The sequence below is a fragment of the Macaca thibetana genome, chromosome 1, assembly GCF_024542745.1.
Source record: "Macaca thibetana thibetana isolate TM-01 chromosome 1, ASM2454274v1, whole genome shotgun sequence".
Classification (NCBI taxonomy): Eukaryota; Metazoa; Chordata; class Mammalia; order Primates; family Cercopithecidae; genus Macaca; species Macaca thibetana.
Genome location: NC_065578.1, coordinates 8115922 through 8234604, shown reverse-complemented (window position 1 = coordinate 8234604; position 118683 = coordinate 8115922). Strand labels below are relative to the sequence as shown.

Below are 118683 nucleotides of genomic sequence, written 5' to 3'. Positions count from 1 at the left end.
GGGCTGTGCTCCTTGGACACTTTGCACAGCCCCAGTGGGCTTCTGTCTCCTCTGTTAGTGTGGTTAATGTTTATCTGCCTGCATCCCCTAGTCACCCAAGTGTAAGCTCAGCCATAACACGTTCTGCAGCCGGAACAGTGTCCTCAGCTCAGCGTCCCTCTCCCATGCACTTTCTGAACTTTGGTCTTTTAACTAGGTTTACCAGCCGCTGTCTGCCTCTTTGTGCTTTTGAGGTGTTTTTGGTTTGTTCTGTTTTGTTTTTAAATAAAGATTATTATTTGACCCAGGCTGAAGGTACAGACAGAACTCTTCACGTGTCCACAACAAGAAAAATTGTTTTTACAAACTTCTAGTCGTGGCATCAAAAGTGTGAGTTTTTGCATCTGCAGAATTGTCATACAAGCCCTGATGGGGGGGGGAAGCTGAAGTTTTACTGTTTTAAATTAAATAAATACATTATTTTTCTCCTATATATTCGGTAAACTGATTGCCTGCTGCTGTGTTGTGCAGGGTGGGGAGGGAGCGGTTGCTGCACAGGTGGCTCACAGTGGCCTGTGTTGCTGCGGTTCCAGAGCCTACCATAAGGCTGAGACCTGGAGAAGACAGCTCTGCCCTTCTCTCTTGGCAAATGTAGCTAAAGAGGCAGCCGCCCTGTTGGCATAGCCAGCTTCCCCTGAGTTTGCCTAATAAACACCATGGGGGTGGAGAGATAGGGAGAGGGTGTTAGAATACAGATTCCTGGGCTCTGTCCACAAAGTTGGTGCTTAAGAGGGGAATGAAAGCCACTCTTATAGCAGGGCCCTAGTGTAACCGCCCAGTGGGTTCACCTTGCCTGCTGCCTAGATAGAGCCGATGAGGGTCAACAGGTCCAAGTTCCAAGCACCCGTGACTTGGGGCTGAACTTGAATAAGAGAGATGCTCCAGGGCTGAGCTGCCAACCCCTTCACCCTTCATGCATAGTTGTATCACGCACATGGTGACCCACTGCAGCTGCAGCTGCAGGCTTCCTGGTGGTCAGGGACTGCTGGGACACCAGGGGCTCTTCTTGGAAGGGAGCAGCCTTCCAAATGCATCTATCGGAGGTGGCTGCCTTGCTTTGTGACTTGAAGGTTTGCACTGGCCGTGCAGCCCCACCTTGCGGTCATATTTTTCTTTAAACTGCTCCACCTGGGGAATTTTGCTGCCAAAAGCTCCTAAACTTTCTTCTACTTTCTGGATTTTGTGCAGTTAAAACTGCATTGAGGAGAATGGCTTGAACCCGGGAGGCAGAGATTGCAGTGAGCCCAGATCACGTCACTGCACTCCAGCCTGGGTGACAGAGCGAGACTCCGTCTCAAAAAACAAAACAACAACAATGAAAAAAAACTGCATTGAATAGCCCCTAGAAGTGGCATCTTGAATTTGGTTATTAAGGTACAATATACACAAACTTAAGTAATGCTAGAATGGCAGTGCCTGGTCCTGCTTCTTCGAGGTGACCATCCTGAGATTTGTTAACTATTCTCTCCTGTCTTTGTCTTTGCGTCTCTAAACTTGATGCTGTGTGCTTATCTGGGAGAAAATGGAAGCGTCCCCTCCCAGCCCTCTCCTGTGACCCTCCACTCATTAACCACCATGCGCCTTTCCCTTTCCATCTGTCTCCCCTCAGTGACCTTTTGTCACCTCTTCCCTGACCTCTTTTCCAGAGTTCTCTTTGCCTTCCTCACCCCAGCAAACGCAGCATGCGTTCAGAATCCAGGCTCCATGTTCCGTACTGTTCCACACCGTTCCCTCTTGCCTGGCCTCCTGCTTCTGCCTGTATGCAGCCCACACCCCACAGGGTCACCTCCTTCTGCTCCTATAGCCTTCTAAGCGGGTCTTTGGGATGCCACAGTCTCTGCAGAGATCGTAAGTTCCAGGGACCACTCTACCAGGCATTTTCCCCAGAGCCTGCCAGGCTCCTGGCACAGAGTCAGGCTGTATCCAAGGGTCAGCTCAGCACACAGCTGAGGCTTAGGCCTTGCACATAGGAAAAGCTATAGCAGGGGAAGCTTTGGGGGAAAGGTGGACCACTTTCTGAATGAAGCACATGGGTCTAGAAACAATTACTCACTTGTTGGAGGAGAGTCCAGAATCCAGGCTCCATGAGGAAAAGGATTTGCCAGATGTGGTGGGGTTAGGACATTGTCACTAGCTAATAGCTGGCATTTCCTGAGTGCTTACCCTGTGCCAGGCCAGATATGAAGTTGCCCTTCTGTGGGCAGGATCCTGGAACCTGCACAGGTCACAGGCCCATGGAGTTGGCACTGCCTGTACACAAGACAAAGTTGGTGCTTACCAGGGGAGTGAAAGGCACTCCTATTGCAGGGCCCTAGTGTAACCTCCCAGTGGGTTCACCTTGCCTGCTCCCTAGACAGAGCCAATTTTTCAAGACAGGGGAATTGCAGTAGAGAAAGAGTAGTTCACATACAGCCAGCTGTGTGGGAGACCGGAGTTTTATTATTATTCCAATTGGTCTCCCCGAGCATGTGGGGATCAAGTTTTTAAAGATAATTTGGTGGGTGGGGAGGGGCCAGTGAGTCGGGAGTGCTGATTGGCTGGGTCAGAGATGAAATCATAGGGAGTCAAAGCTGTCCTCTTGCACTGAGTCAGTCCCTGGGTGGGGGCCACAAGATGAGATGAGCCAGTTTATCGATCTGGGTGGTGCCAGCTGATCTATCAGATGTGGGGTCTGCAAATATCTCAGGCACTGACCTTAGGTTTTACAACAGTGATGTTATGCCTAGGAGCAGTTTGGGGAGGGTCACAATCTTGAATCCTCAGCTGCATGACTGCTCAACCATAATTTCTAATCTTTTGGCTAACAAGAAGGGGGTCTACCTTGAGAAAAGGACTGTTATCTTCTTTTTTCTAAACTATAAACTGTAAGTTCCTCCCCAGGTTAGTTCAAAGCCCTTGCCCAGGAATGAACAAGAACAGCTTGGAGGTCAGAAGGAAAGATGGAGTTGGTTAGATCAGATCTCTTTCACCATCTCAGTCATAATTTTGCAGTGGCGGTTTCACTAGCAGGGTCTCAGAGTAGGAGAGAACAACATTGGGGTATTTATTCTTTTTCGTTTATTTGTTTGTTTTTTGAGACAGAGTCTCGCTCGGTCGCCTAGGCTTGAGTACAGTGGCACAATCTCGGCTCATCACAACCTCCAACTCCCAGGTTCAAGCAATTCTCCTGCCTCAGCCTCCCCAGTAGCTGGGATTACAGGCATGTGCCACCACACCTGGCTAATATTTGTATTTTTAGTAGAGACAGGGTTCAACCATGTTGACCAGGCTGGTTTCGAACTGCTGACCTTGTGATCCATCTGCCTCTGCCTCCTAAAGTGCTGGGATTACAGGTGTAAGCCACCACACCCAGTCCATATTTTTGAAGATCAAAACATGTAGTTTCAGATGAGTCTTTCAGCCTCCTTGGAATTAGCAAGTCATGATGTAATCCTTTCACATAAGTGAACACAGCATGATGAGGATTTGCTGGTGGTGAGTTGAATGAGTTTTGAGTCTAAGCTATCATTGGATGCTTTTTATTGAAGAGCTGATGAATCTTTCCAGGAAGTTCCTGGAGTGAACCATAAAGTTATTTGCAGCATTTGTCTTGCAGGACAAGAATCTCCTGGGCATAGTGAAGTGATATTGATGAAGGCATCTGTGTGTTTATCAAGTCATCTTATGGTAGACAAGCCAAGCGGATGGCTTTGAATCTCCAAGGAAAGGAGAAGAAGGTGGGTCCCGATGACCAGGTTTGTGAACGACGAGACTCTGGAAAGAGAGAGACTGGGTTCCAACTATGGCTCCATTGTTTATTATACTTGATCTTGGCCAGAAGGCTGATAAGTGGACTCTGTCATTTCTCCTTTTTTGGGGGAGTGGGGGATGGAGTCTTGCTCTCTCACCCAGGCTGGAGTGCAATGGTGTGATCTTGGCCTACTGCAACCTTCACCTCCTGTGTTCAAGTGATTCTCCTGCCCCAGCCTCCCATGTAACTCAGACTACAGGCACGTGCCACCATGTCTGGCTAATTTTTGTATTTTTAGTAGAGATGGGGTTTTGCCATGTTGGCCATGCTGGTCTTGAACTCTTGACCTCAGGTGATGCGCCTGCCTCGGCCTCCCAAAGTGTCAGGATTACAGGCGTGAGCCACTGCACTGGCCCATTATTTATCCTTATATTACTCTGAGAAAATGTTGACCTCACTCAGCTGCAGGTTCATCTAAAATTGGGTGATATTGAGGCTTAAATGAGATCCAGTGCTTCTAAAACTGCCTTTGCAAAAATTATGACAGTGTGAGAAATCTGACATCGTTGATTCTGTCTTGCTTCTAAACTCCAGGCTGCCCTTGGTCATTCCTGAGTATGGGCCAAGCTAACTTTGGGAGAAATTTAGTTTAGAGCTTAACCTTAAAGCAAGGATGGTAATAGCCCTTCTCAAAACTAAACCGCCTTTGTAAAACTAATGAAAGGCCGCAAGGTTAGGATTATGAGAGGGGCCTGAATTCTGCTAAGATGTAGGCACAGGTAAATGATTACCAGCCATTTTTCCAGAAGTCACAAGATTTATAACTTCCCCAATTACTCCCATAAGTAACATCACTATTGTAGAACCTAAGATTCACTTTTTGAGATGTCTCAGACTTGTATTTCTGATGATGGCTAACTCTACTTGGACTCATGACTCAACCCATCCTGTGGCCCCACCCAGAGGAGGACTCAGCACTGTAAGACTTAAAGAAAGAAGAAAGAAACACAAAATGTGGCTTGACAGTTAAGGACAGGTTTATTTTAGAGAAAACAAACCTGAGAGGGGCTTCTGGATGAGTTAGGTCAGAGAGCCCTTCTCTCTTACAGACTAAGGATATTTAAGGGTTTTGGAAGGTGGGTGAGCTTGTCATAGGTTTGGTATGTTTCTATGTGAGGGAAAGTTTATTGTGGGGTTGGAATGTCTCTGGTCAGAGGGGAGCCTATCTTGGGGTTGCCATGTTTCTGGTCAGAGAGGGGTTTATCTTAGCAATGGAATGTTTCTGGTTATGCTGACATCAGCCATTAGGCTGATGTTTTGGGGCTGGATTTAGGCAGTTTTTCATGCATCAACAGGAACGTAGGATGGTGGTGTTTGTTCAAGATGGCGATGCTCCTGCTCTGTCAATTCAGTCCCTATAGTTATAAAAGGATGAGGGGTGGTGTGTTCTTTCTGGCTACTTCCTGCTGAGGGCTGGGGCTGGGGCACGGGAGACAGAGAGTTCTTTGATTTTGGATTGATTACAGGAGTAACTCTGTTTGTAGATGTTTTTGGGTAATTGGCTGTGAGATTGCCATGATCCTGTTGGTTAAAAAATCTTTGAAAAAGGTTAATTAAACAGGGTAAGAACGTTAGTCCTAGGCATATTATTAGGAGATGGCCCAGGAATGGGATGACCCATGTTAGGATTTTGTGTTTAAACCAAGAATTTACTTGACTGTCTTGGTATTCTCTTAGCTTTTTAGCCCTTTCTTTAAGTTTTTTTAGCAGCGTCTCTTACTAGACCCGATTGGTTGAGACAGAAGCAACATTCTTCACCCAGTGAGAGGCAGAGGCCCCAGTTTTCAGCCGTTATAAGATTTAATCCTTGTCTATTTTGGAGGACTACTTCAACCAAGGAGTCTAATTGGTCTTGGACTTGTATAAGGCTTTGAGCCATGTCTTCTAATGAATTCTGCAGTTTTGTTGACAGAGCTTTAAAGTATGTTAAGGAGGTGGCTAATCCTCCTGCTCCCAACCCAGTCCCAGAGGTTATACCTAAGGCAGCCATTAAAGGAATGACTTGGATGGCCCTCCTTTTTCTAACATACTGGATGGATAGGATGGGTAAAGGCTGATCAGGAGGAACTAGGCCAATGGAGGGAGAAATAAAAACTAGGGTACAGGTTCCGGTTCAGTCGGTGGGGAGACAAAGATATGTGTTGGTGCCACGCAAAAAGAATAAGCCTTTGTCATAAATATAGGCAAAGATATGGAAAGAAAATAAGTGAATTAGGCCGGGCGTGGTGGCTCACGCCTGTAATCCCTGCACTTTGGGAGGCCGAGACGGGCGGATCACGAGGTCAGGAGATCGAGACCATCCTGGCTAACACGGTGAAACCCCGTCTCTACTAAAATACAAAAAAAAAAAATTAGCCGGGCGCGGTGGCGGGCACCTGTAGTCCCAGCTACTCGGGAGGCTGAGGCAGGAGAATGGCGCGAACCTGGGAGGCGGAGCTTGCAGTGAGCCGAGATGGTGCCACTGCACTCCAGCCTGGGCGACAGAGTGAAGACTCCGCCTCAAAAAAAAAAAAAAAAAAAAAAAAAAAAAAAAATAAGTGAATTAAAGATGGGATATTTTTTCTTTCCTGTGGTTCTTTACTCCAGGTGGACAAGGAGGAGACCAAGGAGATACACCTACTATAGTAGAGATATAGGAGGAGTACAGGAGGAGGGTTTTTTTTGTTTTTGTTTTTGTTTTTGTTTTTTGAGACAGAGTTTCACTCTTGTTGCCCAGGCTGGAGGGCAATGGCGTGATCTTGGCTCACCACAACCTCTGCTTTCCGGGTTCAAGTGATTCTCCTGCCTCAGCCTCCTGAGTAGCTGGGATTACAGACACACACCATCATGCCCAGCTAATTTTCTATTTTTAGTAGAGATGGGGTTTCTCCATGTTGGTTAGGCTGGTCTTGAACTCCCGACCTCAGGTGATCCACCCGCCTCGGCCTCCCAAAGTGCTGGGATTACAGGCGTGACCCACTGCGCCCGTCCGGAGGAGTTTTTTTTACACATTTAATCCGGTCGGATGTTGCACCATTGATATTGAGCCACAGAAAAAGGTGGGCACTAGGGGAAGCAGAGGTTAGGTCAGGGGAGAGGCTGTAAAACAAGCCATTGCAGGAATGCTCCGTTTGCTTCAGGCGGTACTTAGTAGTCAACCCGGTTAATTTGATGGTCAGAGGGGTGCTTAACAATGATAATGTGGCTGCATTGGTTAGACGTTAAGGACCCTACAGGGAAACTTCCCCCAGAGGCTGAAAAGCAAAGTGAGTCTTGTTGTAAAAGAGGGGTGTGTTCAGTTATGGGCCCTTCAATGCGAGGGCCTTGGGACTTCAGGGGTGGTAGGGAGTTGTAACAGGTTTGAAATAATTTGTTGGCGTGATCTGCCCTGGAAATGGGATAACTGCCGACCAGCACGTCAGCTTTTTCCAAAAAGGAAGCTCCATTTGGAGTTGATAGATTAGGGTTATGTTTCTTGTTAAAAGGTCATGAAGGGATGCAGGAAGGGCTGTGTAAGCCGGAGAAGACAGTAGTAAGCACATCCGGGACTCCGAAGCAAAGGAACAGTTAGTTTGCTGCAAGAGAGATTGTGTAAGGTTTATAGCACATTCTAGTTTGAGCAGCGGGGAGTGGTTGTATTGGTGAGGTTGATGTGATCAGGAAATTTATATTGAAAGAAACAAGTAGGTCAGGCGCGGTGGCTCACGCCTGTAATCCCAGCACTTTGGGAGGCTGAGGTGAGCGGATCACGAGGTCAGGAGATCAAGACCATACTGGCTAACATAGTGAAACCCTGTCTCTACTTAAAATACAAAAATTACAAAATACAAAAAATTAGCCGGGCGTGGTGACAGGTGCCTGTAGTCCCAGCTTCTCGGGAGGTTGAGGCAGGAGAATGGCGTGAACCTGGGAGGCGGAGCTTGCAGTGAGCCGAGATGGCACCACTGCACTTCAGCCTGGGGGACAGAGCGAGACTCCATCTCAAAAAAAAAAAAAAAAAAAAAAAAAACAACCAAAAAAAAAAAAAAAAAAAAGAAAGAAAGAAAAGAAAAGAAACAAGCAAAAAGAGAAAAAAGTTATTTGGGTAGGAGTAAAGTGCTAGAAAGCTCCTTGAAGCCATAGGTCCCACAGAACAGTGAGGAGCTGATCAGGATGTACAATGGGAGTTTCGTAAGGGTACCACTGAAGGTCTGTAGTAAGGCTGGTTAGGAAGTGATGGAAGTTTGGGAGAGAAAGAGACATAAGCGGCTTATGTGGACTCCTCCTCGTTTTCCTCTGGGATTTGGGTGAGGCGAACGGAAGTCAGTGTCATGGAGCTACAAGAGAAGGCTGAAGAGGTTTTAGATTTGGTTGGTTGGGTATGTGGTGAAGGGAAGTCTGTTTTCTTGAGAGAAGTGAAATGAAACCAGTTGGGGAGTCCCTGGAGTTTTGATGCTGTGGCTGTAGTAAGGATGATTTGATAAGGTCCCTTCCATTTAGGTGTGAAGTGGAGATTGGGGGTAGGGCTGAGATCTTTTACTAGAACCCAGTCTCCTAGCTGTAGGAAGGGATTAGAGGAGTTGGTGATGGGTTGTGGCAGGTATTTGTCAGCATGTTCCCAAATGAAATGGTGGATGGTATGCAGAAGAGGGGAAGCGAGAGGGGTTGGTAGAGGTGGGGCTTGACCCTGACGTGCAGCAAAAGGGGCAGTGGTCTCCTATACATGAGTTCAAAGGGTCTAGCATTAGAGGCTTACATAGGAGCGCTCAAATTTTTAGAAGGGCTAAACGCAAAAGTGTAACCCAGTCTTTATGTGTCTGGAGTGAGTACCTGGTAAGGGTGTTTTTTAGAATGCCATTCATTTTCTCAACCTTTCCTGAAGACTGAGGTCGGTAGGGGATGCATAGCTTCCAGGTGATTTGTAGGGCTCCTGCAAGTGTTTGAGTAATTTGAGAAATGGATTCAGGACCATTATCAGATTGAAAAGAAAGAGGCACCCTGAACCCAGGGATGATTTCTGTTATTAATTTGGAAGCGACATTAGAAGCTTCTTTGTTGTGGGAAAGGCCTCAACCCATCTCGAAAAGGTGTCAACCAGAACTAAAAGAAATTGAACCCTTTTTACTGGGGGTGTATGGGTAAAATCAATTTGCCAATCCTGTCTTGGAAGGTGTCCCCTGGCTTGCTGGGTTGGGAAAGAAGGGGGTTTAGTATTGGAGCGGGGTGAAACTTTTTGTTCAATAGAGCATTGATGGGAAATGGCTTTTAACTCTTCCTTTATATCTGGGGTTAAGAGTATATGGAAACTTAAGAAATGGTGTAGAGAGGAATGGCTAGTGTGGAAGAGGTTGTGAATGTCCCATAGAAGAGTTGTTCATTCAGGGTCAGGTAGGACTAATTTGTTTTGTATGAACTAGTATGGGGGGGTTTGAATTTTGCCCCCACCATGATTAGTTGTTGTGTTTGGTGTTCTGGATAAAAAGAGGGAATATGTTGTATGAGGGGAAATAGATATTGGGGAATTAGGTGATTGGTTGAGGCATGTTTTCCCCAAGTCAGCCTCATAGTTCCCTAAAGAAATATGGCTTTTGTCTGATTGATGTCTGTTGCAATGGGTAACTGCAACCTTTCCTGGAAGTAGAGCTGCCGTTAATAGACGATGGATGGATTTTCCATTAATGATAGGGGTTCCCTGAGCCGTGAGATAGCCCCACTCACTCCAAATTTGAGCATTGGAATGAATGTTGTAGGCATATTTAGAATCAGTGTATATATTAACTTGTGTGTTTTTTGCTAGAGCTAGTTCTCTTGTTAGGGCAACTAGTTCTGCTTGTTGGGAGGATGTGCCCAGAGGCAAGGGAGCAGCCTCTGTGACTTTTCTAGGTGGGAGAAAGTGGATATTACCATGATACCCTTCAATGATGGCATATCCTGCTTTGAAGGGAGGGTTTTTTGATGCACTCCCATCTATAAACTAATCTGGGGCTCCTTTTATGTGAGTGGAAGTAAGGTGGTAAACATGGTGAGAGAACTTTCAATTAGATTAGAGCATGAGTGTTGGTCGGGGTTTTAAATTGGCGTTAAAGGTAAGAGTGGTGGGATTGGCAGGGGGTATCATGAAGAGAGATAGAGGGTTAAAGGAGAGTTGAATACAGGGCTTGCACATGAGAGGATGAGATGGGGGTGAGCGACTTATGGCTGACCATATCTTGTAGACTGTGAGAAGGAGGAAATACCTGAAGAGGTTCATAGAATATGAGCTTTTGTGCCTAATTATTGAAGCTGTGGCCAAAATTTTCTTTTTTTTTTTTGAGACGGAGTCTTGCTCTGTCACCCAGGCTAGAGTGCAGTGTCACGATCTCGGCTCACTGCAAGCTCCGCCTCCCGGGTTCACGCCATTCTCCTGCCTCAGCCTCCTGAGTGGCTGGGACTACAGGCGCCCGGCACTACGCCTGGCTGATTTTTTTGTATTTTTAGTAGAGACGGGGTTTCACCATGTTCGCCAGGATGGTCTCGATCTGCTGACCTCGTGATCCACCCGCCTTGGCCTCCCAATGTGCTGGGATTACAGGCGTGAGCCACTGCGCCTGGCCTGTGGCCAAAAATTTTAAGCAAAGGGGCTAGCTTTTATAAATGGGGTCTAGTTGTTTGAAAAATATGTCACTGGTTGGAGGGAGTTTCCCATGGGTTGGGCTAGTAGCCTGAGGGCCTGATTATGAGAACTCTGTAAATATAGATGAAAAGGTCTTAGGGGGCTTGGAAGGCCTAAAGCGGGAGCCTCTAATAAGGCACATTTTAGGTGCAAGAAAGCATGATAAAAGGTCTGGGGTGGGAGTGAGTAATTGGTCAAAATTTCCTTTATTGTGTTAATAAAGGGGTTTAGCGATAATGGCAAAATTTGCTATCCATATTCAGAAATATTCCACTAATCCGAGGAAGGAAAGTAAGTCCCTTTCTGTTTTAGGAAATGGGATTTGTTGAACACGTTGCTTTCGTGCTGACGGAATTTCCTGGGTATTTGGCCTTATGATTAGTCCTAGGTATGAAATGTTTGGAGATGTTAATTGGGCCTTTCTTTTGGATACCCAGTACCTACATTCAGCCAAAAAATTTAAAAGCTTGGTGGTGTGTTGAATACAATATTTTAGGGAAGGGCTGCAAAGGAGTAAATCATCCGCATATTGAAGCAAAATGCTATGTTGTAGAGGTAGTTGGGAGAGGTCTAACTGAAGTGCCTGACCAAAATAGTGAGGGCTGTCCCTAAGCCCCTGGGGGAGGACAGTCCAGGTGAGTTGTTGGGAGCAGCCTGTGTCAGGATCAGTCCAAGTGAAAGCAAAAAGATTTTGAGAGCAGGGATGTAGAGGGATAGTAAAAAAAGGCATCTTTAAGGCTTAATACAGAGAAGTGGCTAGTGTTGGGAGGAATTCATGATAGGAGGGTATAGGGGTTTGGGACAACAGGATGAACAGAAACAACAGCGGAGTTGATTTGTCATAAATCCTGAACCAGTCTATAGGAGCCATCCCATTTTTTATTGGGAGAATAGGATTATTGTGGGGAGAATGGGTGGCGATTAAAATATTGGCAACCAAAAGTTGGGAGATGATGGGCTTGAGTCCCCGTAATCCATTCAGGATTGAGGGGATATTGTGGGACCACTATATAGTGCTTAGGATTCTTCAGTGAAATTTGGATTAGAGAATGGTGGGTAGTTATTATGGAGAAGTCAGTGTTCCATACTATGGGGTTTACTTGGCTGAGGAATTTGGGATTTAAGTCTGTTTGATGTTGAATGTCTGAGGAGGGGTTCTGTTCTTGACATAATAATAAATAAGAGTGGCTTTGGTGTAGGACCGATAAATGAATGATTCCCCCTAGTTTGTGTAGAATGTCCCTTCTTAATAAAGGAGTAGGACAGTGAGGAATGACCAAAAAACAGTGAGTGAGGGTGACTCACTGAAATGAGGAGTATAGTGGCAGTGTTTGGTTTCTTGTATGCCCTTCATGCCAACAGAAACGAATGAATGTTCTAATGGGTCTTCATATTCAGTTAATACTGATAGGCTCACCCTAGTATCTAAAAGAAAGGAAATAATCTTAATGGATAACATCCAAATTACCCTGGGTTCCACGGACTCACTAGATGTCGGGGTGAAGAATCCTGGGCACCCTCAGTCCTCCGTGGGCAGCACCAGCAGTGAAGAGATTTCCTCCCGTGATGGTCAGGGGGCTTCATTATGAGCGGCACCCAAACAGGGAGGGTGTTCCTGTTGTGGGTAGTCCATTTTCCAGTGTCCCCAAAGACTGCAAGTTGGGCACAGTTTGGTGGACAGCCGGGAGTTAGGACAAGCCTTTGGCCAGTGTCCAGGATTACCACATTGGAAACAGACTCCCAGAGATGTGGGGAAGTTTTCTTTTGGGTTGTTGGGAAGCTTTTGTGTAACTGACTTTTGGACAGCAGGGGCAAGCATCTGGTATTTTAAACAGAGATGCTTGTCTTTTTAAATTTTTTGTTCCTCGTCTCTGTTGTTAAAGACATGAAAGGCTGCATTTACGAGGTCCCACAAAGATGTCTGGAGACCTTCCTCTAATTTTTGTAATTTTTTCTGGATATCTGGGGCGGATTGGGAAATAAATTGGAGGTGGAGAAAAGTTTGACCTTCTCTAGATTCTGGGTCCAAAATGGTATGTTTTAGCATCGCTTCAGTGAGGTGTGATAAGAAAAGGGCAGGATTTTCCTGGAGCTCTTGTGTAATTCCTCTAAGTTTTTCATAATTAGTTGCCTTATGGGCATTTTTGTCTATGGTGGGGAACTGCATCATTAGCCACTGGATTTTGTATGGGGGCTTAATTATGGAGTTTATCTATGTGTGTTTCAGTTAAACTCCAGATGCACTCTTTTTCATCAGAAGTGAGGGTGCAGGTTAGAATTATATAAATGTCATGCCAAGTTAAATTAAAGGATTGAATTATGGGCAGGAATTTCTTGCGATAATGAGAGGAATGTTCAGAGAAAGATCCCAGATGCTGTTTGATTTGTGACAAATCAGAGATAGAGAAAAAGACATGAATGCAAGCAATGCCTTTAATCCCAACCACTTTCCAGAGAGGAAGAATGGCAGGGGTGACTGGACTGGCTGAAGTAGTTTTTGTTGTTGTTGTCGTCGTTTTTGAGACAGAGTCTCGCTCTATCACCCAGGCTGGAGTACAGTTGATGCAATCTTGGCTCACTGCAACCTCTGCCTCCTGGGTTCAAGCAATTCTCCTGCCTCAGTCTCCCAAGTAGCTGGGACTACAGGTATATGCCACCACGCCTGGCTAATTTTTTTGTATTTTTAGTAGAGACGGGGTTTTACTGTGTTAGCCAGGATGGTCTCAGTCTCCTGACCTCATGATCCGCCCACCTTGACCTCCCAAAGTGCTGGGATTACAGGCATGAGCCACCGCACCTGGCTGAAGTAGTTTTTGAGTGGGTAACAGGTGAAGAACGCGGGGGAGAGTGGCAGTTGGCCAGATGCTGAGCCACCACCCGGGGTGGCTGGCAAACTGCAGCCACCCAAGGGGCTGAAGTAGTTTTCAAACAGGTAATAGGTAGAGAAGGAGGAGGGAGGGGGTTTGGCGTTAAAGGCTTGGGAGCAGGAGGGGCCAGGGTTTGGGTGGGTGAGGAGCAGATGCAGAGGGTTGTGAATACGGGGCGGGGGTTTATCTGCAGGGTCAAAAGGGGTTTCGGAGGAAGGAATTCCAGAGGAAGGAAAGACTCAGGGAGGATTTTCATTAAGAAGAGGGATTTCATGAGGGGTGCAAGCTTGGCATAGGGAGGGTTGGGATCTAAGATAGAAGAAAGCCCAAATATAGGGAATCTCTTGCCATTTGCTATTCTTGGTTATAAAGTTGTTAAGGTCCCTGAGAATTTGAAAGTCAAAGGTGCCATTTTCAGGCCATCAACTGTCATTATTTCATTTGTATTAGGGCCAGGCTGTGTTGCAATAAAAAACTAAATGCTTTGGCTTTAGGTTCCCCTGTAAGCCAAGTTTGGTGAGGTTCCAAAGGAGACAGCCCAGTGGGGAGGATCTAGGAATGTGGGATTTTTTGGCAGCCATGTGGGCTGGTAAGAGGAAACTGAGTGTGTCTGGTTTTGTTCTAGGCATCCCCAGACAAAAGACAGAAATCCAGTATCCTCTTTCTAAAGAGGACAGTTAAGCTGAGAAGAAACTGGACATCCCCAGGATTTCCTCTAGCTTAGTCCCATTGGCCCTCTGAGGACCAGGACGGCAGATCTGATTTTCCCAGGTACTGCAAGAAAGCCAGGGGAAGGCAGATTTTCCCAGTTGGCTGGATGACTGTCCAATGTTGGATGTTCCAGTTGGAATTGGCAGAGGGCCTCCTGGACTGGAGCCACATGAGGAAGAGAGAGAGAAGAGGAAGGAAGAGGGAACAAGGGCTAGAGAGTGAAATACCTGTTGTGGGCAGTTGGAGGTGGATTCCTGATACCCGAGGGTTTTGAGAGCCCATCAGAGAGTAGCTCTGGCCCAAGCCTTGCACTCTCCTTCAGATTAGTTGTCCTCCTTACACAAATCGCTTGAAAAGTGAAGTAAGAGAAAGACAGGGTGGGTTTCCAGAGGCTCTCAGGATCCAGGAGTTAGCTCAGGATGAGGGCTGCTGCTGCCCACTGCCTCCTGGGTTGCAAGAGAGCCTCTGCTGCCAGCACCCATCCCGGGTTGTGGCACCAAATGTAAGACTTAAAGAAAGAAGAAAGAAACACAAAATGTGGCTTGACAGTTAAGGACAGGTTTATTTTAGAGAAAACAAACCTGAGAGGGGCTTCTGGACAAGTTAGGTCAGAGAGTTCTTCTCTCTTACAGACTAAGAATATTTAAGGGTTTTGAAAAAGGGGACTTATCATAGGTTCAGAATGTTTCTATGTGAGGGAAAGTTTATTGCAGGGTTGGAATGTCTATGGTCACAGGGGAGACTACCTTGGGGTTGGCATGTTTCTGGTCAGAGAGAGATTTATCTTAGGGTTAATGTTTCTGGTTATGCTGACGTTAGCCATTAGGCTGATGTTTTGGGGCTGGATTTAGGGGTTTTTTAATTAAGTGGAACTTAGGATGGTTGGTGTTTGTTCAAGATGGTGATGCTCCTGCTCTGTCAAGCACCAGTACCATTTTCCATACCCTTATGATGGCATTCCCCAACCAATCAATAGCACCCATTCCCTAGTCTGCTGCCCACCAAACTATCTTTGAAAATCCCTAACCTTGGCCAGGTGCAGTGGCTTACGCCTATAATCCCAGCACTTTGGGAGGTCAAGGTGTGTGGATTGCTTGAGGTCAGGAGTTCAAGACCAACCTGACCAACTTGGTGAAACTTGATCTCTACTAAAAAAATACAAAAATTAGCCAGGCATGGTGGTACATGCCTGTAATCCTAGCTACTCAGGAGGCTGAGGCAGGAGAATCACTTGAACCTGGGAGGCAGAGGTTGTAGTGAGCTGAGATTGTGCCACTGCACTCCAGCCTGGGCAACAAAGTGAGACTTCAACTCAAAAAAAAAAAAAAGAAAAGAAAAGAAAAAAAGAAAATCCCTGGCCTCTGAGCTTTCAGGGAGATTAATTTGAGGGGTAACTCCCTCTCCCTTAGGGCGTGGCTGGCCTCACAGCAATTAAACTCTTTCTTTACTGCAATGCCATGGTTTCAGTCAATTGACTTTGTCAGTGTAGCCGGCAGGAAGAACCCATCCGGGCAATTACACTTCAGGCAATGACTAAGCTGGAGAAAGAGCCCTAGAGAAAGCCCAGCTGTCATTATCCCTGCTAGTTAGCCTTTCTTGCATTACCCAAGTGATCATGAAGATTGAACTCCCTGTCCCACCTCACCCCTCCTTTGTTCCCAGGAACCCAGGCCCACCCTCAGCAGTCAATAGGAGACCTGGGAGGGAAGATTTATTCTTGTTGGGCAGTACCTGTTAATGAGGAAAACATTTCCAGCAATTTCGTAGGACCATGATGCCAGAGATGGGATCAGACCCTCCCTCCCTTTAGCTTTTCTCCCTGGCAGAAAGCAGAACCCTGAACTTGCCTGGGCCTGTTGCATCAGGGAAAGCTTCTCAAATACCAGCAGATAAAACCTCTCTGCAGCCGGGCGCGGTGGCTCAAGCCTGTAATCCCAGCACTTTGGGAGGCCGAGATGGGCGGATCACGAGGTCAGGAGATCCAGACCATCCTGGCTAACACGGTGAAACCCCGTCTCTACTAAGAAATACAAAAATAGCCGGGCGAGGTGGCAGCGCCTGTAGTCCCAGCTACTCGGGAGGCTGAGGCCGGAGAATGGCGTGAACCCGGGAGGCGGAGCTTGCAGTGAGCTGAGATCCGGCCACTGCACTCCAGCCTGGGCTACAGAGCGAGACTCCGTCTCAAAAAAAAAAAAAAAAAAAAAAAAAAAACCTCTCTGCAGCCAGCACTTGTCTTCGCCTGGAGGGGAACAAACCTGCCCCATCCTGTACCACTGTCACTCCAGTGTAAACCAAAAATAAAATTCTAAGTTCCCCCCACCCCCGCCCGCCTGCACAACCATCTGAATGAACTTCTCTCAGGCGGGGCTCTTAAAACTTAACCTGAGAGATTGTTTCAGGCCATAGTGGAAGTGGGGTTCGAACATATCTCATCAAATCTCTCCAGCATGAACAACACAGACTTTAAAGACGATAAGAAACATTTTGCAACTTATTCTCTCTGAAACCTGCTAGCTAAAAGCTTCATCTGCATGATAAAACTTTGGTCTCCACAACCTCTTATCTTACAGACATTCCTTTCTGTTTAATCCCAGGTCTTTAGACAAATTCAACCATCAACCAGAAAGTGTTTAAATTTATTATAGCCTGGAAGAACCCTCCCCTACCTTTGAACTGTCCCACCTTTCTGGACCAAAACAATGTATTTCTTAAATGTATTTGATCGATGTCTCATGCCTCCCTATAATGTAGAAAAGCAAGCTGTACCCTGACCCCCTTGGGCACATGTTCTCAGGACCCCCGAGGGCTGTGTCACAGGTCGTGGTCACTCGTATTTGGCTCAGAATAAATCTCTAAAAATATTTTACAGTTTGACTCTTTTCATCAACACCAGCACCACATTATCCCAGGAGGAAAAGCAGACGCGGGACAGAGTCGGAGAGCAGGCACGGAGTGCTGTCGGCAGTCAGCCAGCGCCCACATCAACACCAAGGAGAGCCCTGGGGGTGCTGTGCAAGGCCAGGGGTAAGTCAGCGCTGGTTGGGCACAGAGGCCTTGGGGCCAGGAGGAATCACTGGTGTGCCGCATTCAGGAAAAGCCCAGAGCAGAGCTTCTTGAACTTAAATGTGAGCTTGAACCACCAGGGATGTGGCCAAAATGCAGGTTCCGATTCAGCAGATCTGGAATCAAGTGGATTTTGCATTTTTCTAACCAGTTCCCAAGTGATGGGGCCGTTGCAGGTTTCCAGACCAACAGGGGCTGGAGGATGGTCTGGTTCCAGGGTCGCCAAGGGTGTGGCTGATGCTCACGTGGTGTGGCTGCCCCCATAGGGCTGCTGGCTTCCATAGCATGTTCCTCAAGATCCCAGGTGAGATGCAAGATGTGTTATCTGGACCTGGTGCCCGATGTAGTACCAGAGTCCGTGATGTGCTGGAAAATGTTCAACAGGCTGGGATGGTGGGCCGGGTGCTGATTTATAGTGTGAGCTGATTTGTGTAATGTTTCTGATGCCAGTGGGCTAGGGGAGGTCCCCAAACACCAGTGGGACCTTAACCCCAGGCGGTGTCCAGGCTCTTGACCCCTTTGCTAGAAGGAATTCAAGGACAAGTCAGAAAATAGTGAAAGTACAGAGATTTATTGCAAAGCAAAAGGTACACACTCAAGAAAGGAGAGTTCGGGCCTATGCAAAAGAGTTGCATCCAGCGGGCTTTGGAGCTGCCACCTTTCTGGGTTTCTTTAACCAAGGGGTGGGATATTTATGAAGATTCCTGGAAAAAGGTGAGGGTTTCTCAAAATTGTGGTGTTACCTGTTTTTATGCCAAATATGGATGTCCCAGGAACTGTCATGGCACTGGTGGATGTGGGTTTAGTATGTTTTTGTTTGTTTGTTTTGAGATGGAGTTTCACTCTTGTTACCCAGGCTGGAGTGCAATGGTGCGATCTCAACTCACTGCAACCTCCACCTCCTGGGTTCAAGCGATTCTCCTGCCTCAGCCTCCCGAGTAGCTGGGATTACAGGCATGCACCACCATGTCCTGCTAATTTTTTTGTGTTATTAGTAAAGATGGGGTTTCACCACGTTGGCCAGGCTGGTCTTGAACTCCTGACCTCAGGTGATCCGCCCGCCTCAGCCTCCCAAAGTGCTGGGATTACAGGCGTGAGCCACCAAACCTGGCAGGGTTTAGTATGTTAATGAGCGTATAATGAGGTCCTACGTGAAACCTAGGTCAAATCCAGCGCTATATTGGTTCCAGTTGGCTTTAGCCAGCTTGGCCCACATCCTGTTTTTCAGGGCCCCTACTTCTGCAGCTATTTCAATGGTTTCCTTTTGCTAGTCATGCAAAACTGCTGCCTGGAATTTTCTATTCTCCTGTGATCACCCTGTATTATTCCTGTCTCATTTTCACCACGGCAGAGTTCAAACCATGGAGAAAAATGTGCACTTTCATGGAAAACTGCATTGCTTAAAGCATATTATTCCCGATTCAGCAGGGCCCTGCCCTTGCATTGCATTTGAGCTTACAGTTCTTTAAGTGTAGATAAATGATGTCCCAGCAAAATAGTTGTCTTTAAAAAAAATTTTTTTGAGACAGAGTCTTGCTGTGTTACCCAGGCTAGTATTGATTTCTTTTTTTTATTGAGGTGAAATGTACATAACATGAAATTAACCATTTGAAAGTGAACAATTTGGCAGCATTTACTATATTCACAGGGTTGCACAATTAATGAATAACTTCATCTATTTCTTCACCCCAAAAGGAAAAGGTGCCTATTAGCTGTCACTTCTCATTACCCCTGCCCCCAGTCCCTGGCAACCACCAATCTGCATTTTTTTGTCCTGTTTGCGGTATCATATATGATCATCGAACTGCTGCTAGAATGCCCACAGCTGTTACTACAAATTCAAAATACAGGAAAGACTTCTGGGAATTTACTTAGGTCAGAGTTGGGCTGCACACCCACAACTGGGCAGGTTCAACAACATAGGAGCCTTTTCCCAGACCATCAATCTGCATTCTCTATGGATTTACCTATTCTGTATTTTTCACATAAATGGAATCATACAATATGCAACCTTTTTCTGTCTGGCTTCTTTCACTCAGCATGTTTTTGAAGCTCATGTAGCACGTATCAGTACTTCTGGTTTTGTTTGTTTGTTTGTTTTTCTTTTTAGAGACAGGATCTCCCTATGTTGCCAAGGCTAGACTTGAACTCTGGGACTCAAGTGATCCTCCCACTTCAGCCTCCTGGGGAGCTGGGACTACAGGCATGCACCCCTGTGCCTGGCTCATTTCTTCTTATAGCTGTATAGTATTCCATTGTGTATGTGCCACAATTTGCCTATCTGTTCATCCACTGATGGACATTTGGGCTGTTTCCCCCTTTTGACGATTGTAAATACTGCTGCTATGAACATATATGCACGTGTATTTGCTGGAGTACATGTTTTTCATTCTTTTTGGGTATACATCTAGGAGTAGAATTGCTGGGTCATATGGTAATTCTATGTTTAACTTTTTGAGGAACCACCAAACTGTTTTCCTCAGTACCTGAACCATTTTACATTCCCATCAGCAAGGTACAAGAGTTCTAATTTTTCCACATTCTAACCAACATTTGTTTTATTTTATTTTTTGGAGACAGAGTCTTGCTCTGTCTCCCAGGCTGGGGAGCAGTGGTGCAATCTCAGGTCACTGCAACCTCCACCTCCTGAGTTCAAGCAATTCTCATGCCTCGGCCTCCCGAGTAGCTGGGATTACAGGTGTGCACCACCACACCTGGTTAATTTTTCTATTTTTAGTAGAGACAGGGTTTTGCTATGTTGCCCAGGCTGGTCTTGAACTCCTGGGCTAAAGTGATCCACCTACCTCAGCTTCCCAAAGTGCTGGGATTATAGGTGTGAGCCACCTCACCTGACCACCAACACTAGTTAATTTCCTTTTTTTTTTTTTATGTATGATAGTCATCCTAATGTGTGAAATGATGCCTCATTTTGTTTTTGATTTGCATTTCTCTAGTGAGTAATGATGCCAAGTATCTTTTCAAGTGCTTCTTGGTCATTTGCATATCTTCTTTGGAGAAAATAATCTATTCAAAAGTGTTTTGCCCATTTTGAATTGGGTTGTTTGTCTTTTGTTGTTGAGTTGTAAGAGGTCTTTATATATTCTGGATACCAGACCCTTATAAGATATATGATTTGCAAAAATTTTTCTTCTGGTCTCTTGTCTTTTCACTTTTTTTTTTTTTTTTTTTTTAAGAGAAGGAGTCTATCTCCATTGCCCAGGCTGGACTTGAACTCCTGATCTCTCTTGCCTCAGCCTCCCAAGTCTCTGGGAATATAGGCACATGCCACTGTACCCAGCTCATCTTTTTACTTTCTTGACAATGTCTTTTGAGGCACAAAAGTGTGGGTTTTGTTCTGGTCGTGTTTTTTGTTTTTTGTTTTTTTCCTGAAACAAGGTCTCATGCTGTTGCCCGGCCTGGAGTGCAGTGGTATGATCACAGCCCACTCCAGCCCTGACCACTCAGGCTCAAGTGATCCTCCCACCTCAGCCTCCTGAGGAGCTGGGAACAAGGGCATGTGCCATCACCCTCAGCTAGCTTTTTTTTTTTTTTTTTAGTATTTTTTGTAGAGATGAAGTTTCACCACATCGCCCAGGCCAGTCTTAACTCCTGAGCTCAAGTGATTCGCCCACCTCAGCCTCTGAGGTGCTGAGTTTGCAGGCGTGAGCAACCTCGCCTGCCGGTTTTTCATTTTGATGAGGTTATTGGCAACCTGAAATGATCTAAAGAATCAGAATCCAGTTGAAAGGAGTGTATTCATGGCCAGGCGGAGTGACTCACACCTGTCGGCCCAGGCGAGAGGGGTTAAAGGTCCTACAAGCACCTTCCTTTAAGACTCAAAATAATTCCAATTTCCAACAGCTTTGATTTTGAATTATTTATTTTCACATTATACATAAGCTGGCTCCTGCACACCACTGGATATTATTTATGGCCTGCCTGGTCTCATTTTCTGTGATCCAAGAGAGTGGTCTCATTAGGAAAGAACTTGAATAGACATTTCTCCAAAGATGTACGGATGGTCAACACGAACATGGAAAGATGCTCAACATCACTCATCATTAGGGAAAAGCAAATCAAAACCACAATGAGAGATCGCCTCACACCTGTTAGGATGGCTACTACCAAAAACAACAACAATAACAACCCAGAAAATAACAAGTGTTGGTGAGGATGTGGAGAAACTGAAACTCTTATATACTGTTGGTGAGAATGTAAAATGGTATAGCTACTGTGGAAAACAGAATGGTGATTCCTAAAAAAAATTAAAAATTTGAATTACCATGTGATCCAGCAATCCCACTTCTGGGTACATATCCAAAATAATTGAAAGTGGGGGCTCATCGAGATACTTGTACACCCATGCACATAGCTGCATTTCTTACAACTGCCAAAGGTATTAATAGAGGCAACCCAAGTGACTGCTGACAGATAAATGGGTAAACCAGATGTGGTGTGTGCACAATGGAGTATGATCCAGCCTTAGAAAGGAAGGCAATCTTGTTCCATGTTACAACAGGAAGGACTCATGAAGACATGCTCTAAGTCTTCAGAAATCAGTTACAAAAAGACAGATACTGCATGATCCTACTTACATGAGGTATCGTGAGTGCCCAATCTCGTAGAAGCAGAAAAGTAGAATGGTGGTTACCAGGGGCTTTGGGGAGGGAAAATGGGGAGTAGTTGTTTAATGGGGATAGAGTTTCAGTTTTGCAAGATGAAAAGGTTCTGGAGATCTGTTTCATAACAATGTGAATATACTTACCACAAATCAACTGCACATTTATTTTAAAAAACACAGTTAAAATGATAAGTTAAAATTATGTTATGGTGTTTTTAACAAGAGGGGTATCGGCTGGGCATGGTGGCTTACACCTGTAATCCCAGCACTTTGGGAGGCCGAGGCGGGCAGATCACCTGAGGTTGGGAGTTCAAGACCAGCCTGGCCAACATGGTGAAACCCCATCTCTACTGAAAATTCAAAAAATTAGCTGAGCATGGTGGCTCACGCCTATAATCCCAGCTATTCAGGAGGCTGAGGCAAGAGAATCGCTTGAACCCAGGAGGCAAAGGTTGCAGGGAGCCAAGATCACGCCACTGTACTCCAGCCTGGGCAACAGAATGAGACTGTCTCAACAAAATAAACAAATAAATCAAAAATAAAAAGAGGAGTGTCTATTCAGGGTAATGTGTAACTGACAGAAGCCCCTTGAGTCCTGAAGAGCCTCTGCTGCCCCGGCTTTCACGCCTTCTGCCTGTGCTTCTCCAGGAGCACGCCCTTCCTGGGCACGTGCACTCTCTGATAGGCGAGGTCAAATTCTGTTTTTGGTAAGAAAACACATAGGCACCTTGTCATGTCTCTGAAGTTTACACCCCAGGCATGTCAAAGTGTGATCAGCAACCTCTCTGCCTCGGGGCCATCTAGTAGGAGCTTGGAAGGGAGCTCAAGTGAGGACAGAATAAGGAACTGGCTCCTGAAGGAAGATACACTCGAAGATGCACGTTTTCTGGCCCCTCCCTGCAGACTTGGGTTCCCGCGGCCAGGTGGCATGCCCAAGGTGGGGTGTGGCTTTTCACAAAAGAGGAAGAGGGAGACACCACATGTGGGCACCAGGGTTGGGAGGTCCTGTGTCAACCAACTGGATGCACCCCTCTCCCTTCCCCAGACAAGAAACACTGCCTGTGCCAAAAGCAAAACAAGAGCACTGTGGGGTGGTCAGGTCCACCTGACCTGTTAATGATTCCTCCCTTATCTAAACCTGGAATGAAAAGAAAAACAGCCGAGCAGTGTGAGCCCTGTGAGGTTCGCAAAATTTATTAGGCCCAGAGAGATGTGAGTGGGAACTTGAGTCATTTCCCCACCCATGTCCAGGGCAGTTATTTGAAGATACTTTGCTCCTGATAGCTGCCTCGCCCATTTTCTTCAGGGTTTTGGAATTCATGGTACAAAGAACAATGTAGAGTCAATCTACAGTTTACATGGTTTTGATGTAAATTCTTGGTAAAGAACTGTTTCCTCTTTAAATAAAATGTTTTTCAATAGTTTTGGGGGATACAAGTGGTTTTTGGTTACATGGATAAATTCGTTAGTGGTAATTTCTGGGATTTTGGTGCACCCATCACCCAAGCGCTGTACACTGCACCCAATATGTAGTCTTTTTTTTTTTTTGAGACAGAGTCTCGCTTTGTCGCCCAGGCTGGAGTGCAGTGGCCGGATCTCAGCTCACTGCAAGCTCCGCCTCCCAGGTTTAAGCCATTTTCCTGCCTCAGCCTCCCGAGTAGCTGGGATTACAGCGCCCGCCACCTCGCCTGGCTAGTTTTTTTGTATTTTTTAGTAGAGACGGGGTTTCACCATGTTAGCCAGAATGGTCTCTATCTCCTGACCTCGTGATCTGCCCGTCTCGGCCTCCCAAAGTGCTGGGATTACAGGCTTGAGCCACCGCGCCCGGCCCAATATGTAGTCTTGTATCCCTTACCCTCCTCCTGTCCAAGGCATTGGAACCAGAGTGACTCCATCTTGAATAGGGACTGAGTAAAGTGAGGCAGTGACCTACTGGGCTGCATTCCCAGGAGGTTAAGGCATTCTTAGTCACAGGATGAAATAGGAAGTCAGCACAAGGTCACAAAAACCTTGCTGATGAAAGGATGTGGTAAAGAAGCCACAAAAACCCACTGAAACCAAGATGGTGATGAAAGTGACCTCGGTTTTCCTCACTGCTCATTATATGCTAATTATAATACATTAGCCTGCTAAAAGACATTCCCACTAGTGCCATGACAGTTTACAAATGCCATGGCAACCTCAGGAAGTTACCCTATATGGTCTAAAAGCGGGAGGAGCCCTCAGTTCTGGGGAATTGTCCACCCCTTTCCCAGAAAACTAGTGGGTAATCCTCCCCTTGTTTAGCAAAGAACTAGAACTAATTACAAGTATAATCAGCTGAGCAGCCCAGACCACTGCTCTGCCTATGGAGTAGCCTTGTTTTATTTCTTTACTTTCTTGATAAACTTGCTTTCACCTTACTCTATGGACTCACCCCGAATTCTTTCTCACACGAAGTCCAAGAACCTTCTCTTGGGGTCTGGATCAGGACCAACATTCCCATTGCCCCTCCCTCCCTCCCTGCCTCCCTGCCTGCCTTCCTTCCTTCCTTCCTGCCTTCCTTCCTTCCTGCCTTCCTTCCTGCCTGCCTTCCTTCCTTCCTGCCTGCCTTCCTTCCTGCCTGCCTTCCTGCCTTCCTTCCTGCCTTCCTTCCTTCCTGCCTGCCTTCCTGCCTGCCTTCCTTCCTGCCTTCCTTCCTGCCTTCCTGCCTGCCTTCCTTCCTTCCTGCCTGCCTTCCTGCCTGCCTTCCTCCCTCCCTCCTCCCTTTCTCCCTCCCTCCCTCTTTCCCTGTTTCACCCTTGTTGTCCAGGCTGGAATGCAATGGGACAATCTCAGCTCACTGCAACCAGGTTGAAATGATTCTTCTGCCTCAGCCTCCCAAGTAGCTGGAATTACAGGTGCCCGCCACCACGCCGAGCTAATTTTTTTTCTTTGTTTTTGTATTTTTAGTGGAGATGGAGTTTCACTATGTTGGCCAGACTGGTCTCGAACTCCTGACCTCAGGTGATCCACCCACCTTAGCCTCCCAAAGTGCTGGTATTACAGACGTGAGCCACTGCGCCCGGCCTTTTCTTTCTTTCTTTCTTTCTTTTTTTTTTTTTGAGACAGGTTTTGACTCTGTTGCCCAGGCAGGAGTGCAGTGGCGCTATCTCAGTTCACTGCAACCTCCGCCTCCGAGGCTTAAGCGATCCTTCCACTCCAGCCTCCCAAGTGGCTGGGACTACAGGCGTGCAGCACCATGCCTGGCTAATTTTTGTATTTTTGTAGAGATGGGGTCTTGCCATTTTGGCCAGACTAGTCTTGAACTCCTGAGCTCAAGTGATCTGCCTGCCTCAGCCTCCCAAAGTGCTTGGGATTAGAGGCATGAGCCACTGTGTCCAGCCTTCCTTTTTTCTTTTAAAAACCCACTTGTAAGGCTGCACATAGTGGCTCACACCTATAATCCCAGCACTTTGGGAGACCGAGGCGAGCAGATCATGAGGTCAGGAGTTCAAGACCAGTCTGGCCAACATGGTGAAACCCTATCTCTAGTAAAAATACAAAATTAACCAGGCGTGGTGGCAGGCGCCTGTAATCCCAGCTACTAGGGAGGCTGAGGCAGGAGAATTGCTTAAACCCAGGAGATGGAGGTTGCGGTGAGCCAAGATCATGCCACTGCATTCTAGTCTGGGCAACAAGAGTGAGACTCCATCTCAAAAAAAAAAAAACAACCACACTTGTAACTATTGCTGATACGAACATACATTCAGGGCAACTTGAATCTGTGCTCCCGGGTTGCAGTCCTCAAACCTGGCCCAAATAAACTCTCTACTTGTATGGATTTCACCTCAGTTTTTTCCTTTAGATTAATATGTGGGTGTGGCCAAGAGCCATTTCCTCTCCCCATCAATCAAGCAAGGCAAATATAGATACCACCTTGATAACAACCCTGTTTTATGCCTCAAAGGCACATGTAGGCATTTCTGCTATCACGTGAGATACATGTTCCTAAAGAACAAGACATTCTGCCAAGTGACACATAAAAATAACAGGGCTTAAGGGGAGAAAGGACTGGCAAGGACCATTTGAATCCTATGCAGTTTTACAATCTGAACACAAACAAGTATAAATGCAGTCTTGATAAGCACAGCAGCTAGGGCAGATCTCCACTGCCATGGGGTGGACAGCTTTCTCTTCTCAGATTAGGATCTTTGGGTCTTTCACTCCTAGTAGAGCTGTTTCATCAAAATTGAAAATCCGGCCAGGTGCGGTGGCTCACACCTGTAATCCCAGCACTTTGGGAGGCCGAGGAGGGCAGATCATTTGGGGTCAGGAGTTCAAGACCAGCCTGGCCAACATGGCGAAACTCTGCCTCTACTAAAAATACAAAAATTAGCCAGGCGTGGTGGCACGTGTGTGTAATTCCAGTTACTCGGGAGGCTGAGGCAGGAGAATCGCTTGAATCTGGAAGGTGGAGGTTGCAGTGAGCCAAGATCGTGCCATTGCACCCAAGCCTGGGCAACACAGCAAGACTCCATCTCCAAAAAAAAAAAAAAAGCCAGGCACAGGGCTCACGCCTGTAATCCCAGCACTTTGGGAGGCCGAGGCGGGCAGATCACCTGAGGTCAGGAGTTGGAGACCAGCCTGACCAACATGGTGAAACCCTGTCTCTACTAAAAGTACAAAAAATTAACTGGGCATGGTGGCAGGCCCCTTTAATCCCAACTACTCTGGAGGTTGAGGAAGGAGAATCGCTTGAACTCGGGAGGCCAAGGTTGCAGTGAGTTGAGATCATGCCATTGTACTCCAGCCTGGGGGACAAGAGCAAGACTTTGCCTCAGAAAAAAAAAAAGAATTGAAAATCCAATTCAGGCTACAATCAGTTAAAACAAACAAATTACATATTAAAATGTCTTCAGCTGTCCTCTTAACTCCACCATTTAGTTTAAGATTATTGAAAGGGTCACAGGGCAGTGACAACTGTCTGGACCAGTGGCACGGGAGTAAAAGAATTTACCAAGACAGTTGTAGGTAGAGAAAGATAGATTTGTTAGAGAAAGTAGGAAAATATGTTGCAAGGAGGCAACGGGCGGTATCAGCAGAAGAGGAGCAGACTGCAAGGAAACAAAGGCTTGCTGGAGATTTTATAGGACGGTTCTTAGGATGATGGATAACACCACGGCTGCAGGAGCTAACCTGCCTTCTTCTGTCAGCCGGGATGTTTGATAAATTAAGGCGTTTGATGTTAAGCGGGAAGTTTGTGAGTTATGTGTGTTATTTGTTCAGGAGGGCTACACTTCCTGGGACATAAACACAGACAGACCTATAACTCATCTGCTTCCTCTTTGTTTATCTGTCCTGGACCATGAAGAAAGGCAGATTTATAGCTTATTTGCTTTCCCTTTTGCTTTCCCCTGGTGCTGCCAACCTGACTCCATTTCCCTAATTAGGACTCCACAGAAAGCCTGGAAAGCACTTCTTTTTTTGTTTTTTGAGACAGGATCTCACTCTGTTGCTCAAGCTGAGTTCTGTGGCTCAGTCACAGCTCACTGTAGCCTGAAGTCCCTGGCTCAAGAAATTCTTCTGCCTCGGCCTCTCGAGTAGCTGGGACTACAGGTGCACATCACCACACCCGAATAATTTTTTATTATGTGTAGAGATAAGGTCTCCCTATGTTGCCCAGGCTGGTCTCGAACTCCTGGGCTCAAGCGATCCTCTTGCCTCAGCCTCCCAAAATTCTGGGATTACAGGAGAAAGCGCTTCTTGAAATCACAAAACCAGCCCAGAGCCCTGCAGAATTTGCACCGTTTTCTCTTTAAGGTCTTCATACGTTGTGTGAAAGGAAAATAAAAAACTCAGGACCCCAATTCACTCTGCCAAAAAGGAAAAAAAATTAAGCTGAAAGCTGAGTCATGCAAGGAGCTGTCTTTCCTTTTGTTTCTAAGCAGACAGCGACAAATAAAAGGTTAAATATCCCCACAAGGAGCTACTCTGTGTTCACCTTACTTATGTAAAGTGCCGATTTACTGAGCAAGAGACAGACATATAAATGATGATTCCTCTACTTGTACGTTTTCTTTTGTAACATGTGGATTACCATACTCTCTTTCCCCTCCAGCCAGCTTTTCTTTAAATACTGAAGCCCTCAAACTCATCTTTGGAGAAAGGCACAGACCACAGACTGTTTCTGAGATTCTGCTTTTTTCTTCTGGGCATGTCCTTAACCTTGGCAAAATACACTACTAAATCGATCGAGACCTGTCTCAGATACTTTTTGGTTTACCGTTGCTAAGCCTTGCTCTTTTGTTGACACAATGCTTGCCCCTCTCCGCCCCACCACCACCTCAAACTATTATATGAACATGCTGCTAAGAATACAAACACAGTTTCTGCATTCTACTGACAGTATTATTTTCTTTCATTTTTTTTTTAATTTTTGGAGATGGAGTTTTGCGCCGTCACCCAGGTTGAAGTGCAGTGGCTCGATCTCAGCCCACTGCCACCTCCACCACCTGGGTTCAAGCGATTCTCCTGCCTCAGCCTCCTGAGTAGCTGGGGTTACAGGCTCCCACCACCAAGCCTGGCTAAGTTTTGTATTTTTAATAGAGACCGGTTTTCACCATGTTAGCCAGTCTGGTGTTGAACTCCTGTAATCTGCCTGCCTTGGCCTCCCAAAGTGCTGGGATTACAGGTGTGAGCCACCGCACCCGGCCAGCATTCTCTTGTTTACCATCTGCAAATGAACTAACTAACTCACAGCGCAGAAGCACTTACCGAGTGAGGCAGAACAGACTCCGCCATTTGTACCACCAGGGGCTTTGGTAGAATATCTTCCTGTTTTGTGTCCTAACAGATTTTCAGGCATGCATTTAATAGTTTGACCAGGGGGAAACAGTTTCAGCTGCAAGTAACGGAAAACAAAATGGAGAAGTATTTTTCTTCCCTACTAAGTCAGGTTGGTGGTGGGGAACTGGGATGGTGCTCCACAGGGGAAGGGGCCCCAGCTTCTCCTAGCTTGGTGCTCTGTCCTATGTGGTTTCAATCTCAAGGCCCAAGCTGGTGGCATCTCCATTCCAGGAAGCAGGATGGAGAAACAGGCAAAGCTAAGAGAGCAAAGTTTCTGGAAGCTGCCTGCCATATGGCATCTTGCATACATTGCATTAAGCGGAACTTTATGTCTGTACTGACTGCAAGAGCAATGGAGAAATGTCTTTATTTTGGGCAGCCACAGATCTTGCTCCCAATTCTATTACTACAGAAGAGGCACTGACCAAATGGATTTATGGATGAGGAGAAGTCATTAGCAGCATGTACAAAAGAGGCCCATGGCAAAACTTTAAAATTCTAGAACATTCCTAGCAGAGGTGAGGCCAGTAGTGACTGAAGTCCTGGTATCATTATCTGGTCACAGAACGACCCGGAGATGGGCCTGCCTGCTTTGTGGTGTGGTGCTAACACAGTATTTTGCCCTGGTTAAATTTTTCTTATATAAAACATTTGCTTTTCATTCTGATTCAGAAAGGTAACTTTTCTGTTTTACATTTTTTTTTTTTTGGAGACGGTCTCACTCTGTCACCCAGGCTGGAGTGTAGTGGTGCGATCTCAGCTCATTGCAACTTCCGCCTCTCGGGTTCAAGAGATTCTCCTGCTTCAGCCTCCCAAATAACTGGAATTATAGGTGTGCACCACCATGCCCGGATAATTTTTTTTTTTTTTTTTTTTTTGGTATTTTTAGTAGAAACGGGGTTTCACCATGTTGGCCAGGCTGGTCTCGAACTCCTGACCTCAAGTGATCCACCTGCCCTGGCTTCCCAAAGTGCTGGGTTTACAGGCATGAGCTACCGCGACTGGCCTAGTTCTGTTTTTTTATTAACAGTAACAGAAACGCTCCTATTTCCTCTCCCCCATCGTATCACCAATATCCCTCAAGTGCATCTACTTCTGTCTTCTCCATCCCCATGCTGGTCCAAGTCACATTGTTCTTTCACCTGGGCTATGGCAAAGACCTTCCACTGCTCCTTCTCCCCACTCCCCAATCCCGCGGTCTCTTGTCCCCTCCTCAGTTCACCTCTGGACAGACAGAGGGAACTTTAATTTTTAATTTAATTTTTATTTATTTCTAGAGACAGGGTCTTGCTCTGTCACCTGGGCTGGAGTGCAGTGGCATGATCGAATTCCTGGGCTCAAGCGATCCCCTTGCCTCAGGTCTGCCAGGACCACCCTCCTCCCCCGAGTCCCACCCCACGGCCCCCATCCCCCTCCTCCAGCTGTGAGCCACGAGGCTTCTCACAGTCTCCCACCCCGCCCTGCTCTCGGAACCTGCAGGCCTTGGTCTAATGGCGGCCTGAGGCAGGGGCCTGGAGGCAGATCCCCCCCGCCACAAAGGTTGGGGGTCCGTGGCCAGAAGGAGGACCCAGGCGAGGCTGAGGGACTCCGCAGAAGCTGAAGGGGACTCCGGCAGAAGCTGAAGGGGACCCCGGCTGAGGCTGAGGGGCACTCGGGCAAAGGCAGAGGGGAACCCGGGCTGAGGCTGCGGGGGATCTGGGCTGAGGCAGAGGGGGACCGAGGCAGAGGGGGACCGAGGCAGAGGGGGAGGCTGAGGCAGAGGCCGAGGGGGATCCGGGCTGAGGCAGAGGGGTCTTGGGCAGGGACAGGACCTACCCGGAGCCCGCAGGCCCACCGGGCAGAGGGACTGACTGAGCGGCCCGCAGCCTGGCGTCGTGACTGCCTCGCGCCGCGCCCTCTTCCCTGCGCTCGGCTCCCTCCAGGGCGGAAGCAGGAGTCGAGCGTTGGTGACGTCATCCATGGCTGTGCTTGCGACGCCCTGTCACTGGCAGGAACCAGGTACTGCGGCCTGCAGCTCCCGGGATGATCCCCTCTGGGCCCGAGGGCCTGGCCCACTGTCCCCGCATCCCGGCCAGCGACCCCCGTTTTTAGTTACCCCCTCGCCCAGAGGCAGGGAGAAGTGGAAGATCTGGGCCTAGATAGAAGCAGGTGTCATGCACTTGACGTGACTGATGACTGCAAACTTTGGACGATTCTTTTTGAGGGGAGGGTGGAGGACAGAGATGGAGTCTCGCTCTGTCGCCCAGGCTGGAGTACAGTGGCATGATCTCGGTGCACTGCAACCTCCGCCTCCTGGGTTCCAGCGATTCTCCTGCCTCAACCTCCCAAATAGCTGGGATTACAGGCGTCTGCCCCCACTCCCAGCTACTTTTTGTATTTTTAGTAAAGACGGGGTTTCACCATGTTGGTCAGGCTGGTCTCGAACTCCTGACCTGAGGTGATCCACCCGTCTTGGCCTCCCCGAGTGCTGGGATTACAGGCGTGAGCCACCACGCCCGGCCTGGATGCTTCGTTTTGTTGGATTGCTCACCTGTACCCGTCTCCTCACTCCCCTATCGGTGATTTCCTCTTCCCATCCTATCCCTGCAGTTAAAGTGCATTTTCTTTGGAAATTTTTTCTAAATCTTTGAAATAATTGGAAACCTCTGGTCTTGCTATGCCTTAGTCACAAGTCAGTGCGCTAGGACAGTGGTACACAGAAGAAAAATGAGGTGAAGCTGGTGAAACGGAATGCTGAGTTCTCCCTTGTGAATAGGGACCTCCCCCACCCCCCACCAACCCGCACACACACACACACACACACACACACGGCCACACTGCTAGGCTTCTCACAGTCTCCCACCCTGAGCAACCCTGGGGGTTTGCTGCTAATGTAAGGAACAGTGCCCAACACAGGCTCCCAGTCTCTGCTTGTTTAAAGATGCATGAGATTTGGAGTGAATCACTAAAGTAACTGGATTTACGCCACAGCAAATAAAACAGGGAGTATGTCCTGTAAAGATGAAAACCTGTGGGGCTTGTGAGACTTTGGATTTTGGCCACTTACTCTGGCATGCCCTGTGACAGCTGAATGAGTGCCAAGCACAGGGGACTGACAGTGGCTTGGCCTTGAGATGGCCGGACCTGGACCAGCAACTGTGACTCACTTTCCCTGCCCTGCCTGGAAAGGGGTTTGAGGTATTTACCACCTTCCCAGTAGTGATGAATACACAGAAAGTAACATCTCTAGGTCATTCTGAGCTCCTTAAAATGGAAAATAAGAGGCCGGGCGCGATGGCTCATGCCTGTGATCCCAGCACTTTGGGAGGCCAAGGAAGGCAAATCACTTGAGGTCAGAAGTTCGAGACATGGCAAAACCCTGTGTCTACTAAAAATACAAAAATTAGCCGGGCGTGGTAGTGCACGCCTGTAATCCCAGCTACTCAGGAGGTGGAAGCAGGGGAATCGCTTGAACCCGGGAGGCGGAGGTTGCAGTGAGCCGAGATCACGCCACTGCACTCTAGCCTGGGACAAGAGCGAAACTCTGTCTCAAAAAAAAAAAAAAAAAACGGAAAATGAGAAACTTTCCCCAGTGTTGCACGGTTACTTGGGCAAAACTGACTCTCCACCAGAGAGACTTGACTGTAGCTTTCCTGGCAGGGACAGCGTCTATGAGGTCTCTAGTGGCCCAATCTGTTGCCCTTGTATTACCTGGTGTCGTGTAGGGTGGATGACAGCTGTTGTTTGCCACGCGTTCCTGACAGAAATAACCCTTCCAGTCACTCACCATGAGCCTGACTGGTAGAGACTTTAGCAATGGGGAAATACCGCAGACTGTTCCATCAGGACAATGCTGGGCCTGCAGTCCCCAGGGGGCACCCACTTGCTTAGCCAAACCCCAGACGTTTCATTTAAAAGCAGAAGTGAAAGGAAGACCAGGTTCCTGAAAGGGTTATTCTGACTTAGTCTGGCTATAAAAATGCTATTGGCTGTTATTTGGCGTGGCCAAAGTGCACCCAGAATGTCTTCTCTCTCCATTCAGTGCACGCGTTACTTTGGCTAAAAGAAGGTGAGCGGCACTCTGCCCTTCCAGAGCAAGCATGGAGCAACAGGATCAGAGCATGAAAGAAGAAGGGGTGAGTGTGTTGCTCAGGGAAAGGGGCCAAGAGCAGGCTTGGCTGCCAGGTCCTGTTCAGCCTTCCTGGAGAGTCGCTGGGGGGCTCCTGGTGTTGCAGAAGGAACTCTGTGTTGGGAGGGATCATGGTGGGGCAAGGGGGAGTCTTGTCCAGCAGGTGGTCTTTTATAGGGAGGAGAGAGGTTTAGAGACCAATGCTCTGTGGAAATCATTCTACTGGAACAGCCTTTAAAAGCAGGATCTGTAACTGAATGGAAGAGACCCAAAGGATTCATTTGTCCCAACCTGAACCAAACATGTTAGCTGCAAAATCCGTCTATGTTTGGTGAGATGTTTTGCTCTGCTTTTGTTTTGCTTTTGGCTTCAGGGCAGTTAGTTAACCTTTTCAGCAAGTAACATAGCTGAGCTGCACGAAAGCAAGCCAAACTCAGAGAAGGCGTTGCTAGATTTGAATTTAGTTCAGATCTGTCACGTAGGTTTCCTGCCTTTTAGATACTGAGGGTCCCTTGTTTTAGAGACGAAAGATTTTCATGGACTCCCACAACATAATTGCAGTTTACTTTCTAGATTCCCTTGATTGAGGAAAATGCATAATGTCAGAAAAGTAACATTGACTTATTAACACTTTAAAAGAATTTGCATTTGTTCATCACAATAGCATCTGCTTATATTTGGAGTGGAGGAAAGCAGTGCACATTTTTGCAAAACAGCATTTGTTCAGGCATGGGTGTGAGACCCTCACCATAGGCAGACTGGAAACATGCTCTGTAGCACATAGATTAAGACTGGGTCTTGGGAGGCCGAGGCGGGTGGATCACCTAAGGTCAGGAGTTCGAGACCAGCTTGGCCAATGTGGTGAAACCCCATCACTACTAAAAATACAAAAATTAGCCGGGCATGGTGGCGGATGCCTGTAATCCCAGCTACTCAGGATGCTGAGGCAGGAGAATCACTTGAACCCGGGAAGCAGGGGCTGCAATGAGCTGAGATCACACCATTGTACTCCAGCCTGGGCAACAAGAGCAAAACTTCATCTCAAAAAAAAAAAAAAAAAAGTGGGCCTGGGAAGTAGAAGCCCCAGGATTCATTCCTGCTCCATCCTATTCTAGCTGTGGGACTTGGGCAAGTTCTTTAACTCTTCTGTGTCTCAGTTTTCTCATCTGTAAAATGGGAATAATAACCATACCGCCTCATATGGTGCTGGAGCAATTAAATGAGACAATGCATGTAAAGTACCTGGCACAGACTGAGTTCCCTGTAAAATGTTACTACTTTTCTTTTTTTCTTTCTCTCTCTCTCTTTTTTTTTTTTTTTTTTTTTTTTTTTTTTTTTTTTTGACACAGAGTCTCGCTCCGTCACCCAGGCTGGAGTACAGTGGTACAATCTCGGCTCACTGCAACCTCCACCTCCTGGGCTCAAGCAATCCTCCCACCTCAGCCTCCTGAGTAGCTGGGATTCCAGGCATGCACCACCACACCCAGCTAATTTTTGTGTTTTTAGTAGAAACGGGGTTTCACCATGTTGGCCAGGCTGGTCTAGAACTCCTGGACTCAAGTGATCCACCCACCTTGGCATCCCAAAGTGTTGGGGTTACCATGAGCCACCATGCCTGGCCTTTGTAAATGTTACTACTTTTCAATCATTCTTTAGAGCTGGTTTCTCTGCCTCCGCATGATTGCCATTTGGCGCTGGCTAATGCTTTGTTGTAGGGGCTGTCTTGTGTGTTACAAGATGTTTAGCAGCTTCCCTGGCTCTACCTTCTAGATGCAGTAGCACCCTCCCCCAGGAGTGACAACCAATGTCCCCGAGAGGGCAGAATCAACTCCCAGCCCTCAACTGAGAGTCACTGCTTTGGAGTCTACTCAGCCCCTTCACTTGGGTCATCTTGTTTGTCTCACGACTAAGAAAGTGTTAGACAAATCAAGTGTTATCACCTCCATTTTATAGAAAAGAAGCAGAGGTGATGAGGACTTAGGTGTTTGGGGGTCAGGGAGGTCCTCCGCTGTCCAGAGCAAGGCACGACTGCCACGTTCCCCACGTCCCCCATGTGCCGCTGTAGAAAGGAAGGGAAGCACCCCCACGTGGCAGGCCCTGAAACTGAGTAACACATTGCGAAAGGAAATGATTCAGATGGCCACATGCGAGAGGCGTGGGCTGACCCCAGCTGCCCGCTGCCTCAGCCCTCCAGGACAGGAAGCCTCTTCTGAGACAGAGGGATGAAGGTGGAGATGGGCTCCCCCTCCTGAGAGCAGCCTGCCCCTTGGGGAAAAAGCCAGGGCGTGTTGGGCTTCCTGAAACACTCCAAAGGAAGCGATTCCAATAGTCTGTAAGAATCTGGGAAACCATTAAGTGCAGCCGAGAGGGGATGTAGGAGCCAAGGAGAAATGCGGGGGCAGGCGAAGGCTACAGAGGCTGCGCCGTCTGGGGAGAAGGGTGTCTGGCAGTGTGTGGAGCCACTCCCTACCCCTCAGTAGTGTGTGGCAGTGGCCTCACTGGCCTTTTCTTTTTCTTTCTTTTCTCTTTTTTTTAAAATTTATTTATTTTTTTAAAAATTTGAGACAGGGTCTTACTCTGTTGATCAGGCCAGAGTGCAATGGTGGGATCATAGCTCACTGCAGCCTTGAAGTCCTGGGCTCCAGCAATCCTCCCACCTCAGCCTCCAGAGTAGCTGGGACTGCAGGCATGCGGCACCATGCTTGGCTAATTTTTAAATACTTTGAAGAGACGGTGTCTCCTTATACCCAGGCTGGTTTTGGGCTCCTGGGCTCAAGGCCTCCCAAAGTGCTTGGATTGTAGGCCTGAGCCACTGCACTCAGCCCTGCTTTTCTCCTACGTAGAGGGCAAACACTGACATCTGTCAGATGTGCACCAAGGACTTTCTGCCAGGAAAAAAAGACTCTTGGTCTGAAAGAAAAAAATAAATAAATGGGTTGGGGGAAAAAAAAAAGATACAACAAGGTACTTTACAACTACATAAGAATTGAGGGCCAGGTGCAATGGCTCTTGCCTGTAATCCCATCAGTTTGGGAGGTTGAGGCAAGCAGATTGCTTGAGCCCACAAGTTTGGGACCAGCCTGGGCAACATGGCGAAACTCGGTCTCTACAAAATATATAAAAATTAGCTGGGCATGGTGACTGCGCCTATAGTCCCAGCTGCTCTGGAGGCTGAGGTGGGAGGATGCCTGAGCCTGGGAGGCAGAGGTTGCAGTGAGCAGAAATAGAGCGACTGCACTCCAGTGACTCCAGCCAGAGTGAGACTCCGTCTAAAAAAAACAAAGGATTGTTGAATAAAGTTCCCCACCTCAATAAAAAGACGCCAAAATGCTTTGGAAAATAAAGACACATTTTTGTGGAGTGGCTCCACCAGTAACTAGTTGAGTATCCTAGAGCAACTAACACCCCTCCGTGCTCTCTGGGTCCTCATTGATAATCATTTGTAATTAATAGATTAATTAATTAACCCGTTTGTAACACCTGCTGCAGAACAGGGGTGGTCCTAAGTGTTCTATATCTGTGAACTCATTTATTCCTGTGGCGGTATCATTATCCTCAAAAAAACTTATTTTTTGAGGCAGGATCTGGCTCTGTCACCCAGGCAGGAGTGCAGTGGCACAATCATGGCTCATTGCAGCCTCCTGGGCTCAAGCAATATGCCTGCCTTGTTTTTAAATTATTTTTGTAGAGATGAGCTCTCACTATGTTGCCCAGGCTGGTCTCAAACTCCTGGGCTCAAGCCATCCTCCTGCCTCGTCCTCCCAAATTGCGGGGATTACAGGCGTGGACCACCAGGCCAGGCCCATTATCCCCATTCTAAAGGTGAAGGAACTGAGAAGTTCAGGGAGTTGCCCAAGGCCACACAGCCCAGCAGAGCCAGGCTTCGATCCCACACTCCTGGGCTCCAGAAGCTGTGCTCCAAACCACTACAGCGGCTAACATCTTTCCCTGTCCCTCCCACTACTTGTTTGTGAAACTGAGTTCAACAGTGCGATAAGGTGACAGAGCTTGAAGTACTGATCCTCCATGAGCGCTAACTATTCCAGGGGTGTTTGCATTCTGACTGGAGATTCCTAACAAGGAAAAGTTTGGAACTGAAAGAATGTCTCTCTGACAACAGAAACTTCAAGATGGATTTCTAAGGGAGATGGTTTGGGCTTCCTTCCCAGTGACTGAATCGCACCCTGTCAGAAGGTCAGCCTTGAGGATCGTCGACCTAAAAAAAGAAACTGAAGCAAAATTGATGTAGAGATTGTATTGGGGCCAAGGTTGAGGACTGGAGCCCTGGAAAACACTGGGAAGTACTTTGGAGAGCATAGGAGAGGTTCAAGTTTTTAAAGAAAAAAGGACAAAATAGGAGAGGAGTGATTACTGGTTGTTTGTTAGGAATTCTCACTGGTTTAGAGAAATGACATTGATGTAGTGACAGGCTATGCATTGGTTTTGTTTTGAAACAGAATCTTGCTCTTGTCACCCAGACTGGAGTGCAATGGCGCGATCTCAGCTCACTGCAACCTCCACCTCCCAGATTCAGGCAATTCTCCTGCCTCAGCCTCCCGAGTGGCTGGGATTATAGACGTCTGCCACCATGCCCGGCTAACTTTTTGTATTTTTAGTAGAGACGGGGTTTCATCATGTTGTCCAGGCTGGTCTCAAACTCCTGACCTCATGATCTGCCCACCTCGGCCTCCCGCCGAAGTGCCGTGATTACAGGCGTGAGCCACCGCGCCCGGCCTACATTGTTGGCTGTAGGGTATGTGCTATGGTGTCTGGTGTATGGCATTATTAGGCTAATTTACAGCTACTTGGTGGCAACACTCAGTGTAGAGTCCACATAGCAGGCAGATGACTTAGCTCACATGGGAATGAGATGTGACTGCTGCCGTATTTCAGAACTTTGCTGGACCGGTCATTTAAAGGGGTGCACATCCCCCCAAAAGTTTCTTTTCTTTCTTGGGGTGGTGGTTATTACTAAAGTCTCAAAATGTTCTCTGCATTATGCAAGGCAGGAAACTGGTTTACTGACAGCATGAGGAATGTGGTTTCTGGTTTCTCCCTGAAGCACAGCTCAGAGTCATGGCAACCTCCTTAGCCTCTAAGGAGAGCCCCTCCCGGTCATGGCTGGGGATCACTGGGGTCTCTCATTTTAACAGGCTGGCCAGAGACCCACACATCCTCTTCATCCCCTCCCTTTTCCTTATGCCCTAATCCAGCCCAGTACCAAATTCTTTTTGTTCCGCCTCCAGGAAAGCAAAAAAAGAAAGAAAGAGGGCTTAAGCCTTCTTTCTACTATGTGCATCTTTATTGAGACTATAACTCAATACCATACAATTTCTCCCCTCTAAAGTACACAGGCCTCGGCTGGCACTGTGGCTCACACTTATAAAACCAGCACTTTAGGAGGCTGAGGTGAGAGGATTGCTTGAGACCGGGAGTTCAAGACTAGCTTGGGCAACATAGCGAGACCCTGTCTCTATAAAAAATGTAAATAATAGCCTGGTGTGGTGGCTCACACCTGTAATCCCAGCACTCTAGGTGGTCAAGGCAGGTGGATCACTTGAGGTCAGGAGTTTGAGACCGGCCTGGCCAACATGGTGAAACCCTGTCTCTACTAAAAATACAAAAATTATCCAGGCGCGGTGGCATGCACCTGTAATCCCAGCTACCCGGGAGGCTGAGGCAGGAGAATGGCTTGAACTGAGGAGGTGGAGGCTACAGTGAGCTGAGATTGCGCCACTGCACTCCAGCCTGGGTGACAGAGCAAGACTCCATCTCCAAAACAAAAACAAAAACAAAAACAAAAACAATTTAAATAAATAAAGTATACAGGCTGGGCGTGGCAGCTCACACCTGTAATACCAGCACTTCGGGAGGCTGAGGCAGGAGGATAGAGACCAGCCTGGGCAACTAAGCGAGACTCTGTCTCTACACACACACACAAAGTACATATTAGTATATAAAAGTATACAGTTTATCACCAGAGTGAAATAAGCCAGGCATGGGAAGACACGCGCCACATCATCTTACATGTGGAATCTGAAAAAGTTGAACTCTCTAAGTGGAACTCACAGGCTGAGAAGTGGTATCGCATGCTGATTTTTATTTGCGTTTTCCTCATGGGATACCAAGTCTTTTTAATTCGCATCCTCAATAGTCGTCAAAGCTGGCACTTTTAACCCCTGCCGCGGCCCGTTCCATTACCCAAGTGCCCATCTGCTGTCTGCTGGCTTCTGTAGTAACCCGATCCTTGGTCTCCCTTTTGCTCTGCACGTAGCAGCTGGAGTAATTTTTTATTTTTTGAGACAGAGTCTTGCTCTGTTTCCCAGACTGGAGTGCAGTGGCGTGATCTCGGCTCACTGCAACCTCCACCTCCTGGGTTCAAGCAATTCTCCTGCCTTAGCCTCCCTAGTAGCTGGGACTACAGGCATGTGCCACCACGCTTTGCTTATTTTTGTATTTTTAGTAGAGATGGGGTTTCACCATGTTGCCCAGGCTGGTGTCAAACTCCTAACCTCAAGTGATCCTCCCGCCTTGGCCTCCCAAAGTGCTGGGATTACAGGCATGAGCCACTGCACCCGGCCTGGAATAATTTTTTAAAAGTCCAAATCCTTCCATCCCACTCCCCGGCTACAGAGCACATGGAGGGAACACCCAGTCTGTTCTGTGGCCCTCACCCTGCCTGCCCTCCTTTCCCCACGCTCCCCCCGGCTTGCCCTCCTTTCCCCACGCTCCAGCCACACTGGCCAAATTCCAGATGCTCAAAGGTTCTGAGCTCCGCCTGCCGCAGGCCTTCCAACAGGCTGTTCCCTTTCTCTGAACCACTCTCTTCTTCCCCCTCCTCTCCTCAGCTGAGATGTTGCTCCACAGACCTCTCTTTTTAACCACTCCTGTGTAGTACTTACTACAGTTACAGTTTATTACATTCTCATGTAGTTTCTTAATGTGTGTCTTTACCATTGGACAATAGTCTGCTGGGGGCAGCTGTGTTGCTCACTGGAGGGCACTGTGCTTCCTGGAGTCCAGTTAGCTGGCCATACGTGTTTGTGTAATGAAGACAGTTGGACCAGCAGGGTTAGTGAGAACCCACCCAGAATAACTTTGCTGCCCTCAGGAGAGTGAGCCATGATTCCTGCGGCGCCCACAGAATGTGCCTGTGGCTTGAATTCAGGGAGGAAGTGAAAGAATGGAGGGTGAATTGAATGCTCTATCCTCAGAGACTCTATAGCCTGATCATTTAGTCGCTCTGATCTCTCCTCCATAGTCTCTCTGATCGTTTTTGCCGGGATCCCATCAAAGCAGTCAGGGAGCTGGCTATCCATGGTGCCTGGCAGAACCCCCAACTCTGGGGCATGAGCCCTGGGAACCAGCCAGCTCCACCAGCTGGGCTGTGCTTGTTGACTGTGCTGCTGGCCAGAACCCCACCCCTGACCCCAAAGGACTTCAAACCTTAGGGCCCGCATCAGGCTGAGGGAGTGGTCAAGAGCTGCACTTGGCTGTGTGAATGAAGCTGGTTGCAGTTTCATCTTACTGAGAAGCGAATTAGGAAAGAACTTTTTATTTTTATTTTTTTTGAGATAGGGTCTCGCTTTGTTGCCCAGGCTGGAGTGCAGTGGTGTGACCATAGCTCACTGTAGCCTTGAATTCCTGGGCTCGAGCGATCCTCCCACCTCCGCCTCCTGAGTAGCTGGGACCACAGGCATATTCACCACCACACCCAGCTAATTTTTAATTTTGTTTTTGGTAGAGACAGGTCTCCCTATGTTGCCCAATCTGGTCTCAAACTCCCGGACTCAAGCGGTCCTCCTACCTTAGCTTCTCAAAGTGCTGGGATTACGAGCATTTGCCATCACACCCAGATGTTTTGTTTTGTTTTGCTGTTTTGATGAGATAGGGTCTCGCTCTGTCACCCAAGCTGGAGTGCAGTGGTGAGATCTCACCTCACTGCAACCTCTGCCTCCCGTGCTCAAGTGATCCTTCCACCTCAGCCTCCTGAGTAGCTGGGATTACAGATGCGCATTACGCCCAGCGAATTTTTGAATTTTTAGTAGAGACGAGGTTTCACCATGTTTCCCGGGCTGGCCGAGAACTCCTCGGCTCAAGCAGTCTACCCACCTCAACCTCCCAAAGTGCTGGGATTATAGGCATGAGCCATCGTGCCCAGAAGAAAAATTTTTAATCAACATTTTCTTCCCTTTCTTCCCCCCACCCCTACCCCTCTCTCTTCTGTTAACACAATCAAGCAGTAGAACAGCTATAGGGGAGGGATTTTTGTCTGTCTTGTTTGTTCACCACTATATCCCTGACACTTAGAGCAATGCCTGGTTCACACTGGGCGCTCAGTATGTTGAATGGTGAATAGATGAGTGAATGAATGAATATACAGAGCCAGTCAGATGGGAGGTGAGCCAAGTCTATTGTGTGTGCATATGTGTGTGGGGGGGTGGGCTGTGTGTGTGTGGGGTAGGCTGTTATGTGGTGTGGGGGGGGTGTGTGGGGGGGTGTGAGGCGTGTGTGTGGGGGGATGTGTGGGCTGTATGTCTGTATGTGTGGTGTGTGTGATGTGTGTATTTGTGCCTATGTGTGTGGGGGGTGAGGGGTGGGTGTGTGTGTGGTGTGGGGGGGGTATGTGTAGTGGAGGCATGTGGGGGTGTGGGGTGTATAGTGTGTGTACATGTGGGGGGCATGTATGTGTGTATGTAGTGTGTGTGTACATGTGGGGGGTGTGTGTGTAGTGTTTGTGTACATGTGGGGAGTGTGTGTGTAGTGTGTATATGTGGGGGCATGTGTGTGTATTGTGTGTGTACACGGGGGGCATGTGTGTGTGTAGTAGGGGCATGTGGGGGTGTGGGGTGTGCAGTGTGTGTGGGTGTGGCTGTGTAGTGTGGGTGTGTACATGTGGGTGTATGTGTATGTGTAGTGTGTATGTAGTGTGTGTGTAGTATGTATGTAGTGTGTGTATATGTGTAGTGTATGTGTGTGTACTGTGTGTGTAGTGTGTGTAGTGTGTGTGTAGTGTGTATAGTGCGTGTAGTGTGTGTATAGTGTGTGTGTAGTGTGTGTAGTGTGTATATTGTGTGTATAGTGTGTGTAGTGTGTGTAGTACGTGTGTAGTGTGTGTGTAGTGTGTGTAGTGTGTGTTTAGTGTGTGTGGTGTGTGTAGTGTGTGTAGTGTCCGTGTGTAGTGTGTGTGCAGTGTGTGTGTAGTATGTGTGTGGTGTGTGTAGTGTGTGTAGTGTGTGTGTACTGTGTAGTGTGTGTAGTGTACTGTGTGTAGTGTGTAGTGTGTGTGTGTGTAGTGTGTGTGCATAGTGTGTGTAATGTGTGTGTTTGTGTGTGTGTAGTACATGTGTAGTATGTGTGTCCTGTGTGTAGTGTGTGTAGTGTGTGGTGTGTGTGTAGTGTGTGTGTAGTATATGTAGTGTGTGTGTAGTGTTTGTAGTGTGTGTGTAGTGTGTGTGGTGTGTGTAGTGTGCATGCAGTGTGTGTGTAGTATGTGTGTAGTGTGTGTGCATAGTGTGTGTGCATGATGTGCATAGTGCGTGCATAGTGTGTGTAGTGTGTAGTGTGTGTGGTGTGTGTAGTGTATGTGTAGTGTGTATAGTGTGTGTAGTCTGTGTGTGTAGTGTGTAGTGTGTGTGTATTGTGTGTAGTGTTTAGTGTGTGTGTAGTGTGTAATGTGTGGTGTTTGTGTGTTTAGTGTGTGTAGTGTGTGTAGTGTGTGAGTGTGTAGTGTGTGTAGTGTGTGTGTAGTATGTGTGTGTAGTGTGGGTGTGTTTGTGTGTGGGTAGTGTGTGTGTAATGTGTGTGTAGTGTGGATGTGTTTGTGTGTAGTGTGTGTAGTGTGTGTAGTGTGTGTGTATGTGTGTGTAGTGTGTGGTGTGTGTATAGTGTGTGTTGTGTGTGTGTAGTGTGTAGTGTGTGTGTATAGTGTGAGTGTAGTGTGTGTGTAGTGTGTAGTGTGTGTGTATAGTGTGAGTGTAGTGTGTGTGTAGTGTGTTGTGTGTGTGTAGTGTGTGTGTAGTGTGTGTGTGTAGTGTGTGTGTGTGTGTGTGTGTGTGTGTGTGTGTGTCGTGTGTGTCGTGTGTGTGTCGTGTGTGTAGTGTGTGTGTGGTGTGTGTGTGGTGTGTAGTGTGTGTGTAGTGTGTGTAGTGTGTAGTGTGTGTGTGTGTGTGTGTGTGTGTGTGTAGTGTGTGTAGTGTGTGGTGTGTGTGTAGTGTGTGTAGTGTGTGTGCATAGTGTGTAGTGTGTGTGTAATGTGTGTGTGTAGTGTGTGTGTTGTGTGTGTGTAGTGTGTGTAGTGTGTGTGTGTAGCGTGTGTGTAGTGTGTGTGTGTAGTGTGTGGTGTGTAGCGTGTGTGTAGTGTGTGTGTGTGTAGTGTGTGTGTGTGTACTGTGTGTGTGTGTGTAGTGTGTGTGTGTAGTGTGTGTGTGTGTAGTGTGTGTGTGTGTAGTGTGTGTGTGTGTAGTGTGTGTGTGTGTGTGTGTGTGTAGTGTGTGTGTGTGTTGTGTGTGTGTGTGTGTGTGTAGTGTGTTTTTGCTCTTCACCAGGGCTCCTTGCAGGTGTGCTCTTCAGAGGTTCATTCCACCCCATCTGGGCCCCGTGACAAGGCAGGAAAGATCATTGTTTCTCTCCCTATCTGGCTTTTCACTTACCCCTGCCAAGACATCCTCTTTAGGCTGGGCACAGTGGCTCATGCCTACAATCCCAGCACTTCGGGAGGCCGAGGCAGCAGGATCGCTTGAGCTCAGGAGTTTGAGACCAGCTTGGACAATATAATGAGACCTCTGTCTCTGTAAAAAAATTTTTTTAATTAGCCAGGCGTGATGGCATGCACCTGTAGTCCCAGCTACTCGGGAGGCTGAGGTGGGAGGATCACTTGAGCCCAGGAGGCTGAGGTCGCAGTGAGCTATAATAGCATCTCAGCACTCCAGCCAGGGCAAGAAAGCAAGACCCTGTCTCAAAAAAAAAAAAAAAAAAAAAAGAATCTCTGTAGATTTAGATTCAGTGGGATAGTGCTCATCTTGTCTCTGGAGGGCCGAGCATGAACCTGTGTCACCTGTGAAAGGGGGCTCTCTGGCCAGGCACGGTGGCTCATGCCTGTAATCCCAGCACTTTGGGAGGCTGAAGGCGGGCGGATCACGAGGTTGGGAGATCGAGACCATCCTGGCTAACACGGTGAAACCCCGTCTCTACTAAAAATACAAAAAATTAGCCGGGCGTGGTGGCAGGCACCTGTAGTCTCAGCTACTCGGGAGGCTGAGGCAGGAGAATGGCGTGAACCTGGGAGGCGGAGCTTGCAGTGAGCCGAGATTGTGCCACTGCAGTCCAGCCTGGGCAACAGAGTGAGACTCCATCTCAAAAAAAAAAAAAAAGAAGAAGAAAGGGGGCTCTCCATCAGAGTAGGTGGAAGAAGGTCTTTTGATGGCAAGTCAGAGAGCAGCGCAGCGTCCTAAGCTCTCTCCGACAGCAGAGTCACCTCTGCAGCTAGATATGGTCGTAATTAATCCTGGCAAACACTCAGCGAGGGAGTGTGATTGTCCTCATTTTAGAGATGAGGAAACTGAAGATCCTGGAAATTAAGCTGAAAAGTGGCAATGAGTAGATTCAAAACTGAGGCCTGTAGATTTTAAGCCCACAGCTCTCTCCATGTCTGTCTCCCGCTCTTTATTACTAATGAATTTCCTCTTGTCATTACAGATTGTCTGAAAGGAAATTTTCAGTGGCCCTAAATAGCTAAAAATTTCTTTTTTTCTGTTTGATTTTTCCGGGAGTTTATGTTTGAGATGGTGCAAGAGCACATTTGCTGCAGTTGACAAATGCCACCACGTGGCAGGAATGTCACAGGAGCAATTCAAACATCAGCTGCAGTAGTAGCTGCAGTGTTAGAGAAGTAGGTTTCAGCTTCTTTCTGATCCAGTGGTTCTCAAATGGGGCACTTCCCCACCGGGGGACACTTAGCAATGTCAGAAGACATTTGGGTTGTCGCAGCTGGGGAGAGGGGTGCTACTGGCACCATGTTTACGGGATGCTGTAGACATCCTGCTGTGCTCAGGACAGCCCCCACAATAAAGAATTATTGGACCCCAAGTGTCAAAAGTGCCGTGGTTGAGAAAGCCTGCTGTAACCCAAGGTGGGTTGAGGGTAGGTTTCAAGGAATGGAGTAGTCTCAAGACTACAGATCTTCAGATTCTGTTACATCTTTCTATGAAACCGAAGTAAAGCGGGAGGGCCCTGGAACCCTGGGGCTGCTTCCTGACCTAAGCTGCAATCTCTGCAGAGGCTGACGCTTGTGCTTGCCCTGGCAACCCTGATAGCTGCCTTCGGATCGTCCTTCCAGTATGGGTACAACGTGGCTGCTGTCAACTCTCCAGCCCTGGTAGGTCACCGTGGTGAGCAAGATGTGGGAGGGCGTTTGAAGCAGCCCATTGCCTGGGTGGGACTGGCCAGTGTGGGGCTGTTCACACAGCTGTCCTCAAGCAAAGGGAGAGGAAAACACCCTCCAGACAGCACAGACCCGAGGGAATTCGCAGGCACATGGCTCTTGGGATGGGCCAGGTCTGGATGGACACACAGTGGGCTGGGCTCCAGGACAGGGCTCAGATCTTCTGTGGCCTTGCGGTTTAGAGGGAATCCAGAGTGGGCAGGGGTCTCCCAACTGATTGGAAAATTGGAGTCATCTCTTTCTGGCTGAGAAATACCAAGGGTGGTTTGCTGCTCAGAGGTTTCCCAGTCCTCCCCGTGGGTGCCCACCCTGCTTGCTGCTCATGAAGCTCTGTCCTGCCTCCCATCACCCCCCGGTTAATAAGGCTGGTCTCTGTGTGCCCAGGTTATTTCACTGGGTGTCCTAACAGCTAGTATTCTTCCTGCAAAACCGGAGCAAATTATTTTGGTGTTCTGTTTTGCTTTGTCTCCTAGCTCATGCAACAATTTTACAATGAGACTTACTACAGTAGGACCGGTGAATTCATAGAAGATTTCCCCTTGACGTTGCTGTGGTCTGTAACCGTGTCCATGTTTCCCTTCGGAGGGTTTATCGGATCCCTCCTGGTCGGCCCCTTGGTGAATAAATTTGGCAGGTAAGGGAAGGTGAATTTTTAATTCCCTGAAGCTCATAGACCCCTATCAGAGCTAAAACATAGGCCTAAAACTGAAATCCTTATCATGAGACTAGAATAATAACCACTGTGATCATTTTTCTTTTCTTTTTCTTTTTTTTTTTTTTTTTAAAATGTTTGAGATGGAGTCTTGCTCTGTCAGCCAGGCTGGAATGCAATGGCACAATCTTGGCTCACCACAACCTCTGCCTCCCAGGTTCAAGCGATTCACCTGCCACAGCCTCCTGATCCTGGGATCACAAGTGTATACCACCACACCCGGCTAATGTATTTTTAGTAGAGATGGAGTTTCACCATGTTGGTCAAGCTGGTCTCAAACTCCTGACCTCAGGTGATCCATCCACCTCAGCCCCCCAGAGTGCTGGGATTACAGGCGTGAGTCACTGCGCCTGGCTGGTCATTTTTATTTTCTAATGGGGTCAGAAAAGAAGACCAGATATTGACAGTGTTTGGGGACCTAGGCAGGGTCTTGGGGATTAGAAGCAGGGGTGGCCGGGGATCTACAGGCTCTCAGGCAGACCCGGAAGGAGCCGTGTGTGCTTGTGGAGACCCAGGACTTGCTTCGGCTCATACTGCCCTTTTGTCCCCACAGTGTTGTCTAGGACATCTCTCTTGTGACACCAGCCTCCTGAACAAAGGGGTCAGGGCTGTATCTTTGCCCCTATTTCTAGAAACATTAGAAATGCCATATTTTATTCCAAAAAAGTGTCCTTAAGATATCACGCTCCCCCGTGTAAATTCCGTGGACGTTATGGAAGACCTAGTTAGAAACAGAATTTTAGAGGTCCCCTCGTCCAACCCCTCCAGGGATGAGGAGACATGGGGCTGAGTGAGGTCACAGATCTAGTGAGCCCAGAGTAACCCAGACTCTGACTCCTCCTCCAGTGTTTCAAGAAAAGAATCTGAGAATAAAAACACACGGCCGGGCGCGGTGGCTCACGCCTGTAATCCCAACACTTTGGGAGGCCGAGGCAGGCGGATCACCTGAGGTCAGGAGTTGGAGACCAGCCTGGACAGCATGGTGAAACCCCATCTCTACTAAAAATACAAAAATGATCTGGGCATGGTGGTGGGCGCTTGTATTCCCAGCTACTCGGGAGGCTGAGGCAGGAGAATCGCTTGAACCCGGGAGGCGGAGGTTGCAGTGAGCCAAGATCGCACCATTGCACTCCAGCCTGGGCAACAAGAGCGAAACTCCATCTCAAAAAACAAACAAACAAACAAAAAACACTGCCGCAGCTTTGGGATCTAACATCTTCTTGAGAGGTTAGTGTTGAACCCACAATTTTCCCTGTGGGCCTTCATGGAGCAGAACATCCCTCCACTCAGAATCAGACCTACGGGACACTTCTTGAGTGAAGAGCATGCTGTTTGGTCCACAGGTGGTGCTAAAGGTTGCTAATTGAGCTGTCTAGTTAGGAGTCTGATAAACACTATTTGGCTATTTGCCGTTTTCTTAAGTATTTGTGGGTGTTATTTATTTCTTTATTTTTTGGGGTAGAGACTTGCTCTGATGCCCAGGCTGGAGTGCAGTGGTGCGATCTCGGCTCACTGCAACTTCCACCTCCTGGGTTCAAGCCATTCTCCTGCCTCAGCCTCCCAAGTAGCTGGGATTACAGGTGGCCACCACCACACGCAGCTAATTTTTGTATTTTTAGTAGAAACAGGGTTTCACCATATTGGCCAGGCTGGTCTCAAATTCCTGGCCTCAAGTGATCCACCTACCTCTGCTTCCCAAAGTGCTGGGATTACAGGGGTGAACCACTGCATGTGGCCGGTGTTATTTAAATAACAGTAGCAACTAACTTTTATTAATGAGTTCCTATGTGCCAGGCACTATCCTGACTGGGTTTAGAAGTACTATTACAATCCTCACTTTATTTTTATTTATTTATTTATTTTTTTGAGACGGAGTCTTGCTCTGTCGCCCAGGCTGGAATGCAGTGGCCAGATCTCAGCTCACTGCAAGCTCCGCCTCCCGGGTTCACGCCATTCTCCTGCCTCAGCCTCCCAAGTAGCTGGGACTACAGGCGCCCGCCACCTCGTCCGGCTAGTTTTTTTTGTATTTTTTAGTAGAGACGGGGTTTCACCGTGTTAGCCAGGATGGTCTCGATCTCCTGACCTCGTGATCCACCCGTCTCGGCCTCCCAAAGTGCTGGGATTACAGGCTTGAGCCACCGCGCCCGGCCTATTTTTATTTATTTTTGAGACAGAGTCTCGCCCCGTCACCCAGGCTGGAGTGCAATGGCGCGATCTCAGCGCGTTGCAACCTCCGCCTCCCAGGTTTGAGGGATTCTCCTGCCTCAGCCTCCCAAGTAGCTGGAATTACAGGTGCACGCCACCACATGAAGCTAATTTTTTGTATCTTTACTGGAGACGGAGTTTCACCATGTTGGCCAGGCTGTCTCAAACTGCTGACCTCATGATCCGCCTGCCTCGGCCTCCCAAAGTGCTGAGATTACAGGTGTGAGCCACCGCACCTGGCTAATCCCCACTCCACTTTAAAGATGGGGAAATGGTGCAGAGAGACACTGTAACTTACCCAAGATCACACAGCTGGGAGGTGGCCAGGAGTCTAACCCAGGACATTTCACTTCTGAGCGTGAGCAAGTAACATCTACACTCTACTTCTGTTATTTAGGGAAAATATCTTCTCAATCTGTTGCTTTATTTTTTTAATCATACATATAGTACCTTTTTTATTCAAAATTTTAAAGTCTTCAAGTGGTCAAATTTATAGATTTTGCTTCTCAACTGGGGACACTTACAAAGCAAAAACTATAAATATATGTATGTGAGACAGGATCTCACTCTGTCACCCAGGTGAGAGTGCAGTGGCACGATCACAGCTCACTGCAGCCTTGAACTCCTGGGCCCAAGGGATCCTTCTGCCTCAGCCTCCTAAACAGGTGGAACTACAGGGTGTGCCATGATGCTCAGCTCATTTTTTAGTTTTTATAGAGACAGGGTCTCACTATGTTGCTCTGGCTGGTCTCAAACTTCTGGGCTCAAGCAATCCCCCCACCTTGGCCTCCCAAAGTGCTGGGATTATAGGCACGAACCACTACGCCTAGCCTCTTCTATATTTTTAAAATTTATTTCACAATTTTGTTTTTCCAGATACATCTGGTGTTTTATTTTGTATATATTGAGTGATGAGAAAGAACTAATTTTATTTTATTTTTCCAAGTGGAAAGTCAGTTGCTCTCAAGTTTATCTTAGTTATTCATGTTCTTTTACTCTTCCATTTAAAATTTTAAGTCAGCTTCTCAAAATCCCTGAAGAAAGATTCTGATTGGCATTGCTCTGAATTTATAAATTAACTTGAGGAAAACTGACATCTCTCCAATGTTGACCTTTCCCACTCATGAGCAAACTAGAGCTTTCCATTGTCTTCAGGTCTTTTTACATGTCCTTCTATAAAGTTTCATCGTAAAGGACCAAGGATTTAGTTTTCTTTATCCTGGGAGTCACTGTGGTTCCTTGTCTGAAGTTTCATGTCTTTGTCATCAGTTCTGAGAATTTTTCAGCCAAATATTGCCCCTCCCCGATTTTCTATATTCTTTGCTTCTAGAACTCCATGAAGTTCCTCCATGTCTTTGAATCTTTCATATTTCCCATCTTCTTATCTCTCTCGGGTGCTTTCTAGGTAATTTCTGCAGGTCTACCTTCCCATTCACTAATTTTCTCTTCAGATATAATAAACCTGCTATGTTTTTAATTTTAATGATTATATTTTTCATTTCAATAAGTTCTATTTGTTTTTAAAATCTATTTTCATCATTGTTTTACATAACTTTGTTTTATAGTTTTTTGTTCTTTCCTATAGTACTATTTTTTATTTTATTTTTTATTTATTTATTTTTTTGATACAGAGTCTCGCTCTGTCACCCAGGCTGGAGTGCAATGGCGCTATCTTGGCTCACTGCAACCTCTACCTCCTGGGTTCAGGTGATTCTCCTGCTTCAGCCTCCCAAATAGCTGGGATTACAGGCACCCACCACCATGTCCAGCCAATTTTTGTATTTTTAGTAGAGATGAGGTTTCACCATGTTGGCCAGGCTGGTCTTGAACTCCTGACCTCAAGTGATCTGCCTGCCTTGGCCTCCCAAAGTGCTGGGAATATAAGCATAAGACACTGCGCCCTGCCTAAAAAAAATTACATATGTATTTTTAATATATATTTTAATATATAAATATATATAAAATATAGACAGAGTAAGACCCTATCTCAAAATATATATATATAGAAATAGGGTCTTACTCTGTCGCCCAGGCTGGAGCGCAGGGGCGCGATTATGGCTCACTGCAGACTCCACCTGCTGTGCTCAAGTGATCCTCCTCTCTAGTAGCTGAGACTACAAGGATGGGGTCTTGCTATGTTGCTCAGTATGGTCTTGAACTCCTGGCCTCAAGCTATCCTCCCACCTTGGCCTCTGAAAGTGCTGAGATTACTGGCATGAGCCACCATATCCTGCCATTGAAAGTAGACTTTATTTTTAAAGAGCAGTTTTAGGCTCACGGAATTGAGAAGAGGCTACGGAGACTTCCCATATACCCTCTCCTCCAATACATGCATAGTCTCCCCCTTTATCAACATCTCTCACCAGAGCGGTGTATTTGTGTATTTGTTACAAATGGTGAAACCTGCATTGACATATGTCATCACCCAAGGTTCATAGTGTACATTAGGGTTTACATTAGGGTTTACTATTGATGTTGTACATTCTATGGGTAATGACTTGTGTCCACCATTATAGTATCATATAGAGTAGTTTCACTGCCCTAAGACTCCTCTATGCTCTGCCTAGTCATCCTTCCCTCCTCTCTAACTCCTGGCAACCACTGATGCTTTTACTATCTCCATAGTTTGCCTTTCCCAGAATGCCATATAGTTGGAATCATAGAGTATGTAGGACTTCCTTCCTTCCTTCCTTCCTTCCTTCCTTCCTTCCTTCCTTCCTTCCTTCCTTCCTTCCTTCCTCTCTCTTTCTCTCTCTCTCTCTCTCTCTCCCTCTCCCTCTCCCTCTCCTTCCCTCCCTCCCTCCCTCCCTCCTTCTTGCACTCTGATAGGCTTTTCAGATTGGCCTTTTTTTTTTCTTTTTTTTTTCGAGATGATGCCTCACTCTGTCGCTAGGCTGGAGTGCAGTGGCACGATCTCAGCTCACTGCAACCTCCACCTCCCATGTTCAAGCAATTCTCTTGCCTCAGCCTCCCGAGGCTGGGAGTACAGGTGCACGCCACCACATCCAGCTAATTTTTGCATTTTTAGTAGAGATGGGGTTTCACCATGTTGACCAGGATGGTCTCGATCTCTTGACCTCGTGATCCACCCACCTTGGCCTCCCAAGGTGCTGGGATTACAGGCGTGAGGCACCACGCCTGGCCCAGATTGGCCTCTTTTACTAATATGTACTTAAGGCTTCTTCATGTCTTTTCATGGCTTGAATATTTCATTGTCTGGTTGTAGCACACTTTATCCGTTCACTACCAGAGGACATCTTGGTTGCTTCCAACTTTTGGCAATTGTGAACAAAGCAGCCGTAAACATCCATGCACGTGTAAGTTTCTGTGTAGATATACGTTTTCAACACCTTTGGGTAAATACCAAGGAGTATGTGATTGCTGGATCATATGAGTACAGATAAGCGTATGTTTAGTCTTATAGGAAACTGCCAAACTGTCTTTTATTTTTATTTATTTATTTATTTATTTATTTGAGTTGGAGTCTCGCTCTGTCGCCCAACCTGGAGTGCAGTAGCCGGATCTCAGCTCACTGCAAGCTCCGCCTTTCAGGTTCACGCCATTCTCCTGCGAGATATCATTTTGCATTCCCACCAGCAACAAATGAGGGTTCCTGTTGCTCCAGCATTTGGTGGTGTCAGAGTTCTGGGTTTTTGCTCTTCTGACAGGTGGTACCTTATTGTTTAATTTGCATTTCCCTGATAACACATCAGGTGGTGCACCTTTTCATATGCTTATTTCTCATCTGCGTATCTTGGTGAGGTGTCTGTTAAGATCTTTGGCCCATTTTTAAATTGGGTTGTTTGTTTTCTTTTTGAGTTTTAAAGAGTTCTTTGTATATTTTGGAGAACAGTGCTTTTCAGGTATGTCTTTTGCAAATATTTTCTCCTAGTTTGTGGCTTGTCTTTTCCTCCTCTTAACAGTGTTTTACACAGAGCAGGAAGTTTTAATTTTAATGAAGACCAGCTTATCTTTTTCTTTCCTTCCTTCCTTTCTTTCCCTCTCTCCCTCCCTCCCTTCCTTCCTTTCTCTTTCTTTCTTTTCTTTCTTTTTCTTTCTTTCTTTTTGCAATAAAACTTTATTGTGACTTATTATTGTTATAAAATTACAGACAATTGCTCAGGAGGGGTGTACTACCTTAAAATGTCCACCTCCCTCCTTGATAATGCCACTGGTTCCTATCTTTAGCTTGTTCTTTGTGAATTGACCTACTATTTTGAGAGGATCACGTTAGCAACTTCAGACTAAAATTGTTGGTTTACCTATTCCTCCCTGGCATTTAATCAGTCCAGTTGATGCTGTATGTATTTTGTGGCTGTGTTGGAATCGTCTCTGTTTATGACAGTTACATCTTCTTTGCTGTTATTTCTTCTACTTCTTTATAATGCATATAACACCTCTGTGTTTTACGATATTTTTATCTCAAATTATATTTTGTCAGGTATTAAGACTATTACCCAACTTCCCTTTTTGTCTTTATTGGCTAAAGATTTTATATTTTCTAACTTTCTGTCTTTCATTTTAAGGATCAATTCTTTCGTTCATGGATTATGCCTTTGGTGTTATATCTGAAAAGTCATCGCCAAACCCAAGACTGTCTAGATTTTTTTTTCCTATGCTATCTTTCAGAAGTTTTATAGTTTTCCGTTTTATATTTAGGTCTGTGACCACTGTGAATTAAAATTTGGGAAAATTCTAAGGTTCATGTCTAGATTCATTTTCTTGCATATAGATGTCCAGTTGTTCCAGCACCATTTTCTTTTCTTTTTATTTGTTGTTTTTTGTTTTTTGTTTTTGAGACAGGGTGTCACTCTGTCACCCAGGCTGAGTGCAGTGACACAATCACAGCTTGCTGCAGCATCAAACTTCCTAGCTCAAGCAGTACTCCCGCCTCAGCCTCTCCAGTAGTTGGGACTACAGGAGTGCACCACCAGTAGTGCCCAGCTAATTTTTGATTTTTTTCTTTTCTTTCTTTTTTTTTTTTTTTTTTTTTGAGACAGAATCTTGCTGTGTCACCCAGGCTGGAGTGCAAGTGGCATAATCTCAGCTCACTGCAAACTCTGCCTCCTGAGTTCAAGCAATTCTCTAGCCTCAGTCTTCTGAGTAACCGGAATTAGAGGTGTGTGCCACCATACCCGGCTAAATTTTTTTGTATTTTTAGTAGAGGCAGGGTTTCGTTTTGTTGGTCAGGCTGGTCTCAAACTCCTGGCCTCAGGGGATCCACCCACCTTGGCCTCCCAAAGTCCTGGGATTACAGGTGTGAGCCACTGTGCCTGGCCAATTTATTATTTTTTCTAGAAATGGCGTCTCACTATGTTGCCCAGGCTGGTCTGGAACTCTTGTACACAAGTGATCCTCCTACCTCAGTGTCCAAAAGTGCTGAGATTACAGGCATGAGCACTGCACCCAGCCCAGCACCATTTTTTTTGAAAAGACTGTCTTTTCTCCATTGTGTTCCCTTTGCCCCTTTGTCAAGGATCAGTTGACTAGACTTAACGTGGGTCTATTTCTGGACTCTTTGTTCCGTTCCATTGATCTATTTGTCTATTCTTTTTTTTTTTTTCTTTAGACAGAGTCTCGCTGTGTCTCCCAGGCTGGAGTGTAGTGGTGCCATCTCGGCTCACTGCAACCTCCGCCTCCCAGGTTCAAGCGATTCTCATGCCTCAGCCTCCCGAGTAGGTGGAATTAGAGGCACGCGGCTCTAGTAGAGATGACGAGGTTTCACCATGCTGACCAGGCTGGCCTTGAGCTCCTGACTTCATGTGATCCCGCCCGCCTTGGCCTCTCAAAGTGCTGGGATTTCAGGCGGGAGCCACCACGCCCGGCCCATTTGCCTGTTCATTTACTAGCACCACACTGTCTTAATTACTGTAGCTTTATGGTAAGCCTTGAAGTCAGGTAATGTCGGTTCTCCAATATAGTACCATTTGGATTCCTTATTTTATGACACTAATCATTTTAAACATTTTATAGTCACAGTCTGATTCTGTTGTCTGAAGGTGTGCTGTTAGTGTAAGCAGCTCTCACGTGTGGCGAGTTTCTCAGTGTTTAGGAATGCTGGAGCGCCACTCGCTCACGGCTTCGTCCATCATGAGGGTCCTCATCATGAGGGCTCCATTGTGAGAGGCCCCTGCAGAGAAGTTTGCTTTGCTTCTGTCAGGATCTCCAGGGTAGGCTTGTTCCTGACTTAAATGGGAATGCTTTCCAAGTTTCATTAAGTGTGGTGTTTGATATAGGTTTAAGGTGGATTTCCTTTATCAGCTTAAAGAAGGTCCTCTATGTATAGTTTGTTAAGGCTGGTTTAAAAAAAAAATGGCTTGGCGCGGTGGCTCATGCCTATAATCTCAGCACTTTGGGAGACTGACGCAGGCAGATCATTTGAGGCCAGGAGTTCGAGACCAGCCTGGCCAACATGGGGAAACTCCATCTCTATTACAAATACAAACACTTAGCTGGGTGTGGGGGCACGTGCCTGTAATCCTAGCTACTTGGAAAGCTGAGGCACAAGAATCACTTAGACATGGCAGACTGAGGTTACAGTGAGCTGCGATCACTGCACTCCAGCCTGGGTGACAGAGCGAGACTGTCTCAAAAAAAAAAGCAAGGAAGAAAGAAACTTAGGCCAACTTTTAAATAAACAAATAAAAAGTTAAAAATCATAATGGTGTTGAATTTTTTTTTTTTTTTTTTTTTTTTTTTGAGACGGAGTCTCGCTCTGTCGCCCGGGATGGAGTGCAGTGGCCGGATCTCAGCTGACTGCAAGCTCCGCCTCCTGGGTTCACACCGTTCTCCTGCCTCAGCCTTCCAAGTAGCTGGGACTACAGGCACCCGCCACCTCGCCCAGCTAGCTTTATGAATTTTTTAGTAGAGACGGGGTTTCACCGTGTTAGCCAGGATGGTCTCGATCTCCTGACCTCGTGATCCGCCCGTCTCGGCCTCCCAAAGTGGTGGGATTACAGACTTGAGCCACTGCGCCCGGCCAATGGTGTTAAATTTTATTGACTTCTTTTGCTGCTTCTATTGAGATAATCCAATGTTTTCTTCCAATATAATGTTTATTTATTTATTCATTATTTATTTTTTGAGATGGAGTCTCGCCCTGTCACCCAGGCTGGAGTGCAGTGGCACGATCTCAGCTCACTGCAACCTCCACTTCCTGGGTTCAAGCAATTCTTGTGCCTCAGCCTCCAGAGTAGCTGGGATTACAGGCACCTGCCACCACGCCCAGCTAGTTTTTGTATTTTTAGTAAAGACGGGGTTTTACTATGTTGGCCAGGCTGATCTCGAACTCTTGACCTCAAGTGATCTGCCCACCTCGGCCTCCCAAAGTGCTGGGATTACAGGCGTGAGCCACTGTGCCTGGCCCTAATATAATCTTTACTATGGTGAAAGACATTGAAATATTTTTGTATATGCTGTTGAATTTTAATCTACTAAGATTTCATTTAGGATTGTGGCATCTATGTTGACATAAGTGAGATGGATCTATACTTTTCTTTTCCTCTAATGTCCTTATCCAGGACAATTTTGGGGTTGGCTTTCAAGATTACACCAAAATTATAAATTAGCTAATGATTTCAAAAACCTTTTACTATATCTTAATACAGAGCCCTTTCCCTCCATTTTCACCACTGATGCCCTCTGGACTATGGTCATTTCCATTTGCTCCCCACACAGAGAGTATTCCCACACCAGGCCATGCACTTGACCTGTATCAGTCTCAGGTCCCAGAGAGCTAAACGCACAGCAGTAAAGCCACTGCTGTAACTGCTGGAGCCTATGCAGAGGAGACACTCCAGAAACATTTCCTGAATGAATGAGTGAATACTTAAGCCAAACTAACTGATATTTTGTCCTCTGCAGAAAAGGGGCCTTGCTGTTCAACAACATATTTTCTATCGTGCCTGCGATCTTAATGGGATGCAGCAAAGTCGCCAAGTCATTTGAGCTTATCATTATTTCCAGACTTTTGGTGGGAATATGTGCAGGTAAATAATACTATGCTATATTGTCATTCTGTGAGGGCCATCGAGGAGGAGGACAACAGGTTCCCAGGGACTAGAACCAATCTGTGCTCTCTGAAATGTATAGAAAGCTGTTCCTATGCCTCTACTGTGAAATAGATGCTTGAGCCCTACCTGGTTCTCAGGTTTAGAGCTTTACTGTGATGCTTCCTACAAAGAAACGTCTTTGAAAGACTGAAATGCAGAATCTTAACCTGGGAAAGGTCCTTCCAATCCAATCCTTTATCTTGATATTTTCTAAACTGCAGGTCACAACCAGTTAGTGGGTGGTGATACCTGTTTAGTAAGCAGCATTTTCTTTTTAAAAATAGAATAGCTGGATACAATGGCTCACACCTGCAATCCAGCTACTCTAGAAGCCGAGGCGGGAGGATCACTTGAGACCAGCCTGGGCAACACAGTGAGACCCTGTGTGTTAGTCTGTTTTCACACTGCTGTAAAGAATACTCCCCAAGACTGGGTAATTTACAAAGAAAAGAAGTCGAATTGACTTACAGTTCCCTATGGCTGGGGAGGCCTCAGGAAACTTACAATCATGATGGAAGGGGAAGCAGACCTGTCTTACATGACAGCAGCTGAGAGAGAGAGGGAGAGAAGGGAAACTGCCTTATAAAACCATCCAATCTTGTGAAAACTCAGTATCACAAGAACAACACAGGAGAACTTGCCCTCATGATCCAGTCACCTCCCATCAGGTCCTTCCCTTGACACATGGGGATTACAATTCGAGATGAGATTTGGGTGAGGACACAGAGCCAAACCACATTCCCTGTCTCAAAGATAAATAAATATATATATAAACCAATAAATGAAATGGAAGAGACTGTGTTATGTGTAGTAAAGATAAGTATTGCCCACTTCTGTTTCGGATACACACACACACACACACACACGAGAATCAGGTTGCAGTGAAAAATGTATTTCTATATTTTTTACTGTGGGTGAGAGCCAAAAAAGCTTGAGAAACAATCTAATATATGAATTCCACTACCAGAAAGGTGCTAACAATGCCACATTTTAAGTTTTATAAGGCAATTTAAAGTTTGCCAAGGGCATCCCGAGTGTTCTTCCTGAAATGCCCACCTGCTGCGCGGGTGCTGACTCGCTGAGTCCTCTCATCTAACAACCTGGGAGGTGGTTTTTCCTAATCCCACTCTGTTGCTTCCAAGCCTAGGCTGCCAGGCTGCACAGTGGTGATTTTAGAAAACTCCCGTAACTGCTTCACACTGAAGAGAGATGAGGGTACAGCCATGCCAGTGGCGTTCCCTGAGTTGGCATCGTTAGTAGGCAATATTTCTCAGGGTCAGGCGGGGAGAGGCATCTAGGGTGGAAACTCTCAGGGTCCTACAGGTAGAGGGTGGGTCCTTTGAGGGAGCCCCTCCTAGGTGCCTCACTGCCTCCCTCCAGTCACTGTCCCGACATTGCCAAGGAACTCTCATTTGTTCCTTCCAAATGCAGGGATAGAGACAAATGGATAGTTTGGCTGGCTGTCCACAAACCCCTCAGCTGGGATTAATTGGCAATAACAGAGACATGAAAAAAAGATGAGAAGACATTTCCCAAACAGAGACTAAGTCATACCAAAGGGAGGATGGTGAGCCCCACGGCAAACTTCCCTTCGTGCTCGGCTTTCCCTGAGAGCACCTGGCTGGGTCTCTGCCATCTTTTTTTTTTTTTTTTTTTTTTTTTTTTTTGAGACAGAGTTTCCCTCTTGTCGCCCAGGCTGGAGTGCAGTGGCGTGATCTTAGCTCGCTGCAACCTCCGCCTCTCGAGTTCAAGCGATTCTCCTACCTCAGCCTCCCGAGTAGCTGGGATTACAGGCGCCTGCCACCACACCCAGCTGATTTTTGGTAGAGATGGGGTTTCACTATGTTGGCCAAGTTGGTATCAAACTCCTGTCCTCAGGTGATCCACCCACCTTGGCCTCCCAAAGTGCTGGGATGACAGGCGTGAGCCACCATGCCCGGCTGGTCTCTGCCATCTTGCCCTGACCTGTGGGGTTTTTCTGCAGTGGGCTCAACATTTTGAAAAACAGATGATTCCTAAAAGTTGCCAGCAGTGAGCAGGTCCACTCACTTTTCTATTGACCGTTAACAATACAGAATTGTTTCCAGCAGAGAAATATTAGGCTCCAATAGACAACAAATCAGTTAAAAATCCCAGCCTTTACTCAGAAGTCAGTAGTTATCCAAGTTTTTGGTCTCAGACCCCTTTGCACACTTAAAATTATTGAGCGCTCCAAAGAGCTTTTGCTCATGTGGGTTACATTGATCAATGTTTACTGTATTAGAAATGGCAACCAAGAAACATATTAATTCATTTTCTTAAAATAAGCCTGTTACATGAAGAGTGGCCTTGTTTGACATTTTTGCAAATCTCTTTAATGTCTGGTTTAATAGAAGACAGCTGAATTCTCAGACATACTCTGGGTCAGGTCGGTTGTGATGTGGCCTGGCAGGAAGTTTCTGGAAAACTCCCATATGCTCATGAGAGAAAGAGAATGAAGAGGAAATATCATCTCAGAATTATTTGAAAATAATTTTGATCTCACAGATACCCTTAAAAGGTCTTGGGATCCCCGGGTCCTCAGATCACAGTTGGAGAACAGTGGCCATTGGGTGCATAATTCATTTCTCATCAGTTGTTCACATACCTCCAGCAAGTCAGCAAAGTGGATCATCAAGTTATGTGCTGCTTAGACACTCATTTTAAAACCACCCATATGGCCAGGTGCAGTGGCTCATGCCTGTAATACCAGCACTTCAGGATGCTGAGGCAGGTGGGTCATTCGAGGTCAGGAGTGTGAGACCAGCCTGGCCAACATGGTGAAACTCGGTCTCTACTAAAAATACAAAAATTAGCAGGGCATGGTGGAGTAGGTCTGTAATTCCAGCTACTAGAGAGGCTGAGGCACGAGAATAGCTTGAACCCGGGATGGGGAGGTTGCAGTGAGCTGAGATCGCGCCACTGTACTCTAGCCTGGGAGACAGCGTAAGACTGTCTTAAAAATAAAACAAACCAACACAAAAATAAAACCACTCATATGAACAAGAACCACATTGCTCACTCTAAAATGAAGTAACAACTACCTTGACAAGGGGGGTGCCAAGACGAGTATGACTTTGACTGGAACATGCTCACAGCTCACTGATTTGTTATTAATTAACTTCTTGGCAGGAAGACTGAAGGTATTCATTGGCTCAGAGGAATTTAAACTTTTTGTTTGTTTGTTTGTTTGTTTAAGATGGACTCTTGCTTAATTGCCCAGGCTGGAGAGTGCAGTGGCGCGATCTCAGCTCACTGCAAGCTCCACCTGCTAAGTTCAAGCAATTCTTATGCCTCAGCCTCCTGAGTAGCTAGGACTACAGACAAAAGCGAAACTCCATCTCAAAAAAAAAAAAAAAAAAAAAAAAAGCCACTTTGCTCTGACTCTAGTATCAGAACTGGCTGGCTCGAAGGTCCTAGTGGAGTCACTTTAAAGACAAAAATAGAGATTGCTTCCCACCAACATACAGGTAACCCCATCTCTTCACAAACCTCCTGAGGTTTCACCCTTCATTTATGTCCTTCACCAAGATTCTCTTGCTGCTAAGTGGCTCTTGTTAAGTGGTGAGGACACAGCCTCCCACTTCAGCTCCCAGGAGGCCTTCCCTTCCTCTGCGGCCCTTTGCCCTGGGCCTTTGAGGTGTTACTCCCTCTTCCCACCTAGACATGCTAAGAGCTGCTTTAAAGACAGCCCCTCTTTGCTCTGAAAATGAGGAAGAATCGGTATTAATGAACTGTGATGTCTCTTTTGAAATACTAAGCAGAGACGTCTGTGGGTAGAATTGCCAAGTTGGAAAACATGGCCTCAGGTACCCTCCTATCTCAGTGCTATCAAATACCCTGCCATCAACAGCAGCTCCAACCTCTGCTCACTCCAAACTCTGTTCCTGAGAGTCTCCCTTCAGAGACCCATGTCCCTGAGCCTCTGTTTGACTCAGGATTTGGTACCTGATACTTGGACTCGTGAAACTTCCTCTCCATCCCCAGCCTCTGGATGTGCTTTTAGGATAATTAAATAGGACAATATATGTGAAAATACTTTGGAAACTGTAAAATTAAATTCTGCCTATGTTTTTTAATTAACATCAGGCAACACCTCATTCTATAAAATAGAGTAAGTTTTCCCTCCACCAGATTCCAGTACGATGGGAAAATTTATAAGTTTAAATACTGGGGATTTGAAAGTAGTCCAGGCATTACAGAAATCCCAGAAATGCAGATATTCTATAATAGGTATTGACATTTTTAATGCTTAGTAAGACCTATAACTTGTTCTTAAAGGTGTATGAAAGTATCTCTGCATTGGTTTATTTACTGTTCCTATTAGGTAAAGCTGGGGGCCAGGGGTCCTTGGCCATACACACATACACATACACACACACCCAGGCCATATATACACACACACACATACACACACACACAGAGGCCATATACACACACACATACACACCAGGCCATATCCATAAACACACACACAGACCATACACACACACAGGCCACATATATATGTATATCTATACACGCACACACAGAGGCCATACACACATACACACACACGCCATATGTAAATACACACAGGCTATATATATATATTACGTGCACACACACACACATATATATGTATTTTTAGTGGAAACAGGGTTCCACTATGTTGCCCAGGCTGGTCTCAAACTCCTGGCCCCAAGTAATCTATCCTCCCCACTTAGCCTCCCCAAGTGCTGAAATTACAGGCATGAGCCATCACACCCAGCTGCCTTGCCTTTTACTAAACAGATCCTCCTCAAAAAGCAGAAATGTGAGCTGGTCTAGACTCAGGCCAGGGAGCAGGGAAGGCCATAAATCCAGTTGGCCAGTGTCCGCAGATGATACGGGCCAAAGCAAGGGCCCCTGTGCATGAGCTCCTTTGATCTGTTTGTCTTTCCTTAAAGTACTGAGAAAAGAGGGCTGAGAAAAGAGGTGTTTGCTTTCTCCTTTGCAGTTTTGAGAGAGTTCCCAAATAATGTTATTGCTAAGAATAATATACTTGAAGACAGCTTGTCCCTGCCAGACTCATTTTTCCTGATGGTGTTTCTATTTCACCTCTTCCCAGGTTTATCTTCCAACGTGGTCCCCATGTACTTAGGGGAGCTGGCCCCTAAAAACCTGCGGGGGGCTCTCGGGGTGGTGCCCCAGCTCTTCATCACTGTTGGCATCCTTGTGGCCCAGATCTTTGGTCTTCGGAATCTCCTTGCAAACGTAGATGGTGAGTTCAGGACATCTCGGGACCACCCCCACCCCTTCACCACCACCCTTGGCCCCCTCCTTGTGTTCCAAAGCTACCACCACAGAACAGGACTTTCTGCAGACTGGTCTCTTCTAACAGGCTGGATGTCCTTGGGGGGCCCATGCTGTCCTGAGTCCACACAGCAGGCCCTGGACAAAGGGGCGATGATGGACTGGCCGGTGTTTACTATCTAGTCCCTCTTAGGAGATGGATGAGGTGGCTTTGAGTAATTGGCTTCTCTGCCTGCTCAGCGGCTGTCCATATGGAGGCCTGTGGCATAGCAATGACAGCCACCAGTGTGCCAGGCTCTGTGCTTGGGGCGGCCCCAGCATCAGTTCATAGGACCCTCCCAGCCACGCTGCTGCCTGGGGCTCGGTGATTATCCCATTTTGCAGACCAGAAAGAGAAGTAGCAGGAGTCAGGGTGGCCTGGCCCTGTGGGGGAGGTGGTGAGGACATCCCAGACCCTACCTCCACCCTCCCCAAGACAGCCCGGGGCCTGGCCTGTGGCAGGTGCACAGACACCTGTAACCAGGGTTGTTTTTGCATGACTTTCCCTTTAAACTATCATCAGTCATCCCATCAGTCAAAACACAAGCCAGTTCCTGCCAGGGTTCCACACACTGCCTGCAAGTCAGTCAAGTGGATCATCAAGCTCTGTGCTGCTTAGACACTGTCTGTAGAAAGTGCTTCTCATGGGCCAAGTGCCAAGTCTCTTTTAGTAACTCATGTATTCCTCAGAACAGCCCTATGAGGCCTGTACCAGTATCATAGTCACTGTACAGGTGCATCACAGGCACAGAGAGATTGGAAAACTGGTCCCAGGTCTTATGAGGACGCAAGCCCAGCGGCACAGACCTAGGTCCCTGTTTAAGTACCACGTGCTCCGGCCTCTCCTTCACTCCTGCATGTGTTGGGGACACTTATGCCAAGGTGCCACATTCTCATCAGGAGCTGGGACCAGAAGTGAATAAGCTGGGTTCCTGTCTCAGGGAGCTCCAGAGCCGGACTCAGAACCACACATGGCACTCTAGGCATTTGTGTAGCTCTGGGCTTCATTGTTTTGCTTTGCCTCTAGTTTTGCTTTTGGCAGTGGCAGGGTTAATATTACCATTTCCGAATTTTCTGTAAGGGGGCCTCACAGTGTGTGGCCCTTACAACCCTCAACACATGGTCTGTGAGATGCGTCCACGCCAAGGCTTGCTCAGCATTCACTGCAGTACCAAATTCCACTCCTGAGTGCGGCCAGCCCATGTGTCCCCTCTACGTGGAATGTTAAGGACATTCCCACTGTTTCCGGTGTCCTTTCTATAATCAGAGCTGCCTTGACCATTCCAGTTCAGGCATCCTGGTGGCCTGGCTTCTCTGGACATAGAGCTGGGAGTGGGCAGCTGGGTCAGGCCAGGTGTGCCCAGCTCCTCCAGCCCCTGCGAGACTGTCGTCTGAAGGACATGGGGACGTTCTCGCCAGCACTTGGTATTGCCGGCCTCATTGGTGTGGTCCGTCTGATGCGCTCAGGGGTGCGTCCCTGCTGAGCCCTGCCGCAGGTGTTTCCCGAGTGTCCACCGTCGGGAATTGCTGTTCTTAGGGCTGGGAAGCCTGTGCCCTCCTGGAGGCTGCGCCCCACTCAGGATGACGGCGCTGGGGCCGGCTCTGCAGAGGGCGCCTTCGGGGTGGTGGGGAGGCCGCTGGTGCCAGCTCGCTGCTGCCTTCTTCCCAGGCTGGCCAATCCTGCTGGGGCTGACCGGGGTCCCCGCGGCGTTGCAGCTCCTTCTGCTGCCCTTCTTCCCCGAGAGCCCCAGGTACCTGCTGATTCAGAAGAAAGACGAAGAGGCCGCCAAGAAAGGTAACGAGGGCTCGGACGGGGGCGGCCTCCAGGCTCTGCCCCCCAGCCCCGGTTCGACGGTGCCGCTTCTCCCCAGCCCTACAGAGGCTGCGCGGCTGGGACTCCGTGGACAGGGAGGTGGCCGAGATCCGGCAGGAGGATGAGGCAGAGAAGGCCGCGGGCTTCATCTCGGTGCTGAAGCTGTTCCGGATGCGCTCGCTGCGCTGGCAGCTGCTGTCCGTCATCGTCCTCATGGCCGGCCAGCAGCTGTCGGGCGTCAACGCTGTATGGGCCGGGCTGCGGGAGGACTCCGGGGGCGCGGGGCGCAGGTCCTGGGGCGCCGGGCGTGGGTCCCGGCGCCGAGGCCGCCTCCTCCGGGCAGCCGCCCAGCCCCGCGCTTGCCTTGCAGATCTACTACTACGCGGACCAGATCTACCTGAGCGCCGGCGTGCAGGAGGACCACGTGCAGTACGTGACGGCCGGCACCGGGGCCGTGAACGTGGTCATGACCATCTGCGCCGTGAGTGTCCTGGGAGTGGCCCGCAGCCTCCACCCAAGGCCCCTGGGGCCCCCACGCCCCAGCCTCGGCGCCGCCAAGAAGGCAGCCGGTGGCCCCAAAACGTGGAGGCCCAGCCCCTACTACGGAAACTCCGCGTGGGAGGTGGCCCAGCACCGGCCCCTCACACTTGGGGCTGCCGAGCCGTACCGGGCCCAGGGCCACCACCTGACGGGGATGTAGGGGCGCCTGGACCGGGCAGCGCCCACTGCTAGGTGGCTCCGAGCCCAGGGTACCCGGAGTGAGGCTCGGCCACCTGGGGATGGGAGCAGGCTCCGTCTCCGTTGCATGCAGACATCTGGCCTCCAGAGGGCAGGAATCCTGAGGCTCAGGGTTGTGGGATTAGGAGGTCCTAGAGCTGAGTCTCAAGGGTGGGCAGCTAGGGTCCCGCATCACAGCCACAGCCGACTTCCCGCTGGCTGCCCAAGGGCATGTCTTGCACATGTGAGTGTGAGTGTGCGAGCACACGGGTGGGCACCTGGTCCGCCCAGCTCTCCTCATAGCTGCCCCATTGGAGGGGGCTGGCGGGAGTGAAGCTGGGCCTCCCCCGGGCCCTGCCACCCTCCTGTAGGTGTTCGTGGTGGAGCTCCTGGGTCGGAGGCTGCTGCTGCTACTGGGCTTCTCCATCTGCCTCACAGCCTGCTGCGTGCTCACTGCGGCTCTGGCACTACAGGTGAGGACGGGCCAGGGTCCCAGGAGCCCGGAGTTGTACCAGGAAGACCAGTGCCCCTCCCACCCTGCGCCTCCACCTGCCTTAAAAGGAAAAGGGGTCACAATGAGCTGTTTTAGCAAATACCACCTGCCAGACATCTGGGGACCACGTGTCCTGCCAGCTCATAGCCCACGTTCAGCTGATTTCCCAGTGGCTCATTGAGGTGGCACTGCTGGGGGAGGAGCCAGGTGCCATCCTCCACCCACCAGGGCAGGTTGGTGGCCCCCTGGGGTCCCGTCCTAGCTTATCTGCTCCAGGTGAACCAACTGCTTTCTCTCCACAGGACACGGTGTCCTGGATGCCATACGTCAGCATCGTCTGTGTTATCGCCTACGTCATAGGACACGCCCTTGGGCCCAGTACGTACCCAAAGCTGGCCTCAGGGTGTCACAACCCCCTCCGGTCCCAGAAGCTCCTGGCTGGAGCTCCTTAGAGACACCAGGTCTGGCCAGTGCAGCCCGGAAATGGCATCTCTTCCCCTGCCCACTGCAAGGGGGTGGGTGGCACATAATGAAAGTGAAATGGTAAAATGGTGGTGTGGGTAGGAACACACAGACTGTGCAGGCAGCAGAGTGGGCCTCACGGGTGGTTGCTGGCCTGCCGTCCGTGTACACTGCCATTTACCTACGTGCTGCCCCACATGGCCAAGAGTCCTAGAGACGCTGCTGCCCCGGGGCCAGCTACCTGATGGGTCTGCATGGCCAGGCCTGGGATACTCGGGCCCACTCTGCCTTCAGGGAGGCTGCTCTCCTTCCCCTACAGGTCCCATACCCGCGCTGCTCATCACTGAGATCTTCCTGCAGTCCTCTCGGCCATCCGCCTTCATGGTGGGGGGCAGCGTGCACTGGCTCTCCAACTTCGCCGTGGGCTTGATCTTCCCATTCATTCAGGTGAATGGGGCCCGGGGCCCACACTCAGCAGATCCCCATGCAGTAGAGTGCGAGCTCGTGGGCGAACCGCGTCCCACACATGTCACCTGCCCCTCTTCCTGCAGGAGGGCCTTGGCCCGTACAGCTTCATTGTCTTCGCTGTGATCTGCCTCCTCACCACCATCTACATCTTCTTGATTGTCCCTGAGACCAAGGCCAAGACGTTCATAGAGATCAACCAGATTTTCACCAAGATGAATAAGGTGTCTGAAGTGCACCCGGAAAAGGAGGAACTGAAAGAGCTTCCACCTGTCACTTCGGAACAGTGACTCCGGAGAGGAAGCCAGTGGAGCGGGTCTGCCAGGGGCTTCCCCCTTTGGCTTATTTTTCTGACTTCTAGCTGTCTGTGAATATCCAGAAATAAAATGACTCTGATGTGGAATGCAGTCCTCATCTCCAGCCTCCCACCCCAGTGGGAACTGTGCAAAGCTGGGCTGTCTCTCTCCAGGTTGGCCTGTCACCAGCCCCAAGTCAAGCAAACAGCTGGTTCTCCACTTTGCTGTATCAACCTTTGTGTGGCTCCTGGTAACATGGCTCCACCTTGCTGGGTCAGCCTTTGTGTGGCTCCTGGTAACATAACAAAAGCAGTTACTATAGTGGCGAGATGGAAGGAATCAAATTTTGCCAGAGAAACTAACTCAGTGGCCCCGACAGGTCTTCCGGGGCCATGGGCATTTGTTTAGAGCCAAATTCATCCTCTTACCAGATCCTTTTCCAGAAATACCTGTCTAGGAAGGTGTAATGCAGAAACAATGACATCCAGAAAGCTGAGGAAGAGGTTCCTGTGGAGACACTGAGTCAGAATTCTTCATCCTAAATTATATTGTTAGTGGAAAATGGAATTGCTTCTGTGTAGTCAATAAAATGAATCTGATCACTTTTCAACAAGATGTGCTGTTGTTCTGTGAGCAAGTGGAAGGCAGGAGGAAGTTCCCTGCTACTTCAGGCAGGATTTTTTTCTGTTTTTGCTTTTTTTTTTTTTTTTTTTTTTTTTTTGAGACAGAGTCTTGTTCTGTCACCCAGGCTAGAGTGCAGTGCTGTGATCTTGGCTCACTGCAAGCTCCACCTCCCGGGTTCACACCATTCTCCTGCCTCAGCCTCCTGAGTAGCTGGGACTACAGGTGCCTGCCACCACGCCTGGCTAATTTTAGTATTCTTAGTAGATACTGGATTTCACCATGTTGGCCAGGATGGTCTCTATCTCCTGACATCATGATCCACCCACCTTAGCCTCCCAAAGTGCTGGGATTACAGGCATGAGCCACCACGCCCAGCTACTTCAGGCAGTTTGACTGCACGAGTGTCAGTTCCTTGAGGTCAGGGGCTTGGTCAGTTTTGTTTATGCCTGAATCCCCAGCATCTAGAAGAGGGCCTCTGGAGACTGAGGTGGGAGGATTGCTTAAGCCTGGGAGGTAGAGGTTGCAGTGAGCTGAAATTGCACCCTATACTCCAGCCTGGACAACACAGTAAGATCCCATCTCAAAATTTTTTTTTAGTTAACTGAGCATGGTGACATGCCTTTGTGGTCCCAGCTATTTGGGAGGCTGAAATGGGAGGATCACTTGAGCCTGGGAAGTCAAGGCTGCCCTAAGTCATGATCACATCACTGCACTCCAGCCTGCATGACAGAATGAGAACTTGTCTCAAATAAATAAATAAATGTAAGATTGAGGAAGCTTCCAAATGTCCTCAGGTATGTAGTGAAATCTTGAAGAGTCTTAAAATCTTGAGACTGTGGTGGGGGAGGAAGGGAGAAGGAGTGGGGTCTTGATATGGTTTGGCTGTGTCCCCACCCAAATCTCATCTTGAACTGTAGCTCTCATAATTCCCATGTGTTCTGGGAGGGACCCTGTGGGAGATAATTGAATCATGGGGGCAGTTTCCCCCATACTGTTCTCATGGTAGTGAATCAGCCTCATGAGATCTGATGGTTCTATAAAGGGAAACACCTTTTGCTTGGTTCTCATTCTCTCTTGCCTGCTACCATGTAAGACATGCCTTTTGCTTTCTGGCATGATTGTGAGGCCTCCCCAGCCATGTGGAATGGTGAGTCTATTAAATCTCTTTTTCTTTACAATTTACCCAGTTTCTGATATATCTTTATCAGCAGCATGAAAATGGACTAACACAGGTCTCTCCCCAAAAATATAGAGAGCTGGAGGCGTTTCTTAGACATATGAATAAAGGGTGTGAGTGTGAGTGTGTGTATGTGCAAAAATATGGATAAAACCTTGAAAGGAAAGTGCTGAATGGCCTGTGGCAAGAAGTGATGTCTTCTCCTTGTAGTTGGGTGGCACAGGGTGGTGGCCAGGAGAGACATCAGTGGGACTTGGGAGCACCTTTTGTGGGTATGGAATGGAGATTCCACCAGCAACAAGCTAAACCACTCACAAGCGGGCCCAGAGGAAGTAAATAGAACACTGTGGTTGAACCATCCTTGGCCTTCTGCGGCAAGGATCTGCAGGCTGGAAGGGGCACAGAAACAATCAAAGATGAAGGCTCTCAGAACTGAGGAGAGGCCAGGTTAGAATATCAGAAGTCAAGAAACTGCAGCACCTCTAACACAGGGGAGGCTGTGACGTTCATGGTTCTGGATGTCTGCTCCCTGGGTTCAAACCTTGGTTCTGCCATATTAATTGTGCAACTTGGGAAAGTTACTTATCTTTTCTGTATCTCAGTTTTCTCTTCTGTTAAATGGCACTAATAATAAATGTCTCACATGTCCATTGTGAGAATTAAATGACTTTATATGTTTATGGTGTTTGGATCAGTGGCATGTATTTAGTTTTCTTAAGTACTTTTAAGTGCTTGGGAATAAGCATTAATCTTGAAGACAAATAAACTCACAAATAAGATATAGTGAGAGACCACTATGCATGTATACTAGGATTGAGCAATCCAGTAAATGGATGGCAGATGGTGGGGCCATTTCACAGTTGCAGTGGGAGGTTACAGATAAGCAGGGAGAGAGCACAAATGATCCATGTGGTAGTAGATCATTCTCTACTCCAAGTAGACTTGGAGACCTTGGTATGAACTCACATGCAGTTTAATATAGATTCAGGCTACATATACAAATATTTACAGATAAGCATCTACACATGGGTTAGTAAAATACAGCAGGAGGAGAGATGTGGGAATATAGAAGGGAGGTGAGGAATTTGGAAAGACAAGTACGATTTCTCCAGTTGGAGAAGATATGATAGGAAGGTGAGGGATGGGCATTCCAGGCAGCAGATAGCACAGAGAGGTGTGGAGGTGTTGAGGGATGCTACAAGTTATTTGGTCTGAAAGTGAAGCCAGAGAGGTGGCAAGGGGTGCAGGGTGGGAGCAGCTATAGTGGATCCTGTGGGTCCCAGGAGCCAAGTTGAACTTCATTGTCAAGACAACCTGGGGTTACGTGATGACCGAGCTTCCAGGAGCACCTGGCATTAATGTGAAGGGGTGGGGCTCAGATAGGGAGACCAGCTGGTAAATAATGAGGGCCCAGCAAAGCCAGCAGTAGTCAGGGCCGAATGTGAGGGAGCATTCAGAGAGTCAGTAGGATTTGGGGTCCACTCAGCCCTCAGCAGTGAGCAGTCGGGCGTCCCTGCCAGGTTTCTAATATGGGCCAATGGGGAATGGCTGGAAGAGCTGGGTGGCAGGTTTCAGGAAAAGGTTATATATACTTTTTGGACATGTTGAGATGGAGGAGATCATGGGACACACAGAAAATATCTAGAAGGAAGGTGGCATGTGGCTCTGGAGCTCAGGGGAGCAGGGACATAGGTTTGGGGAAACCACATATCTGTTAGCACCTACTGTGTGCCAGGCACAGCTCCAGGCCCTGGGACCAGGGTCCTGAGTGAGAGGTGCAGTGAAGAAAAGTAGATTAGCCCAACGGGTGACAGGTGGAGGAGCAGCTGAACAGAAAGAGGAGTGGGGCTGGCTGGGGGGCAGCAGATGCAAACGTCTTATGGGAGAGGGTTGGCCATGGTTCAGGGAATGATGGGAGGCAAGTGATGCTGGGGCAGAAAGGGGATTGGGGAGGAGGAAGGAGGCACTGCACAGACACTCAGTAGGCCCTCAGGAGCATCAGAGATTCTATTCTGAATGTGTTGGGAGGCCACTGTCTCACTTGAGCCAGAGAGTATCCTGATCTGATTTGCAATTTAAGAAATCATTCCAGCCGATCTGGAAAAGAGTCTGAAGGAGCCCAGGAGACAGCAAGGAAATCAGATCCTTACAAAAGATCTGAGAATAGGTTAAAGCCTCATGTTTGTATAAGATTGACCCAGGTTTGCCAACCGAGAGGATGAAAGGTGGGAGGTGGGCTGGGTGTGCTGGCTCGTGCCCGAATCTCGGTGCTTAGGGAGGTTGAGGTGGGAGGATTGCTTGAGGCCACGAGTTGGAGACCAGCCTGGGCAACATAGTGAGACACCCTCGCCCCCCACCATCTCCAAAAAAGTAAAAATAAAAATAATTAACTGAATATGGTGGTGCACACCTGTAGTCCCAGCAACACAGGTGTCTGAGGCAGGAGGATCGGTTGTGCCTAGAAGTCATGATCATACCAGTGTACTTCAGCCTGGGCAACAGAGCAAGACCTTGTCTCTAATAAATAAATAAATAAATAACTGTTTTTTAAGGTGGGAGATGGAGCACCATCCAACAAGGGGTACAGGAAAGCCAGCAGAGAGGACTGAGCTGCCCAGCTCTGCCATTTGCTGAGACCCGAAAAAGAGTCCTCCTTGGATTCAATGACTCGGTGACCTCAGGGAGTGCTGGCAGGGGTAGTGTGGGGGCAGAAGGTAGACTGCTAGGGTGAAGACTGCAACTGAGGCAGAAAAGAAAGAATGGGAGCTCTAGTTATTGTTCACTCTTCCTTCTTCCCTTTGCTATTGCTGCTTGAGTGGGTGTTATGTCACTCACAGAACACATACACATTTATAACATAAAAAAGAAGTAGACATAGGCTGGGCGCGGTGGCTTACGCTTGTAATCCCAGCACTTTGGGAGGCCGAGACAGATGGATCACGAGGTCAGGAGATCGAGACCATCCTGGCTAACAAGGCAAAGCCCTGTTAGCCGGGCATGGTGGCGGGCACCTGTAGTCTCAGCTACTAGGGAGGCTGAGGCAGGAGAATGGCGTGAAATTGGGAGGTGGAGCTTGCAGTGAGCTGAGATGGCGCCACTGCACTCCAGCCTGGGCGACAGAGCGAGACTTTGTCTCAAAAAAAAAAAAAAAAAAAATTAAAAATAAATAAGTAGACATATATTGGAGGTTTGTAGGCAACATTTTCTTACTGATGGGGAGGCATGATTTTAAAAGTTTGGAGACCACTGGGGGCCAAGCTGCCTGCAAAGATCAGTGAAAGCTGAGAAATGACACTTTGGGAGAATGAGACAATGTCGGGATTGTGATGGCAGCAGCCACTCCAGACGGCCTGTCGCTGCCATCACACCAGCGGCAGCAGGGAGGTGCAGCCCGGGCTGCACATTCCATGGAGCAGGCGGGAGCTCCCTGGGTGCTGCCGCAGCCACCCAAACTACAGCTGTAGACCCTAACCTTCCGCTCCATGGAGCAGGCAGGAGCTCCCCGGGTGCTGCCGCAGCCACCCAAACTACAGCTGTAGACCCTAACCTTCTGCTCCATGGAGCAGGCAGGAGGCACCCTAACCCCACCTCCCAAAGCGCTGCAGCCACCCAAACCGTGGCTACAGACTCAGGCATCCCCGCACTCTTGGGGACCCAGAAAGACCCCCGCCGCCCTCACAGGCTTGGAAGTTCCTGCTTCTGCTGCCTGGCTTCTCCCTGCTGTCAGCGCCCACTTTGATCTCGGAGGCACTGCCAGGACTGCATGCTCCAGAGCCAGCAGGAGCTAGGGACAAGTAGGAGCCCCGCCCCTTCTGAGTTCACGGGGGTGGGAGCTCCCCAGGGGCAGCTGCAGCCGCCACCTGCCCCCCTGCCAGTTGCAGGCCCTGGGTGTCTCTGCATTCTGCACCTCCAGGGGCCCAGCAAGGCCTTCCCACCCCTCCCCTCTGTTCCCAGAGGTTCGGGGGTGTCTGCTCCCACTGCCTGGCTTCTACTCCAATCTCGGAGACGGGTTGGGGCTGAGCCTGGGCACTGTCACAGCTCAGCTGGGTGTGCACACAACCTGGGAAGTGCCGACATGCCAGCCCCCTCCTGCCTTGGTCCCCTCTGGAATTTGGGCACTGATGAGTGTAAGAGGGGAAGCTTAAGGGGGGCTGAGGGTGGCTCGGTGCTGGCCTACAGGTGCCCCTTACTGCAAGCAACATAGGCACCACAGATGGCTGTGGGAGGCAGACAGGTTCCTGAGTGGAAGTGGATGGGTCCCTGTAAGACCCCACCTTCAGGCCAGGGAGGGCCTAAAGGCTGGGGGCTGGGCTGCCAGTCCTGTGGACTGGACTGCAGATTTGTGATGCCTTTTCTGGGCCCATCTATGGCCCCCCATGGACCAATCGGCATGTACTTCCTCCCCTCTGAGGTCCATAAAAGCCCCGGGCTCAGCCAGAACAGGGCAGAGGATGGAGAGACGACAGGATGACCAACTGCAGAGAGGAGCTACCCCCTCCAGGGCCTCCTCTCTACTGACAGCTGAACACTTGATGGGACAATCTGCCTACAGAGAGGAGCTACCTACTGTGGGTCTCCTCTGAGCTGTTCTAATACTCAATAAAGCTCTTCTTCATCTTGTTCACTCTCCACTTATCTGCATACCTCCTTCTTCCTGGATGCAGGACAAGAACTCAGGCAAAGGCACCACTGGCCACAGAGGTTTCTGGCCAGAAAATCAACACTTCAGAGATCAGATAACAATGCTAAGTCCCTAGGATGGGATCAAGGTCAGGACACTTGGGAGGTGAGAGATGGAGGTGAAGACAGTTCAGCTGAAGAGGGTTCAGACCTGTTTGCCCGCCACTGTGTCCACCATGCCTGGAATAGTGACTGGCACAGAGTAGGGGTTCATTCAGGGTTTTTTGAATGAATGAGTCTTAGTGAGGAGGATTTTAAATGGTTGACAACAGAGCAAGAAAGAGTGAATCTGGGGAGGAGTTGTCAGTCCCCAGGTGACATATTCATAACCCAAATTAGGCAGTTGGAAGGTAGGTTTGACCAGCGTTTTTCACACTTCCAGATGTCACATACCAAAATTTGGTAGACTAACATTGGACTGCCTCTATTTTGCAAATAAAAACATTTTTTAAAAAGGCCAGGTGCAGTGGCTCATGCCTATAATCCCAGCAGGATTGCTTGAGCCCAGGAATTTGAGACCAGCCTGAGCAACAAAGTGAGACACTGTCTCTAATTTGCATATATATATATATATTATATATATATATAATTTTTTTAAAAAATGAACTCCCATCAACAACCAAAATGAGGAAACCATGTTTTAAAAGAAAGGGCATTTTACTATCTAGACAGGACGTAATCATGGAAAAAATTTCAGTCTTTTAAATTGAATAGATTTTTCTTTGTGAAAATCTCACTCCATTGCCCTGTGTCTTGGTATTGCTCAGTGGCTTAACCACTAGGACAGAAATATCAGAAACAAGGGCAGGGCAGTGCGTGGTACACTAGCCATTTCCATTACAGAAGGGCTCTCAGAAAGGAGAGCTGAAGTTCCAATCTGGAATGTTAGTTAGACTGAGTCTTGTCCCCTTCAATCTGCTTTCTCAAGGGCTGTTTTTTAGTTCCTGCAGGAAGAATGAGAAAGCAGGTAATTGGGATCCTGACACTCTCATCTGAACCTTTCCTTTTCCCCTCCTACTACTCTGCAGTGAATTGGGTGCTTTTTTCCCCCTTTCTTATGTGTTTCCATTTTTTTTTTTTAGACAGGGTCTCACTCTGTCACCCAGTCTAGAGTGCAATGACACCATCTCAGCTCACTGCAACCTCCACGGCGCCCAGTTTCTAGCAATCCTCCCACCTCAGCTTCCCTAGTAGTTGGGACTACAGACATGTGCCACCATACCCAGCTAATTTTTGTATTTTTTGTAGAGGCAGGGTTTTGTCATGTTGCACAGGCTGGTCTTGAGCTCCTGAACTCAAGTGATCCACCAATCTCAGACTCCCAAAGTGTTAGGATTACCGGCATGAGCCACCACACCTAACCCTAACAGTGCTTTTTAAGGGGCTGCTCTTGTCATCCTACATTCTGCACAGCACTGGGACATGCAAGTGATACATATATGGCATCTTCTGTCTTCAGGAATTTACAGTGTAACCAGGAAGATAAACACCATGCCTTTTCCCTTTTTGCACCCTTGAACTCAAAGTGGGTCACCAGAGCCATCTCTGAAAATTTGGCTGGGGTCCCTGCTCTTGCCAGATGTCTTAGTTCATTTTATGTTGCTATAACAGAATACCACAGACTAGGGAATTTACAAGCAACAGAAGTGTATTTGGCTCATGATTCTGGAGGCTGGGAAGTCCGGGATTGAGGAGTTGCATCTGGTGAGGACCTTCCTGCTATGTCATAACACGGCAGATTCCTTTATTTTAGCCCAGTGAGACCCATGTCAGATTTATGATACATAGACCCCTAAGATAATAAATTTGTATTGTTTTGAACCACTGCATTTTTTGGCAATTTGTTAGAGCAGCCATAGAAAACTAATATAGAGATCTTGGTATTGGGAAGTGGAGTGCTGCTGTTAACACCTAAATACTTAAAAGTATGTAAATGGCTTTAGCATTGCACAACGAGAAGAGGCTGGGAGAATTTTTAGAAGCATGCTATAAAAAGCTTACATTACCTTGAACAGGCTATTAGTAAAAATATGAATGTTAATGACCCTGCTGGTGAGGACTCAGAAGGGAGGGAGGAGCAGAGTGGAGAAAATGCCTCTCCCTTTAGAGAATACCTACAATAGGCCAGGCACAGTGGCTCTCACCTCTAACACCAGCACTTTGGGAGGCTGAGGTGGACAGATCACTTGAGGCCAGCAGTTCAGGACCAGCCTGGCCAACATGGTGAAACTCCATCTCTATTAAAAATACATGGCTGGGCAAGGTGGCTCACACCTGTAATCCCAGCACTTTGGGAAGCCGAGGTGGGTAGATCACCTGAGGTCAGGAGTTTAAGACCAACTCGGCCAACATTATGAAATCCCCTCTCTACTAAAAATACAAAAGTTAGCTGGGCATAGTGGCACATGCCTGTAGTCCCAGCTACTCGGGAGGCTGAGGCAGGAGAACACTTTAACCCAGGGGTCGGAGGTTGCAGTGAGACAAGGCATATGAGACCACATGCCTCTCAGCCATAAGAGCCCCCAGCCCTGTGCCACCTCCTCTTCCTGGCCACTGCAGTCCAGCCTGGGTGATAGAGTGATACTCTGTCTAAAAAACAAAAACAAACAAACAAACAAAATGCAAAAATTAGCTGGGCATGGTGGCACACGCCTGTAATCCCAGCTACTTGGGAGGCCAAGACATGAGAATTGCTTGAACACCGGAGGCCGGAGGCTACAGTGAGCCAAGATCATGCCGCTGTACTCCAGCCTGGGCAACAGAGCAAGACTTTATCTCAAAAAAAAAAAAAAAAAAAAGAGAGAGAGAGAGACAGAGAGAATACCTACAATATAGTCAGGAGCAGGATAAAGACAAATAAAGACCTCTCATTCTCTCAGTCTTGTCATGTACCCCACCTGTTACCATCCATGGGCAAACACATTTTTCCCCAGGTATCCTGTTTTTTTTTTTTTTTTTTTTTTGAAACAGGTTCTTGCTCTGTCACCCCGGCTGCAGCCTCAACCTCCTGTGCCCCAGTGATCCTCCTACCTCAGCCTCCCAAGTAGCTGGAACCACAGGAGTATGCCACCACGCCCAGCTGATTTTTGTATTTTTGGTAGAGATGAGGTTTCATCATGTTGCCGTGGCTGGTCTTGAGCTCCTGAGCTCAAGCAATCCACCCACCTCAGCCTCTCAATGTGCTGGGATTACAGGCATGAGCCACGGCACCCTGGCCTTCCCCAGGTATATTATGTGTATTCTGCTTTGATCACTTCTCTTAAAGGTCATGTTAATTAAAAAACATGTTAATGTTTCCATGTTCTTACATTTCATAATTATCCTTTGAAACAGAAGTCTGGCATTCCAGTCAGTTAGCTACTCTTATTTATTCGGTCATTCTCTACTTTTTTAAAATAATGCTAGTAGAGATGATTCTGAAATGAGCACCTTTGTCCAATATTTTATTGACTTATTTAACACTATTAAGGGTAATTCGAAATAATAACTACATTTCTCTGAAAGTGTCTAATTTGTTCTTTCCCCCAAATGGACAATTAGTCCAAATGCACAAGAGGAGGCATATATGAAGAACCTAGGAACACACAGAAGGAAACAGCAAACACTGGGGTCTACCTCCAGCTGGAGGATGGGAGGAAGGAGAGGAGCAGCAAAGACAACTATTGGGTACTGGGCTTAATACCTGGGTGATGAAATAATCTATACAGCAAACCTCCATGGCACAAGTTTACCTATGTAACAAACATTCACATGTACCCCTGAACCTAAAATAAAAGTAAAAACAAAAAAAAATCCAGGTACATTGGCTCATGCCTGTAAGCCCAGCACTTTGGGAGGCCAAGGCAGGCGGATCACTGGAGGTCAGGAGTTGTAGACCAGCCTGGCCAATAAGGTGAAACCCCATCTCTACTAAAAATACAAAAAAAAAAAAAAAAAGCTGGGTGTGGTGGCACATGCCTATAATCCTAGCTACTCGTGAGGCTGAGGCAAGAGAATAGCTTGAGCCCAGGAGGCGGAGGTTGCAGTGAGCCGAGATTGCGACACAGCAAGACTCTGTCTCAAAAAAAAAGAGGCATATGTGGAAAAATGCCCAGAAGCAGCATTCTAGATCCAGGTCACAGCCTCACTGGGTTTCTGAAAGTCCTCACTTCTATGGACCAAAGTCAGGCAATGCTTTTTCTCTCTCCTTGCTGCAACTGGGGAGCTTTTGGTTTGGGGCTTGGTGGGTGCAAAGATGAAATTCATGCTGTGTATGATTTGTGTACTGGCAACGTGTGTCTTATCAACACTTCCAAGGAGAATTTGCTCCTGGGGAAAGTCAGCAGGGTCCAGAGAGCAAAAGGATCATAAAGCCAGGCAGGCCCGGGGGAGAAACTGTCGGTCTTTAGGTGGCTGGTGCAGAGCAGGTGTCACTTGGGAGGTAGAGCACACCTGTTCTCCCACCTGAACAAGGATGGAGAACAAAGAGGCGGGAACCCCTCCACCCATTCCATCCAGGGAGGGGGTAAGTGCCAAGACTAGGAAACTGTCACTGTCCCTCTCCCACCAGCTGTGCAGACCTGTGGAGGGAGGTGAAGGCCCTGGAATGCTTTTAGCAAGGAGGGGGTAGCGTGCTTCCCTTTCCTGCAGGATAACCAGGCCTGGGCGAGCCAGGTGGAGAAGCAGCTGTGCTCAAACCTCATGGCTCAGACACGGACCAGAGTGGCTTAGTGACTGCTGGGAGAGCGGATGGCGCTGGAGATACCTCTCTCCCTTCCACCCCTGTTCCCCTCCACTTCCCCCACCCTTAAAGATCGAGGGGAGATGGCCTCTGAAGAATGCCCGAATCCTGCCCTTCTCAGTCTGGTTGTTCCTGGGTGTGCAGAGCTATGGGCTGTGGGCAGCCAGGGAGCTAAGTGTGAGGATTGGGTGAGGACATGTGGCACAGGAGTTGGGGGTGGAGGGGGCAGTGCGGCGGGGCATGCACCAGGGCCTTGGCTCTAGGATATGGTCACCGACCCTACCCACCTGCTCCTCAGACTTTGGACCTCAGGCCAGTTCCCCTCCAAGCTGCCCTGGGTGTTGTGGCAACCATGGAAAGCCCTGGCCCTGATCACAGGGGATTGCCTGGGTTTTCCTAAGGGTCTGTTCTAGAGCCAGAGGCAAGCAGTGAGTCTCTCTGTCTGGGATGCTCTTCCCCACCATGCTCACGCGGCTGCTCCCTCTCATCCACTCTGGTTCCGGCTCAAAGGGCATCTGCTCAGAGAGGGTTCCCTGCCCTGCCCACTCTATTGAACATAGTCCCTCATTTCCCACAGGCTGCTACCCCATCCATCACCCTGTTTTATTATCCTCACAGCATTCTAGCTATTTGGAATTACCATCTTTGTCTTTTTCAGACAGGGTGGGCTCCCCTCACTAGAAAGTGAGCTTCTCAAAGGCAGTGCTTTGCTGGGCCTTTTTCCTAAAGCATCTCCTACTTCACACTTGGCCTCCAGGGCCTAGCACAGGGCCAGGCACATAGGAGATGCTCAGATACATCCTCAAGGAGGGAATGAATGCACGCAGAGACCTCATGCCTCTCAGCCCTGAAAAGCCCCAGCTCTGTGCCACCTCCTCCTCTTTTCTGGGGCACAGCCTGGGCTCTCCCGTCCCCCACTTCCAGCCCAGGCTGGAGGGAGGTGGAGGCCCAGCCACTCCACTTCCTGAGGCCCAAGCCCACAGCGTCCCGACCTTGGACTTGTCTCCCACAGCGGCTCCAGCCCACGCTGTTGCTGGCGACACTGAGCGCCGCCTTTGGCTCAGCCTTCCAGTACGGCTACAACCTCTCTGTGGTCAACACTCCGCACAAGGTGGGCACAAGGTGGACCGGACAGCAACTGACTGTGGTTGTGGGTGGAAGCTAGCGACCATATTCCTCTGTGGAGGCCGCCATATTGCCTCTAGGAGGTGCCATCTTGCCTTTGGGAGCAGCCATCTTGTCCTAGTACCCTGGATGCCCACCCCTGGAGACCAGGGTGTGGCAGGAGGTGTTTCCCCCTGGAGTGTAGTCCTTTCCAGGCACATTGGGATGCTGGGGGACCTGGATTCCCAGCCCAGTCTTTTTGGGCCTCAGGTCCCACTGCCCTCACCTTGGGTAGGCCCCTTGTTGATTGGAAAGAGAATGGGGTCAAAGGTTGAACTCAGTGGCACTTAAGGATTGGGGCAAAGGGGAAAAAAGGAAAAAGAGAAGGGGCCCTTGTCAGGTGTGGAAGAACCTGAGGGCAGAGTGTCCCCAAAGTCTAGTAAAGGATGAGAGTTAAGGAGGGAGGGACAGCCTGTGCTGATGAGTTCAGATGGGGACTGAGAACTGACCACAGGCTTAACCTTGGTATGTATGCTTAAGCTTGCATACATATATTAGCATGTCTACATACACTGTATTATATTTATGTGTGTATTACATATAGATACATATATTAGTGTACTTACAATTTTTACCATGGATGGAACCTCTAAGTCAAGCAATGTACCATCGACTTAATCACATTTGATGCTAACACATTCCGTATAAGGTACATCTTATTTCCATAACTGATGAGGAAATTAAGGTTTCTGGAGGTTCTATAACTTGCCTGAAGTCACACAATTAGTAAAAATATTTCCTGGACTGGGCGTGGTGGCTTACATCTGTAATCCCAGCACTTTGGGAGGCCAAGGCGGGTAGATCACCTCATCACCTGAAATCTGGAGTTCAAGACCAGCCTGGCCAACATGGTGAAACCTCATCTCTACTAAAAATACAAAAAATAGCCGGGTATGATGGCGGGTGTCTGTAATTCCAGCTACTCAGTAGGCTGAGACAGGAGAATCACTTGAACCCAGGAGGCAGAGGTTGCAGTGAGCCAAGATCACGCCATTCTCTCTAGCCTGGGTGACAGAGCAAGACTCCATCTCAAAAAAAAAAGAAAGAAAAGAAGAAGAATATTTCCTATGGTGCCTCTGGCAGAGTAAGTCTCTCAAAAGTAAATTTAAATTTTTTTCTTTTTTTTTTTTTCTATTTTTTTAATAGAGACAGGGTCTCCCTATGTTGACCAGGTTGATCTTGAACTCTTGGCCTCAAGCAATCCTCCCACCTTGGCTTCCCAAAGTGCTAGGATTACAGATGTGAGGCACCATTCCCAGCCAAAAGTAAATTTTTTTCTTTTTTTTTTTTTTGAGACAGAGTCTCGCTCTGTCGCCCAGGCTGGAGTGCAGTGCTGCAATCTCGGCTCACTGCAAGCTCCGCTTCCCAGGTTCACGCCATTCTCCTACCTCAGCATCCTAAGGAGCTGGGACTGCAGGCGCCCGCTACCATGCCCCGCTAATTTTTTGTATTTTTAGTAGAAACGGGGTTTCACCGTGTTTGCCAGGGTGGTCTCGATCTCCTGACTTCATGATTCGCCCACCTTGGCCTTCCAAAGTGCTGGGATTACAGGCGTGAGCCACCGCATCCGGCCAAAAGTAAATTTTTTTAACAGTGAATTTGTAACAATCTTTTTGTTTAGCCTAGTTTCTCATCTCAATCCACCATGCAGTAGCTTTTTTGATTCTCAGGTAATAGTAGGGAATCAGCGGGTTTAACTGTGTCTTACAGTTGTTAGCAGAAAAACCTCTCTGTACAATGACAGGTGGCCACTGAGAACACTTTCTCGTTCTCATGAATTGCCCAATATTCTTAGCTGTGGATGGGGCAATATTTTGCAGGTCTTCAAGTCATTTTACAATGAAACCTACTTTGAGCGACATGCAACATTCATGGACGGGAACCTCATGCTGCTTCTATGGTCTTGCACCGTCTCCATGTTTCCTCTGGGCGGCTTGTTGGGGTCATTGGTCGTGGGCCTGCTGGTTGACAGCTGTGGCAGGTAAACAGAAGGTTCACTGCTCCCACTTACAATTCACGCTAGTAAGCCACACTGTCTCTGGGCATTTGTGCACCTGGTGGGGAGATGTGTGACCCTGAAAATCAGGAGATCTGAAGTCTGGTCTCTGCTTGGCCACAGTCATCATGACCTTAAAGCCAGTCCCTAAATGTCTCTGGGATTTCTTTCCTAGGCCGTTGCATGGGAAAAGCATTCCCTTCCGTCACCTACCACAGAGGTGGTGCAGCCTTGGAGATCAAGGTTCCTGACGGTGCTCAGCTTAGTGCCTTGTAAGCACTTCCAGTGGGTGTTCACTAAATGCTTGTTTATCGGGTGTCCTTTGGGGGTCAGGTGGCCATGGCTCCAAGTTCTGAGAGCTGCAGTCTCTCTCCACGTGTCTTTGTCAGAGTTTGTTACTGAGGCTGGGGTCAGGCTGAGTCACTCTGCCGGCCACAGTCTCATAGATATGAGATTGTTTGAAAATAAAGACTGGGCAGGTCTTTGAACTTTGCTTGGCTCACACGGATTCACTAATCGTTCTTCCTAAGCCCAGGTGCTCCAAAGACGTGACTCCACAGATAAGGAAAGATGCACAGGCCAAGGTTCCCAGGAGGGCAAAGCGTGAGCCTGGGCTCAGGGCGAGGCCTGGTGGCGTTCTCTTAGTTCAGCCCACTCATTCGGATTCACGGTTACACCTGGGCGTGGTGTGCCAGGTTAGGCAGTTTGCAGGAGTGGCTGGAAGGCCCTCCAGTGAAAAAGTCACTCAAAAAACCAGAGCAATTTCATTTTTGGGCATAGAAAAAAAATAGTGCTGATTGAAAATTAATTATCTATTAATTAATGCAAGACTCACAGGATCTCTTCTTGCGAATACTTGATTGACAATTAATTTGCTATACATTATGCACTGGAATGAAGAAACTGTTGACTCTAATGTAATTATACCATAATTCAAGCTTTTTTTTTTTGGTCATCCAGACTGTGATGTCCTCATCTAGACCGAGGGTGATTGGACTGTTCTGGAAGCCCAGGCTTGGCCTCCACTTCTTTGTCTGAACCCATTTTCCAGATGAGGAGCCTGAGCCCAGGAATGTGGTGGTGCCAGCCTTGCCCAGTGGAGTCCTGACAGCCCCAGCCTCCCCTCCTAGTCACCAGGAAGGGCTGGGAGTCCGGAGAAGGGTGGGAACGTGTCTGGGCTGCTTAGTCTTTTTGGGCCTCCTGGCTGGCTGACTCTCCCCCATCAGGGCCTGGGCTCTGGTGGCTGCTCCTGAAGGCTGTGGCAGCCCCAGGGAGAGAAAAGTGGCCTGAGAACAGCAGCCTGCTTATCTGTGGACGCCCTGGCCAGTCTTCAGTGTTGCCAACCTGGAATATTTTCATAGAGTCCTCACCACCCGCTCCCTCCTCTTGGCACCAGAACCCCACCTTCCTGGCTGGCTCACTCAGCACACTCACTCAGGGTCCCAGCGGCCCTCAAAGATGTGTGCAAAGTGTGACACAATCACAAAGGTAGTCCTGGGGTTGCTGACAGCTTCATCACCCCCAGACCTGTCGGGGTGCAAGGAGGGAGCATCTCCCCCTGGAGGTGGAGAGAGGAAATAAAAAATGAATACCAGGCTGGGCACAGGGGCTTGCACCTGTAATTCCAGCACTTTGGGAGGCTGAGGTGAGCAAATCACTCGAGGCTAAGAGTTCGAGACCAGCCAGGCCAATGTGATGAAACTCCGTCTCTACTAAAAAATACAAAAATTAGCTGGGCATGGTGGTACGTGCCAGTAATCCCAGCTACTTGGGAGGCTGAGGCAGGAGAATTGCTTGAACCCAGGAGGCAGAGTGTATTAGTCCATTTTCACTCTGCTGATAAAGACATACCCAAGACTGGGCAATTTACAAAAGAAAGAGGTTTAATGGACTCACGGTTCCACGTCGCTGGGGAGGTGGAAGTCAGAGGAGGAGTCATGGCGGAAGGCATAGTCATGGCGGAAGGCACAGTCATGGCGAAAGGCAGAGGAGGAGCAAAGCCACATCTTCCATGAATGGCAGCAGGCAAAGAGAGAGCTTGTGCAGAAACACTCTTCCTTATAAAACCATCAGACCTGGTGAGACTTACTCACTACCACAAGATCAGCACTGGGAAGACTTGCCACCAGGTCCCTCCCACAACACGTGGGAATTTAAGATGAGATTTGGGTGAGGACACAGCCAAACCATATCATGTGAGCCAACATCCCACCACTGCACTCTAGCCTGGGCAACAGAGCAAGACACCATCTCAAAAACAAACAAACAAAAAAAGAATATCAGGATGCACCAGCCAGCAACCCCACAGCTCAGGAGCTCTCTGCCCTCTTTCTGGTCCACTGCCATTCTTCTCCTGTGCAAAACCCAAGCCAAAGTCAAGGGAGGGGGGCACGGGAGCCATTGTTGCAGGTTGGCATAGGACCTAGAGCATGGAGTCAAGCAGATGAGTGGATCGTGGAGGCAGCAGGACGCACCCAGCGTAGTGCTGTTTTTCAGGCACTCCCTGCCCTTCTCAGGCTTGTGGTTTTTCAGCCTTGGAGGGGATCTTAGAAATCACGTAGTCCCATTCTGCACCCCATTCGTTGTAGGAATTCCCTGTTCAACATTCCTGACAGTCATCGTGTCTAGTCTAGAAACCACCAGCGACAGCTTGAATACCACCAGTGACAGGAAGCTCTCTACCTCCCGGGGCAGCCCCATTCTTTGTTCCTGCCCTCCCCTTTTCAAGCAGCTCCAATCGTTAGAATGCTCCCCTCCCCAACTCCCACCCCCGCTGACCCCAAGTCTTCCTTCCTGGGACGTCTGCCCATTCGCCCTTTCTTCCCAATCTGTCTTAATCCGCTCCGGCTGCTACAACCACAGACGTAAACAGACTTTTATCTTCTCACAGTTCTGCAGGATAGAAATTCAAGATCAAGGTACCAGCAGATCTGTTTCCTGGGGAGGGCATTCTTCCTGGCTTGCAGACAGCTTTCTTCTCGCTGTGTCTTTTTTCTTTTTCTTTTTTGAGATGGAGTCTTGCTCTGTGGCTCTGGATGGAGTGCAGTGGCACGATCTCGGCTCGCTGCAACCTCTGCCTCCTGGATTCAAGTGATTCTCCTGCCTCAGCCTCCCAAGTAACTGGGATTACAGGCATGTGCCACCATGCCTGGCTGACTTTTGTTTTTTTAGTAGAAATGGGGTTTCACCATGTTGGCCAGGCTGGTCTCGAACTCTTAGCCTCAAGTGATTCGCTCGCCTCAGCCTCCAAAGTGCTGGGATTACAGGCTTGATCCACCACGCCCAGCCTGGCTGTGTCTTCACAGGGCAGAAAAAGAGAGTGGTTTCTTATATGTCTCTTCCTATACCATGGTGAGGGCCCCACATGACCCGTTCACCTCCCAGAGGCCCCTCTTCCTGATCCCATCACACTGGGGTTAAGGCCTTCAACATAGGAATTTGGGGGACACTCTTCAGTCTACAGCCCCCTGCTTCAGCTCTTTCTCGGGCACATTCCCGTGCCTCTGTAATGACGGCCTGTGGAATAGGAGCTGGTGTTGGGAGAGCTTCCACGGCGTCCACGCACCCCTGCCCTCTGGGCTCGCTGTCTTTGCAGAAAGGGGACCCTGCTGATCAACAACATCTTTGCCATCGTCCCCGCCATCCTGATGGGAGTCAGCAAAGTGGCCAAGGCTTTTGAGCTGATCATCTTTTCCCGAGTGGTGCTGGGAGTCTGTGCAGGTACCCGGGGCCCAGGCTCTGGCTCAGCCTTGGGGGAAGGGTCTCTTTGGCCAAGGCTGGAAGCAGGAGCAGACGAGGTGTCTGGCTGGCTCTGTCTGCCTCTTTTCATTTCAAGACATCCTCCCATCTGCATTCCCAGGACCTTGCAAGCCTCGTGCTTGCTTTTGTTAATTAATTAAATAATTTTTTTTTTTAGAGACAGAGCCTCACTACGTTGCCCAGGCTGATCTCAAACTCCTGGGCTCAAGTGATCCTCCTGCCTCGGCCTCCCAAAGTCCTGGGATTACAGGTATGAGACACTGTACCTGGACAAGCCTCATGCTTACTGGCCCCTTCCCTTTATTTAAGGATCTTTAGAAACACACTTTCACCTTGAAGTACAAATAACCAATAAGGTTTTACAAGGTATCTTCCAAGCAAGATGGACAATTTAAACTCAGTAGTTTCTTAACTACAGTAATTTCTTCTATTAATAAAAGTTAGACAAGCAGTCTGTGCTTTAGAAAAATCAGAAAATAGACCAAAGCAGAAGTTTGATCGTTAAGTGCCAGGGACACACGGAGGCCTAGGCTCCTCCCCTGTAACAAGCGGCCCAGCCCGGCGGCTAGAAAGGAGAAGGTCTCCTCATCACATCCTGGTGATGCCTCCATGGGGGCTGAGGATTCTGGAGGGATTTTGGTATAAGACCAAACTAAACAGTCAAGGTTGGCCTAGCTCCATCTCCACGGAGAGGCTGACAGCACGGAGAAGCCCTGGGATTAGGAAATGGAATTGAATTGCATCTCAGGTTCCCGTGTTTGCGGTTTGCCTGCCCTGATTTCTGCTGTGCCCAAACCAGGCATCTCCTACAGCGCCCTTCCCATGTACCTGGGAGAACTGGCCCCCAAGAACCTGAGAGGCCTGTTGGGAACAATGACCGAGGTTTTCGTCATCATTGGAGTCTTCCTAGCACAGATCTTCAGCCTCCAGGTCATCCTGGGCAACCCGGAAGGTAACCGGCAGCCGCAGAGGTCACGCTAGGTCCAGTCCCTCGTTCAGCTGTGCCGGGTGTTACTGACGGATTGAGTCAGATGAGGCCTGAGAGGTGACTTTAGGGTCAGGCGTTGGGTAGTGTGGTGGGCAACGGGATGGGTGATCTTGTTCGGGGCTGTTTTGGTGAGTGATAGGGACGAATGGTGCTTGGGAATGGGAATCAGGGGCTTCCAGGCAGGTAGAGGTTTTGCTATAAAGGGAAGGAGAGAAGTTGGGGAAGCGAGGTCGAGAGAACAGGTTTCTTTCAAGCCGCGAAAAATGTCAGCGTAATTCGGCTGCCATAGGAATGGCCCGGTACAGAGGGACGTCAATGGGGGGCAAGCAGGTTCGCAGCCGCCATCCCTGTCTCTGGGTGGCTGTTTTCTTCTGGCACCCTCTATCTTCCCAGTGAATTAGGAGGCAAGGCCGATGCCTGAAAGCGAGTGGGGGTCGTGGTGGAGATTTAGGAGAGAGGTACGTGGCCGTCTAAAGGTCTGCTGAAAAATCACTGACACGAAGCGGATTGATTAATAGAAAAGGCATGCAAACGTATTTAACCAGATTCGCGGAGCCTTCAGAGTGAAGATCCAGAGACAGAGGGGAAATTGTCTGTTTTAGTCCAGGCTCAACACAGTATGGACAGCCAAGTAGAAATAGAATTGGACAAAAAGGGTCTGATCCGACGTGAATGGACGAGTGGGGAGACCCCTCGGGGCCAGTCTGTGTAGGTTCTTCTTGGTCTCTGTGCAGCCTTCCTTCCTTCTGGGTGTGGGGCCGGACCCTCTGCAGAATGGGGGCCTCTTATGACCTACAGCCAACAGCATTGGTCAGAGATCTTCCTTCCGGCCAGTTCTTGTTGTTGTTGTTGTTGTTGTTGTTGTTGTTGTTGTTGTTCTTGTTGTTGTTGTTTTGAGACAGAGGCTCACTCTGTCGCCCAGGCTGGAATGCAGTGGTGCGATCTCAGCTCACTGCAACTTCTGCCTCCCGGGTTCAAGCAATTCTCCTGCCTCAGCCTCCTGAGTAGCTGGGATGACAAGCATGAGCCACCACGCCTGGCTAATTTTGTATTTTTAGTAAAGATGGGGTTTCTCCATGTTGGCCAGGATGGTCTCGAACTCTTGACCTCAGGTGATCCACCCATATGGCCAGTTTTTACATAGAATATTTTTAGGTTTTATGGAACTGGTTTTGAGGAAAGGGAATCTGGTTTGTATGACCTGTCCAGGAATCCTGACTAGGGATGCTGGTTTCTAGGGTTAGCCTCAGGGGAAATGGGACTGAGACAGGGGGACAGGAGAAAGTCAGAGAAAAATTTTCCTTCTGAGGGTGCAGCTGAGGCCTTCATTTTGGGGTATTGTTTTTAGAGCCCCACCAGGAGAAAGTGAGAGACACTCATGGAGGGTGGAGAGAAAGAGGATAAGAGGATGGACCACCAAGCAGGCCTGAATGAATGCAGCCAGCAATAAAAGCCCCATGAACCCAGTGGGGTTTCTCCTTTCTTTCTTTCTTTCTCTTTCTTTCTCTGTTTCTCTCTCTTTCTTTCTTTCTTTCTTTCTTCCTTCCTTCCTTCCTTCCTTTCTTCCTTCCTTTCTTCCTCTCTCTCTCTTTCTTCCTTCCTTCCTCCTTCCTTCCTTCCTTCCTTCCTTCCTTCCTTCCTTCCTTCCTTCCTTCCTTCCTTCCTTCCTTCCTTCTTTCCTTCTTTCCTTCCTTCCCTCCTTCCCTCCTTCCCTCCCTCCCTCCTTTCTTCCTTCCTTCCTTCTTGGTCTCACTATCACCTGGGCTGGACTGCAGTGGTGCAGTCATAGCTCACTGCAGCCTTGACTTCCCAGGCTCAAGCGATCCTCCCGCCTCAGCTTCCCAAGTTGCTGGGACTACAGGCATGCACCACCATGCCCAGCTCTTTTTTTCTATTTTTGTTATAGAGACAAGGGTCTCACTATGTTGTCCAGGCTGGTCTCTAACTCCTGGGCTCAAGTAATCCTCCTGCCTCAGCCTCCCAAAGTGAAGGGATTACAGGCGTGAGCCACTGTGCCTGGCCGGGGTTTTTTATACACATTTCTGAGTGACCCAAATTCTGCACATATTCCTTAATGGGCGGATTTATGTCTTTGTGATCCCCACAGTACCCTGAAAAGGTTCAGAGACTCAGAACCTGGTGGGTGCTCCATGAAAGATCATTAGCAGAAATGATTCCTAAACCGCCCAGAGCGACTGAATATGAAACTGTCAATTAGAGAGACAACAGCTGGGGAAGGCATGGTGCACGACGCTTAGTGCCTGTGTCTCATTTATCCCTCGCCACTTCTTGCCTGAGGCTCAGAGATGTTAAAGAACTTGTCATCTGGGTGCAGTGGCTCATGCCCAGCATTTTGAGAGGCCAAGGCAGGAGGATCATTTGAGCCCAAGAGTTCACAACCAGCCTGGGCAACATAGCAAGACCCTGTCTCTACTAAAAATTAAAAAAAAAAAAACAAACAAAAAACCCAGCCAGGTGCAGTAATGCATGCTTGTAGTTCCAGCCACTCAGGAGGCCGTGGTGAGAGGATCGCATGAGCCTGGGAGATTGAGGCTGCAGTGGGCTATGATCGCAGCATTGCACTCTAGCTTGGCTGATAGAGCTAGACCCTGTCTAAAAAAAAAAAAAAAAGAACTTGTCCACTTCCCACCATACCAGCAGGTGGGAGGCGGATGGAGACCCTGTTCTCTTAGTGGAATCTCAGTTCCCCTCCTTAGCCCAAGCCATCCAGAAGGAGCTCACTCAGACCCAGCGCAGGGTCCAGGCCCTGCCCTACCATGGCCCTGCCCTACCATGGCCCTAATGAGGCAGAGATTATCTCCTTTCCAGCTATAAAAGTAGGAACAAGACTGAGCTCATTTTTTCCGGGATTCAAGCGTTTAAATCATTGCCTATTCTTTAGAGAAACGGTGTTCTTCCTGCAAAATAATTAATGACACATAAATTTTTATAACGATAATGATTTCCTCTGTTTTGAATGTGGAACCCATTTGTAGGAGGACCCTGGTGGGAACGAAGTCCCCACAGTCCTTGGTTCACACATAGGAGCGTGACTTTCCAAGCACAGTGGTGGGTGGGCCAGTGGGTGCCCAGGCCCCAGGATCCTGAGTCCTTGGCTCCTTGCAGGCTGGCCGGTGCTTCTGGCACTCACAGGGGTGCCCGCCCTGCTGCAGCTGCTGACCCTGCCCTTCTTCCCCGAGAGCCCTCGCTACTCCTTGATTCAGAAAGGAGATGAAGCCGCAGCACGACAAGGTATGAAGTCGCAGGCCACTCTCCCAGGCCCTGCCCACCCCAGGGGCCGGGCAGAGCCACAGTCAGGGCCAGAGGCAGGGTCGCCATGGGTCAGGGGTGAGAGCTGGGAGCTGAACAGGGTATGGGGGTGGCAATGGGGGGCACGGCCAAGGTCAGGTCAGGGAATGGTGAGCTCAGGGCCAGCATCGGGGCCTGGGGCCCAGTCTGCAGGGAGACGGCCCTCTGACGGGGTGGTTCTGCTCTCTGCAGCCCTGAGGAGACTGAGAGGCCACATGGACCTGGAGGCCGAGGTGGAGGACATGCGTGCGGAGGCCCAGGCTGAGCGCGCTGAGGGCCACCTGTCTGTGCTGCGTCTCTGTGCCCTGCAGTCCCTGCGCTGGCAGCTCCTCTCCATCATCGTGCTCATGGCCGGCCAGCAGCTGTCGGGCATCAACGCGGTACGTGGGACGGTGGCCAGGCGGGGAGACAGATGAAGCAGACCCAGGCTTCATGGATAGCAACACAGTTCCACCCACAGAGGCCTGGCCTGGCAGCAGGGCCAGGATCAGCCCAGGCAGGGCCAGATGTCAGGAAGAAAACTCAGTCCTCTCTGCCCCTCCCCACATGCCACCTTCATTTTTCTCTGTTTCCCCAGAAGGAATGCCTCCTGCCAATAGTCCTTTCCCCTATATACAAGAGACCAACTAGACTGAGATGAGCTGAGGTCTCCTGGGTCCAAGCTCAGGTCACCAGGCCAGGGTTTGTAGGCCCAGCCTGGGTCAGGAGCCCACCTTGGGCCCGCTTGGCTGTGATGTTTGTGGCATCGCTTTCTGCGACTGTGGCTCTTTGGCCATAACTGTATCTAACCATAGTGTGGGGGAAGGGTGGAGATCTGGCAGAAGCTAAACCACTGGAGATTGGGTGGGTGACCCAGTTACTCCAGTGGCGTGTCAGGAAGAGGTGGCCTTGGCCCCAGGGATTCATGGATGTTTAACCCGTGATCATGGGAGGGTAGACAGCCCAGGTGGGAGCCACCAGATGTGGAATGGCACACGTGGCTTTTCAAAGGGCTGTGTATGCCAGTGTCCTTGGCACTGAGCCAGAAGACAGCCGGAACTTACAGTTGGCTTGGCCCAGAGTGAGAGGTAAGAAGTCATGCTTTGGGATGTGAGCTCTTAGAGTAACTGGACGATGGAGGGACAAGTGCTCTTGGAGGTCGTGTGGTCCGACTCCCGTTTTATAGATGCGGGACCTGAGGCTCAGAGAGGGAGGAGCTGTGACCCCGGATGCCGGGGCAGCGCTGGGCTCCACCCTGGTGTCCCGACTCCAGGTCAGGCCTCTTTTTCCCGCCACCTGCTGCCTCCTTCCTGTCCCAGGGTCCCCAACCCAGGCTTGCAGAACTGTGTGTGGCTTGGGTTGAGAAAGTTAAGCCAGTGTCCTGGGTCTTCAGGCCTCTCCTGACAGCCCTGTGTTTTTGCTTAGATCAACTACTATGCGGACACCATCTATGCATCTGCGGGCGTGGAGGCCGCCTACTCCCAGTATGTAACAGTGGGCTCTGGCGTGGTCAACATAGTGATGACCCTTACCTCGGTGAGTGAGCAGGAGGCGTCTTTCCTGCAGGAGGGTCTCTGGGCAGGTGCCCCCCGGCAGACAGGAGCCCCACAGAGTCAACTGAGTGCCGGTGGCCCTGGTCCCGGGGTCACTTAAGGGACATGGACTTTAGGATGCACACATACTAATTACCTGCATGACTTTGACCAGAAAACTCAAAATTCCTTCAGATCTGGCCAGGCGCAGCGGTTCACACCTGTAATCCCAGCACTTTGGAAGGCCAAGGCGAGTGGATCACTTGAGGTCAGGGAGTTTGAGACCAGCCTGGCCAACCTGGTGAAACCCAGTCTCTACTAAAAATACAAAAAAAAAAAAGTATCTGGGTGTGGTGGCACACACTTGTAATCCCAGCACTTTGGGAGACTGAGGTGGGTGGATCACTTGAGGTCAGGAGTTCTAGACCAGTCTGGTCAACATGGTGAAACCCCATCTCTATACAAAAATTAGCCAGGCATTGTCGTAGGCACCTGTAATGTCAGCTACTTGGGAGGCCGAGGCAGGAAAATCACTTGAACTCGGGAGGTGGAGATTGCAGTGAGCTGAGATGGCGCCACTGCACTCCAGCCTGGGTGACAAGAGCAAGACTCTGTCTTAAAAATAACAACAACAACAAACCTTCAGATCCAAGTTTCTTCCTTTGTAGAAATCATTATGGTGACTGCAATACATGGTATTCGAATGCAGATACCACTTTTTGTTGGTGCAATATCATTATTTCAGAGTTCAGTATTTAAAATCTGAGCTACTCATGCTTTGATATATATGTTGTATGAAAAGGGGTCAGATGGGCCGGGCACGGTGGCTCACACCTGTAATCCCAGCACTTTGGGAGGCCGAGGTGGGTGGATCACGAGGTCAGGAGATCAACACCATCCTGGCTAACACGGTGAAACCCCGTCTCTACTGAAAATACAAAAAATGAACCAGGTGAGGTGGCGGGCACCTGTAGGCCCAGCTACTCAGGAAGCTGAGGCAGGAGAATGGCGTAAACCCGGGAGGCGGAGCTGGCAGTGAGCTGAAATTGTGCCACTGCACTCCAGCCTGGGCAACAGAGTAAGACTCCGTCTCAAAAAAAAAAAAAAAAAAAAAAAAAAGAAAGAAAGAAAGAAAAGGGTGAGATGATCATGGCATTCCTTTCCCTAGACCATTTTCAAGTTATCTTCTGATTATTTTGATTCCTGTTTCTTGAGTTGCCAGTGATGGTAAACATTTTTAATAAAGTTATCTATTATTTGTATTTTCCCCAGAGCTAGTTTAAGTTCCAATCAACTCTCAGAAGATTTAGAAGGGCAGGGAGGGAGAAGTTAAGGAAAATAGCGGGAGAGGCCTATAGGAAAATTAAGGGAAGAGGACGGAGGTCCCCAGGCTGAAGTCTCAGCCCCTTCCTACTGCTGGATTTCCGTGGCCCCATCCTCGGTTTTCCTCTGGGGCAGGATTCGTCCTTTATCCTCAGAGTCCTCCTCCTTGGGGATAAATGACCATAACCAGGACCTGCTTCCCCATCATCCTACCTGGAGCAACCCAAGCCAGAAAAATACACTTTCCCTCTCCCTGAAGGAACAGCGTCTGGGAACCAGGCGTAGAGCATGAAATTGACAGTATTTCTCCGATTTTGGGGGTGCACTTTGCTCCCATCTGGCCCTCCTGAATGGCAGTGATAGTTTGTCTGTTGGGATGGTGGGAGAACATGAGTCAGCTAACATGAGTCAAGGGGCTGTACAGGGCTGGCACTGGGTCAGCAATTAGGGATGGAGTAGAATGGAAATGGTATTAGAAATAGAAAATGAGCTGGGTGCGGTGTCTCATGCCTGTAATCCCTGCACTTTGGGAGGCTGAGGTGGGCAGATCACCTGAGGTCAGGAGTTCGAGACCAGCCTGGCCAACATGGTGAAACCCCATCTCTACTGAAAATACAAAAACTAGCCAGGCGTGGTAGCACACACCTGTAATCCCAGCTACTCGGGAGACTGAGGCAGGAGAATTGCTTGTACCCAGGAGGTGGAGGTTGCGGTGAGCCAAGGTTGCGCCACAGCACTCCAGCCTGGGTGACAAAGTGAGACTCCATCAAAAAAAAAAAAAAATAGAAATGGAAAAGGAAGGAAGAAGTCGAAAGAATGCTGGTCACAGGGAGTGTGGCCTGGGCTTGGATGTTGGAGAAGGAGCTGGCTGAGTGGAGGGGCCAGTCCATCAGGAAAAGTGGGGAGATGAGGGGCCCCCCATGATGTGAGCCCAGATTCCAGATGGCCTCAATGTCGAGCCTCAGCGAATAGGAGGGGGCTATTTTTATTCTTATTCTTTTTATTTATGTTTTTTTTTTTTTTTTTTTTTTGAGACGGAGTCTCACTCTGTCGCCCAGGCTGGAGTGCAGTGGCCGGATCTCAGCTCACTGCAAGCTCCGCCTCCTGGGTTTACGCCATTCTCCTGCCTCAGCCTCCCGAGTAGCTGGGACTACAGGCGCCCGCCACCTCGCCCAGCTAGTTTTTTTGTATTTTTTAATAGAGATGGGGTTTCACTGTGTTAGCCAGGATGGTCTTGATCTCCTGACCTCGTGATCCGCCTGCCTCTGCCTCCCAAAGTGCTGGGATTACAGGCTTGAGCCACCGCGCCCGGCCTATTCATATATTTCTTTAAACGGAGAGACAGGGTCTCACTGTATTGACCCAGCTGGTTTCGAACTCCTGAGCTCAAGCAGTCCTCCTGTCTTGGCCTCCTGAAGTGCTGAGATTACAGGTGTGAGCCACTGTGCCCAGCCCAGGGGCTGTTTTTAAATGTAGATTTTATTCCTATTCAGGTGTGGTGAGGCCAATAGATCAGGAGGTGGCTGCTGCTGGAAAGACAGTTTGTTCCTCACAGATCCCATGAGGAGGGCGCAGTCCACGCCATGCAGGGCCTGCGGGGAAGCCCCAGGGTTGGTCAGGAAGCAGAGGCATGAAGGGGAAGTGTGAGGATGAACGTTTACTGTGGTTCCCACAGAAAGGAACGGGTGAGGCAGGGTGAGCGGGTTTAGGAGTAGCTGGTGTGAATAATTTCCTCAGGCTGGGGGCCACAGGGGCTGTCCCAGCTGCCTTGCCCCTTGTTAGGGCAAGTGGTGCTGGCCTTGAGTGTGAAAGTTCAGCAAAGGAGGGCCTGGGGTGTGGGCCTGCATTGTCGCTTTGCAGATGAAAGAGGCACTCCCAGACAGCGGTTTGTTTGGTTTGTTTGCTATCGGTGCGGTGGGAAGGGTAGTCCCTCCAGGGCCATCAAGGTCCCAGGATGTCAAAGCATCAAACACAGAAAATAGAAAATGTGGTTATTCCAGTGGGTGGCAGAGGTGCAGGGAGTCAAGATCCAGGAGATCTGGAAATGACCAGAACAAGGAAGGGTGGCGGTGAAGAGCATGAATGTCTGACCCGTGTCAAATGAGCAGCCTCCATCCCACATGCAGGCAGCAGGGGTAAGAAAGGGACACCTAAAAGGTGGGGCGAGGTGGCTCACTCCTGTAATCCCAGCACTTTGGGAGGCTGAGGCGGGAGGATCACTTGAGGTCAGGAGTTCGAGACCAGCCTGGCCAAAATGGTGAACTCTCGTCTCTACGAAAAATACAAAAATTAGCTGGGCGTGGTGGCAGTTGCCTGTAATCCCAGCCACTTGGGAGGCTGAGGCAGGAGAATCACTTGAACCCCGGAGGCGAAGGTTGCAGTGAGCCAAGATCGTGCTGTTTCTTGCACTCCAGCCTGGGCAGCAAGCGCGAAACTCCGTTTAAAAAAAAAGAAAGAAAGAAAAAAGAAAGGGTCACCTAAGAGGGGCCTGCAAGAGGAAGTGGAGGCTCTGCCCAAGAATCCTGGGCGCCAGGCCAACGTAGCTCCTCACCGCCCCCCTTCCCCTCCAGGCTGTCCTGGTGGAGCGACTGGGACGGCGGCGCCTCCTGCTGGCCGGCTACGGTATCTGCGGCTCTGCCTGCCTGGTGCTGACGGTGGTGCTCCTATTCCAGGTCTGACCTCATTTCCTGCCCCCTGGGTGGGGAGTCATGGCGGGGGTGGGAGATCCCCTGACTGAACTGTGCCCGCTGCACCAAGTGGTTGGTTCTGAGTCCCACTGATGGCGTGCGTCCTGCCTGGAAACGTACTTTGCAATGCCCCATCCTGAAGTGAATGTCACAGGTGGCTTCACTCACCTACACCTGCACATGCAAATAAGTAACTAGATAGATGGTCCAGCTGTCATGGGAAAGAGAAACAAGGAGGACAGTGTGCAATAAAGTACGTGCTTCAATGCATACATGCAAGGGTTCAATTGCATTAGAAAACATCTGTGGGCAGTGAACAGGTGTGGATTGAGGAGAGGTAAGACCAGAAGTCATCCCATTCAAGAGGTAGAAGGAGGCTGAGCACAGTGGCTCACTCCTGCAATCCTAGCACTTTGGGAGGCCAAGGCAGGAGGATCCATTGAGCCCAAGGGTTCAAGACCAGTCTGAGCAACACGGTGAGACCCCATCTCTACGAAAAATACAAAACGTTATCTGGGTGTGGTGGTGTGCACCTGTAGTCCCAGCTACTCAGGAAGCTGAGGTGGGAGGATCACCTGAGCCTGGGAGGTCAAGGCTGCAGTGAGCCATGATCACAGCATTGTACTCCAGCCTGGGAGACAGTGAGACCTTGTCTCAAAAACAAAGAAACAAACAAAAAAACCCAAAAAACTGGGAATCATATTTCAGTAAGACTAAAACACAGCAGACCACCCAAACAAGAAGTACATCATTTTAATTTGCAGTGTTCCCAGCCTGTATGTATTAGCCACGTTCTACGGAAGTGAGGAAAATACATGGTGTGGCATGATACAAAATCTTTAAAAAGCAATCAGCATTCCGTGTCTCTGAGGCAGCCTCTCTGCTCTTGTTGCTTGTGCAGGAACCGCAGCATTGCCCTGAACCCTTTCAAATGGAAAATATATCAGCAATGCAATTGCACATGAGTACAAGAATGTGCGAGGAGCTCATTCTGTCATTTAGAAACAAAATCTTTGCTCTTTTCCTTCTTTTCCAAGCTGCCCTCTCTGCAATGACTTTGTCCTTAACCACCAGGGAGTGCAGAGAGCTTCATGCAGCAAAGAACTGGGAGGATTCAGGGAATCACCAGGAGGCCAGGGCCTGCGAGGAAAGCAAGGCCTGGAGAGGAACAGTGTTAGTGACGCTCATAAATCAATTTAATTAAAGTTTCCCTTGGAAAGAACTTCCTTCTCTAATTTTAAAACCAGTGTAAGTTCTCAGCCAGACACGGTGGCTCACACCTGTAATCCCAGCACTTCGGGAGGCCAAAGCAAGTGGATCACCTAAGGTCAGGAGTTCGAGAGCAGCCTGGCCACATGGTGAAACTCCGTCTCTATTAAAAATACAAAAATTAGTCGGGTGTGGTGGCGTGTGCCTGTAATCCCAGCTACTCGGGAAGCTGAGGCAGGAGAATCACTTGAACCTGGGAGGCAGAGGTTGCAATGAGCCGAGATCGCAGCACTGCTCCAGCCTGGGTGACAGAGCGAGACTCTATCTAAAATATATATATATATATATATAAGTTCTTAGTAGATAGGGATTCTAGGAAGTGAAAAGAGGTGATCACGACTGAGCGCCACCTGCAGAGACCACCGTCAGTGACATTTCCGAAACCTAGGGACATCCCCAGTGGCTCTTTCACTCCTGTCCGACCAGGGGCTCTGCCTGAAAATGCACCAGCAGCTGCCAGCTTCACACTGGGTCCAGGGTGGCCCCACCAACCCAGCCAGCCTCGCTTTTGTTTGACGTGTTGAATGGCCCCCAACCCACCCGCCTTCTCTTTCTGTTGAAAATGAATCAGATCGTGTTGCTTCTCTGCTTGGAAGCTCCCAGGGCCTCCTCTCTCACCTCACCATCCAGCTCTGTTGCCAGCTTGTCCCTTGAGGCTGTCTCATAACTGTGACTATAGGGTTCCCTGGGAAGTTCATCTGGGGGCGCCTGGTTGGTTTGGCTGAAGTCCGTTGACCTGGTTTTGCATTGGCTGTTCTCCCAGCAGTTGGGAGCAGAGATGGTGATCTGCCGGCTCCACTGGTCCGGGGGTCCTAGGAGTCTCCAGAGAGTGGTAGAGAAAGTCCGGACCTCAGCTCACTTATGTTGACTGGGTGACTTCAGCCGTTGCTTGATCCCTGAGGGACTAAGGTTCCTCATAGTCTGTGTTCAGAGCCCTCTGTGCTCTGGTTCCATGATTGTGGGATTGAAGCAATCATATAGGCCGGGCGTAGTGGTGCATGCCTCTAGTCCCAGCCACAGGAGGCTGAGGCTGCAGTGACCCAAGATTGCGCCACTGCACTTCAGCCTGGGCGACAGAGTGAGAGTCTGTCTCAAAAAGAAGAAATAAGAAATAATCATAGAGTCACTCAGAGGGCAGAGGAGTATCACAAAGATGAGATGAGTTAATATTTGTGATTTGTAAAGTGCAGAGAATAGCACCTGGCAGGAAAATAACTCAAAGGTAGGTGTCCCTCGTTCTCCATGACGCTCATCAGGTGAGGCTGGAGGGAGCCCTCTGGGAGGCAAGAAGGCCTGGTTCTCACTGGCCTTCCTCTCTTGCCCACAGAGCCCTTGAGGTCCATGTAGGTGCCCAGACATCTAGGTGCGGCTCTTCCCTGGGGCAGGAAGGTGGGACCTGCAGGTGGACCCCTCCGCACGTGGGGCTCCTGGCCTCAGCCCAGACAACCCTACCTCTCCCCACAGAACAAGCTCTCCGAGCTGTCCTATCTCGGCATCATCTGTGTCTTTGCCTACATCGCGGGACATTCCATTGGGCCCAGTGAGTACCTGCATGCTGCCCTCGCCCCGGCCATCCTGGTCCATTCCTGGGCCTGGCACGCAGTCGGTGCTCGACACATATTTGCTGAGTGAATGGACGTGCTCATGCAGATCCCACCCGTTCTTAGCTCTAAGCCTTGATGGCACTCCAGGCCATGTTCATTCATTCAACCAGCGTCAGCCAGGCCAGTGCCCCACTGATCATCTGTGGCTCCCAGGGGCGCCCAGACTCAGGTTTGGCACCCAACAAGGAGATGAGCTTTTGCAGAGAGGGAGCTTGTGCCGTCCAGACCCCCCCTGGGGCACCTCCGTTTACATCCATACCCTCCAGACACTCACTTTAGCCTCCAAGCCCACAGCACACCCAAGCCTCAACTGCCTTCTGTCCCTGCTGACCGCCAGCTACAGTCCCTTATTACACTGTCCCCAGTGTCCTGTTGCCAGTGGCTTCGGGCTTCCACCTGGGCCCACCTCTTGGGCAGCCTCTGAGACTCCAGACTCCTTCCCCAGTGTGTCCTGAGACTTGAACCTCCTTCTCCCTGCCTGGGAAGAGACACCCCTGACTGTGAAGACTCTAATAACATTCCCTGAAGAATGTTCATTTTGAAGGCACTGTCCATAAACCAAAATGAAGGTATTAATTCATTCAACACCCATTGGCGGAATATCTCTTTACACTGTGCTGTGTCAGGCACATGAACGAGACCACATAGTTATATTTAAGGGTATTTAAGACGTGGGATTTAGGCCTGGCACGGTGGCTCATGCCTGTAATCCCAACATTTTGAGAGGTAGAGGCAGGCGGATCACTTAAGGTCAGAAGTTCGAGAGCAGCCTGGCCAACAAGGTGAAACTCTGTTTCTACTAAAAATGCAAAAATTAGCCAGGTGTGGTGGCGGGCGCCTGTAGTCCCAGCCTGAGGCAGGAGAATCACTTGAACCCAGAAGGCAGAGTTTGCAGTGAGCTGAGATCCACCACTGCACTCCAGGTTGGGCAAGAGAGCAAGACTCCGTCTAAAAAAAAAGTGTTGCGGGGGTGGGATTTAGAGCAAGATGCCTTCCCAGTGTACCTCAAACGTGGAGGCAGCAGAACCTCGAAGGAAAAGCGCTAGTGTGTGTAGGAGACCTGGCCGGGTTCCAAGCCATTCTGCCCCCACTGCCTGTGTGTCACCTGGAGCAAGCCATGATTCTTCTCCAAGAACAGGGGTGATCAGGTGTGCCAGCAGATACGAGGTCAGAGCATGGGCTGATCTGACATTCAACTTAGGCCTAAGGACTGTTGGCTGCTGCTGTTGTGGTGGACAGGAGGCAGGCAGGACAGATGGCATCCCTTGGGGGCAGGGCCCTGGAGAAGGGGCCCGGGCCCCACCTCACTGGGCTGCAGGAGTTTGCTTTTGATTTCCCAGCTTCATTCAGGGGCTTTGAATTCTTCTCCATGGCCATCCAGGGAGATCAGGCCTTTTCTTTTCTTTCTTTTCTTCTCTTTTCTTTTCTTTTTTTTCTTTAGAGTCGGAGTCTCACTCTGTTGCCCTGGCTGGAGCACAACCTCCATCTCCCGGGTTCAAGGGATTTTCCTGCCTCAGCCTTCTGAGTAGCTGGGACTACAGGCGCACGCCACCACGCTGTACTAATTTTTGTATTTTTGGTAGAGACAGGATTTCACCATGTTGGTCAGGCTGGTTTCAAACTCCTGACCTCAAGTGATCTGTGAGACCTGGCCTTTTCAATGAGGCCATTTCACCACCTAACCGTGGGTGGGAAGCTTGGAAGAGGAGGGACAGAATCTTCCTCTTTCTTTGCGTAAAGCTACAGATATGTATATATGCAGGACCTAAACAGACACACAGTATTAAAATTTCATGGGAGTGGCGATTAGGGAACAAAAATGGCTTTAGACATTCTAGACAAAGCTTCTTTTTTTGTTTTTTTTTGAGACGGAGTCTCACTCTGTCGCCCAGGCTGGAGTGCAGTGGCGCCATCTCGGCTCACTGCAAGCTCCACCTCCCGGGTTCAAGCTATTCTCCTGCCTCAGCCTCCCCAGTAGCTGGGACTACAGGCGCCCGCCACTACGCCCGGCTAGGTTTTTTTTTGTTTTTTTTTTTTTGGTAGAGACGGGGTGTCACCGTGTTATCCAGGATGGTCTCGATCTCCTGACCTCGTGATCCGCCCGCCTCTGCCTCCCAAAGTGCTGGGATTACAGGAGTGAGTCACTGCGCCCGGCCTAGACAAGGCTTTTTAAGGAGGCGATAATGAAAAACAGTTGCCCAAGAAAAGGTGTAGGCCGCAGGCACTGCCATACCCAGATCCGCCATAGGAGGGCGGCACTTCCCAAGCGCGGGCCGTCTGAAGCCACAGTGACGCCGGCGCAGAGGAAGCTCTTTGAGAAAGCTCTGTCTGTGAGCTGGAGCCGCCTCACTCCCGCTGCTCCCACGAAGCTTCCCATCCATTAACTTTCTGCAAACCTTCATGGAGGTCATTGGCCTTGAAGCAGCAGCAATGGAAATTCAATTCTAGGCTCTCCAACCAGCCTTTGCAAAGTGGACCTTTCCAGCTCCTGCCCTGATCACACCCTGGTTTTGTGGGTAAAGGCAGAGTTCTTTTCCAGTCCGCAATCCCAGCTGGGGCTCTTAAGGGACCTAGGTCTGAGGCCAGAGTGGGCCGCGCCCCGCCGGCCCTGGGGGACCCCTGGGTCCTTCTCCGCCCCACCCAACCTGTTCCGACCTCCAGGTCCTGTCCCCTCGGTGGTGAGGACCGAGATCTTCCTGCAGTCCTCCCGGCGGGCAGCGTTCATGGTGGACGGGGCGGTGCACTGGCTCACCAACTTCATCGTGGGCTTCCTGTTCCCGTCCATCCAGGTGAGCGAGGGCCCCTTCCCCAGTTCGCTCCACCCGGCCTCCAGGGAGTAAGCTGTATTCCCCTTCCGCTAAGCACATCTGGAATCCAGCAAGGTGGGGACGGGCTCTCAGACACATCCAAGGGTCCACAGACACACGTGGCCCCACTGCCTCCAAACGCTTGAAGACACGGGTTTCCCAGTTACTGAAGGGTGATCCCCCACTGAAATTGTAAAGGGCTGTTGCTTAGGGGCTCTGGTCCGCGGAGCTCAAAGGTAGCAGAAAGCAAACAAAGCCAGAGCCAGGGAGCACATCCCCCACCACCTCCTTCCTCGTTCCAAAGACAAGCTGGGCCACAAACTCTGCGCTCTCAGCACCTTCAGGGCACAGAGGCCTTAAACTCCTATTGTCAAAAGGTTAAGCAGTCTTTTTTTTTTTTTTTTTTTTTTTTTTTTTTTTAGACAGGGCCTTGCTCTGTCACCCAGGCTGGAATGCAGTGGTGCAAACGCAGCTCACAGCAGCCTCGACTCCCAGGCTTAAGTGATCCTCTCACCTCAGCCTCCCAAGTCGCTGGGACCACAGGCATGGGCTACCACACATGGCTATTGTTTTAAATTTTTTTTAGGGATGGGGTCTTGCTATATTGCCCAGGCTGGTCTCAAACTTCCAAAGCACTGGGATTATGGGTGTGAGCCATGGCATCTGACCAGCTTCTTTTTGATAATAGGGTGAGGGGGATCCAATTTTCTAGATTTTTTTTTTTTCTGCAAACAATCTTTAGTTATCACAATTTTCTAGCAATATCATTCCTCCAGGAGCGAAACAAAACTGGCCACCAAGCAACTCCTTTATGGACTCACAAAGGCCTCGACCAGCACTGGTTATTTGTCATTGTTTGTTTGAGGGTTTTTGTTTTTGTTTTTTGGGAACAGAGTCACGCTCTGTCGCCCAGGCTGGAGTGCAATAGCGCAATCTTGGCTCACAGCAACCTCTACCTCCTGGGTTCAAGCGATTCTCCCACCTCAGCCTCCTGAGTAGCTGGGACTACAGGTGTATACCACCAGGCCCAGCTGATTTTTGTATTTTTAATAGAGATAGGGTTTCATCATGTTGGCCAGGTTGGTCTCAAAGTCCTGACCTCAGGTAATCCACCTGCCTTGGCCTCCCAAAGTGCTGGGATTACAGGCGTGAGCCACCGTGCCCGGCTGGATCAGCCCTGTCTTTCTCTGCCCCCTCCTCTCTTTCTCGTCTCCTGGTCTAGGAGGCCATCGGTGCCTACAGTTTCATCATATTTGCCGGAATCTGCCTCCTCACTGCGGTTTACATCTACATGGTTATTCCTGAGACCAAGGGCAAAACATTTGTGGAGATAAACCGCATTTTTGCCAAGAGAAACAGGGTGAAGCTTCCAGAGGAGAAGAAAGAAGAAACCATTGATGCTGGGCCTCCCACACTCTCTCCTGCCAAGGAAACTCTCTTTTAGTGGCCCTGCATGACGGACGGACGGGAGCCCATATTTCAGGCTTCCTTCTATGAGAATGGACCTCCTAGCCCCAGGCTCTGGGGAGGATAGTAGCACTGAGGCTTTTTTTGTTGCCCCCATTTAATTTAATTATGGATATTATTAAATACCCGCAATCATGCACATTTAGCTGAGAAGTTCCAAGGCTAACCGCTGACGAATGACCTGGGGGAAGGGGCAGGTATGTGAATTTTGATTGGTTAAGACTTGATTTTCCAATTCTACATTGGCACCGAAATTTAAATGATGTATAGAGGCACTTTTTTAAAGTAAAACTTTTCAAGTTCCACAATTGCTGTGGAGACCCAAACTGCCATCGTGGCGTCGATTAGGGAGTCCAAGGCTCTGAATCCTATTGCCTTCCTGGCGACGTGGCTTCCTTTCTCCACCCTGTGGTTGCAGGTTGCACTGTGAATCCCAGCCCGTGTGCCTAGCTCTGTCCCGTTGATCACAGGGTTAAGGGGGCCAGCCCCTCCACACCTGCAGGGTATTTCTTGTCAGGTGGGATAAGAGACTGAGAAAAGAAACAAGACACAGAGATAAAGTATAGAGAAAGAACAATGGGCCCAGGGGACTGGCGCTCAGCATACGGAGGACCCGCGCAGGCACTGGTCTCTGAGTTCTCTAGTATTTACTGATTACTATCTCTACTATCTTGGTGAGGGAGATGTGGCAGGACTATAGGGTAATGGTGGGGAGAGGGTCAGCAGGAAAACGTGAACGAAGGGCTCTGTGTCATAAATAAGTTTAAGGAAAGGTGCTGTGCCTCGATGTGCGCATCGGCCAGATTGATGTTTGCCTTCACACCAACATCTCAGTGCAGTAAAGAGCAGTATTGCCGCCAGCACGTCTCCATGTCCAGCCATAAGGCGGTTTTCTCCTATCTCAGTAAATAGAATGTACGATTGGGTTTTACACCAAGACATTCCATTCCCAGGGACGAGCAGGAGACAGATGACTTCCTCTTATCTCAATTACAAAGAGGCCTTCCTCTTTCACTAATCCTCCTCAGCACAGACCCTTTACACGTGTCGGGTTGGGGGATGGTCAGGTCTTTCCCTTCCCATGAGGCCATATCTCAGGCTGTCTCAGTGGGGAGAAACCTTGGACAACACCCAGGTTTTCTTGGGCAGAGGTCCCGGCGGCCTTCCACAGTGCATTGTGTCCCTGGGTACTCAAGACTGGAGAATGGTGATGACTTTTACCAAGCATACTGCCTGCAAACACATTTTTAACAAAGCACGTCCTGCGCAGCCCTAAATCCTTTAAACCTTGAGTCAACACAGCACATGTCTCTGCGAGCACAGGGTTGGGGCTAGGGTTACAGATTAACAGCATCTCAAGGCAGAATTTTTCTCAGTACAGAACAAAATGGAGTTTCTTATGTCTTCTTTTTTCTACATAGACACAGTAACAGTCTGATCTGTCTTTCTTTCCCCCACAACGGGGGCCGCAGGCAAAGGAGTAAGACCATTCCCAGTCCACTCTCTCTCCTCCTCTCCCTCCGACGGGGCAGATGATATCTTCCTTGAAAACAAGGTGCAGGGCTGGGTGTGGTGGCTCACACCTGTAAACCCAGCGCTTTGGGAGGCCGAAGTGGGTGGGTCACCCGGGCTCAGGAGTTCGAGACCAGCCTGGGCAACACAGTGAAAACCTGTCTCTACTGAAAATACAAAAATTGACCAGCGCGGTCATGTGCACCTATAGTCCCAGCTGCTCGGGGAGGCTGAGGCAGGAGAATTGCTTGAGCCCGAGAGGCAGAGGTTGCAGTGAGCCATGATAATGCCACTGCATTCCAGCCTGGGTGACAGAGTGAGACCCTGTCTCAAAAAATAATAATAATAAAAATAAAAAAGCACTTGCCTTCTGGCCTGACCATGTCACTCTCTGCTGGAATCCTAGGCTGACTACAGAGTCAGCTTGAGATGATAAGGCTCACTTGAGATGATAAGGCTGGAACCCCATTGTCATAACGTGGGTTTCCCGCCACCACCCCAAGTACTTTCAATCCTCTGTGCCTTTCTCCCTGGGGTGCTTTCATATGCCTTTCCTCCAAACAATCACAGCCCTACCCTGCCTTCAAACCCCAGCTCGAATGAGCCTTAAGAACGTCTCCTGTCCTGTCCAGTGGGAGGTCCTCTCACCTCTGGGCTCTGGAATCACTGTGCGTCTTTTCCCGTTGGCGGGCTTGTCACTTTGCATATTATAGGTCTAGCTGTTGCCCTGTAGCCTCCAAACTTAGTGGCTTAAAACATGACAACTGTTGTGTCTCCTGGTTCCTGTGGGTCAGGAATTCAGATAGGACTCCGTGGGAATGGCTTGTCTCTGCCCTTTGACATCTGGGGCTTCAGCTGGAAGACTCGGAAGCCCAGGAGCAGAGCTGTCTAGAGGCTCCTTCTGCTTCTGATCGCTGGTGCTGGAGGGCAGCGAAACTGACACTCAGCCTGGGCTCCTCACACCTGGGGAGCCGCATTCCTGGGGGTGACGGGGCAGGGGAGACAGTCACGCACACACCAAGAAAGTCACATGCTGTTTGCTAGATGCTAGTCGGTCACTCCAGCCCACAATAGTGGCAGGGGGGGATGGCTGTGATGAGAATTAGACCACCCCTTTTGTTTTATTTTTATTTATTTATTTTGAGACAGAGTCTTGCTCTGTTGCCCAGGCTGCAGTGCAGTGGCACAATCTCGGCTCACTGCAACCTCTACCTCCCAGATTCAAGTGATTCTCCTGCCTCAGCCTCCCAAGTAGCTGGGATTACAGGTGCGCACCACCACGCCCAGCTAGTTTTTCTATTTTCAGTAGAGATGGGGTTTCACCATGTTGGCCAGGCTGGTTTTGAACTCCCAACCTCAGGTGATCCATCCACCTTGGCCTCCCAAAGTGCTGGGATTACAGGCATGAGCCACCACGACCAGCCTAGACCACCCCTTTTAGAGACAGGGTCTCACTCTGTTGTCCAGGCTGGAGTGCAGTGACAGTCATGGCTCATGGCAGCCTCGACCCTCTGGGCTCAAGCGATCCTCCCACCTCAGCCTCCCAAAGCACTGAAGATTACAGGAGTGAGCCCCTACACCTGGCCTCTTTTGAATAGAGGAGTGTGTCAAAAGAATTTGCAGAGATAGTTGAAACCATCTCAATATCTTTCTTTGGGTCTCACATTTTTCACCCATTCAGTCCCTAAGTTACTTAAGGTCTTTTAATTTCACTTTGCACATTTCTCATTGAGGCCAATAATCTTTGCCTCACATAAACCAGGTGGAAATGCTTGGTAAGTATGAAGCATTTCACAAAGGTCAGGGTTCATCTTCATGGCTGCTGTTAGAAATGGATCTGACAGCTGCGTCCCCTGCATGATCATTCCAGAGTCTCCACTGGGCCCGTTCTCTGTCTGGATCTGTACAGAGCCCTGCACCAATGACTGAGTCCCCAGCAGGTCCGAGGTGTGGCTCCAGCAGGTCCTGTGGCTGAGGCACCCTAGGTGTCTTCATCCAGGAATTCCAGGAGTCCATGTGATTCCTCTCCCGAATGAGGATGCCTCCCTCCTGGGTCACATACCCTGCTGGACGTCTGTTCCCACAGCCTTTCCTGTAGTCCACAGAAGGGAATGTCCAGGTCTCATAGTAACCCAGTGAGTGGTATGAGAGCAAATCAGTGAAGAAGTCACCACCAGAGTGTTGGCTGAGTGAGCCCAGGGCCACCCAAATACATTTGCTGCGCTCTGGAGTAAAACAGAAGATGATCTGGTGGTCTTTGTACTTGGTGTGAGTGGAGAAATAGGTTCTGGGCCTGGACAAAGCTAACTGGCTTCTGCCCAGTAGAATACAGCCAGGGGACAGGATAGTAAGGGGATGTTATGAACACTGGAATGCCAATAAATTTGACAATCTAGATGAAATGGACAAACTCCTTGAAAAACACAGAGGACCAAAGCTTACTCAGTAAGAAGTAGATAACCTGGGCTGGGTGCAGTAGCTCGTGCCTGTAATCACAGCACTTTGGGGATCACTTGAGGTCAGGAGTTCGAGACCAGCCTGGCCAACATGGTGAAACCCTGTCTCTACTAAAAAATACAAAAATTGGCCGGGCAAAAAAACAAACAAAAAATAAATAGATAACCTGAATAGTCTTAAGTCAGTTAAAGAAATTGAATTTATAATTTAAAAACCTTCCCAGAAGGGAAGAAAGCTTCAGGCCCATATGGCTTCACTGGTAAATTCTACCAAACGTTTAAAGAAGACATAATACTCATTTAACACAAATTCTACCAGAAAATTAAAGAGGAAGGAACCCTTCTCAATTCATTCTATGAAGCCAGAATTACTCTGATACCAAAACGGCACTAAAGACATTACAAGAAAACTACAACCCAATATCACTCATGAACAGAGATACAAAAATTAGTAACTATATTTTAGCAAGCAGACTCCAATAATATAAGGACAATAATATATCTTAACCAAGTAGGGTTTATCCCAGGAATGCAAGATTGGCTTAATCCTCCCCAAATTGATCTATTCCAGCTAAAAACAAGTTCCATCAAAATTCCAGCAGGCTTTTTTTGGCAGGGGGTGGGGAGGTGGTGGATGGTGGGGTTAGAAATTGACAAACTGATTCTATTATTTATATGGAAATGCAAAGAAACTAGAATAACCAAAACAACTTTGAGAGAATTGAATTTGGGGGAATAATATTACTTGACCTCAAGGCTTATCGTAAAGCTAGAGTAATCAAAACCATTTGTGGTATTAGTGCAACAATAGTGAATAGATAATGGAATGCCAGGAAGAATCCAGAAATAGATCCACACCTATACAGACAACGATTTTCTCATTTATTTATTTATTTTGAGACGAAGTCTTGCTCTGTTGCCCAGGCTAGAGCGCAGTGGTATGATCTTGACTCACTGCAACCTCCACCTCCTGGGTTCAAGCAATTCTCCTGCCTCAGCCTTCTGAGTAACTGGGATTGCAGTTGCCCACCCCTATACCAGGCTAATTTTTTGTATTTTTAGTAGAGACAGAGTTTCGCCATGTTGGCCAGGCTGGTCTTGAACTCCTGACCTCAATGATCCACCCACCTTGGCCTCCCAAAGTGCTGGGATTACAGGTGTGAGCCACCACACCAGGCCTCAGACAACTGATTTTCCAACAAAAGCAACTGAGTGGTGAAAGGATAGCATATCCAACAAATGTGCTGGATTGATTATGTCATATGCAAAAAAATCAACTGTGATTCCTACCTCACATCATACAAACAAATGAACACAAACTGGAACAGAGACCAAATTAAAACTTTAAATTATAAAACTTCTAAATAGGAGATAAATCTTTGTGAACTTAGGTTACACAACACACTAAAAAGCACAATCCATAAAAGAAAAAGTTGATAAATTGGACTTCAACAAAATTAATAAAATTTTCTATTTGAAAAGTTGTTATAAGAATGAAAAGACAAGCCACGGAGAGGCACAAAAAATTTGCAAATCACATATCTGAGGAAGCACTAGTATCTAGAAGTACAAATGTACAATGCATAAGAAAATCTCAAAGCTGGCCGGGCACAGTGGCTCATGCCTGTAATCCCAGCACTTTGGGAGGCCGAGGCGAGCAGATCACCGGGTCAGGAGTTCGAGACTAGCCTAGTCAACATGGTGAAACTCCATCTCTACTAAAAATACAAAACTTAGCTGGCTTGATGGTGGGGAACTGTGATCCCAGCTACTCGGGAGGCTGAGGCAGGAGAATCACTTGAACCCAGGAAGCGAAGGTTGCAGTGAGCCGAGATTGCGCCATTGCACTCCAGCCTGGACAACAAGAGTGAAACTCCATCTCAAAAAAAAAAAAAAAAAGATGCTCAACATTATTAGTAATTATGTAATTATGTAAATTAAAATCACAATGAGACACCACTGCATATCTTATAGGATGCCTAAAATTTAAAATACTGACTACAAGTTTTGATAAAAATGAGGGGCAACTGGAACGCGGGTCCATGGCTGGTAGAAATGTAAAATGGTCCAACCACTTCCAAAAACAGCTTGCCAGTCTGTTAAACAGTTAAGTGTACATCTACCACATGACACAGCCATTTCAATCCTAGGTATTAACCCAAAGAAACCAAAGCAGATGTCTAAACAAAGACATGTACACAAATGCTCGTAGCAACTTCATTTAGAATAGCCAAAGAATTGGAAGCACCACCAGAGTACATCAGGGTGAATGGATAAACAAACGGTGGTCTAGCCACACGGGAGAATTGTATTCAGCAATAAAAAGACATGAACTATTGACATGCTCTGCAACCTGCGTGAATCTCAAAGCACTTCTGCCAAGGGAAAGGAGAAACACCCCCGAAAGTGCCCACTATATTATTTCAATTGTATAAAATTCCAGGAAATGCAAACTAATCTGCAGTAACAGAAAACAAATCAGTGTTTCTCTGGGGAAACTTTTGGGGGCAATGAAATGTTTATTATCTTGCTGAGGTGATCATTTCATGAACGTGTGTATATGTCAATATCACACGTACATTTTAAATTAGAGAAAAAACTGTAAAAATATGTTCTAGGCTAAGTATGGTGGCTCATACCTGTAACTCCAGCACTTTGGAAGACTGAGGCGGGCAGATCACTTGAGCCTGGGAGTTTAAGACCAGCCTGGCTGAGATGACGAGACCCTGTCTCTGCAAATAATCTAAAAATTGGGAGAGTGTCATGGCACACGCCTGTAGTCCCAGCTACTTGGGAGGCTGAGGCTGAAGGATCCCTTGATCTCAGGAATTTGAGGCAGCAGTGAGCTATGATCACACCCCTGTACTCCAGCCTGGGCCACAAAGCAAGACTGTGTGTCTAAAAAAATAAATTAATTAAACAAAAAAATATATTTTTTTGAGACAGAGTTTCACTCTTTTTGCCCAGGCTAGAATGCAGTGGCACGATCTCGCCTCACTGCAACCTCCACCTTCTGGTTTCAAGCGATTCTCCTGCCTCAGCCTCCTGAGTAGCTGGGATTACAGGCACCTGCCACCATGCCTGGCTAATTTTTGTATTTTTAGTAGAGACAAGGTTTTACCATGTTGGCCAGGCTGATCTCGAACTCCTGACCTTGTGATCTGCCTGCCTTGGCATCCCAAAGTGCTGGGATTATAGGCATAAGCCACTGCGCCTGGCCAAAAAAATTTATTTATTTAGAGACAGAGTCTCGCTTTGTTGCCCAGGCTGGAGTGCAGTGGCACCATCTTGGTTCACTGCAAGCCCCGCCTCCCGGGTTCACGCCATTCTCCTGCCTCAGCCTCCTGAGTAGCTGGGACTACAGGCGCCCACCACCATGCCCGGCTAATTTTTTATATGTTTAGTAGAGACGGGGTTTCACAGTGTTAGCCAGGATGGTCTCCATCTCCTGAGCTCATGATCCACCCATCTGGGCCTCCCAAAGTACTGGGATTACAGATGTGAGCCACCGCACCCGGCCAATATTTTTTAAATATATGCTAGTAAGCCACGCTGTCTCTTGGCGTTTGTACACCTAGTGGGGAGACATGTGACCTTGAAAATCAGGAGATCTGGCCAGGTGTGGTGGCTCACACGTGTAATCCCAGCACTTTGGGAGGCTGAGGCCGGTGAATCACCTGAGGTCAGGAGTTCAAGACCAGTCTGGGCAACATGGTGAAATCTCATCTCTACTAAAAATGTAAAAATTAGCTGGGCGTGGTGGTGAGTCCCTGTAACCCCAGCTACTTGGGAGGCTGAGGTGGGGAGAATCGCTTGAACCCAGGAGTCAGAGGCTCCAGTGAGCCGAGATCATGCTACTGCACTCCAGCCTGGGTGATGGAGCAAGACTTCCATCTCAAAACAAAACAAAACAAAAAGAAAAGAAAATCAGGAGATCCGAAATCTGGTCTCCGCTTGGCCACAGTGATCATGACCTTAAAGCCAGTCCCCAAATGTCTCTGGGATTTCTTTCCTAGGCTGTTGCATGGGAAAAGCATTCCCTTCCGTCACCTACCACAGAGGTGGTGCAGCCTTGGAGATCAAGGTTCCTGACGGTGCTCAGCTTAGTGCCTTGTAAGCACTTCCAGTGGGTGTTCACTAAATGCTTGTTTATTGGGTGTCCTTTGGGGGTCAGGTGGCCATGGCTCCAAGTTCTGAGAGCTGCAGCCTCTCTCCACGTGTCTTTGTCAGAGTTTGTTACTGAGGCTGGGGTCAGGCTGAGTCACTCTGCCGGCCACAGTCTCATAGATATGAGATTGTTTGGAAATGAAGACTGGGCAGGTCTTTGAACTTTGCATGGCTCACACCGATTCACTAATCATTCTTCCTAAGCGCAGGTGCTCCAAAGACATGACTCCACAGATAAGGAAAGATGCACAGGCCAAGGTTCCCAGGAGGGCAAAGCGTGAGCCTGGGCTCAGGGCGAGGCCTGGTGGCGTTCTCTTAGTTCAGCCCACTCATTCGGATTCACGATTACACCTGGGCGTGGTGTGCCAGGTTAGGCAGTTTGCAGGAGTGACTGGAAGGCCCTCCAGTGAAAACGTCACTCAAAAAACCAGAGCAATTCCATTTTCAGGCATAGAAGAAAATAGTGCTGATTGAAAATTCAGTATATATTAATGTAGGAGTCATAGGACCTCTTCTTGCGAATAACTTGATCAACAATTAATTTGCCATAAGTTGCATCCTTTTTTTTTTTTTTTTTTTTTTTTTTTGAGACGGAGTCTCGCTTTGCCGCCCAGGCTGGAGTGCAGTGGCCGGATCTCAGCTCACTGCAAGCTCCGCCTCCCGGGTTCACGCCATTCTCCTGCCTCAGCCTCCCGAGTAGCTGGGACTACAGGCGCCCGCCACCTCGCCCGGCTAGTTTTTTGTATTTTTTAGTAGAGACGGGGTTTCACCGTGTCAGCCAGGATGGTCTCGATCTCCTGACCTCGTGATCCGCCCGCCTCGGCCTCCCAAAGTGCTGGGATTACAGGCTTGAGCCACCGCGCCCGGCCTGCATCCTTGAATAAAGAGAACATTCTCTGGGTGGCTGGGCACTGTGGCTCGTGCCTATAATCCCAGCACTTTGGGAGGCCGAGGCAGGTGGATCACAAGGTCAGGAGATTGAGACCATCCTGGCCAACATGGTGAAACCCCATCTCTAATAAAATACAAACAATTAGCCGGGCATGGTGGTGTACACTTGTAGTCCCAGCTACTCGGGAGGCTGAGGCAGGGGAATCACTTGAACCTGGGAGGCAGAGGTTAGAGTGAGCACTCCAGCCTGATGACGGAGCAAGACTCCGTCTCAAAAACAAAAAGAAAACATTCTCTGGAGTGTAATTACGATATAATTCAGGCTTTCTTGTCATCCAGACTGTGCTGTTTTCAGCTCCACCCAGAGTGATTGGGCTGTTCTAGAACAGTTCTAGTGATTAGATTGTTCTAGGCTTGGCCTCCACTTCCTTGTCTGAAATCCACAGTTACAGCACTTGGGTGGTGGAGGAGCCTTAGGGGCGATGGCCTCACCACCCCATTTTGCAGATGAAGAGCCTGAGCCCTGGAATTCGATGGAGCTGCGTTGCCCAGCAGGTTTCCGACAGTCCCAGCCTTGCCAAGGCTGACAGGCCTCCTGGTCAGGAAGGGGTAGGGAGCAGGGCCTTGGGGCTGTTGCGCTCTAATGGGCAGCCCCCTCCAGGTTGGATGAGGCAGCCCTCATTCCCTGGCTGGCGGCCAGGCCACTCAGAAAGCCAGTCTGCATGTCAGTTAGCTGCTTGGTGAGTCCTCCGTGGAGCTTGTGGGGAATGTGCCCAGGGAACTGGTAGATCCCACACAGTGGAGGTTTCTTTCAGGGAACTCCCCCAAACTTCTGGCATCAGAGCCTCCTGGGTTGACTGACTCAGTCACTTTTCAGATACTCCCCCCTGCCTCTTCAGAAGATCCTGGGTTTCAACATTGGAAGAGACCTTAGCTGTGTTTTACTTTCTGCCTCCAGTAGGAATACTTCTTTCAACATTCTCATATACATATATATATATATGTTGGTTTTTTTTGACAGAGCCTTGCTCTGTTGCCGAAGCTGGAGTGCAGTGGTGCCACCATAGCTCACTGCAACCTCCCCCTTCCCAGTTCAAGCAATTCTCCTGCCTCAGCTTCCCGAGTAGCTGGGATTACAGGCACACGCCACTTGAGGTCTCGCTCTGTGGCCCAGGCTGGAGGCGGTCATGCGATCTCAGCTCACTGCAGCCTCTGTCTTTCAGGCTCAAACCATCCTTGCATCTCAGTCTCCTGAGTAACTGGGACTACAGGCACGTGCCACCACACCCGGCTAATATTTTGTATCTTTTGTAGAGACAAGGTCTCACTATGTTGCCCAGGCTAGTCTTGAACTCCTGAGCTCAAGCGATCCTCCCACCTCAGCCTCCCAAAGTGCTAGGATTATAGGCATGAGCCACCACACTCAGCCCAGACTTCATTTCTTGGTCTTTTTTACCTGTGGCTGGCCTCTTTTCTCAGGCTTCAAAAGGCCCCAGTCTCCTCAAGCTCTTAGAAACTTCCCTTTCATGAAAACCTGCTCTTTGTAATGGTTCCTTTAAAAACCAAACCTTAGAAACATTTTGGGCCGGGCACAGTGGCTCATTCCTATAATCTCAGCACTTTGGGAGGCCAAGGTGAAGGATTGCTTGCAGCCAGGAGTTCAAGGCCAGCCTGGCCAACATAGCAAGATCCCATCTCGTTTTTTAAAAACATATTTTTAATTAAAAAAATGAAATGTGCCATATTTCCTCCCCTTCTCCCTATCCTCCTCTTTTGCTCAAATACTGTAAAGTGAGTCATAGACATTATGACATCTTATCCCTAAATATCTTACTATGGATCTCTAAAAAATAAAGTCATGGACTGGGTGCAGTGGCTCACACCTGTAATCCCAGCACTTTGGGAGGCTGAGGTGGGCAGATCACAAGGCTAAAAATACAAAAATTATTCGGGCGTGGTGGTGCATGCCTGTAATCCCAGCTACTCAGGAGGCTGAGGCAGGAGAATCACTTGAACCCGGTAGGCAGAGGTTGCAGTGAGCTGAGATCACGCCACTGCACTCCAGCCTGGGCAACAGAGTGAGACTCTGTCTCTAAATAAATAAAAAAAAAGTCATGTTTTTATATGATACTTTCATTTCACATACCAAAAGTTAAAATAATTCCTTAATATCATCTAATAGCCCCATCATATTCAAATATCTACAGCAGCCCCAAAATGTTTTTGTGATTGCTTCTGTTAGACACCAGGAGGTGCCATTGAGGTTTTAGTTTAGGGTTTGTTTTTATGCCCTTTTTAAATTGCAGCCATGTGGATTTGAACCCTAAAGCCAGGGAAGGACCAGCTGGTGTTTACAAATGCTCAAAGGCTACCTTTCTCCCTTGATATGGTTTGACTGTGTCCCCACCCAAATCTCATCTTGAATTCCCACATGTTGTGGGAGGGACCTGGTAGAGGTAATTGAATCATGGGGGCAGGTCTTTCCCAAGCTGTTCTCATAATAGTGAATATGTCTCATGAGATCTGATGGTTTTAAAAAGAGGAGTTGCCCTGCACAAGCTCTCTCTCTTTGCCTGCTGCCATCCATGTAAGATGTGACGTGCTCCTCCTTGCCTTCCACCATGATTGTGAGGCTTCCCCAGCCACATGGAACTGTAAGTCCAACTAAACCTCTTTCTTTTGTAAGTTGCCCAGTCTCAGGTACGTCTTTATCAGCAGCGCGCTTTACCCAGATCTGCAACCTGATGTCAGGTTTCCTTGCCGTCTCCCTTTATTGGGTAGGCTTCTTCCCTAATCTTTTACCCATGGTACTGTCTTCAGGGTCCCACCTCAGAGAAGGGATCTCTATGCCAGTGCTCTTGGATGGCTGGGCTGCAAGGCTGGAATCCTGGAGTTTCAGGGACCCACTCAGGGGATTGGTCACCTGAGAGCAAAGCCTGCAGACAGGAGGCAGAGCCAAGACAGGCTGACCGCACATCTGACGCTGCGCTCTGGATCCTGGGCTCCGGCTGTACTGGAAGCCAGGCCTCCCCTGGATTCTTCTGGTAGGTGAAACAATGGGTTCCTTGTGTTGCTAAAACCTGTGTGTTCTGGGTTTTCTGTCTCTGAAAACAAAGGTCTTGAATAAAATAGTTCATTAAAGAACAAAGCAGCAGGAAGGTGGGGATGGTTAATAGGAAGAAAGAAAGAAAGAGAGGGAGAGAGAGAAAGAGAGAGAAAAGAAAAGAAAAGAAAAAAGAAAAGAGCCAGGTGCTGTGACTCAAGCCTGTAATCCCCACACTTTCGGAGGCCAAGGCAGGAGGATCACTTGACCCCAGGAGTTTGAGACTAGCCTGGGCAACATAGCAAGACCCCCATCTCTACAAAAAAAAAAAAATAAATATATATATATATATATAAAAATTAGTTCGGTGTGGTGGCATGTGCCTGTACTCCCAGCTACCCAAGAGTCTAAGGTGGGAGGATCGCCTGAGCCCAGGAGGTTGAGTGCAGTTCACGCCACTGCACGTTAGCCTGGGCAACAGAGCAAGACCTGTCTCAAAAAAAAAAAAAAAAAGATGACTGTGACCCCAGCTTGGTTAATGGGCTAGAATAGACAAATGTAGAGAATGTAGAGAGAAGCAAGTGTGGAAGTAAGGAGATGAGTTAGCGGGCCACTTCCATAGACCAGGGAAGAGATGCTGGTGGGTTGATGACAGAGAGATCAGTGAAACATGGAGATTGCTGGAGATTGTTAAGACTATAATTGAGAGACGTTTAGGAGGTGAAATCAATGGAGTTCAGTCATGGACTGGAGAGTGGGTGATGGGGAGGGAGAGGTTACAAATGTTTGCTTGTTTTTACTTCCTTCATTGGATGGATGGTGGTACCACTTACTGAATCTGGGGTCACAGGGAAAGTACCAGGCTTTTTGGGGAAACCATGCATTTAGTTTTGTGCATGTTGTGGTTGAGTCCTCCCACATTCTGGGATGGGACCTGATAGGGCTCCTTGATCACATCTATCCCTGAAAACAATCCTTGTAGCTAACAGGTTGTAGCACGCTGACACATCCCACTCAAAGCACACCGACTGAGAACTGGGGAGGATGGAGAGCAGCTGCTGTCCCTCACAGAGATCTGGGAGAAAAGGGTGTTCCAGGTTAGGATTTGGGTGTTCTTGCCATCCTTAGTGCCATTGAAATGTCAACTTGATCAAACCTCCACATCCCAAAGGTGTGCTATTTCTGCTCTTTCAACCTATCTTTACTACTCTTAGTCTTGGGTTCTGCATTAATGTTGATGTTGGCTGGACACAGGGGCTCTTGCCTGTAACCCCAGCACCTTGGGAGGCTGAAGCGGGTGGATCACTTGAGGTCAGGAGTTCGAGACCAGCATGGCCAACATGGTGAAACTCCTTCTCTACCAAAATACAAAAATTAGCCAGATGTGGTAGCATGCACCTGTAGTTCCAGCTACTCGGGAGGCTGAGGCAGGAGAATTGGTTGAACCCAGGAGGTGGAGGTTGCGGTGAGCTGAGGTCGTGCCACTGCACTTCAGCCTGGCGACAGTTTCATTTGCATTAACCTCTCTGTTGTATTGTACTAGTTGTTTTGGAGACTGGGTAGGGGAGTGGTGCAGTCATGACTCACTGCAGCCTCCAACTCCTGTGCTCAAGTCATCCTCCTGCCTCAGCCTCCTGAGTAGCTGGGATTACAGGCACACACTACCATCCCCGCCTAATTGTTGTATTTTTTGTAGGGATAGGGTCTCACTATGTTGCCCAGGCTGGTCTTAAACTCCTGGCCTCAACAGATCCTCCTGCCTCAGCCTCCTAAAGTGCTGGGATTACAGGCATGAGCCACCACACCCAGCTTGTTTTAGCTGTGCCCTAGTTTTTTATTCTTTGATCCCATCTGAGAATATTTGCCCTTGAATAGCAGAGTTTAATCCATTTTTATGTCTTACAATTGATGTTTTTTCTTCTTCATCTTATTTTATGCTTTTTTCTTATATGTTCTTGCTATTTTTTAATTTTTCTTTTCTTTGGCTGTATTGATTAACTTTGCTTAATTTTTATATCCATGATTTGAGGTTTTACATTCTATTTGTATTTTATTAATAGTACCTACAGGCTGGGCATCGTGGCTTACGCCTGTCATCGCAACACTTTGGGAGGCCAAGGCAGGAGGATCACTTGAGGTCAGGAGTTCGAGACCAGCCTGGGCAACATGGTGAACCCCTGTCTCAACAAAAAATACAAAAATTAGCTGGGCATGGTGCCTGAGCTGTGCCTGTAGTCCCAGCTACTCTGGAGGTTGAAGTGATTGAGCCTGTGAGGTGGAGGTTGCAATGAGCCGAGATCGTGCCATCGTACCCCAGCCTGGGTGACAGAGCCAAACTCTGTCTCAGAAAAAAAGAAAAAAATAATTGCCTACGGAGCCCTGGAGACCCTTGCTGGTACTTAGGAATCCCTGGTATGGCTCCGTCCTCCTGTGATGGGGGGCCCCACAGGTTGACCATTGCACGCAGGCTCCCAGAGGTCGCAGAGCCAGCCCTGCCTCTCCCCAGGGAGCCCAGAGGTCCCAGAGCCAGCCCTTCCTCTCCCCAAGGAGCACAGTCCCTGAGCTGGCTGACCTTGATGTCCCGTGTCATTGCTACATGGAGGGACACTCCTCTGTGTCCCTCCTCCGCCCCCACCATCCTCCTGGGGACAGCTGGGCTGATGCCCCAGCAAATCCGCAGCTCCCAGCAGTTCTCAGATGCAGCCACATGGCCCACTGGGCTCTGCAAACACTTGGTTTCGCATTGAGGTCCCGGCCTACCCCAGATGAAACAGTGACTCAGCCAACAACCTCAGGCCTCCCTCAGTCAGCTGCCTCTAATACTCCTTTCCTCCTTATCACATCCACCATCCTAAACCCAAAAGAAAGGCATCACAATAAAACTGCTTGCTATCCATTGTTTAATTCACACTAAGATTTAATTAAGTGATAATGCTTCATCAATTAACTTTCCCTGTAGTGTTTTTATTTTCAAAGAGAAGCTTAGAGGCCATAAAGGATTTTGTTTTTAAAGACAGAGTCTCATTCTGTCACCCAGGCTGGAGTGTAGTGGTGGGATCTCAGCTCGCTGCAACCTCAGCCTCCAAGGTTAAAGTGATTCTCCTGCCTCAGCCTCCCGCGTAGCTGGGATTATAGGCACCTGCCACCACGCCCGGCTAATTTTTGTATTTTAGTAGAGACAGTTTCACCATGTTGGCCAGGCTGATCTCAAACTCCTGAGCTCAGGCGATCCACCTGCCTTGGCCCCCCAAGGATTACAGGCGTGAGCCAGCGTGCCCAACCATCTGGATCTTTGCCTCTAAGACGCACACAAGCAGGCGTCTCTCAGGGCCCCTCTCAAAGACAGGCCAACGCGTGAGCAGCACCCCTGAGCCCGGTGCCATCCGGGGCCTCTCTCAGCCTCCACCCACAGAAGCCCAATATGCTGTCAGGGGAGGGTGGGAAGCTCTGACACAGAGACTGCGGGGGCATTTGCCCCATGTTTGGAAGATGCTGGGGTCCTGATACCCTCAAACTCAGCCCTGGGGCCTGCCTTGGTGGAGCTGAGACTACCTGGAGCCACCTGGAAAATGCACCCCACCCTCCGCCTCTTGCTGATGTGTCCCATAGTCCAGCTCCAGAGCGCCAAGGGGCCGATGGGAGAGCAGGAATTGGAGCTGGGTCCCAGCACCCCGCTGAGAGGCTGTATCCAGGCACACCGTCTTGTCCCAGTGTCCTTGTCAGGACGTGGAGCTAGCAAAGCCTGTCCCTGAGGCTCCAACAAAATCAAAGGCGTGCTGTCTTAGTTGGGAACTGTGTATTTGTGGAAAAACAGAAAAGCGAGCAAGGGCTGCAGGGAATTTCTGTGGAAGTCAAGGGCAGGACGTACAGCCCGGTCCAGTGTTCGTCAGCAGGTCATCGTCCACCAGCCCCGCGACGCCGACCCCCTCTGAAGCCCAGAGGCCCTCCTCTGCTTCTCTCCAGCCCTGCATCCCTCTCCCTGGATAGCAGCGCTCCTGGGAAGGGCTGAGCGCCTGCTCCCCAGCGTGCACTTGTGTGAGTTTTAGGGTGGCCAGGTGCCAATCGTGGTCCCCTCTGCACAGCCCTGGCATTCAGATGTCACTTACTGAGGCCTGAGAGGGGGCACCTGAGTGACCGCTGGCCCACCGTCCCTTCAGCTGTGGGTGGGGTGGGGGACCCCCATCATCCAGGTGTGAGGGTGCTTGGAAATTCCTTAAGCAGTGCATAGAGGCAACAGGGACCAACATCCCCATGTCCAGAGCCCCCCACATCCCACTGGAACAGTCCAGGGACAAGCAATCTGACCTTTGTCCTTGATATGCTATTAACTTACCTGGAGAGCTCTATAGATCCTCTGTGCCTCAGTTTACCAATATGAAAAATGGGAGGGGGTGGACTGGATGGATCTCCTAGGTCTCCTGGGGACAGCCCCTGCTGTCCTCACAGAGGCCACTGGAGGGCAGCACCTCCTCTGTCCGGGCTGCCGGTTCTGCTCCGCCCCTCCAATCTGTTTAAGAACTTTCCTTGCTTTAGGTTTTGGGGGTTTTTTTGTTTTTGTTTACAAAATGGCACCAACAAAGAAGGTCTTTCAGAGAATTTCTGGCACTAGTGAGGGGAACACCCACTGCCGGCACCATGGAACAGCTAACGGCTGTTTCTAAGGGATGTTTTGTTTCTCAAAACGTTTATTGAGTAACATGAATTTGCAGGAACCAATACTGGAGCATCAAGATCCCAGGTCCCGCTAGGGTCTGCCCAGCTTCTGCCCCCCAGAAGCCGTTGCTCAGTGACTTCCTTCCCACTGACAACGTGGTTTTGTGGCTGTTTAAAGAACACGATTCTTTCTGCTGTCCCTAGGAGAGGATGCCCCATTGTGGCTGGGGGCCCACGCGAGCCCTCCAGCTTCTAGGAGGTTTGTAGAAAACAAAATTGGCCTCAGCAATGTAGTTTCTAAAGTGAACGTTTGCCCAAAAGTAATAGCACTGGAAGGCCTTCTGTTTCTTCTTGGGTTTGCTTTTAGTTTTAGTTTTTTGTTTTTTGTTTTTTGAGTCAGAGTCTCTCTCTGTCGCCCAGGCTGGAGTACAGTGGCGCGATCTCGGCTTACTGCGGCCTCCACCTCCCGGGTTCAAGCAATTCTCCTGCCTCAGCCTCGCGATTAGCTGGGATTACAGGCACGCGCTACCACGCCCAGCTGATTTTTGTAATTTTAGAGGCGATGGGGCTTCACCATGTTGGCCAGTCTGGTCTCAAACTCCTGAACTTAGGTGATCCTCCCACCTCAGCCTCCCAAAGTGCTGTGGTTACAGGAGTGACCCACCATGCCCGGTCCCTTAGTTTTAGTTTTTAAACTAAATTCAGGGCCAGGCATGGTGGCTCACACCTATAATCCCAGCACTTTGTGAGGCCGAGGTGGGAAGGATTCCTTGAGCCCAGGAGTTCCAGACCAGCTTGGGCAATATAGCAAGATCCTGTCTTTATGAAAAATACAAAAATTAGCCAGGCGTGGTGGTGTGCACCTGTGGTCCCAGCTGCTCGGGAGGCTGAGGCAGGAGGATTGCTGGAGCACAGGAGGCTGAGGCAGCAGTGAGCTGTGATCATACCATTGTACTCCAGTGAGGGAGACAGAGTGAGATCCTATCTCAAAAAAAAAAAAAAAGAAAAAGGCCCTTGTTCACTTCCTGTTGCTCCACCTGCCCTGGCCTCCCCACCTCTCTCTCATCCTGCTTGAGCCTCCGCATCTGGGAAATACCTGCTGTTCCCCTAGACTCCCCCTCCTTGCTGCCCCAGGTGGGACCCACTCCCAGAATGCACACCTGTAGGCACTCACACGGCAGTAACAGGGACCACCTGCCTCCCGCCCAACCCTGACCTGCAGGAGGGGTGTCTGCCACAGTAGCGCCTCAGGAAACTGTTTGTTTGTTTGTTT

The 118683-nt window shown here is 48.8% G+C and overlaps 2 protein-coding genes and 1 non-coding gene across 7 annotated transcripts; 2 read left to right on the top strand and 1 right to left on the bottom strand.

Moving 5' to 3' along the window:
- Positions 1-13710: 13710 nt before the first annotated feature.
- SLC2A5 (solute carrier family 2 member 5) lies at positions 13711-66213 on the top strand. 5 transcript variants are annotated; one of them, XM_050788440.1, is made up of 14 exons: positions 13711-14077; positions 16911-17041; positions 32530-32623; positions 44894-44992; positions 45532-45692; positions 55839-55963; positions 61134-61286; positions 63027-63152; positions 63229-63416; positions 63541-63651; positions 64259-64360; positions 64683-64758; positions 65162-65289; positions 65394-66213. In XM_050788440.1, the coding sequence occupies exons 3-14, from the start codon at positions 32588-32590 to the stop codon at positions 65595-65597; spliced, it is 1509 nt and encodes a 502-aa protein (XP_050644397.1). In that variant the 5' UTR covers positions 13711-14077; positions 16911-17041; positions 32530-32587; the 3' UTR covers positions 65598-66213. The 5 variants fall into 5 exon arrangements, with proteins under 5 accessions (XP_050644397.1, XP_050644390.1, XP_050644371.1 ...); XM_050788433.1 differs by having other exon boundaries at positions 16887-17041; XM_050788414.1 differs by lacking the exon at positions 13711-14077 and having other exon boundaries at positions 16457-17041.
- LOC126945390 (small Cajal body-specific RNA 16) lies at positions 18853-19022 on the bottom strand. Its single transcript, XR_007722435.1, has one exon. It is a non-coding gene; the product is annotated as a small Cajal body-specific RNA 16 (non-coding RNA).
- Positions 66214-76462: 10249 nt separating the features above from the next.
- SLC2A7 (solute carrier family 2 member 7) lies at positions 76463-100996 on the top strand. The gene is made up of 12 exons (XM_050788401.1): positions 76463-76588; positions 77817-77915; positions 79789-79949; positions 83560-83684; positions 84523-84675; positions 87838-87963; positions 88213-88400; positions 89425-89535; positions 93425-93526; positions 96275-96350; positions 99076-99203; positions 100444-100996. The coding sequence occupies exons 1-12, from the start codon at positions 76538-76540 to the stop codon at positions 100663-100665; spliced, it is 1542 nt and encodes a 513-aa protein (XP_050644358.1). The 5' UTR covers positions 76463-76537; the 3' UTR covers positions 100666-100996.
- The last annotated feature ends 17687 nt before the right edge of the window (positions 100997-118683 follow it).

What these genes read in the sequence shown, in the direction of transcription:
- SLC2A5 (XM_050788440.1), top strand. Translation starts at nt 32,588, where the DNA reads ATGGAGCAACAGGATCAGAGCATGAAAGAAGAAGGG. An exon ending in TTGGTGAATAAATTTGGCAG is followed by an intron (nt 45,693 to 55,838) that starts GTAAGGGAAGGT and finishes TGTCCTCTGCAG; the next exon opens with AAAAGGGGCCTTGCTGTTCA. An exon ending in TGGTCATGACCATCTGCGCC is followed by an intron (nt 63,652 to 64,258) that starts GTGAGTGTCCTG and finishes ACCCTCCTGTAG; the next exon opens with GTGTTCGTGGTGGAGCTCCT.
- SLC2A7 (XM_050788401.1), top strand. Translation starts at nt 76,538, where the DNA reads ATGGAGAACAAAGAGGCGGGAACCCCTCCACCCATTCCATCCAGGGAG. An exon ending in CATCCTGGGCAACCCGGAAG is followed by an intron (nt 84,676 to 87,837) that starts GTAACCGGCAGC and finishes GGCTCCTTGCAG; the next exon opens with GCTGGCCGGTGCTTCTGGCA. An exon ending in CGGTGGTGCTCCTATTCCAG is followed by an intron (nt 93,527 to 96,274) that starts GTCTGACCTCAT and finishes CTCTCCCCACAG; the next exon opens with AACAAGCTCTCCGAGCTGTC.